The sequence below is a fragment of the Leptinotarsa decemlineata genome, unplaced genomic scaffold, assembly GCF_025532065.1.
Source record: "Leptinotarsa decemlineata unplaced genomic scaffold, Ldec_3_MD MMD2_tig00026307_RagTag_RagTag, whole genome shotgun sequence".
In the NCBI taxonomy this organism is placed as follows: domain Eukaryota; kingdom Metazoa; phylum Arthropoda; class Insecta; order Coleoptera; family Chrysomelidae; genus Leptinotarsa; species Leptinotarsa decemlineata.
The window spans coordinates 15,615,716-15,725,191 of record NW_027412681.1 but is presented as its reverse complement, the minus strand read 5'-3'; the positions used below and the strand labels follow the sequence as shown (position 1 = coordinate 15,725,191).

Below are 109,476 nucleotides of genomic sequence, written 5' to 3'. Positions count from 1 at the left end.
CGCTGTGAGTGAATTACTTTTGAATGTTGGAGAACAATCTAAGCCGCGCAAATTTGTCATTACAGATCTGCTGAGGGGGAGGATCTTCAATATCATTTCCGAATCGGCGTTAAAGTCGGCGACGCCTTATCCTCCTCCTTTTCTCCCAAATCCGGTGTTCCTCAGGGCTCAGTCCTCGCCCCCTTCTTATTTCCAATTTACGCTCACGACGTCCCCACGACCCGGAAAATCCTCCAGTATACCGATGATGCTATCCTCTACTCTTCCGCTCTCAACACCCGCAGCTTGCAAATTGAACACAAAACATGATCGACCACTTCGAGCAGTGGTGCTTCAAAATTAATCCCACCAAAACCCAAACCATTCTATTCAGACATCCTCACACCACTACCCGCCCTAAACTAAATCCTGATAACTTGAACCTCAGACTCTTTGGAGAAAACCTCAAATTCCAAGATTCGGTGTCCTACTTGGACGTCACTTTCACGAGGACCCTCAACTGTGAGGTCGACTGAGAAAAACTCTGGACAGAGTCCGGAAAAGAGCAAACCTGCTAAAAGCACTGAGAGGCAAGCTCGGGAGGTGCGACAGTAAAACTCTCCTACATACTTATACTGTACGCTTCCCCCGAGATTATCCCGCCGTGATAATAATAATAATAATATTTATTCACCATTTGTGATACATAGCGTATATATGGTAGGTCAATGATTATTTACAAAAAACAGTACGTCACTTATGAATAAAATTATGGAATCAAAGCTTAAATAAAAATAAATATTTGCATATACAAAGGTATAGGTACATAAAGATATATAAAATGCTAATAAAAAATGAATAAAAAAATGTGGCAATTTTGCTTGCCGTAGTCAAATAAATATACATATGTATATATTTACATATATACATATATTTACAAACATGTATACACATAAAATCGCCAGTCAGAACACTGAAACTAAAGCAAAACAGCAAGTGAAAATTTAGAACGATTATATATCTTATTATTCTTCTGTGAAAGAATCTTCTAAATATTCCTTATGACTGTAGTAACATTTGTCCAGTAATAAGAACAAAGTTGAAGAATTCAACCTCTTTATAAAAAGTGGCAGTCTGTTATAAAAATTTATGGCATTATATAATGAAGATTTTTTGAAATGATCACTCTTATGTGAAGGGACCCTCAGAGCAGAAGCATGGCGAATATCACGACCGTGAATGCTCAAGTTCGTTATATACAAGTCAAGTCAATCCCTCCTAACAAATATTTTCATCAGCACTGACTAACTACCGAGAGAAGAATCCCAAGCAAACATTCACAACCTCCCTTACCGATACCCATCTCAAAACTTATATAACCTAGTAAACACTACACCAATCAACCTACGATTTCAGGGGCTTCAAGGACGATATGCGACAAGAACGATGAGCAGTAATAACGCCGATGCCATCAACTCGCTGACAACACGTTAGACTCCCCGTGGAGGGCCCAGAAGGATTGCTAGGTAGAAGCTCCCGTTTCTCCCAGCAAGACTCCTGGGAGCAATGGAAGATCCGCTGGAGCAGATCGAGGATAACCTACAGGAATACCCACTGGGAATCAGATAGCGGACAGCTACGTCCTGGAAGGAGCTGAAATCGGAAGCCATTTACCCCCGGCCTTACAACCTGTACCCACATTCCAATGACCACTGCCAGTGACCCAAATCACTCTAACGGAGCAACGGAAAAACAAGAAAAACAAGAGGAACACATGACAACACAAAACAACAATACAGTAGACATCATTACACAAGACAACACACACACACACAATCTACTAACCCTGAAGAGGCACAGGCCTATAGCATGCCCCACACAAAACACACTTTCACAATATTTTGTAATTTTATCCTAAAGCTTAATAAACATTTTTGACTTGACTTGATCATTTCCGAAATTTCCCCTGGCTAGATGTTTTTTTCAGCTCTAATGATCCATCAATTTGTGTTTCTGAAGTCACGAAAGTTATTCTATAATCGAATGATGTATATATTCCTTTCTCAATGAAACGAACTTCTAACGGCAAACCTTGCTTCAACAAAAATTGCAAGCAAACTGTCGCCTCAAACTAGCTGACAATTTGCGTCCCACTCCATAGTCGATTTACTAGGAAATGCACCACCCACTTTTCTCACACTAGAATACACAATGCCGGAAATTACTTTTTGACAATGTCTAGCTGTTCTCAAAGTTGGGGAGATTTTATGGGAGTCATCAATTAGTAACGAACAGGCAAATGAAAATGAAGGTCTAAAATTCATACATGTTGAACATAATTTCTTGCAAGCAAGTAGGTCGTATCAATAAAACACAAAATGTTTGTTTATGCCTGGGATAGAGATGTCCGAGTTCTTCAACAAGGTAAACTTCAATTAGAAAGTTTCGAGTAATTCCAACATAAATCCTACGACAGTAGATAAGTGATTATCTCCCTTAAGATAAATCAATTGTCGATTCAGGAATTCTTTGAAACATTCTTTCAAATCCGCAAAATTGCGATGTTCTTCCCGTATCTGGTCAAAAAAAAAGAAGGAAGAGACGTTTTCTTTCTGAAGTCTCGAAATGTCAAATGACATGAACTGTCATCAAAGACAGATGAATTATTTGGAGAAAAAGATTATATCTTATAAATAAACATTGTGAATATGCCGATTCCAGCAAAGATAGGAAGACACGTTTCATATTCCATGCATATACAGGGTCATAATAAATCGTAATACGTAAAAAAAAGAAGGAAGAGACGTTTTCTTTCTGAAGTCTCGAAATGTCAAATGACATGAACTGTCATCAAAGACAGATGAATTATTTGGAGAAAAAGATTATATCTTATAAATAAACATTGTGAATATGCCGATTCCAGCAAAGATAGGAAGACACGTTTCATATTCCAGGCATATACAGGGTCATAATAAATCGTAATACGTAAAAAAAAGAAGGAAGAGACGTTTCCTTTCTGAAGTCTCGAAATGTCAAATGACATGAACTGTCATCAAAGACAGATGAATTATTCGGAGAAAAAGATTATATCTTATAAATAAACATTGTGAATATGCCGATTCCAGCAAAGATTGGAAGACACGTTTCATATTCCAGGCATATACAGGGTCATAATAAATCGTAATACGAAATGAAATGTTTTTGTTATATCTCAAGTAAACTATAAACTATGTAAAATTTTATAGTCGTTCCTTTTCTCCATTATAAAATCTACTGAGGGTTTACTAAAAATTAAGATAGTGATTTTTAAACAGTAATATGATTTATTTATTTTACTATAAATGACGAGCATATCTTTATGATGCTAACTCAGTGAGAGTAATTATATTCTCGAACAGAGAAGAACTAATTTAAATCAAATCAGGCAGTGATACAGAATCGACATTTTATCCATTGAATAATAATTGAGGGGAAACCGCAAGAATTACATGTCACATAGGATGTTTTAATTCTCACAACTGAACGTATAGAAAATATAACAAAACCGATCAGCATGTGTTTCTTTAATATAGTAGTTATGGTGAACTTCCTCACCAAATGTGCTAAAACTAACGTACTCGAGACTTATTCAGTCTATCTTGACTTACCGATTGCCCTTCTGGGAGAACTCAGTCCATGTCATGAAAGCATCTAAACTCCAAAAAAGTGATGAGATGCTCAGCTGGCAGTGGCGTAGCGTGCCTTGGCGGGGCACCGTATAAAAACATATTTGGGGGCCCTCAGGAAGGGTAAAGATTTCCCAAAAAAAATCATAAAATCACAAGAAATATTTATTCATCATACATAATAGGCGTGTCTCCTTACCTTGAATTTAATAACATACTGACTTAAATGTGAAAATATCTTTCATAATTTGTCAAAATCATTTATTTTTATTAAAATCGAGTGTAAAATAACAAAGTTAGTTATAGCCTTACAAAGTTTACTTTTATTGGTTTTCTATCCCTTTCTAGAAAAACGGCTTGTGACGTCACGGTCACATATCCTCATACAACATACAAAACGAAAACAATTGAAAAGTGCACAAGATTTATATGGATTTATATGATAGTGACGTCATCACTCTAATAATAGCAGCCCCTTTCTAACAGTGATTTAAAAAGTCCTTATCTTCGTTATCTTTAAAGATAAAAAAAAATCTGTCTCATTTTAGTTATGCAAAATAGCTTTAAATTTTGGTAATAAAAAAAGTAGTCATCTAGCCTATTATATCTATGTATAACTATTTAACAAAAACATAAGAAACAATTCGAATTAAATGTTCACTCTCCTTGCCTTTTTTTCAGCAAACTGATTTATTAAATCATTTATATTTGATGATAACTTAAGTTTTTCTAAAGTTTCTGCCTCTATAGACAATAGTGACATGTCTGAGAGGCGTTCCTGTCCCATTGAAGTCCTTAAGTCATTTTTTATAAGTTTTAATTTAGAAAAACTTCTTTCAGCAGTTGCTGTTGTAACGGGAAGGGCCATAAATAAAAAACATGCTGTTATTACCTCCAGAAAACTGGATGAAAGACTATTGAATTCTATGAGTAATAATTGAATTAGTTCCTTAATTGAGTGAATTTTTTGGATTTCTGATTTTGAGCATGTTCTAAGAGTATTTAATTGGTCATAAAGGTTAACTGAGATGTCATTACTGTATTTAGCAGACAGTTTTCCGAAAGCGTTTAATAACTCTTCGTTTGAGGAAGACAGGAGTTTCTGCGGTTGTAATATTTCGAACATACTACTCAGGTTGCGAAGGTTCTGAAATATTTGTTAAGCTTGTGAAATTAATATATCTAAACAGCAATAGTAAACATTGACTTTGAAATAAGATTCCGGGTCTGAAATTCTCTATTCTTGTGACAACTACCGTTTCGTTATTTTTCTTCTTTTATTTATAAAAACAGTTGACACATTCCACTTTTTTGCTAAATCTTTAGCCTCCTTAAGTAAAGTATTGAAAGAATTTTCATTCCTTAAATCGCACAGTATATTCAAAATATTACTTAATAGAATACTAGTTTTTTGTAAGTCATTATTTTCATGCTGGAGAGCTTTAAAAACAGGGTTAATAATTTTAAATAGTAAAGAAAAAATGTGACAAGCACTAGGAAATCATAACTCTCTAAAATGTTTATTATATTTTTACATTCTTCACGTTCATCTTTTTTATTCGAAATTAAATTTAGTTGGTAAAAAGTTTTCATGATTAATAAATAATTTTTCTTTACCGCTAATAAAGCGTCGTTCCTTGAAGACCATCTGGTAGGACATACCTTTTTAAGGGTAATTAAATATTTTTCAGATGAATCGTCACTTAACATTGCCCAGCGTTTTACACTATTGTCAAAAAAAGTATATATTAATTTTAGATTATCGAAAAAAGTCGACACTTCACGAATATTTTTCGCAGCATCGTTTAAAACTAAATTCGGAGCATGCTCTTTTATTAGGGTTTGTAACTCTCCATAAACACCTGACATAACATTTGCTCCATCGTAACCCTGTCCTCTACATTTATTCAAATCAATTCCATATTCTTTAATCGTATTTAAAATTTCAGTTTTAAGGCCTTCAGCACTGCAATCAGATACTGCAGTAAACCCCAAAAAGGACTCACAGATTTTTAGTTCTTTAGGCACATTATCATCTTTTTCTGTAATTGAGATGTATCTAAAAACTACAGAAAGTTGGTCAATTTTTGACAAGTCTTCTGTTGTATCTAGAATTATTGTAAAAAATGGAGCTTTTTTAATTTCTGAGATTATATTGTTCCTAACTGCAGTACCAAGCAAACTAATTATTTCATTTTGAATTGCCATAAAATTTCCAGAATTAGAATCATGGCCTCTTAAAGGCAGATTACAAGAGTTTCCGTGATTTTTCTCTAAAAACAACGGTGTTTTCGCCGCCATTTCTATTGTATCTCGTGTATTGTACAGATATCCAACTATTCTACTAGATTTTCCTACGATCAAAAATACTTATTTTCTATCTTGCTACCCTATTGGTCCAAAATAGTGACAGCAAGTTGTTAATCAACGTAGTCGATTGTTTTTTTTTCTAACGAGATTGATAAATCGAGAGGAAGGAAGAAAACCGAGGCCCCCTTCACTTTTTGGAGATCGGTGCCCTTTTCTGTACGTGATAGTTAGCATTTTCCAAATAGACATAAATGTTTTCTCAAACATTCTGACGGGAGTAGGTTCATTTGGATAAATAATAAGTGGAAAGTGTGTATTGGGTATTGTTCCAAATATATCGTTGCGAATTTGGAAGGGATGACCCATATTTCCGCACTCTTAGGAGGATTAATAAAGCTAACTATACGTAAGTCAGTCACGCCATTTTACCTCTCGAATGAAAAAAAAATGCTTCGAACTAATTTTCTCATTAAATTTTAGTGGCTATCGAAATTCTAACGTTTACATAAAATCATAAGAAGATCAGCAAAACAAAGGCGCAAGGTTCTGCCTCTTAACATTTACAAAGTTACGTATACGATCAGAAACAGGAAGGAGAAAAAAAAACAACTCTTCTGAAAAGAAGGTAGGTCACTTATATGATGAATTACTCTCGGTTTGCCTAGACATAGTTATTGTAATCACTTTAAAGAGGGAATTTATAGACTCGTCAAAGAATTTCCAAGTGTAAAGCAACATCTTCTTTCTGTTAGACAGATGGTTGCTTGTACACATGAATTTCATGATTGTGTTTCTTTTCAAGTAATATTTCCAAAATTAGGCTTTAGTAAAACGGTGGTACTTCATTGTATAGTTGGATATCCGATGTGTTCTTATCATAAAATATATTGAAAATAAGAGGATTACCTGGTTTGCCATGAAAAAAAAATTAAGGAAGTGATTGAGAAAGTAACTTTACCTAATTCATTTCAATGGCCTTTATAGTCGTTCCCATTTATTATTATTTCTAATGCATTAATATACCGGATGGACCTCAGGAGTGTTATGATTGGACTCCAATCTAGACCGATCTGCTACTATCATTAATAGCTTCTTAATTTACTTGTAGCCGATATATAGATCATAATGTCTCGTTTTTATATACGGGGGCAGTATAAACATTCAATCACTTTTGGCTTTTCTTATTATATTCTGTTATCGTTGAAATTTAATAAATTTAGGAAGACCAGACCATCTCAATAAATCTTAATGGTTCAAAATTGGTAATCAATAATTCTGGAGAGATTTGACCTCCAGTAGTTTTTAGTTTGTTTTGCAAACGGTCGATACTTATCTGATACATTGTTTTTGGTTCTTCATAAGGGTTGTTTGGTATGGCTAGATTTTGGATGACACTGATTCTTGGAAGACAGAAAGGGAATCTGGGAATTTACCAGCCTTCACGACAGTTCATTCAACGACCAGGGAGGCATCAAGACACGCAAGTAGTGGGGAAAGCTAGACACCTATAGATTATTGTTACTTATTTATTTTAAGAGGAATATCGAATTTAACCTTTTGCGTCCAACCTATATAAATATTTTTGCGGCGTCTGCGCTCTGGGCCCAAAGCTTCTGACGAATTAATGCGCAATATTATTGTGTAAACCTATAAAGGTTGTACGGTATTGAATCCTATATTTTCATGTCCTTGTGTATATATGTATGTATATAGATATATTGAGTTAGTTCTTTTGTCAACGGGAGTTTATTTATTTTGAGAGAACTCTTTCGAGAGTTGATGTGCAGAAATCGCGAATTTTTTTTGTTCATTTGTTATTTTTTTCATAGAAATAATTTTCCGGTGAATGTATTCAATTTGTTTCCAACTGTCACACCGTTGTACAAAGCCATAATAAGAGATCTTGTAATACAAGTTTGGTACTGGTACGTTGTTATTTATTTTTTATTCCACTTGGTAAATTGGAGGAATAGTTTAATACTCAGGCATTCTATATCGGCAATTAAATTTACCTGGCGCCCAAATATTGCTATCAACATACTTTGAACCCACCCCGTCTCCACTGTGGTGAACCGATAGATGCTTGTCATAAAAATCGTGACTGCATAAACCCGTAACTAAAAAGGCACGTTACATAACTGGCGCCCAACGTGGGGCCTTCGAAAGAAGATTTTTTTTGCGTTTTGGCTTTAGTAGGTGACTTTTGGAAACTTTGGGAAAATATAAATATTTTTTTTTTGTTGTTGATACCACTGTAGTAGAATAGCGTTATGGCGAGAAGACTGGTAATAAATCGTCTTGATAAAGACGAACTGACCTATGAATTAGCATATCGGGGCGTAGCAACTGGCACTTGTGAGGAAATGAGGCATCGTTTGGTTCAAGTAATGCAGATGGAAAGGTACGGCGAGAGTCTTTGATATCCTTCATATCCATTCACTTTCGAGGAAGATGAGGCTGCAATCAAAGGGAAACTAGATGATATCAGAAGGCTGATTAATGACATAACCGATTCTGGATCGAGTAGCGGGGCAACGAAACTTCAGACCAAGCTAGCACATGTGTTGAATCGTATAGACAATATGGACCCGGATAAGGATAAGGCCAAAGAAACCCGAAAATCCGAACTCCTGGGTTTGGCCCTGTCGTTGATGGACGAATTTTCACATAAAGTTGACAGCAGTAAGAGAAGTGATACGAAGCGTGTGCCGGTTACACTAAATCAGTTAGAAAGCAGATTGGGAGCTCAATCATTCTATGCTAACTTAGGAGCAGTTGCTCGATCGTCTCTGACGGAAGATCCAGTCTTTGACCCATGCTCAACTAGTAAAATGATTCCGCCTTATTAATGGAATCTGAAGAAGTTTTCTGGAGATGGTAAAGGAATGTCGGTGACACCATTTTTCGAAGGAATAGAGAAGTTGAGACTAGCGCGACATGTCCCCAACGCTGTTCTGTTGGACTCAGGTGTGGACCTTTTTGCTGACAAGGCGTATCAATTTTATAAATATTGTAGGAATCGAGTATCGACCTGGGAAGAACTAGTGGAAGAGTTTCGAGAAGAATATCTTTCTGCCAATCATTCTGACGCATTGTTCGAAGAACTGCAGAAAAGGACTCAACGCCACTCAGAAACCATCGGAGTTTATCTTGCAGTGATGTCAAGCTACTTCAGCCGCCTAGGTTGCCCAATGGCAGAGGAAGCTAAGCTGAACATAGTTATGAAGAATTTAATCTTTTTTATCAAGACAGATTACGTGAACCCTTACCCACAACCATTTCAGAACTTCGCTCGGTATGTCGAAGAATGGAAGCCAGAAGGGACATAATCAATAGCTACGTAGAACCATCAGCACGTCGTGGCAACGTGATAGAAAAGGATTTAGCTTTCGTAGAGGTCACCAAGGAATTGAATGCCTTAGAGATAGCAACGGCACGAATTCCGTCGAACAATCAGTCGAAGGAGATAGTCTGTTTCCGATGCAATCAACCCGGACATCGTGCTATAGGATGTGCTCTGCCGAAGCAACTGGAATGCTACAGATGTAAGAGAAAAGGGTTTACCGTTCGTAATTGTCCAAACTGCTCCGTGTCGGGAAACGACAAGCGGCGCCTTTGAATCGTCGAGGGGAAGGCGCTCGCAAATTGCACTCGGCGACTGCTATTCAACAAATCCTTGATTATATTCTGGATCACGCCGAAAACGATGAGAGGCCCTACCTTAAAGTTGAAGTTTTGGGGCGTAGTTTGCTGGGGTTATTAGATTCGGGTGCCTCAGCCACTATCTTGGGACACCCAGGTTGGCAAATCGTAAAAGATTTGGTACATTTGAATTCAGCAAAGAGAATTAGTTGCACTGTTGCCAATGGTCAAGTATGTGAAAGTATAGGAGAATGTGAAGTGCCATTTTGTTTAAGAGGCAAGCTGAAATTAATTCGAGTTTTAGTGGTTCCTGATGTCCCTCATCACTTAATTTTGGGAACGAATTTCTGGAGAGCAATGGGAGTGGTTCCGAATCTGAGGCACAACGAGTGGAAATTTTCTGAGGAAATTTGCTATCTGAACCCCTTGGACCATCTGCGAGGACAAACAGTTTTATCATCATTGGAAGAGGCCCGGCTAAACGCTGTAGTAGAGAAGAACAAGGAGCTCATGGGGAATAATTTAGGCTGTACGAATCTGGCTGAACATGTCATCGTGACCAACTCACCACCCATCAAGCAACGTTATTATCCAGTGTCGCCTATTATTCAACAACATATTGATCGAGAACTAACAGAGATGTTGAAGAACGATATTATCGAGAAGACGAATAGTGGCCGGTCGTCAACGGTTCTTCTCGTTAAGAAGAAAGATGGGAGCTACCGATTTTGCGTTGATTACAGAAAACTAAATTCGGTAACAGAACAAGACAGCTACCCTCTCCCATATGTTTCCCACACGCTCGATAAATTGAAAAATGCTCATTATTTATCCTCTCTTGATATCAAGTCTGCGTATTGGCAAGTTCCTGTGGCGGAAAAGTCGAGACCGTATACAACGTTTACCGTTCCTGGGCGTGGTTTGTTTCATTTTAAAAGGATGCCGTTCGGATTACATAATTCACCAGCAACGTGGCAAAGGTTGATCGATACCGTCCTAGGACCTGAACTAGAACCACACGTCTTCGTCTATTTGGATGATGTAGTGATCGTTACCCAAACTCTGGAGAAACATCTGACAGTTCTTGATGAAGTTTTCCGCAGATTGAGAGAAGCAAATGTCACTGTTAGCTTCGAAAAGTGTCAATTTTGTAGGCCAGAAATGAAGTATTTGGGATACGTTGTAGATAGAAATGGGTTGCATGTTGACCCCGATAAAGTCAAGGCTATGTTGCAGCTTCCTAGACCAGAATCGGTAAAAGATGTCAGGAGACTGGTGGGTACTTTTTCCTGGTATAGGAGATTCATACCTGAGTTTGCATCCATCGTTTCTTCACTCACATCGCTGCTGGACCGAAACTTGCGATATCGCTTTTCAGAAGATGAAGGAACGTCTTATATCAGCACCAGTTTCGAGCTGTTCGGATTATTCCCTCCCATTTGTTCTGCAAACAGACGCCTCGGCATTTGGAATTGGCGCTGTTCTCACTCAGACTCGCGAGGATGAGGACGTAGTAATTTGCTATTTGAGTAGATCATTGACGAAACAAGAGCGCAATTTTTCTACTACAGAAAGGGAATGCTTGGCCGTGCTGTGGGCGATTGAAAAACTGCGACCTTATTTAGAAGCTATTCCGTTCACCATAATAACCGATCACTATTCCTTGGTCTGGTTACAGAATTTGAAAGATCCATCGGGACGACTGGCAAGATGGGCAGTCCGCATGCAGCAATATGACTTCAAAATTGTTCACAGGAAATGGAAGGATCACATCGTTCCTGATACCCTTTCTCGACCGGTCCCAGTCATTGATGCCATCAACCAGCAGATGAAAGAAGATATTTTGGACAAGTGGTACCTGCGCGTGAAAGATCGAGTGAGTTTACAACCCGAAAAATACCCCAATTGGAGATTCTCTCTGGGATCACTCTACAAGTACGTCAAACCGTGTTACGTGGAATTAGAGGACCAAACCGACGTTTGGAAGTTAGTTGTACCAAAGGCGGATCGGAAGAAAATTCTTATTGAAGCTAATGCAGACCCGACCTCAGGACATCAAGGAATATTCAAAACCTACCATCGTATCAGGGAAAGGCATTATTAGCCAAAGATGAAATCTGACGTGTTGAAGTTTGTTCGAAATTGTTCCACTTGTTCCGCCTATAAACCCGACCTCAGAGGATCAAATGGACTAATGACTCCACAACCGAAAGTAACCCGGCCATGGGAAATGATCGCCAGTGATATCATGGGACCCTTACCTAGATCTGCAAAAGGCAACAAATTTATCTTAGTCGTAACAGATTACTTTAGCAAGTTTTCATTGGTCTTTCCGCTAAGATCGTCAACCGCAGAAATCACCACAAGAAAGATCGAAGAGGAAGTTTTTCTGGTATATGGAGTTCCCCGAATTATTTTGTGCGATAATGGGCCGCAATACCGATCTCGGCAGATGAGAAAACTCGTGGAAGAATATAAAGTGAAAATTAGGTATAATGCCCAATATATATCATCCTCAGGCAAACCTGACTGAACGAGCGAACAGAACATTAAAGTCAATGTTGGCTATGTATATGTCCGATAATCACAGAACATGGGATTTCAACTTACCCAAGCTATCATGCGCCTTGAGAACGGCTCGACATGAGACGACTAACCATACTCCATATTTCGTGAATTTCGGCCGCTCAATGGTTTTGTGCGGAGAGGAGATCTCTCGGAGGAAAAATCTATTGGTTGATACTGAACCTGCCGAAGATTCGAGACCTGAAGGATTTAGAAAACTCTTTGAGGAGATAAGGAAAAGGTTAGATGTGGCTGCTCGAAAGAATGAAAAGGTGTGAAGAATTTTGGCCAAATCAACCCGTTTGGAGGAAGAATTTTGTGGTATCAGAGGCGGACAAATATTTTAGTGCTAAGCTAGCGCCAAGATTTGTCGGGCCTTTTTATATAAAAAAAGAGTATCCCCGTGGACATATGAATTAAGAGATGAAGACGGTAATTATAAGGGGATATGGAATGCGAAAGACCTAAAGTCAGCTAGCGGTGATGAAAATTTACACTGGTAAATTTTCTTGAGGCAAGGGGGGAATTGTAACGGTCTAAATTTACTTGTAAATATTGTAGGTATTGTTCGTTTATTCATTATGGAATCGACAGAAATGTCATTTATTGATGACGAACTTTTCGTTACAGCTATGGACACATCTGGTTTGCCAGTGTGCCCAACCTACATTTTCAAAGAGTTTCCGTGATTTTTCTCTAAAAACAACGGTGTTTTCGCCACCATTTCTATTGTATCTCGTGTATTGTAGAGATATCCGACTATTCTATTAGATTTTCCTACGATCAAAAATACTTATTTTCTATCTTGCTACCCTATTGGTCCAAAATAGTGACATCAAGTTGTTAATCAACGTAGTCGATTGTTTTTTTTTCTAATGAGATTGATAAATCGAGAGGAAGGAAAAAAACCGAGGCCCCCTTCACTTTTTGGAGATCGGTGCCCTTTTCTGTACGTGATAGTTAGCATTTTCCAAATAGACATAAATGTTTTCTCAAACATTCTGACGGGAGTAGGTTTATTTGGATAAATAATAAGTGGAAAGTGTGTATTGGGTATTGTTCCAAATATATCGTTGCGAATTTGGAAGGGATGACCCATATTTCCGCACTCTTAGGAGGATTAATAAAGCTAACTATACGTAAGTCAGTCACGCCATTTTACCTCTCGAATGAAAAAAAAATGCTTCGAACTAATTTTCTCATTAAATTTTAGTAGCTATCGAAATTCTAACGTTTACATAAAATCATAAGAAGATCAGCAAAACAAAGGCGCAAGGTTCTGCCTCTTAACATTTACAAAGTTACGTATACGATCAGAAACAGAAAGGAGGAAAAAAAAAATAACTCTTCTGAAAAGAAGGTAGGTCACTTATATGATGAATTACTCTCGGTTTGCCTAGACATAGTTATTGTAATCACTTTAAAGAGGGAATTTATAGACTCGTCAAAGAATTTCCAAGTGTAAAGCAACATCTTCTTTCTGGTAGACAGATGGTTGCTTGTACACATGAATTTCATGATTGTGTTTCTTTTCAAGTAATATTTCCAAAATCAGGCTTTAGTAAAACGGTGGTACTTTATTGTATAGTTGGATATCCGATGTGTTCTTATCATAAAATATATTGAAAATAAGAGGATTACCTGGTTTGCCATGAAAAAAAAATTAAGGAAGTGATTGAGAAAGTTACTTTACCTAATTCATTTCAATGGCCTTTATAGTCGTTCCCATTTATTATTATTTCTAATGCATTAATATACCGGATGGACCTCAGGAGTGTTATGTGATTGGACCCCAATCTAGACCGAACTGCTACTATTATTAATAGCTTCTTAATTTACTTGTAAGCGATAATGTCTCGTTTTTATATACGGGGGGCAGTATAAACATTCAATCACTTTTGGCTTTTCTTATTATATTCCGTTAACGTTAAAATTTAATAAATTTAGGAAGACCAGACTATCTCAATAAATCTTAATGGTTCAAAATTGGTAATCAATAATTCTGGAGAGATTTGACCTTCAGTAGTTTTTAGTTTGTTTTGCAAACGTTCGATACTTATCTGATACATTGTTTTTGGTTCTTCATAAGGGTTGTTTGGTACGGCTAGATTTTGGATGACACTGATTCTTGGAAGACAGAAAGGGAATCTGGGAACTTACCAGCCTTCACGACAGTTCATTCAACGACCAGGGAGGCATCAAGACACGCAAGTAGTGGGGAAAGTTAGACACCTATAGATTATTGTTACTTATTTATTTTAAGAGTAATATCGAATTTAACCTTTTGCGTCCAACCTATATAAATATTTTTGCGGCGTCTGCGCTCTGGGCCCAAAGCTTCTGACGAATTAATGCGCAATATTATCGTGTAAACCTATATAGGTTGTACGGTATTGAATTCTATATTTTCATGTCCTTGTGTATATATGTATGTATACAGGGTCCTGCAACAGTGGCGCGGTGTTCCATATCTCTATATAGGAAGCAGATAGGAATCTAATTTTCTATAATATTACCTTATTGCTCGAGCTCGACAAAATAAAAATATTAGCGGTCACACAGGGTGTTCGATTTTTTCTGGGCGGATCCCAACTGTGTCTTTTTAAATGGCAACCTATATTTTTTATCGCTTTTTCGGTTTCTTCATAGAAAATAAAATAAACTTTATGTATATCTGCACTTCGAAAATATTGATGGTTTTCGAGATATCTAGCATGACAGGTTTTTTTTTCCAATATTCGTCACTCAGAATATTTGAAATTATAAAGTGGTGCCAAGTCCAGTTGAAATTTTTTTTTGGTCGAATATTCTACATTGGTAACTCTCTCAAACGATATATCTGAAATCGACCTGTGATATACAGGGTATGAAAAACCGCTTGCCAAATATTGTAAATGAAAATTTGCAAAATCTTCCTTATATTAAATGGAACACCCTGTATATTATTGATCCATAAGAAGCGCCAACGAAACCTCTACAAATTTCATTGAGTATTCCCTATGGCTAAGTTCAATAGTTTTTCTTAAATGAGCATTTCTTTCGAAAAATGGTCATTTTTTCAAAGCGAAATCCATTTGACGACTGATAAGAATATACAAAAAATACCCTTTCCTTAAAATATCGCCCATTCCTAAAATTACCTGTTGCTAGATAAACAAGTTGCGAATTACACCACAAAATGGACGTTCTTGAATAGTTACAATAATTTCAAAAATCTCGGAATTTGTGCCATATTCTTTCGGTCTAAAACAACCTTTCAGCGAATGAAATATTTATTGGAAATCAAGTAGTCTGGCAAATGACAGAACAAAATATTTGGCTGCAAATGAATATTGAAATTTTTAGTCAATCGTGAAGTTGAACTGTCGGTATAATTTCATCAGAATGTTGTTATCAAAAAGTGATTTGATTGATATGATTTTCATATTAGGTGAATCAGACAGGAATTGTTTATTGGCAAGTAGAATTTATTCTCAACGGTATCCAGATAGAAGGCATCCAGATGAAAGATCTTTCCGAAAGGTCTTGGGACGATTCGTTGAAACTGGATCTATTAATTATTCCAAACATGAGCGCATCAAGCCAGCTACTAATGAAGATAATGAATTGCAAGTTCTTCTTGCTGTTGAAGAAGATCCTAGTAGGAGTCAACGACAAATTGGGGAAATAGTGGATATAAGTGAGAGATTAGTGCAACGAGTATTGAAGAAACATCGCTTGCATCCATACCACGTTCAGTTACATCAAGAACTACTGTATGCTGATTTCGAGAAAAGAGTGAGATTTTGCAATTGGGCCATGAACAAAATTCGTCGAAACGAATATTTTTTCAATAATATTTTATGGTCGGATGAATCGACATTCCATAAAAATGGATTTGTAAATCGACATAATTACCATTATTATGCGACAGAAAATCCTCACTTATTGAGACAGGTGGATTATCAACATAGGTGGTCGATAAATGTCTGGGGAGGCATCATTGGAGAATATGTAATTGGTCCATACTTTTTTGAGGGACATATGAATGGTGCAATGTATCTCAATTTCTTACGAAATGATTTACCAGGTTTGTTAGATGATATTCCTCTTGACCTCCGCAATAGAATGTGGTTACAACATGATGGTGCACCTGCTCACTATTCGGCAGAAGTGAGAGATCATCTAAATGAAGTATTTCCCAATAAATGGATAGGACGGAATGGGCCTGTACGGTAGCCCGCTAGATCACCAGATTTGACGAAACTAGATTTTTTCTTATGGGGATACATAAAAAATATGGTTTACGTTGAGCCACCAACTTCTCCCGAAAATATGCGACTTAGAATAACGAATGCTTTTCGCAGCATTACACCAGCTGTCTTGCGCAGGGTAGAACAGTCTTTCAAACATAGACTTCAGCTCTGCATTCAAGAAAATGGAAGACATGTTGAACATATTTTATAAAAGTTTCATTATCAACCTTAATTAAACTCTCCCTTTTGTAGTTTTGTAATTTGCCAGTTGACAAATTTGAATATCTAGAACTCAAGTTCTGAATGAATATAATAACATGAAAAAAATAGTTATTTATAATGTTTCTTTCTTTTAACTTGTTTGGTTTGATATTGCACGATTTATGAGTGAAATTCTGCATCCAATGCAAAAATAATTTTCCATTTAGCAAAAAGTGATAGGTACATACATTTATTTCGTTAAAAAATATTTGTTTGGACACCTTCTAATGTACAAAATTGAAACAAGATATCTTTCGTATATTTTTATCAGTCGTCAAATGGATTTCGCTTTGAAAAAATGACCATTTTTCGAAAGAAATGCTCATTTAAGAAAAACTATTGAACTTAGCCATAGGGAATACTTAATGAAATTTGTAGAGGTTTCGTTGGCGCTTCTTATGGATCAATAATATACAGGGTGTTCCATTTAATCTAAGGAAGATTTTGCAAATTTTCATTTACAATATTTGGCAAGCGGTTTTTCATACCCTGTATATCACAGGTCGATTTCAGATATATCGTTTGAGAGAGTTACCAATGTAGAATATTCGACCAAAAAAAAATTTCAACTGGACTTGGCACCACTTTATAATTTCAAATATTCTGAGTGACGAATATTGGAAAAAAAAACCTGTCATGCTAGATATCTCGAAAACCGTCAATATTTTCGAAGTGCAGATATACATGAAGTTTATTTTATTTTCTATGAAGAAACCGAAAAAGCGATAAAAAATATAGGTTGCCATTTAAAAAGACACAGTTGGGATCCGCCCAGAAAAAATCGAACACCCTGTGTGACCGCCAATATTTTTATTTTGTCGAGCCCGAGCAATAAGGTAATATTATAGAAAATTAGATTCCTATCTGCTTCCTATATAGAGATATGGAACACCGCGCCACTGTTGCAGGACCCTGTATAGATATATTGAGTTAGTTCTTTTGTCAACGGGAGTTTATTTATTTTGAGAGAACTCTTTCGAGAGTTGATGTGCAGAAATCGCGAATTTTTTTTTGTTCATTTGTTATTTTTTTTATAGTAATAATTTTCCGGTGAATGTATTCATTTTGTTCCCAACTGTTACCAATCGGTCACACCGTTGTACAAAGCCATGATAAGAGATCTTGTAATACAAGTTTGGTACTGGTACGTTGTCATTTATTTTTTATTCCACTTGGTAAATTGGAGGAATAGTTTAATACTCAGGCATTCTATATCGGCAATTAAATTTACCTGGCGCCCAAATATTGCTATCAACATACTTTGAACCCACCCCGTCTCCACTGTGGTGAACCGATAGATGCTTGTCATAAAAATCGTGACTGCATAAACCCGTAACAAAAAAGGCACGTTACAATGCTAAAGTAATTATGATATTAATTATACGATGCAATACATCTCTCCAGAATGTAATTTTGCAATTTATTTCACTTTGCAATAAAGTATCGATGGTATTTTCCTGTAGCCAATTATTATAAAATAGGGATGCATTGATATGCTGCTGTGACTTTTCATGGTCAAGTATAGTTTGCGAAAAATTACTTCTAACCGAAACACCGTTTACCCATGCAGTAAAGTACGATTTGCTTTGACGATCTGCTAATAACCAACAAAAGTGGCAATACGGTTTGTGTACAACATTAGAATACCATAATCACGGTCTTGGAATTTTTATGCCTGCCTTATTGAAATATGAATAATAGGCCGAAAAGGATCGGTTACTTTCTGAATATTTTGGAAACGGTAGTTGTGGTTTAAATGGACCCAATTTAAAAATCATTTTTCGTTCGCATTCAGTTGGATTTGCACCAAAATTTCCACTATCTGGTGAAACTATATTACAATCTTCAGATATCAAAGAATCGTCGATTTTTGTTTCTTCTATTTCCAGATGGATATCTGATGAAGAATGTGCTTGGGTTTCTTCTATTTCTGGATGAACATCTGATGAAGGATGCACTTCGGTTTATTCGATTTCTAGATGGATATCTGATGAAGAATGTGCTTCAGGAGAATCTGAAAATACAATTGTTAAAAAATAAAAACGAAAGTTTTCATAAATTTCAAAAATAAATGTTAAATAAATTACAGCTTTACGAAGATAATTGGAACTGAAGATAATTATTTTACTATGGAATACAATCATCGGAAACTCAATCGCTATCGTAAAAATATTAATAGTAATCCTCCAGGTAGATGAGAGACAAATGGGTTGGATTGTAAAATTTTTACTTAGGGATAATATTTACCTTTGCAATCACTTACAGAAGGTGTCTGAAAAGATGAAGAAATTTTGGGCACTTTTTTATGACCTCCTCCCTTTTCTGCTTATTTTTTCTTTTCGTAGCTCCGCTGGGAAAATTTCTTTTCCTTTCACTCATTGTTTGTATTGTATTACAAAGTAATGCACAATTAAATTAAACACTTCAATAAACACTGCTCTCTTTGGTTCGTATGCAGATTAGACGTATTATTTTACGGGGGCATCCCCGTTGAAGTATATGACCGAAACGGGGAAATCCCGCAGCCAACGATAATAACCAACTTTCAAACGGGAAAAAACAATTCGTTTGTTTTCAATCTTGTCATTTCAGAAGTAAAATAAAATTGGGAAGTTTTTATTAATTTTTGCTTACGCACGTTGGATGCTCTGTGGTTTGGGGGCCCCGTTGGTTTGGGGGCCCCGTATAATTGATACGGCTAATACGGCGGTAGCTACGCCCCTGTCAGCTGGACTTCATTATGAAGGATCATGTTAGAATATCTTCACTCAGTTGTTCATACTTAGTCCTATCTGCCTTGACATACAGTGTCGCATATAAAGTTCGCGACATATGGAAACTAGTCTCTCGCGCCAGCGAAACGCCAAGAAGAAATTCCAAAAATCTACGGCCTTCTACTACAAGCAGCGGAATTCAAGATGATCTTGCAATAGTTATAGTATTCATGAAATTTTCTTTTGTAACATCATAAGGAATCGAGAAAGCCATAAACCACCATATCCTTAAATATTTGGAAGGCATCTTGAGCGAACATCAATATGGTTTTCAGATCAACAGGCGACCTTTTATGTCACCCATATTTAGAATAACGCAATAGAAAAACATGGAGAGTCAAGAGCTGTTGCGCTCGATATTTCTAAGGCCCTTAATCGTGTAGGGCTTAAGGGTTTGCTGGCCAAACTTCGGTGCTACGGCTTATCAGATCATTTTTGTGTATGGCTTTTCAACTTTCTGAAAGAACGTTCCCTGCAAATGGCCATCTATGGATATATCTTGAATACTTTTACCGTTAACGCTGGTGGCCAGGGATCCATATTGTCTCCAATCCTCTTCTTATTGCATATCAATGACTTATTGGAAAAAACCAAGAATCCAATATAGTGCTAAAGACAGCATACTTCTCTCCTCATTCCATTTGGATTTCAGAACATCTGCTGCGGATGCATATCTTAATGAGGATCTAGAAGTGATTTCGATTTGGGGTGAAAGTAACGAGATTCAATGGGCTCATTTAACATTTTTTTTTATTTCATAATTTGAAAGTTTATGTTTCAAATAGTACATCTACAAAAAATCTGAATTTTCACTCTTTATCTTCCCCCTCAAATTAATTGTTAATGTGGCGTTCACCGAAACGGGGCGTGGTCAAGCTTGACGTCACATCAGTCGACTCGGCGACAAGGGAGTGCTGGCGGATAAGCGAAATACGTGTGCTAAAGTCGTAGAAAGCAGGTTGTGTGTTGTTTACTGTAGTGTGTCAACTGCGTGAATATGAATAATGATAAAAAATGACGTTACAAGTATTGCATCGTTCCTAAATGTAAGAATTTTTCGGTAACTGCACCAGACAATATTTTTATTTCACTGTTACGAAAGTTATGGTAGTGCGCTATGTGGAGGGCCGACTTTGTATCTGACAAGGGTATGTATTTTTGTTGCGAAGATCATTTTAATGTACATCAGACATGACTTCTATTGATACATCATCAGATTCTATTATGTCTGGAATATTAGTTGAAAACTGGAATTCGAAAAACAATATTGAGCAAAGATCTATTTACGTCATAGAGAAACGTCCGAAATTATGTCTTTCTTGGAATGCCAAGGTACTCTTTATTTATTATAGAAGTTTTGTCTCAAAGATGCCAGTTACCCAGAATTGATATATACATTACTTTGAAGGAAATTAAATTGAATTGACGATAGCAGCGATTCATAAACTCCAACTACAGTCCCGGTTGCCACCGCTCGAAGCTCGTTTGCCTGGTGTGACGTCAAGATGTACTGCGGGTGATCTCACATTTTCAATTGCTCTTGCTCAGTTGTTAATTGACATATAAACCGGAAAATTTTGTGGGTTACTTGGGAAATGATTTACTTTTATGATATATAATTTTCGATAAAAAACTAAATTAGCCTGAATGAGCCCATTCAGTGCCACGAAAACCCAGGTTTTTTCCAAAAAGATAAATGTCTCCGAACCGGATATAATAATGTCAGGATAGACAATTCCGCTTTCTTCTTCGATAAGTTTGTTGGGGGTTAAAATGGACACCAATATGTCTTAGCACAATCATGACGCTGAAAATGGGAAAGCTGCTCCTCAAAAGCTTGGAACACTGTTCTGAACTAGAAAACTGTACATTCCTAAGCAAATTTTGATGCTTTAAAAGGATCAGATTAGGCCTTCTTTGGAGTATTGTTTTCATGTATGGAGCTCCGCCCTCAAGCATACCCTGAAGCTGCTAGATTCCACCCAGAAAAGAGTCACCCGTCTGATTGGAGATGCGAATATCACTTGCAACCTTGATAGTCTGGAACATCGAAGAAAGGTTGGAGATTTGTCTCTTTCCTATAGATACTTTCACGGGAAGTGTTCAAGTGACTTGGCACACTTGATTCCACGAAGAGCGGTACATATCAGAAATACGCGATGGACTGTTGCTGATCATCGTTTTGGGGTTCAACTCAGGACACCTCGAACTTCATTGTTTAAGAACTCTTTCATCTGGAGAACTGCGTTTATGAGGAATAAACTTCCTGAGAACGTTTTTCCAAATGGATTCAAATCCAATGTGTAAGCTGTGCTTTCGCACAAGCACAGCTCTGGGAGCGCTCTTAGTGTGCTTGCATTTTGTCCGTGAAAAAACTTTAGTTCATTCGATCCCTTTCACTTATCCCCTCTTTCCGCTTCACCGGTTTAGCGGGAGTGGACTGTTTTCCGTTTGATTATAGGTTTTCATATATTCGCTAGCTTGGCTGAATGCGTCGTTGGATAAAATATATGCAACTTCTTTGAAATTCCTCTTGAACCAGTGTTCTTCTCTGTGGATGATCTCAGCTTGGGACTACTTGATGTTATGTTGATGAGTCCAAACATGATCTACTACTTTCTATTTGCTGATTTATTCTAGTTGTGTATTTTTCTCGTGTTCGGCAATGCGGACTTTCAGTGGTCTCACCGATATATGATTTGCCGCACTCACAGGGTATCCGATTAATGTAATTCTTGGAATTGCAGTCCGCGTTTGGTGGTTTGGTTTTCGTGAGGCGTCTACGGATGGTGTTTCCGGATGTGAAGCAGGTTCTGATGTTGTACTTGTACCAATTCTTTTGTACCAATTCTTCTTATCCTCTCCGAGAATCCTCTGACGTAGGGAAGTACAGGCACTTGTTGTGGCGGCTTCTCTTACTTGCGAGGCTCTTGCTGTCTTCTAGCCAAAGTTTGTTCCACTATCAATTTTGAGTAACTATTCCGCTGAAAGTATTTTTTCGTTTTACAGAGCCCGAAAGCACGATCCACTGGAGTCTTAATGATTTCACTTATCTCCTCTTTCCGCTTCACCAGTTTAGCGGGTGATGACCGTTTGGTGGGAGTTGGCTATTTTTCGCTTGATTATGGGTTTCCATATGTTGCGTATCTCTACGCTAGCTCGGCTGAATACATTGTTGGACAACATGTATGCGGCTTCTTTGACTTTCCTCCTAAACCAGAGTTCCTATCTGTGTATGATCTCAGTTTGGGACCACTCGATGTTATGTTGATGGCTCCAAACATGCTCTGCTATTCCTGATTTGCTGGTTTTCCCTCGCTGTGTGTGTTTCTTGTGTTCCACAATGCGAACGATATAGGAGAAAGTACTCGAATGACCTATGAATAGTAATTTCTCGGAGGAATTAGTCCAGTCATCACCCTAAGACGTTTATGGATACTAACAATCGAAATATCGTGAAGTAACTTGGTTTGGAACTTCTTAAATTTTAATATTTTGTTTAATTGTTCTAATTTTTTATTTCAGGGTTTTTTGTTGTTTTTTGTTTAATATAATTGTTACTTTCAGCTATTCTTTTTAATTTTCAATTTGTATTGGTTTTTTTAGGGATTTCAAATCATTTTATATATTATTAGACAATGGAAGTCCAAACTAATGAAATTCATCATGAAACATTGTCAATCACCTTCAAACATTCGATAAATCCACTTCAGTAACTCTGTATCCTTGTCCTCCTGCCGTTGACAAAATTTGCATCTGGATGGTAGGCATGGTCTTTCAAAATTGTAGGTTTATAACTTTTTGAGCCACCCAGCTATTCATCTTTCTGGGGTTTTGAATTGGTCCGACTTGATTAAGAATTTACGGTAATATGAAAAGGAGTGGTAGTGATCCACCGCTTTGACCACTGCGAGGTTTTTCCTGGTGAAGCAATAATTTCTCTCAGATGTTTCCAGGGACTTATTGAAATAGTTAATGACTCGAGAGAGGACTTCTCCTGTTCCATTTGTGATGCATCTGTATCGATTATAAACATGTTGCCCTCCATTGTGAAAAGCTATAAATCAAATTTCAAATCCTTGACATATTATTCTTGGAATAGTTAAATCATTGAAGCGTGAAAGTTTCCTCATAGAGATTGTTTTGATAAACTTCAGGAGTAACTGTAAAGAAGTTTCTCAAGCCCAAATGTTTGAGAAACATAATAGCGAATCAAGGACAGAAACAGTTTGGAACTGCAATGAATAATGGAAGTTATTTGAGCAATTTATTATTCAACATAAATTCATCATTGTCCCATTTATTTCCTATTTGTCAGTCGAGACGAAAATATTTTTGATTCGGTTTGAATCTGTACGCGTTCTCGCAAAACTTTCTAGGGATACAGATGGATTTGATGTACTCACTATGACAGTGTTGATTATTGAGTAACAGCCATAGCCGTTGTATGAGACATTTTCATGTTCAAGGTGTATATCCAGATTTGAGAGGTTGTCGATTAAGTACTTTTTGAAGTTACGAGTTGTCAGTAGACTTTGTACATTTTTGTTTATCCTGATGATTATCCGTAACTGTTTTGTAGCATTAAAAGTTTCCAAACGATTTTTGAAAGTCCAAAAAATTTGACATTCGTGGGTAGCTTGTTCTATCGAATCAGTGACATTGTGGAGATCGTCACAGAACTTGAATTGCGGCAAGGGTGTCAAACGTAAGACGCAACAATTTTGTATTTAGTGATGAAAACCGTTGAGTAATTACCGTTAATGCATGTTTTATCATGATAGACCAATACAAGAAGCATCGTAGAGTTCTTCAAATGGCTTTTTCGAAATTCGAATATTGAAGTACAATGGGATCTTCAACAAGGAAAATATGTAAGCGAATGCCTCGGAAGAAAAATTAGAAACAAAGTTGGATTTATGTGACACATATACAAAAAGATTCAAGGCATTCAAGTATGAATCGAATAATCCAGAAAACCAATTAACGTTGTCGAGGATGACGTAGTTTCATCAGTGAGTAAAATATCCAGTAGTAGATAGTCCTGAATAACAGGTATAAGAAAATTTGAATTACCTACCATATAATTTCTAGAAACAATATGAAAAAATACATGATGATTCTTAGATATATGCCGTCGATAATTTCAATACTTGTTTCAATCCACAGTTCTAAATAATAGAGCTAGAGCATTAGTGGCAATTATCAAAACCTTATTGATTGTTGAAATCTCATTTTGGCAAATTGTGGTGTAGGTATGTACGAGAACTTTTGAAACTCGTTTTGAATAATGTCATGTTGGTAAAGACATGATATGATATGATATGATATGATGAAATGTATTGATCGAGAAAAATGGTTGTTTGAGATGTCTAAAAACTGAAAATTCTTCGAAAAAGTTTCAAGGTTGTTTTGGAAGTTTGATTTGTAGCAAATCACATGTGTCTGGAAACACAATCGAATAAATTTAGTTTCGACAAGAATCCCGAGAATCAAGGCGAAGGAAAAGTGAAGTGAAACACTCTTTTACAAATTACATAGGGACTCACGTATTTTTGCAGGCGATGTAGTCGATGGTGAAAAATCTAGAGATGTTCGCTTAATCACTCAATTTACAAGAAGTCGATGATTAAGTGAGAAGTGCTTATAATGGCAGAGGACTGAATAGGACTCCTTTAGTGACTGGACAGTATATACAAAATTCTTCACTTCGTATAAGTATAGGTATTAATAAGTTCAGGTCGTCCAATTATATTAACGTAATTTTTTTTCTCCATGACTTTTTGTAACCTGCTTTGATATTCCCCTTTTCAATAACCAAACAAAGCAATTGAATTTTTATATTGGTGAATAAATTTGGGTCACTCCCTAGGATGCCATTGAACATTGTCATTTCATCTAGTGGTAGTTTCTACCGGTTTCTGAAATAATAATTGCGGAAACAACTTGAAAAATATTTATCCTATTTTTACCTTCGAAAAATCCATTTATCCATGACTGGCTACAAAAAATGTATCTCGAAGTTTTGTCAATAATCCCATTTGTTACTATCTATCGAGGGCAGATTAATGTGACGGAAACTGCCTTCTTGCATTTAGAATATACAAGAGGTTTTCGGAATGAGGACAACTAGATAGAAGAGCTCATGGTTCTCACAAAACAAGATTGAAAAACGACATGTAAGTAAACGTAACCTGAGCAGAAAATTAGGATTATATCAAACCAGCGTGTCTCGAATGATGAGAGCTAGAAAATTTAATTCTTTCCTCATGCAATTGTTGTGAGAATTGAGAGATATTGAGAAAAACGTATGCAATTTGTTCGATTTGGTCTTATTTCCTGGTGAAACGACATTAAAACGGCATAACATGCATTATCACACAATCGAAACCCCTCATGAACCATCAACAGTGTTGGTCACTTAATATATGGTTAAAATTATTGGAACACAAGTTATCGGCCCGCATTTTTTGATGGGCAGATCACTGAAAGGAAGTTCGTCAGTATTCTTCGGTTTATGGTTTCAAATTTATTGGACAATGTTTCAAATGGAATTAAACTTAGAATGTGGCTATAAGTCGGTGTGCCACCACATTTCAAAACTAGAGTACTAGAATACCTCAAGAATGGATAGATAGTGTCGTGGCTACCCAGATAACCTGAGGCAACCAATACGAATTTTTTAGGGGTGTACGAGTATTAAATCGATTTTATCGACCATGATTTATAGAAGACATGAAAGTAAGAATTACTACAGCTGTCAAGAAAATCCCAGGAAAAATGCTGAAATGTGTAGAAAACTCATTTAGAAAGAGACAGAAAGGAAAACACAGAAAATGTGTCAGAGACTAACCCAATTATTCGTATTTTAACAGTATAGTAACATAAATCAATATTAGTCTCAGAGATACCGTTGTGGAGCCAAGTTAAAACTTACAAAATTACATCTTTAAGTCCGCTGCACAAACCGCCTATATTTTGGTAGTGAATTGTGACTGCACTGGTCTCAACTTTTTTTATTAATTATGGTAGAAATTTCATTTTCAAATTCAATACTTAATAATTCCTCTTCAACAATTTTCTTCCCGTGACTTGAGCTAGTTTCCGACCGCTGCATATTGTAGTTGCCTTGGCGTTCTATTAAGTTCTAGTAAATAATTTGAATTGCCAATTCATAACTTCTTCTAATGGTCTTGAACTTGGAATGGATTTTCCCGTTGAAGACATACCCATACGGATAACTTTGATCACCTCCTGAATGTTAAAATTCACCTTAAACAAAATTTGATTATTATTTTCAGTCATATGCAATTCTTCGTGTTGAGAATTGACTGCTGGATTATTGGTATTTGCTGGGAAAATTCCACTAAGGTAGTATCATCATTAAATCTGGAGCTCCATTATTCCTAATACCAAAAAGCTGATCAATTGATTGTCGAGTTCAATAATGAATTAACGAAGGAAGCACAAAACATGCCTGTATATAAACTTTCATGAAATGAATGAAAACACTTTTGTCTGATTTTCTCTAGTTATTTTATTTTAATGACTGATTTCGGGTTTTATCCCATTATCAAGTATAAAAAAAACTAACTAATACATTTGAAATCTGAAAACAAGGTTTTAGAGGGAGTTGGTAGGTAAGTTAGGAGAGGAAGTAGTTAAATGAACAAGGGTGCCAAGTATATTATTAATTTCCGTGGCTTTCAAAAAATTCATTTTCTTTCCTTTATTACATGTGTGCAGGATTTTGGGATTATTTTTACCTATCTTATGTTTTGATTCTTGTAGATGTTCATACAATGTAGATTTTCCACAAAATAGACCAGTCATCAATTACAAAGACTTGCATAAAAAGCAAAAAAAAACCTTCTACCTTTAGGATCTTTTGAAATATATATCGAATCCTCAGCTTCACTCACACTTTATGATACCATTGAGAGTGCCTTCTATGCATGATAAAGAAATTAGGTGAATTTTGATTTTTCTGAAAACATATTCATTCATTCATCAATTTCTATTTTGTCCCCTTTATAGCAGCCCCCCTCAGATATAATACACTTACTTGTGCCGGTGTTTTTCCAGTTCTCAAGGCAATTCTGATATGCACTTTTTGGTATGTCTTCGAGCTTCCTCAGCGATTCGGTTTTTATCTCCTCGATCGTCTCAAAACGCCGTCCTTTTAAGTCTCTCCAATCTTGGAAGGTGGGCTAAATCTAGTGAATACGGTGGCTGAGGCACGATTAAGGTATTGTTTTTGCCCAAAAAATCACAAACAAGCAATGACGAGTTAGCAGGTCCATTATCGTGATGCAAATGCCATGAATTGTTTTTCTGGAATACCGTACGTTTTCTTAGTATCGTTTTTCGCGAGCGGCGCCTAACTTCAAGATAATAATCCTTATTGACCGTACTACCATGTGGCAAGAACTACTGATGTACTTACGCCACAGTAATCAAAGAAAACAGTGAGCAAAATCTTGACATTCGATCGAAGTTGATGTGCTTTTTGGTCTTTGCTCTCTGGATTGCCGTTGAGATCATTCAACAATTCCTGAGCGATACTCATGCGACGGTTTTTTTAGTCAAAATCCAGCAGCAAAAAATTGCCTAGCATGAGCCAACCGATATGCCGACATCCTCTGCAACGATTCTTAATAACAATTTTTTTCACTACCTCAACATTTTCATCGGTTGTTGATGTGCTGGGGCGTCCAGGGCGAGCGTCGCTCTTCACGTCTTCTTGACCTTTTGTGAAAAGTTCACCACTTGTAAACATTTTTCTGGGCCGGAGTAAACTCACCGTATGCCACTGTCAACATTTCAAGTATTTCAAGTACCTAAATCCATTTTTCCCAGAAAATTTGATGCAAATTCTTAGATCGATTTTTTCAGATATCAGAAAATCGTCGAATACGCAAAATACCTCAAACTTTTATGCCTCTCACCAACAAATTAAACAGGCTAAACAGCTAAAACTGTGAACATTCGTTCGAGATAAAAGTACCAACATGAAAAATAAAAAAAAATCGCTAACCGAATGTAAGTAGCCCGCAAAATTTGAACAATCACCTTATTTTTTGAACATTCCTCTACACATCTACAAAAAGTTTATTTTGAAATTAATTGCTTTCTTCCTTTGAAAGATTCACACATTTTTTTTAAATAGATTAAGAAGTAGAAAGCCAAAATACTACTAAACCAAAAAAAACAAAACAAAAAAACGTTTTGGTCAAGACTGTATCACGACTATTTGCTTATCTTCAAAGATTTCATCCACTTCTATGTTTAACTCAGTGTTTCATAACAAATTGTTTGGATTCAATATTGCCACTATATTATTTAGATGAACTGAGTGATTATAACAATGGATGGAACTTATCTCAGCAATCTAATGTTGACATGTAGTGGAATTGGTCGATACTTGATGAAAATCCATAACGCAGTATTCGAGTAACCCTTTATCGCGAGATTTTCAACGGACAGTTTACAAAACCTTAACACGTGTTCCGTTTTACAAACGCTTGAATTATTGTATAGTTTCGGTATATGTTTTATGATTTCGTAAACTGTACAATGAGAATCTTACAATAAAGTGTTACTTGAATAATCAACTGTTGAAATAAGACTTCGATTGATGAGGTTACACCCTTCAAAAACTCGATTTTCCGAAAAAAAAATTTTCAAAAAGATGTGTTTGTGTGAAGAATCAAGATAAAGATGACCAAAATGTTACTTATGAAAAAATTTATGAAGACGTCATTTTTACTTGAATTTTATAATTCGATATGTTGAAAAATTGAGACAGAGTGATGGTGTGTAAGTTTGAATATCAGTCTTCCTTCAACATACGTCTCTGAAGTTGTAATTTGAGTAAAAAGAACAACGCCGTCGAACTTTAGCAACATCTTCATCTTCCGATATTCTATTTGATGAACTTATGACAGTTCCTACCAGTCAACAGAAATTTCTTGCAAATACTCACAACAAATCTCTGTTCATTTCAATGTTGAAGGATAAGTTTATTCGCGAAAATATATTGGTTAAACAGGCTAATAACGATGCCGATGTACTGATTATTGAAACAGCTATACAGCAATTTAATTTGACAAATACAACTATTGTTGTTGGTGAAGATGTAGACTTACTCGTACTTCTTACTGCTCGAACTCCAACTGAAAAAACTATTTTCTTTCTAAAACCAGGAAAAGCTCAAAGTCAAACCGAAATATATTCGTCAAAAAGTTTATCTACTTTTCCAAAGAGTCAAAATCATGTACTATTTTTACACGCAATAACTGGCTGTGATACGACGTCTGCATTTTACAGGAATGGTAAAGCAACAGTTTTTAAAATGTTTGAAAAACAAGATGTAGTTCAATGTGCTGAAGTTTTCAAAAAAAGTAATTCGACTCAACAAGAAATTGTCACCAACGGGATTCAGTTTATTCTTTCTATGTACAAAGCTCCGAAAAAAACCACCTGCTTAGATAAGTATCGATATGCATGTTTCGTAAAAAACACTAAAAATAAGAAACAGGTGCAATTAGCTTGTCTTCCTCCAACCTCAGTTGCTGCTTATCAACATCTTTTCCGGGTATATTACCAAGTTCAAGTGTGGCTTGGTTATCAGCTAGACCCAAAAGACTGGGGTTGGAAGGTGGTCGACAATGCTTTAGAACCTATTGAGACTTTACTTCCACCTGCGCCGGAAAAACTGCTGGACACAATTTTTTGCAACTTTAAAAAGGGATGCAGCGCCAAATGTAGTTGAAAAAAAGTTGGACTGTTGGCATGTACACATTGTCAAGGCCAGTCATGTTCTAAAGCTGAATCACCAATAGTGGAGAATTCATTTGATACCAACGAGGAAACATGCGATACATCACTCTTGACGAAGTTTACCTACACCCAGGATGAACATCAAGAAGAAGAAGAAGATCAAAAAGAAGATCAAGAAGAAGAAGACCAAGAAGAAGAACGACAAGAAGAAGTATTTGAAGGTTATGACTCAGATAAATAAATGTTTACATTTTTTTAATTTCAATCGCTTTTATAACTCTTCCTAATATATTTTATTATGCAAGTTTTCAATTTGACAGAATCACAACAGACATGTGGAATAGGCCTACTGGGGAAACCACGTTAAAAAAACGCGCTAAGTACACTACCTCATAGGTGGCGTGGAAATGTGTGCATATAATGACGATTACAACTTTTACAACTTTTTGACTCGTCGTATCTCAGAAACGGTGGCTCTAAGAAAAAAAAGTAACAATACATTTTCTGTAGAGAATTTCATGAGCTACATCTGAAGTTATTTTATGATAAAACTTACCGTTTTCCTGAAAATCGCGAAAAACCAATTTTTTTTGAGATTTTTGAGCTTTGGCCTCGAATAAATTTTTTTCCAGGCATCGCAATCATTCGGAATTTTAAAATCATATTTTTAATTATGTTTTGAACAATTACACGAGTTTGCAGCTTGTTGTAAATGTATGTACCTTCCAATGTCTAGATTGACCGGGTAAAATCACAATCATTATCATCATCAACCAACTGTTATGAAGATGATACTAAAAAATATTTATTTTTCATTATATTACGTTTATTCAGCGGATATTATGATACTAATTTCTTCCATTTTAACCAACAAAGAAAAATATTTTAATGGCTGAATTTATGAATAGCATTAACCTAATGAAATTATCATTTGAATTGTACTCTCACGTCTGCCTTTTCCAAGAGTGCATTAGGACACGAAAATGAATAAAAACTTCGAATAGGGTAAGTGAAGTATCTGATTGGGTTCCTTCTTCTTTTTCATAAATCTAAATTAGGAATATAATGTGATCAGAAAAATGATTTCAGTTCATAGAGTCGAAAAATTACACCCTTTTTTTGTTTCAAGATTAGTAGGTATGTATATATGCAGGTAAAAGGGGTGGTAATGAAAATGTCTTTCCAACGTCAAGAACATTCGTTATATTGAAATTTCGCGGAAAAAACTTTTGCAAAATCACGTTTGTTGAAATAAACTTTTTTTTCATTTGAATTCCAAGGAAACAACTTGTCTGTGTATTCAATAAATTGTCAGATAAGAACTAATACAAATTTGCATCGGGTTACCTACATTGAGTGCTGTATATCACGCACATATTAAACTTTTTTTGAAATTCATTTGAAACATCTGATTGTCGAAACAAGTGATCCTAATGAGCCGTCATTGTTTTCTATTCATTTATATAGGCGTGTAGGAAATTATATAATCCAGTTCTATCATTCAGTTTAGTATATATACAGGCCATTTTTTAGCCGATACCACTATTGCTATCTCGGAAATCATAGGTTCTACAAGGACGATTGAATGGAACAAAAGTTGCCTTTTTAGGAATGCAACATAGTGGTATTCTCAGATTGATAAAATCACCACCGTTTCTGAGATATTTGCAAAATACTGAAAATGACCGATTTTATTTTTTTCTGCTCTACTGCCTCCATTTTCAATAATATCAAAAAATGACAAATACAGTTTTTGCTTCATTTCATGTTTTTCATAATGTGGTCTAACCCATTTTCCAATGTGACGTTTTATTTATTGAAATCCATCATAAATATATATTTTTAAATACGGACCTGTATATTTTTTATTCATTTTGGTAGTTATTGTAATTACAAATTCATCAACATATTATAACGACGTTTTTTCCGGAAACACATCATCAATATTCTATTATCTTTTTTTATTAAGAGCTGGAATTTCCGAATATTAAAGAAATTCGTCGGTGATGTGGTTCATTGAGATCCTAAATATTTATATTCACCGAAATTCAAACAGATTTCTGTCAGAAAGAGAGAGCAATAATTTTTGTATCAATACCAAGCTGCATTCATAAGTTCTAAATGTCTCTTGAAAATTTGTGGCTAACATTTCTGTTCAGAAAATGAGTATATCAAACAAGAAAAGTAATAGATGATATTCAGGAGAAACATGATAAGCGATAATTTCTTTTTTTGAAGTAGGCCATGAAATACATGAATGTGAATATCACGTTAATTGCCAAAAACAAAATGAAACAGTTATTCAATTTGGTGAGCGAGTTTAAGAGAAAAACATGAATTTCTTCAATGACGAAATAGTGGATATGCTTTTTGTTTGAGAAATTATACCAAATCTCTAACAATATATCAGGACTTATATCTTGAACGACGACAACCTAATCATAGATATTTTCAACGTATCGAAAAGAGTTTAGGAAATTAACGTGACAACGTGTTTCGCCATACAACGATTTCTTCGCTCGTGTTTTTACTCAAAGACAAACACGTGTTGCGTTTTTGTAAAATTGTTTAGTGAAAATCTCACAATGAAGTGTTTTTTAAATACGTTAGTTCCATCATATACTTCAGGAAATTATAGATCCTTTGAAAAACCCACCAATCGAAAATGCACTGTTACTGAATGTGGTGGCGATAATGAAATCGCCGTTTTAGGTGGGTTCAAAAAAGATTCATAATAATGATAAAATGATATTCATTTGATTTGAGATATGTGTAAAATAAAAAAATTGAGAACAAGGAAGTATCCCTGAGGGAGATTGCTCATAATTCGGCCATATCCACGACGTCTGTACGTTTAAAGAAGAATAAATTCAAACCTTATCGAGTCAGGAAGTTCATCATTTGCTTTTGACGGACAGGAGAAAAGTTTTTTGTAGGTGGCTCATTAGAAACTTTCGCCAAAATAATGAAATTTACAAAAAAAAAATATGGTGTGATGGCAACAAGAAAATTAATATTTACATAGAGTTACCAATTTTCAAGATAGCAAAATTATTGGCCTCCACTTTTTTTAAACATCTCTGACCGGATAATTTCACTTGGACTTCCTTGCAGGGACTCTAATTGAGTTTCTAGAAGATTTGCCACTTGGCCTAATAAGAATATAAGTATTTCCAACACGACGGTGCTCCACCACATTGCAGGAGAATGTGCAATAATACAACAAACAATGCCAGGAATATGGATAGGAAATAATTGTCTAATTGAATGGTCACCACGTTCACTGGACATTGTGGGGCTTCATAAAAAATGAAGTATTCAGAACAAATTCTAAAAACATTTAGCTCACCTTGTTTAAGAAATTATGGATGACAATTCGAACATTTAATGCGATATCGCGTGAGACGGTAGCTTAAAAATGTAACGTGAGGCATTTTGTTATGATGTTCATTTTATTCGATTTATTATTTCGTTACATTCTCTTTCTCAACTGTTTTTTTTCAATGTGGTGTTTTAGGATACTATTAACTAAGTGCTTGCAACGATATTCAGAAATTTGATTTCTCATTGAAAAAAGAGTTAATCGATGGAATTTTGATGAAGTGTTTTTTGAAGGAAACATCGAGAAATACATATGTTGTGATGTGTCAATGAATTTGTAATTACAATGACTACCAAAACGTATAATCTCTACGTGATGAAATACTTTAAAGCTGATTAAGATATTGTGGGACATTGTCCTGCTGGAAATATTTCTGTAAAACTCAATAAAACATTCTGTAATAATTCGAGTTTCTAACTTTTGAGTTGGGGATCCATAATAACTCCAAATAGAAGATCAATGACATTTTCGAAAATACTAGTCTGAACATTTACTTCATAAACACTTTTTGAAGTGTCTGCATTTCATAGAGTTGAAATGAATTTGTCTTCAGTGCTTTTTATAATTCCCGACTGAAGTTTATTCGATTATCATTATTATTACTGAACAGTTCAACGAATGGAACTGAATTACTTATTTGGTATCAACTGTAAACAATTCTGCTGCAACGAAGATTTTTTCAAAGAATGTCATTAAAAAATATCAGTATAAATTATGTCATAAAATTTGAAAAAAGAAAATCTACCATTCAATAAACGCAAATGAACTTTCATTGAAATTTTATGACCAAATGATAATTTTCTTGAAGCGGGTTGATCCGGAAGCGCTGAAACTTAAAAAATCCGACGTATTTTCTATTTTTTTTATATCATTTTCTTTGAGGATATACTTCAGAACAGCCCTTCAGCTGAATATTTGAGGAGGCCATGCAAGTGACGACTGGGAAATTTCCAACCGGATGCCGAACAAAAAATGAATGGGAGAGGAAAACAGAAAAAATACACATTTTCTGAAAAGAAATCTCTATATATGAAGGTGATAAATTCTTATATGGCTTTTGTGAAAATAGTTGTTTATATCAAGAACGATCATTCATTCTGTTTGAACAATACTGTTTGAATTCGTGGTTAATGTGTCAGCAAACGTAAGATCAACCCCTTACTCTATTACATATAAAACTAGTTTGACGGAAGCCGTACAGAAATATATCACTTTTGCATCTAGAATTGACTGTATCGAAAACGAAAATTTTGCGCTTTTTCCTATGCCATTTTTGTGAGGCGTTTGGATAGGAAAGATCTTGGTTATGATGATATCTGAACTCATGAAAGCCGTACAAAAACTTACGTCAAATTATCCTCCCTCTTGCGTTATTTTGTTCAATTTCTCAAGACTTTCAAGTGAACCACCTACAAGGTGACGGCATGAGGTTGCAAATCACTTTCTACATCAAGAATATGAAAATCACTTTATTTCTAGTGGTATCAAATAATCCCTAGGAATGTAGCACGGTCTGACCACTTTCAAGTACTTTCAACTGAAGAAGTAAATTAAATAATAGGTGAATGAATGTCATTACGATGTCATCGATGACATAAGCAGATCAAGCTTAAAAATCGTAATTCATGAATGAATTGTGTGTATTTTCTATAATGTTAAACAATTTGGAACTGAAGAGCCTTAGGGCAAGTGTCTTAACGCGAAACATCGATGTATACTAGTGAGGATGACAGTGTTCCATGTGAGTGCAATTTGTTTCCATTCATTTAAAGTAGAACTCATGTGAATGATATCTGATTTTTATTCCACAACGAATGTTTGAAATACAAACTGAGTAGAGAAAAGTATCTTCTGTATAATTCAGTGTTCATATAGAAGTATTTGTTTCGAAAGAATTTTTTTCTTTCGTGTAATTCAATGTTCCCGAAATATGTGTGCCTTTCCATAGATTGGGCGAGAAATATTTTGAAAGGTGGATAGTTATTATCGATATAACTAGCTTTTGCCCGCGGCTTCGCTCGTGTTACGAAGTTTTATTATTAATTAGGTATAGTTTTTGCGGCTTTACTTTTGTTTTGTACTACAAAACTTCTTTGTACACAATATTCTTAACTAATCTGTCATTAGGCGCTAAACTATCAAGCTTTTGGGTGAACTTACTCATGAGCAAGCAACATAAAACTCTCTATGAGAGAAGCAATGTTCTCTCAGGGTTTGCCCCTGAGACTTGTTTACTGTCATAGCAAAGCAGACTTTTAGGGGAAACTGTAATCGGTTAAATTCGAACGAGATATCATTACGTATTAATGAGATTCGTGTTATGAATACAGTTTCCCCTTTCGCACACCCAGTTGATATAGTGGCTTCCACTATATCGCGATGTAACGCTTTCACTTGCAGTCTCGTACCGTTACAAAGTTTTGGTGGTTTTAAATTTCGCAACAACATAATTGGAGTACCCACACGCAGACTAAGGTTATGGCAAGGCAAACCAGGCGGTTTCAATGAATTTAAAAATTCTATAGGGTAATTAGTAGCGTCATCTGTATTAACCACAGTATCAATCAAAGTATATACCTTTTCTTCGCCCTCAAACGACATGAGCAGGATATCGTTGATAGCTGCTGCTTGATCGTTCTTTGGAGTAAGTATGGCACGCTCACATAACCATTGAATAGGCTTGTCATATATATGAATAATGTCTGGATAAACTTTAGACAGTAATTTTTGAACCGTAGTAACAACTGTGCACAATTCTTCCGGAATGGTTCATCATTCCATCAAACGATGAAAAATCACCATTACCGATTTAAAGAAGGAGATCTGAAAATCTACCAGCAGACTCATTCCCGCCCAAATGTGCTCTCATATTTTTAGAGAGCTTAAGAATATTAACCTGGGGCCACAAATTAGATTTCTTAATGCACGACTTTACTTCGTCAGCTCTGTTTCATTTTGGCATCACTGGTAGAGTCTGCCGAAAGTCTCCGGCCAGCAAAACTGTCACGCCACCTATTACCCCTTATATCCCTCAGTCATCTGTTCAAGGCTTCAATACCACCTTTATGAGCCATCGTTATTTCGTCTCACACAATTATTTTTGTACTCTTTAGCAAAATTACTTTGTTTGGATATGTTACAAATGGGAGTTTCGGCAGTGATTGAATTGAGTGGTAACTTAAAAGTAGCATGAGCAGTTCGACCACCTTCGAGTAATGTAGCTGCTATGCCAGATGACGCCACAGCCAGAGCAATGCCGTGAGTACCTCTTACTTTCGCCAAAAGTGAATAAATAAGGAAGGTTTCACCAGTTCCACCTGGAGCGTCTAAGAAGAATATTCGACCGTCATTTGCATCTACACTTGTGATAATTTTATTGTAAACTTCCTGTTGCGCGTCATTCAAGGATGCTTCATTTTTTCTTACTGCGTCTTCTAAGGCCACTGTATCGTAACTGGTCTCCTTCACGTACTCTCTATTTTCATAATGTATTGATGTTATTGGCTGAGATAATCCATACTCTTTAAGAGGACGGCTGCCTAATGATAATACGGCATCCTCTAATACCGACAGGCATTTGTTAAATATCAGGTCCGATGAGTGCTCTACATCCACGTCACCTTGCTTTTCCAGTTGTTTTTTAAAGTCTTCAGAAAGGTATTCTTTGTATTTTTCCCAAAGACATAGGGAGTCGGAAACCTGGCAGAACAATAAAATGATAACAGAAAGCTCTCGAATCATATGCGGTGTTTGACAAAGTGCTGCCTCTTCAAGAGCTGAATCCAAATGCCGATCATCTTCGAGTAGACCTAGAGCCTTGCACGCGATTTGGAAAGTGGGATGTAAGTGACCATCTATAGTTTTCAACGCTTCAAATGAAATTGGGCCTCTGATCTCATGTAGAAACATTCGAAGGTGGTAGCATTCTGTATTGTTTGGAACAGTATGAACCCTACCTAGAACGTGTTCTTTTTTGACCCCTGACCATCCTTCAACATTCACTCCTCTCTTCCTTCTCTGAAACGATCGCTTGTTCCAAACGTAATACGCAGGGACTTCCGGGTATAGCAATGTTTTTGCAAAGTCATCCACGTTACACAGATCGAAAAAGGAGAAGAGTATAGTTGTAGGAGGACTACTCAATTTGTCGCACAAGCTCTGCTCATTGAAATAAATTCTCTGTCTATTTTCTAAAAGGACAGCAAGGTGCACTACAGGAGGAACACGCTGATGTATTGGAAATTCAAGGATTCGCCAAACTGCTTTAGCTGAACTTATTTATCGACCACTTGCGTAGGTTGTAACTTCATCCTTCCCATCCTTCCCGTTCTCTAAAGTAAACGTAGCCTGATCTAACCCTTTATTAAAATATTCGCAAAAGTATTTGATGGACTTCACTGAATGGCAATACTCTACGTTCACGTGAGCGTTACATGTTCTTGATAGCACTGGAATATAAGGAACCACCCAACGATTATCTATTGTAACACCCTTATTATTGACAGAGAATCCACCGTCATCCAGATAACGTCTCCTGTACTGCGGATATCCATCATCACCGCTTTGAGTTTCCATAATAAGAGCCTTAGGATAACGTTTGCTGCATGAATTATCTTTCATGCATGAAGAATTTCGGTTTGAACTTCCACAGGGCCCATGTATCATATTACTTTTAATAATTTTGTAAAACTCAGGATCACGATCGGGGTGAGGTATTTCAGCACAAATAATAGTGTCAATTTGATCCGGAGTGATGCCATGTTGAAGCCATAAAAGTATATGAATATGCGGAAGACCTCGCTTTTGCCATTCCGTCGAATACATATAGTTTCCCACTTCACCGAATATTTTCCCTTTTATCAACAAATCCATGACCTTTTTTACCTTTAATCGAAAGACACGCGAAATAATATCGTATCGATCATGAGATTTTTGTCCTGAAAGTAAGTGCTCATTTATGTCACGCCAGCGTGGGTTACATGTAAAAGTAATGAAAAGGTCGGGGCGACCGTAATGTCTAACATAGGTCGTGGCGTCTTGGGTTTTTTCACCAGTAAAAGATGATGGAAGTACTACTATTCGTCCCAGCTGATTTGCTTCAGTATCTTGCCGTCCAAGCATCTTTCAAACGAATATGATTATCAGCGCGCAATTTGGCTTGATTGTTTTTATGTAGTTCAGTCTTTCAGTTTCTAATTTTTGCGTATTCATCTACCAAATATTGACTAAAAAGAGCGCGATATTTAACCAAAAAGTTATCTTCTTCTTCTCTGATCATTATTCTGTATGAATAAAAACTTACAGCAGGTACTGTTTATTTCAAGGGCAACTTAGTTGTGGGATCGTATTGTGGTATATTGATTGAATAGCCATCATCCCCCCAGCAAAACATCAACGGGTACTGCAGCGCGTCATAAGCTCGATGTATCTCACTGATACGCTGAAGTTACTTCGTCTTTCGAGGATGATGTCTCTTCGGTCAAAATGCTGATCTACCAATACAACAGTCACTCCATTTGCCGTTGGTGCATTAAATCTGCCTCTGTGTTCTCTTTGTGGTTTTTTATCTGCATGTATTACGACCTTGAATGACTCTGAAGGCGATATTTTATCAATGGCTGTTTTTAGATCTTTTATGTATGGGTTCACCTCATAAGCTGCAATTTTTTGATTAAATTTGGTCTCAAATCAGGAAATTTTGAACATCGAATATTAGCTTCTCTATCATCTTCATCGACGAAATAAATTTGCAGAATCTGTGCATCCTGCCCAGGTTCCGGTAATATACTTCCAATTAAATGACAGACAAGTCCTTGAACTTTAAAAGTTGGTGAAAAATCGCCTTCTTTTAGTTGTTTTCCACCAAAGGAAGTCATTTGAAAACAGGCATTATATTTTCGAATATTATCCATGAAGTGTACATGATTTGGGTATAAATCATAAACCAGACTGTAAAGTGGTTCAGACAGTTGTTTAAACGGCTCAAGTTGTACTTTACCGGCGCTACAACACATGCCAGGTGTCTCATCTTTCCACTTCAAGGCGTTACACCACTGACACTTGTACATCATAGAATCTAAGACTACACTGCTGTCAGTTCCATAAGCAATATCTGGGTCATATGCCAAACCCGAAAGCAACTTGCTTCTCCATACACGCTGAATTGTATTTTCTCTATGCACATCGGTATTCCTGGCCTGATATAGTGCAGCAGATTGCCTATGTTTTTCAGGGTTTGCAGCCTGGTAGGTGGCGACAGATTGCCTGTGTTTTTCAGGGTGTGCAGCCTGGTAGGTGGCGACAGCTTGCCTCTGAATATCAGGTTTTTTTTTCATATATTCAGACACAGCTTTACGGTGGGATTCAGGTAGAGTCTGTCCATATTTTTTTTGTGCCTTTTTCGTTTGATTTTTTCGTGTGTAATTAGAAAACCTTGCCCTAAGTTTGTTTTTTTTTCTATCAATGTCACAGACTCAGATTGGGACAATAAACTTATTATTAAATTTTCATCATAATTTATTGAAGATACAATAGGTGAATGTTTACGCTCTAAAACAGGTACCTCCTGACAACCCTTATCAACTTCAAGTTGCGAAGGTGTATCAATTCCAAAATCATGTTCTTCTATAGCTATACTATAGCTTCTAGCTTCTATACGACGCCGAGTAATTTTCCTTGCTGCTATGGGAAGATAGGCATCAAAATGGCCACTGGACAAATCTTTGCTGAATCGTAATCGCCTTACCGGATAGTCGTTAGATCCAGATTCCGTATGAGACCGTTTCTATAAACTAAAAAACTTAAATGAGAATAATGATCCTGCTGCTATTAACTCACAAAATCCGCCATAAGTAGCATTTTTCATCATTTCAGCAAAATTTTTGTCAGGTGTTACGTAGTTATCACCATTCCTGTCGTGGGTCATAATTGAAAACTTGTTCCAGTCATTAACCACATATCTGACAATTTAAAAAAGTCTAACCGACAAAACCTATACTTGAACCAAACGAAAACAAATGCCAAATACAAAGCAAAGTCTATAACCAAAACTAATAAACCGAAACAACGCAAATGCAATCCAAAGAAAAGAATAGCCAAAATCGTCAAATATAATCCGCTAGAAATCTTTAGGTATAGTATGTACTATTAGATACGGCGGCCACTCATCATTGGGTATATGTAACTCAGTGAAAACACAACGATAGCTCGTTTTAAAATACTACTAACGCCATCTATTGTCAACATTTAGAACTAAAAATTATTTTGTTCGTCGTAATTTATTCGTTCCATTAGGTACTGATAGGTTCAAACTAATACATTTACATCCTCCATCATCCCTTATTTTATCTCCTTAGGGGTGAAATTTATCAAAATCCTTTCTTAGGGGATGCCTACGTCATAGTAGTTTTATGCATGTAAAGTCTCAGCCCGATCGGTTTGAAATTGACAAAGTTTCATACAAACTTTCATCCCCTACCTGCTTGCCAAATTTCAGCCCGATCCGTCCAGTTGTTTGGGCTGTGCGCTGATAGATCACTATGTCAGTCAGTCAGTCATCTTTGAGTTATATATATTAAGAGATGTAAAAAGAAGCTACGATATAATAATTTTTGAAAATGTTCATTTTTATATGAAAAATTATTGATTCTGTTCAGTTTTCATGATGAATCATTCATCATTCATTACTATATAAAAGTCGAATCGTCGGTAGAAAACAAAAGTGGTTTCACTTATTTGATCTGATCCCAGCTATTTTTCTGATCGTTGAAATATGATTGAGTGAATTCTTTCGGACTCAAAATAATTTTTTATACCCCATGTTTTTTGCAATGATATTTTTTTTTTGAGATAACGAAAACTCATTCAATTTTTCGGATAGGAAAGATATCTTGGTCTCTTAAGCAGCGGCGGCTCGTCAGAGGAGGCAAGGGAGGCTTAGCCTCCCTATAAAATTTGAGGCTATTCATCGCAATAAATTAAAAGATATTGACAAATAATTATGATTATTTATCGCTTAAAAATGCTTGGGTATTATTACTTTACCATTAATTTCCAATATACATACATAATATGCCCGAAAAAACACTATCACTCACTACGTAGTACGTACCACACTGTATCCTGCATCAACAAAACTCAAACGCACCGCCCATGAACGAATAACGAATAAACCATCAACCCGAAATAATAAATGCCATACGTTGCAAGGGAGCCTAGCCTCCGACCGCTTTAAAAAACACAGGCTCCACGAGACCGATCCAACCAGCGACATACGTTCCGATTTGTAATTTCAGTTGCAGAAATTAGAGGAGGATAGCCTCTAGTTGGTCTCCGATAGTGTAGTGTACGACTATGTTTGTTTTTTATTCAATTATTCGAACGGGATGCCGTCACGAACCGGTACTGAAAAATATTTTGGTAAATCGTTTTAGTGTTTCTTGATAATATTTGTTATTTGTGTATTGAACAGGCAGTATTGTATTATAGCAGTACTTTTTGGTAATATTTTAAATGTGTTTTAAAGTGTTTTCTTTCAATTTCAAGGTACATTTTTTTTCATTTATTATGGACTAAATAAAAAAATCTGACGATATAGTCGATTGGTTGCTGACAAATAATTTCAAGTCTTTATCTTATGATAATAAATTTTACATTATTAAAACTCTGGGAAGGCCACAACCAAATTTGATTTCAATCAAAGCGTCGGATAATCGACAAAATCGAGGATTTAATATTAGTTGGTACGATAAATGCGATTGGTTGAAACTTTTTTGTTCGCCCTGTGTTTTATTTTCCGTACAAACCGAATACCAAACGTTGTCTAAAAAAGGATACTCCGATTTGAAAAATTAACCTCGTTCTACAGAAGGACATTTTAAATCTAAGGAGTATATATTTTCGTCTTGTAAATTAAAATTGTTTAGCAAACAAAATATAGCAACAGCTTTAGATACAGGTCAAAAAGAGGCCATCATTTTTTTTAATGATCAAGTTAGGGAAAATCGGTCGAATTTAAAAAGACTTATGGATATTACGATTTATTTGGGTACCCAAAGCTCCGGCGGGCTTTTCTGTGTGTATATAGACTTTATGACTTTAGCCTTCCCTGTTCTCCAATGCACGAGCCGTCACTGCTCTTAAGGCTGTCTTGAAGAGTTTTAATGAGAAATATAAATGAAAATGATCATAAGTTGGAGTTTTTCATCGATATTTAATAATAATAATCTTTATTCAGCAGCAGATACATCAGTGAAAAGAGAGAACAAAAAAGAAATATAAAAAAAATATATACATACAGTGTGGTACCTTCAGCTGGAATAAATTCAGTAGAATTGTAGCAGAATGTTTCTTGCAAAATTCCTGAGACAGGTCGATTTTGTTTTCAAGAGAGATACATTTCTACATTCTAATGAACCAAATTACATGCATCCCTTACATAGGGTAGCTACCCCTAAATTTTTTTAAATAGCAATAAGGGTTGATTTGTATTAAATTTTAAAAACATATTATTCCTCTAAACAGCAGTGCTCGATTTTTAAAATTTCGTCGATTAGTTTCCGAGATACTATCAATTTAATAATTTGCATAAAAAATTAGCATTTTTCAAATTATCCTCATACCCTGCTTAGAAGTGTACGTAATTTGATTTATTACATTGTTAAAATGTTTCTACCTTGAAGGCAAAATCGACCTGTTTGAACATTTTCTTCAAAGCTGCGCATTTTTCATAAGACATTTCAAGAGACAACCCAATTACAGGACACAATAAACAATTTTGAGATGAAAGAGCTGAATATAAGAAATATATACATATCATAATAGTGATACATTCATGGAATATTAAAAAAAAAGAAAAAAATAAATTTTGAGTAAGTGTTTGATGATTTACAAACATAATACATATATTGTAACAATAATACCTTCATGGAATAAAAAAACGGGTGCGTCTCGAAACGCTCGACAGAAGTGATAACTTAAACTAATCCAAGTTAAACTATTTAATATTGAAATTGCATAACTTGAGGAAAACTTAGGTTATGTATATTAATATGATAACGTAAGGAAAGGTAATTTATTAATAAAATCTTTTATTGATTATTTTGTTTATGTACATATATTATAGCTACCATAAGCCAATTGTTACTTTTGTAGGATTAAATAATGGTATTAATAATGTACATACACAAAATTTGTATCATCATTTTTAAGCCACGTTTCATATAATGAAAGAATATTACGTTCTTACTGGTTACATTTTTATAATACTGTCAACAGTGCATGTTTAACGCACGCACACTAAATACTGATCGTCTATCCGACGAGAGAGAAGGGGCCTGCCTTCCGCTGACGTATGCGTAAGAGGAAGGGAAGCCAGACAAACTGGCGCCGTTACGCGTTAGGTAACGAAGCGGGTTACCCTCCCATAAGAAGTTTTCACTTCAAAAACAAATTTCAAATAAGTTAATTGATGGATGTAGCCATTACTACGTGGTAGGAAATCATAATGAAGAAAAGAGAAATAAAACTTTTTAAGTTATTTACCACTTTTATTTGTAACTAACGTTACTGCAGTTTCGTCCTACACGGACATTTTCTTACTTATACATTAAGTAGCGTTTGTTACAAATGAAAGTGGTAAAAAACATATAAAGTTTCATTTCTCTTTTCTTTCAAATAAGTTTTTATTGCTTCCCAAACATAATGTTTTTTATTTCTTTTTTTAAATATATACATGTTGAATACAAATGAGGGAGATTTGAATAACATATTGCTTCTCGGTGTTGGTAGGTTAAAACATTGTTCGGTTCTACCACGGATTCTTGTTACAATCTCTACAGTGAGTAGAGATTTTATTATTCAGAATAACCCTTCGACCTCTATTACTTAGATAATTATCAAAAAAATTTACAGATTTTTGAGATAGTCCCATATAGCCTAGAATATATTTCAGGGCATTATGGTTGAGAGAGTCAAAAGCTTTCGAATAGTCTAATAATACCAGAACTGTAATCATACCAGAATCATTATTACGTAATATACGATCGGTCACATTCAAAAGTGCAGTAGCACAGCTATGTACCTTCCTAAATCCAGACTGCGTGTCCGGTAGAATATCCTTATCATGTAGGTACTCTACCAATTGGTTTTTAATACCCCTTTCTAATAATTTGCAGATGACTGGCAAGATACTAATCGGCCTTAAATTGTTCAACTCATTCACCACATCCGTCTTCGCTAAAGGCACTACATGTGCTATTTTCCATTGACTAGGATATGCTGAATGTTCAATACAAAAATTCAGAATATGTGAAATAAACTCAAGTATGAAAGGGCAACACCACAATGTGAAATCTACAGAGAGGCTATCAGCACCAACAGCTTTCGTTTTAATTGTGGTCAGGTGCATATAAATATCATTATCATTCATCCGCTCAAAATTCAAATTTTCATTTACACCGGGTCGACGATCATTATAGTACTGTTCAAAATCAGGAGTTGAGCAGGATTGAGGAATAGAATCACAGAAAAAATCATTAATATCATTTACATTAGCAAGATGGTCTGGGATATATGATACATTCTTTTTACTATATATGTTGAGTTTTCTGAGAATGTCCCAAGTATTATTTTCATTTCTAGAGATATGAAACTGTAAATACGCCTTTTTTTCCCTATCTATCGATTTATTAGTGAAGTTTCTCAAGTTTTTATACTCTTCGAAGTCACCGAGATTTCCTGTTCTTTTGAATTTTTTTCAGTTTTTTGTCTCTTTCTCTCATCATTAACTTAACAATGTCAGTAATCCACGGTTTGTGCTTTTTCTTTCTTAACCGAAAAGTTTTATATGGAGCATGGAAATCAAGTAGCGTATTCAAATTTTCATTAAAAAAAGCAACTTTCTCATCGATTAATTCGAGATTATAGATAGTGCACCATGGTATTGATCTCAAATCATTATTGAGTTGGTTGAGGTTGATATTTTTATAATCTCTGTATTTAGCGTATTCAATACTATCACTATCATTGCCCAACTTTAAAGCTGCATACCCCAAATCATGATCTGAAATGTGTGCACTCGAAGTTTCTAGAAAATACCAGAAATACGTAACCACTATAAAAGCAGCAGGTTGACAATACGATCATCAATATTGGTTTAACGTATAGTGGTCAGTTAGTATCAGAAAGGCGAGGTGAGCAATCACGCAAATATTAAGAGTATTATTTTAGTGTTATCTTTTTGAATAAAATAAGTTGACTCCTGTAAACGCAGTATCACATATTTGAACTTTGCTTTATATGTGGTCAGTTTACTCCTAAATCGCAGAAACGGCCAATTAATCAAATGACCAAAGTAGCTTACCATAAGTATTTTGGATGTGTTGTTGGTGATAAAGATCGGGATTGGGCTCCTCACCTATGTTGCTAAACCTGTGCAGCAAATCTAAGTAACTGGTTGAATGGCAAATGGTCCTCTATGCCTTTGGCAGTTTCAATGATTTGGCGAGAAACAACAAATCATTACAACGACTGTTACTTTTGCATGACAAACGTGTCTGGTTTTTCAAGAAAGAGTAAATACAAAATTGTATATTCAGATATTTCTTCTGCAAGACGGCCGGTTCGTCATGAAGAAGGTTTACCAGTTCCAACAACCCCGGCAAATTGAGAGGAAGATTTGGAAATGTATGATGACCAGGCAGGTTCCCATGAAGTGCCAGAAAAAGACGGTCCTTATTTTCCAGAGAGTGCAGGAAGAACACTCCATTTGATCGAACAACCTGAATTAAATGACCTAGTTCGGGACCTCCACTTGTCCAAAGAGAATGCTGAACTATTAGGGTCTAGATTACAATAATGGAATTTACCAGCCCCTAAACCCAAAGTTATAATATTTAGGAACCGTAGGAGCCATACACGTTTTTTACTATGCAAGATAAAATGTGTGTGTAAATCCAAATGGTGTGATGTAGAAATTACAATTTGCACAAAACCCGGGCGAATGGTGTTTATTTATAGATTCGTCTAAAACAAGTTTAAAAGGCGTTCTGCTCCATAATGGTAACAAAAAACCCCCTATTCCTCTTGCACATGCAGTTGCCATGAAGGAAACACACGAAATTATGTCACTTATTCTAAATGCGATAAGTTAAAATACGTATAAGTGGCAAATATGTGGTGACCTAAAAGGCATAGAACTAATACTGAGTTTTCAGGGCGGATTTACGAAGTTTTGCTGTTTGCCTTTGGAACAGTAGGACAACACAGAGCCATTATCAAGTAAAAGAATGGCCTCCGAGAGATAAATACATTCCAGGTCAAGCTAACGTGAAGAATATACCTCTTGTTAATCCCAAAAATGTTTTTTACCTCCATTACATATTAAACTGGGGTCAATGAAAAATTTCAGTAAAAGCATTAGACAAAGAAGGTGATGTGTTTAAATATCTCAAACAGGTTTTTCCAAAATTAAGTGATGCAAAGCTCAAGGAAGGTATACTTGTTGGACCACAAATTAGAAAACTACCAAGTGATCAACAGTTTCATCAAAAATTAAGAAATGTTGAATTAGCTGTGTGGAGTTCTCTCAAAAGAAATGTTTCGGAGGTTTTAGGGAAGAAGAAAGTAGAAAATTACGAAACACTTACAACTTAAAATTAAGAACTACTTGAAAACTACTGCAGAATGGGATGTCGCATGTCTCTCAGAATCCATTTCTTGCACTCCCATTTGAATTTTTTCCCAGAAAATTTGGGTGCTGCCAGTGACGAACAAGAGAAAAGGTTCCACCAAAACATACTAACAATGGAACAACGTTACCAAGGCAGATGGAATGCAGCAATGATGGGGAATTATTGTTGGTTCCTTATGAGGGAAAACGATGAAACATATAAAGTCAACATTTGCAAAAAGGTTATGCAAAAAAGACTTCATATAAATGGTTTTTCATGTGTATTGTAGATAAAGTCTGTTATCCTCATAAATATGTGGTTTTTTTTGTTTTGATCTTATATTTTCCTATAATTGTGAAAATTTTTGTATAAAATAAAAATAACTATAACTCAAAATCGTTACGCGATGGAAAATTTTTGATGTTGAAGTCGCAGTCAGGGTGCATTAAACTTTCATGTATAACCATTATAATAATAGTCGTAATTTTTTTTCTTATTCGTTGGCTAGTGTTATGAAATTTTTTTTTCAATTCTTCAGTGAACTTTATGAGGATATTGTCTTTATTGATTGATATGAACAGTCACGTATGAACAGCCTTGTCTACAAAAGCTATGTTCGGACATTTGTTATGGGACTGGAATGAAGCTCAAGCAGACTGACTATCGAATATTCAAAGATTTTCAGAAGGATCATTAAAACGAAGAGTGGAAGTATATTTTTGACTGTAAAACTGATAAACTGAGGTTAGGTTTGAGTCGAATTGTGTTTTAATCTGAAGAGTGAAATAAACCAATATATGCGTGTGGTTACTTCGGCTCAGTACTTGTTCGAAAAGTCTCGTTTTATTTTGTATGATTTCAGCATCATTCTGAAAAACTACTGTTTGAAATTCAGAGGTGTGTAACCTTCAAATTTCATTCTAAGAGTACATTAGTAATTACACGCCCTGTATGTGAAATTAATCTCATTTATTCAGTACACTTGTACATACAATTTTAAAATAAAATGATATCATATCCCATTACAACGAATCCGCCTCTGGTTGTTTGACTGGAGCTGAAAAAAAAAAGAATGTGTCGATTAGTTTAAGTAGAGGAAATATTTGTTATGATTTTATGGTGAATCGAACAATTCACTGTTAACGACCACATAATAAATGTTGTATATCCCAATACTCACCTTATTTCAGTAGTTGCCGAATGAGAGTCATAAGGGTTTTGGTTATTTGCTTTCCTTAATCGAAAATCACTGAACGTAAACATTGTTCCGATCAGCTGATTCGAGTCGGACATCTAGCTAGCTTCTTTGAAATCTTCGAAATAGTCTGTATTTCCTTGAGTAGCCGTAACTCGAAGAAATCTTATTATATTATATAGTAGATTGCATATTTGTGCATAGAATAATCTTAGTAACGAGTATTTAGAAATTTAGGACACGAATATACGTAATGTTCGGATGTTTAGGTTTGTTTTGGAATTATTATTTAGAACATGCGTGAGCCATCTGTGAGTAGAAGTGATAGGTAGGGATTTGTCATTTTTGATTACGTGGAAAGGTGTTCACTCCCGTTTGGATCGTGTCCTTGTGAAAGTAACCACTGGTTGAATTCGAGGTGTTTAATGATTTTTCAATCATCCTCAGTTGGGATAATCTCGAAATTCACCATTAAAGAGTTCTGTAGACTGTATAGTGTATTTGATGGGTTGGTTACTTTGAATACAATTCAGAACTGATCTCGTAAGAGGATTCTTATTGGTATTTTTTTGTACGACGACAGAGTACAACGTGTACACGATCCTGTGAAGCTGTAACCATCTTATGTGATACGTGGCAATTCTCTATAGTTCCCGGAAGTGATAAAACCCCTTAGCAAGGGTAAGTTAACCTTTCAATATATGTATTTATTGAGATTTGTGTAACATTTCTGTTTCAATAAAGAGACTACTGTAGGGCAGATTACCCTGACCCTCCACCTCAGCTTGTTCTCTGTGGTTTAGCTGTGGTGAAATTCCAGTCTTTCGTATTTAGAAATTAATTGTCTTTGTTTTTCTTGTTTGTTTTGTGAACCGACAGAAATGTGTTAGAATCCTGTTCTGTTGGGAATTCAAATAACCATATAAGGTTTTAAGGCATACTTCTTTTTTAAGGGTTTTTTTGGGTAATTTTTATTTTCGTACCTGCTACGCTGGGTTCCAAGCGCAGAATTCCACATATCAACTGGGTGTTCCATCACAACAGGCACCACCGCCGGTGTGATTTTCCACTGTGACCCGGAGCATACTACAGGGTGTCCCGAGTTCTGAGGACTAGAACGCTATTGTGCTTATATATCTGCTTCATTGCAAAGGTGAAATTTAATGCAAACTATTTGATACTTTAATATCATACATGTGAAGGGGAAATTTAATGCTTACTATTTTATGCTTGATTATGATACTGTGCGCCTACGCTTGAGCTCTCGCGACGCCGCCCTCACTATGTTGCATGCATTTTAATTTCGGCCCTGATATTTTTCAACACGATTCATGCTCGTCGTTAGTAGGTAGTGACAGATTGAGTTGACGCTTACCAGGTAGAGTTCGCATTGCTTGGATCGTTAGATTCATCGTTGTATAAATGTATATATGTTTAGCTAAAATTTTGCTTCGTTTATGGAAATTGGTGTTGATGCTGTGAAATATAGTTTATGGAGTATCATGGTATCACGTCTGTATGTATATTTTGGATACTTGTGATCAGAGTTGCACATTGCTTTCTTATATTGCTATAAATTGCTACTGCTATAGCTACCGTCACTCACGCTCAATTATTATAGTAACTTTTTAGAAGGAGTCATCAAACCATCCAGTTGACTTTTAAACTTGTTTATGTTGAATAGTTCAGTTAATTTGCATATGTTGTTGATGAAGTACACCGGTTCTGAATAAATCTTTTTTATGAACCCGTTGTTTCCATGTCCTTTGGTGAATTAGGGATATAGGCACATAACTAAGGGAATTTTTGGGTAAATTTACCTGGCGCCATTATTATTTCTTTAATACATGTTTTTAAGGAACCACTCCCGTCTTCACTGAGTGTAGCCGCAAATACCCACTTGACACTTGTTGTTGGTCAAGTGCAATGCGTCTTTGGTAGATCTGAAGGTCGCAGGTGATGGCGAAACAACTATAACTCGAATATTTTGGATTTTTTGGCCGTTACTTGTTGACATTTTTTCCTATTACAGATCGCTGAAGATGCCAGCCAATTGCACCAGCGGAACGCCTAAAACCCGGAAACAGAAATATTTACTATTCCTAACGTTCCCTATTGTCGTTATTAATTACTTTCCATCATATTGTTATTAATAATTATGCATTCGCATAAAAGTGCATAACAATTGCAAATGCGCATGACCACTCCAAAAGCTCATAGTCCCGTTCATAGTCATAGTTCGATACCGAAGGAGTAACTCTATTCCCTCCTCTACTGAAATAACGAACGCCATAAGTAGCACTTCTTTTAATCCGTTTCTAAAATCCGAACGATTAGGGAATGAAAAGAGTTAGTGGAGTTGATATCCAAAATCACCTACGGTGGACTCCCAGTCATAGGGGCAGAAACACCATAGTGGGGACCAATCGGCTGATATGCCTACTAGCGAACTGAAAGAATTTCTAATGCATTGATATGAGAGTAAAGAAATTGCGAAAAGAAATTACATGTCGATGATTCATGCTCTGTAATGAGAAATTCAAGATGTCGACATCCTAAGCAACTTCTCTACTAGTGATTCAACGTTTCTCGAGAACAATTTTCCGCACTTTCTAAACATTTTCATCGGTTGTTGATGTGCTGGGACGACCAGAGCGAGCGTCGTCATTCACATATTCTCAAACTTCTGTGAAAAGCTTGTAAACATTTTTTGACTTGGACTATAATCACCGTATGCCACTGTCAACATTTCAAGAAGTTTCACACATTTTTATATAGATGGTCAAGACTCTACCACGACTACCCGCTTATCTTCAAACCTCTCATTCACTTTTATGTCAGGTTAGTTTATCATAACAAATTATTTGCACTATTTTAGTTGGATCAACTGAGTTATCACAACAATGGATGTAACTTATCTCAACTATCTACTGTTGATATGTGGTGGAATTGGTCGATACTTGATGAAAATTTACAACGTGTTGAAGTAATCCTTCATCGCGAGATTTTCACTGGCCAGTTCACAAAACCGCAACACGTGTTCCGCTTTACAAATGCTTTCTCAAGCGTTTTCATACGATGGAAACACTTGAATCATTGTATAGTTTCGCTATGTTTTTGCGTTTATGTAAACTGTACAGTGATAATCTCACAATGAAGTCATGAAAAATAAAAAATAATATTTCTTTTTGTTTTTTACTACTTGTATTTGAAACTAACGTTACTGCAGTTTCGTCCTATAAGTTTATTTCCAAACTAATACAATACACTCTAGTTTACAATACAATAAAATAATATTTGTAACTAAAGTTACTGCAGTTTCGTCATATAAGGACATTTTCGAACTGATACTAATATAGTTAATTGTATGATTTTCACTATAAAGACTTTTACAAAAATCACGACACGTGTTTCGCTATACAATAGGTTTCTCAACGCTTGAGGAAGCTATTGTATAGTTTGTTGCGGTACTCATTATTACAGTTCATTGTATGATTTTCACTATGAAGAGTTTTACAAAAATCGAGACATGTGTTTCGCTATACAATAGTTTTCTCAATATTTGAGAAAGCTATTGCTTAGCGAAATACGTGTCATGGTTTTCGTAAAACCTTTTATAGTGAAAATCATACAATAAACTGTATTCCTGAGATTTAATATGGATTTTCTTGAAGTATCAAACCAATACAATTAACTTTAGTTTATTGTATTGGTTTGAAAATGTCTTTATAGGACGAAACTGCAGTAACGTTAGTTACAAATACATTTTTCATGATGATCTCCTATCACGTAATAACGGCTACATCCATCAATTTACCACAATGAAGAATTACTTGAATTACCTACTGTTGGAAGTAGACTTCGATTGATGAGGTAGGGTTAAGTGGAAGAACAGTTCAGTTGTTCAATTTATTCAGGAACTAGATTGAACTTCGCCCTTTATTTTCAAAAAAAAATTCTGTTGGTGTCTTTCCCCAATCTTGTTTTTTTTTACAATTTTTTGAAAATAATAAAGACGATTATTATTATTATTATCCTTCGCGTGTGTGTGTGTGTGTCAAGAATGAAGATACAGATGAATTATTTTTATTGGTCTATCAGTTTATAAATTTGGAAACCTTTGAAATATTTTTCATTGAGGTAATTTCAATGAAATCATAATAAACAACAAAAATGAATCATTTCATCAGGAGATGGGCTACCCTGCGAATATAGTCCAGCTCTTGTTGACGCCAACTTTGTTAGTGAAACGCGGTTCGAGATCTGTTGAAACCATTTTGCAACAAGTAATTTTAGAGTCTGTAGGTATCGAAATCTCGTCATTAAATCAAACATTTTTGAAAAATCCCCCGAAACACGATTCATCCAATTTTTCAATAGATAAGTTATGAACCCGAGTTCGCTGACCGAGCATCACTCAGGGATAGAGTTACATCCGCTGTTCCAGACGCGACTACATGATAAGCCGACAAAACGTAACTTATAAATTATTGTTAATTTCATAATCATTCATTCTTGTTACTTCGCCTGAACTGTAACGTTGTATTTGTTCAAAATAAAGTCTTTTTAAAAAAGTATTTTCGTATATCGCACACGTAACTGGCGCAGTCGGTAGGATAAGTGCAGTTTTTTCGTCAGAAATACACGGCATCGAAACCGATTTCGGACTAGAAAAACGTGGGTTTTTACTCTTCGGCACTTATCGAGACTTTTAGTGACTTTCTTCGTTCCTGTGCACCAAAAAGGGATTGAGTTAACCTGAGGGCCTAAGGAGGAGTCCAGACATTTCAAACAAAGCAGATAAGCTGGTAACAGAATCACCGGAAGATTAAAATACATTGGTGAGTCCAAGTCTCCTTTCTTTCCTCCCCGAATTCTTTTTTCCTGGATAGGAAAATTGGGATTATTTAATTTTAGTTGAACAATTAATAGTTTTAGAGAAACTTTAAATAATAATCAAACAAATTTAGACGAGTTAATAGAAAGCTTCAACAGTTCTTTAAACGTGTCTAATTCCATATCTGAAATCATGGTGAATAATAATCCAAGTCAAACTCCGCCTGCTTGAACGGTAAACCCAACAGTTACCCTGAGCATGTTGAAAATGTTTGTCGATACGATACCTAATTATGATGGTGATATGAATACATTGACTAGCTTTATATCAGCTTGTGATTTTCTATTTGAAACATATAGTAATACAAATGATCCTTTCTTGGAAAAATATTTAATTAGAGCAATTCAAACAAAATTAATCAACAGAGCTCAATTATTAGTAGGTTGTAGAAGTGAATTAACTACTTGGGATACAATAAAGTACGCTCTTGTTCGATGTTTTGGCGATAAACGAAATCTTGAATGTCTAGAACAAGATTTACTCATGTGTAGACCTCTGAGAAATGAATCCACTTTGGATTTTGGTAAAAGGTTACAAATTTTGAGAAGCACTCTCATACAAAAAATAAATTCATTTCTTGATACAGAAATGGATGCTGCTACTAAATTAATTTATTTAAGACAATACCAACAAATTTGTTTGAGAACTTTAATAGAGGTATAACAGGTCCATTACAGAGCTTGATTAGAATAAAGAATCCAGATTCTTTAGAAGTCGCTATGACTTACATTATAGAAGAAGAAAATTTTCAATATACCCAAAATCTTTTTAGAACTTCCATAATGCCTCAACATACGAAAGTTGTCACAAGATCACAATTTCAAAACACGCAAATTTCAAGATTTGCAAGCCCACAAAACATTCCTCAAAATTTTGGAAATAATAAAAAATTTTCATATAACACTCCAAATTTTAACTATGACACCCCCCAAAGACCAAAATTCGAAACGAGACATTCAGCACCTCAGTCATTTTCTGCAAATTCATTTCCCAGACAACCTATCAATGTTCAGCCACGACCTGGCCACAGAAACTTCCCAACAAACAGACAAGTCTTTGGTCCACCCCCAAATGTCTTCAAACCTACAGGGAGGACACCTCCAAATCAACCAGAACCAATGTCAGTCACATCCAGAAACACATTCCATAGGCAACCGAATAACCCCCAAAATAAATTCGCACCCTCAGGTCCTCGTAACTTCACGTCTCAGGAAATTTACCAAATTGATGAAGAGTCGCCCGATCTTCTAGGAAATACTAATGCACCGAACGATTCTGACAATATTCCTGATAACTATGACTCAGAATTTAAACATGACTATTACACTTACGACCACAATTCGGACGTAAATCCCCAAACTGAAGTTTATGAAAACCCTGAAGATTTTCCAGAAACTCCTGAAAATTTTCAGCAGTTTGGCCACACCAACCACGGGACATAACCACTGAAATGTACACCGAAATAAACAATAGCCTACCCTATATAGAAATACTTGACCCACCTATGAAATTGTTAATTGATACAGGGTGTTATCATTCGATGATGCGGCCCTCTATTGCCGAAAAATTCTTTCCAGAAAGTATTTATCATAGCCCCTCTAAAATTAAAACAGGTATAGGTGGAAAGGAAGTTAGATTCAAAGTTGATGTTAGGTCTTTTAAAGAACTCAATTCTGACCAAATAATAAAATTCATTCTATTTGATTTTCATTCATTCTTTGATGGTATTTTGGGCCTGGGAGAACCACAGAAAATGAATTTTCGTGTAGATTTGGTTCAAAATTGTTTGGTTAACGAAAAAGTTAAAATTCCAATACTGTTTAGAAATCCAAATAAGGAAGCTTACAGCGTAACTATCAATGCCAAGGAAATTGTCTCAGTGGAAGTCCCTGTTTCTCAATATTCTGATGATGTTTTAATACCCGAATGCAATTTTCAAAATATATTCATCCCTGAAACACTCACGACAGCAAAAAATGGATTAACTAGAATCGAAATTCACAATTACTCAGACGAATCAATTTCAATAACTTTCAATGAACCAATAAAAGGTTCTCCTTTTTCCGATAATCAAAAAGAAAATTTTCATTTATTTCATTTCAAAAATTCGGAAGTAGAATCCCCTTGCGACAAAACACTTGATATAACAAACTTAATTCGTTGCGACCACTTGAATAGCGAAGAACACTCTGCTCTGGTAGCTCTTTGCAGAGAATTTTATGACATTTTCCATAAAGAAAATGAAAAACTAACCTTCGCAAATAAAGTCAAACATGTCATCAAAACCTATGATGAAATTCCCGTGTACACAAAGTCATATAGATATCCATTCGTACATGAAGAGGAAGTGCGAAAACAAATCAACAAGATGCTAGACGATGGCATCATAAGACCAAGCCAGAGTCCATGGAGTAGTCCCATTTGGATCGTCCCAAAAAAGTTGGACGCCAGTGGCAAACAAAAATGGCGTATCGTAGTCGATTACCGAAAGGTAAACGAAAAGACCATCGATGATCGATATTCGCTTCCAAATATCAATGATATTTTGGATAAATTAGGCCGATGCCAATATTTTTCCACATTGAACCTTGCGTCAGGGTTTCATCAAATAGAAATGCATCCCGACTCTATCGAAAAAACCGCTTTTAATGTTGAAAATGGGCATTTTGAGTACCTCAGGATGCCATTTGGGCTCAAGAGCGCTCCAGCAACATTTCAAAGGGTTATTGATAATGTCCTGAGTGATCTCCAAAATAAAATATGCTTGGTGTGCATGAACGACATCATTATATTTTCGACAAGCCTTGAAGAATACATATCCAACTTGAAACTCATCTTTAAGAAATTGAGCAGTTCTCGATTGAAAATTCAAATAGATAAATGCGAATTTCTTAGAAAGGATGTCGAATTCCTAGGCCATGTTATAACGCCTGACGGGATAAGGCCCAATCCTCGAAAAATCGAGGCAATTCAAAAGTTTCCAATTCCCCGGTCAGCCAAAGATGTCAAGTCATTTTTGGGACTTTTAGGATATTACAGAAGGTTTATAAAGGACTTTGCAAAACTAACAAAGCCCTTTACCAAATGTCTCAAAAAAGAGGAAAAGATAGAACATTCATCAGAATTCATAAATACTTTCGAACTTTGTTAGAGAATTCTGTGCAATGACCCAGTTCTACAATACCCAGATTTCGAAAAACCTTTCATAGTTACACAGATGTCTCTAATTTCGCTATCGGTGCTGTCTTGAGTCAAGGCAAAATAGGAAATGATCGCCCTATTGCTTATGCATGCCGAACCTTGAACCCTGCTGAAGTAAACTACAGCACGATTGAGAAGGAGTTACTGGCCATAGTATGGGCTACTAAATATTTCAGACCATATCTATTTGGCAGAAAATGTTCACCGTCCTCGTTATCAGGTGGCGGTGTTATAATACGAGGGGATGGATTCTGATTAGAAGGGGGTACTATTTGAATATCAGATATTATGTTCATTTTCTTGTTGTTTTCGATGTTGGGGTTGAATACCTGTTCCAAATTGTCCAGGTCTTCTGTGGATACGTCCAATGGTTATTCAGAGTTTAGATATTGATTTATATCATCATCTATGTCTCCAGGATTAACTAATATTGATTCACTGTCAATTTGATTAATTTCTACCCTCGACAAGGCATCGGCGTTTGTAGTTTGTTTACCCTTTTTGTACATTATCTGATAGTCGTACTCCTCAAGTTTCAGTCTCCGTCTCACTAAACGTGAGTTTGGTTCTTTTAGACTGAAAGGAGAGGTTTATGGTCAGTAAATATGAGAAATTTTCTGCCAAATAGATATGGTCTAAAATAGTTAGTAGCCCATACTATGGCCAGTAACTCCTCAATCGTGCTGTAGTTTACTTCAGCAGGGTTCAAGGTTCGGGATGCATAAGCAATAGGGCGATCATTTCCTATTTTGCCTTGAATTAAGACAGCATCGATAGCGAAATTAGAGGCATCTGTTGTTACTATGAAAGGTTTTTCGAAATCTGGGTATTGTAGAACTGGGTCATTGCACAGCATTCTCTTACAAAGTTCGAAAGCATTTATGAATTCTGATGAATGTTCTATCTTTTCCCCTTTTTTGAGACATTTGGTAAAGAGCTTTGTTAGTTTTGCAAAGTCCTTTATGAACCTTCTGTAATATCCTAAAAGTCCCAAAAAAGACTTGATATCTTTGGCTGACCGGGGAATTGGAAACTTTTGAATTGCTTCGATTTTTCGAGGATTGGGCCTTATCCCGTCATGCGTTATAACATGGCCTATGAATTCGACATCCTTTCTAAGAAATTCGCATTTATCTATTTGAATTTTTAATTGAGAACTGCGCAATTTCCTAAAGATAAGTTTTAAGTTGGATATGTGTTCTTCAAGGCTTGTCGAAAATATAATGATGTCGTCCATGTACACCAAGCATATTTTATTTTGGAGATCACTCAGGACATTATCAATAACCCTCTGAAATGTTGCTGGAGCGTTCTTGAGCCCAAATGGCATCCTGAGGTACTCAAAATGCCCATTTTCAACATCAAAAGCGGTTTTTTCGATAGAGTCGGGATGCATTTCTATTTGATGAAATCCTGACGCAAGGTCCAATGTGAAAAAATATTGGCATCGGCCTAATTTATCCAAAATATCATTGATATTTGGAAGCGGATATCGATCATCGATGGTCTTTTCGTTTACCTTTCGGTAATCGACTACGATACGCCATTTTTGTTTGCCACTGGCGTCCAACTTTTTGGGACGATCCAAATGGGACTACTCCATGAACTCTGGCTTGGTCTTATGATGCCATCGTCTAGCATCTTGTTGATTTGTTTTCGCACTTCCTCTTCATGTACGAATGGATATCTATATGACTTTGTGTACACGGGAATTTCATCATGGGTTTTTATGACATGTTTGACTTTATTTGCGAAGGTTAGTTTTTCATTTTCTTTATGGAAAATGTCATAAAATTCTCTGCAAAGAGCTACCAGAGCAGAGTGTTCTTCGCTATTCAAGTGGTCGCAACGAATTAAGTTTGTTATATCAAGAGTTTTTTCGCAAGGGGATTCTACTTCCGAATTTTTGAAATGAAATAAATGAAAATTTTCTTTTTGATTATCGGAAAAAGGAGAACCTTTTATTGGTTCATTGAAAGTTATTGAAATTGATTCGTCTGAGTAATTGTGAATTTCGATTCTAGCTAATCCATTTTTTGCTGTCGTGAGTGTTTCATGGATGAATATATTTTGAAAATTGCATTCGGGTATTAAAACATCATCAGAATATTGAGAAACAGGGACTTCCACTGAGACAATTTCCTTGGCATTGATAGTTACGCTGTAAGCTTCCTTATTTGGATTTCTAAACAGTATTGGAATTTTAACTTTTTCGTTAACCAAACAATTTTGAACCAAATCTACACGAAAATTCATTTTCTGTAGTTCTCCCAGGCCCAAAATACCATCAAAGAATGAATGAAAATCAAATGGAATGAATTTTATTATTTGGTCTGAATTGAGTTCTTTAAAATACCTAACATCAACTTTGAATCTAACTTCCTTTTCACCTATACCTGTTTTAATTTTAGAGGGGCTATGATAAATACTTTCTAGAAAGAATTTTTCGGCAATAGAGGGCCGCATCATCGAATGATAACACCCTGTATCAATTAACAATTTCATAGGTGGGTCAAGTATTTCTATATAGGGTAGGCTATTGTTTATTTCGGTGTACATTTCAGTGGTTATGTCCCGTGGTTGGTGTGGCCAAACTGCTGAAAATTTTCAGGAGTTTCTGGAAAATCTTCAGGGTTTTCATAAACTTCAGTTTGGGGATTTACGTCCGAATTGTGGTCGTAAGTGTAATAGTCATGTTTAAATTCTGAGTCATAGTTATCAGGAATATTGTCAGAGTCGTTCGGTGCATTAGTATTTCCTAGAAGATCGGGCGACTCTTCATCAATTTGGTAAATTTCCTGAGACATGAAGTTACGAGGACCTGATGGTGCGAATTTATTTTGGGGGTTATTCGGTTGCCTATGGAATGTGTTTCTGGATGTGACTGACATTGGTTCTGGTTGATTTGGAGGTGTCCTCCCTGTAGGTTTGAAGACATTTGGGGGTGGACCAAAGACGTGTCTGTTTGTTGGGAAGTTTCTGTGGCCAGGTCGTGGCTGAACATTGATAGGTTGTCTGGGAAATGAGTTTGCAGAAAATGACTGAGGTGCTGAATGTCTCGTTTCGAATTTTGGTCTTTGGGGGGTGTCATAGTTAAAATTTGGTGTGTTATATGAAAATTGTTGATTATTTCCAAAATTTTGAGGAATGTTTTGTGGGCTTGCAAATCTTGTAATTTGCGTGTTTTGAAATTGTGGTCTTGTGACAACTTTCGTATGTTGAGGCATTATGGAAGTTCTAAAAAGATTTTGGGTATATTGAAAATTTTCTTCTTCTATAATGTAAGTCATAGCGGCTTCTAAAGAATCTGGATTCTTTATTCTAATCAAGCTCTGTAATGGACCTGATATACCTCTAATAAAAGTTCTCAAACAAATTTGTTGGTATTGTCTTAAATAAATTAATTTAGTAGCAGCATCCATTTCTGTATCAAGAAATGAATTTATTTTTTGTATAAAAGTGCTTCTCAAAATTTGTAACCTTTTGCCAAAATCCAAAGTGGATTCATTTCTCAGAGGTCTACACATGAGTAAATCTTGTTCTAGACATTCAAGATTTCGTTTATCACCAAAACATCGAACAAGAGCGTACTTTATTGTATCCCAAGTAGTTAATTCACTTCTACAACCTACTAATAATTGAGCTCTGAGGGCCTATAATTTATTGAGTTGTGGATTTTTTTGCCAACATAAATCATACTTACAGTAAGAATAAGTGAAAAACAATGCATTGAACATAAAATTGACGAAAAAAAGTTGAACATGTATGGATTTTTTGGATTTGACAAATGTCATACCTTCACATAAATGTCATTTTTCAATGAGCATGATGATTTGATAATCTTTGACTCTAAAGAGAGAGTTGATTGATACAGTTTTCATTATTATCATTGTTTTTTGGTGTAGGTCCAGTAAGTTACTGTATATACTGCTGCCTGTCCTCGAGACTTCGTAGAGAGCGGACGTGTCTGCGGAGGATTTGTTGAGTAATTGTGTGTAATATTCAACGATAATGGCATTGAATTAGTGGTTGAAAATACAGTAAAAGTGACGGTTAGAAATAATCGTAAAAACAATTATTTGTGAAATAGACACAAGCAAAAGTACGTACAAAACAGTGCTACATTTAAATATTGAAACAATTCGTTATCAACATCGAGCAAATGAAAGTTTCAGTTTATCCTATCGCGTTTTTAAGTCGAAACACGATAAGAACAATCGGCGAATGTTTTTCCGTTCCTCATCTGGCGAAAGGCGATAAGGTGACATTCGCCAATTATTAGAGTAAGGTTCGGTTTACACGGGAGAGGCAATCAATGAAAAATTGAAATATGGACTTTAGAAAAAAGCGAAAACCAATCGACGGGGATGGAGATTACGAGGAAAGGGATATTTTTCAACCAAGGATTGGAACTCTGGGAACGCCACCTCATTCAACAGGAGGTGATGAAACTACGACTGGAAAAGTGCTCAAGAAGCAAAGGGTTATCGATACAATGATTCAAGAAGCGAGGTATACCATGCAGGAGACCGCGAAGGAGATTCTAAACAGATCGGAAGAAAAAATAGAGACAGACAAGTTAGGGGCCTCAAGGAGGATTCCTATCGCCTAACTTCCAGGATTGGAGAGATGGTGGAGATATTTCAAAAGGCCATGACCAGGTATTCATCAGGCAAAATTCAGTTCAACAAGGAAGAGCAGAACTCTGTATGTGGCAGTTTACAGCAGATAGCGATGCTGGGAGGTTAGATGGGTACGAGACTGAATGAGGCAGAGGTGAGAAACAGTATGCTAGGGAAGAGAGTGAGAGAAATGGAGAAAATATTGAAACAGCAGGAGAATAAAAGGGAAGTCATAACGGCGTTTTAAACTATTCACCAAGATAAGTATTTCACTGATTATGTTCGTATAAAAAACATGCAAATAGTTCAAGTGCATTTCAGTAAAAAAGATATTTCTGACTATATATCTATATATCTAACTATAGATATATATATCTATTGAAAAAATTGCGATGCGTTTTATATATATTCAAGTATGTGACGGAGTACTTGCACCAAGATCAGAAAATCATTTTGTACAAAAGTCTTGTCGAACCGCACTTGGAATACGGCATTCTCGGATGAGGCGGGGTGTCAAGAACATACCTTGATGCATTGGAAGTATCCCAAAGAAGATTCTTGAAAATCATCCTGAATAAAAATAGTAGATACTCCAGGGATCAAGTATATAAAGAGACAAAAACGTTTGATCTGAGACAAATATACTTTGAACAGCTGAATATTGCAGTATTCCAAAAAAAATTGACCTTCTCAATCTGGATCATACGTATCTTACCAGAGGAAGAAACAAATTTGTCCAACCGATAATGAGCAAGTCAGTAGGCCAGAAAAGTCATAAATTTTTGGGTCCAAGGGCTTTCAACACTCTTCCTGATGAAATAAAAATTCAACAATCGATATCAAAATTCAAAAGAGAGTTGAAAACATATGTATATCAGAGGAACCGGAAAGCGATCCACTAAATAATTGAAAAAATTGAAAAATAACATCTTACAGCAAAATTAGTACACAAATATATAGAATATTTTCTATGTACCCCGGTTTCATTCGTTCTGTTCGACTGTTGATTCTTTTGTAAAAGTTTCAGTTTGGATCTAATTACACCTTCTCCATCAAATTTGATTATAAAAAACTGAATAATAGATATTTCAATACATTTTATTTCATGATTGAGATATTTCAATGTCATTGTGAAAATGTAATATTTCAATTATTATTATTATTTATGTGTTATTTATATTGTTATTATCTGTCATATTTATGTTATCACGCACAAGTCACTTCTGTGACTTTTGTGGTATTGTCTGTTTGTTCAACTAAATTCTCTATCAAATGTATATAATGATATATCTGTGAATAAACATTATTATTATTATTATTATTAACTAATGTACCTATTTGATGCGTAGAAGATCACTCTCCTGCTGTATTCGATGCACGCATTCATTATACTTCACGAAAATGTTGCCGTTGCGGCACCACACATGTTTCTTCGTAAATTTGTCTATTGCACTTTTCATCAGGGCTAGTCCAAATTTCGTTAAATTTTCTTGTATGGATATTCCTGTTGATTTCAGGTTTTTTCGGTTACTTAACATTTTTTCACGCACTGCGGTATCAACAAACTGTACTAATACTGCTGGCGGACTCAGATTATCTCTACTAGTGTTTTTATTCCGTACCCGATGACATTAATTTGACTATAGTTTTATCCGTGAAGTTTTTCACTTTCATCATTTGATTAGCAATCTTCAGAACGACACTAACTAAATCTTCACCAGTATTTTCTTGTATACCAATAAATCTCACATTTTTATTTCTCGATATTTGTTCCATGTAATACTTACTTCTGCCAGAACCGGACTCCATCCTTTGAGTATGATAACGGTTCATTTACGTCAGTAGTATATTTTCCATCGGTAGCAGTGTTAGTACTGTCACTATTATTTTCAGCATCTTCTTCGTTCGTGTTAATTGATTCTGTCCTGTCAATGTTGGTTCCTGAAGATGAGCTGATATTATCTAAATCATCTCTTGCATTTGCATCAAGGTGAAAACTAGTTTCTTTTCATGAACTTGGTCCGTCATCCGTTTTTGTAACATATATAAAAATTGATCCAGAGATACTCTGAGTTACATACATTCTAGCCTGTTTGGCTTTCCTTTGCTGAAATTCAGTTTTTCTTTTGGATGTGTGCACTTCCCGGGACATTTTTCACTCGATTTTTGATTCTCACACTGAAACAATAAAGCTAGTTGTTATGTTCTAATATGAAAGTATATTCTCATGAACTAGTTGAGCAATATACTAGTACAGTAGGTATAATAAGTTATTTTCATTGGTTCAGTATTAATCCTTATCTGAATAAATCAAAATTAACCTATAGGTTTCGTCCGTAGAAGTACTAGGAGAGTAATTTGCCTACTATAATATTATCTCACCTATAAAATATTCGGTATGGATCAATCAATCATATTAATCTTCACAAATACCACAATTGAGGTTTCTTAAATATTTTTTATTTTTTTTTTATTACTACACGTTTAACATAGCCTGATGATGTGTAAGAAGGTAATCTGTGTAATATTTTTAATTTTTTTGACCATATCTCTGAAAGGTAAGCCTCTTCAAAATAATTCACCCATTTCAATAATGGATCTAACCAATGGAATATATTTTTGATACTTCTCATATTGAGATGAATGCACATTTCGAGAACATTTCGAAACAAATAATAATAATACTGAGGTTTGAGAGATTCCATGTATGTTTATATATGTTTCAGAACAACCATTAGGTTACCTCGTGGTTCCATTTGGGACACCAATTTGGAATTATACCAGATGGATCACGTTTGTATTCTTACTACTATGGGAATCATTGTTCGTCATTTTCATGGCAGAAGACTGGCGTTACTTTCAAGAAAAAATAACATTTTTTCTGGCAGGACAACTGGTAAATGAGCACTATTCATTTTTGAATCACAAAAGGTAGCAATTTATATTGCGTATCTAGTGAACTTTGAAGGTTGAAAGTTAAATTCTTGGAATATTCTGAGAATACTGGTGCAAATTGATAATCCAGCTGATGAGAAACTATTTAAGAGAATAATTCGAAAGTAATATTCAGAAGAAATATTTTCAATTTGGAAAAAGGCTGAAGTACAAAAAAATTGGTGTGACTATGAAATAACTATACTAATTGATGAGTAAACAATTAAAACAAAAGTTATCAAGGAAAAATTATCCTTAATTGAATCATTAACAATTATTCATTTAGGTAAGAATTAGTAGTAGCTCCATATTTTGGTAATATATCACGAAGCCGTTTGTATAAAATATTTACGTTTCGGAGACTGCAATTGTAGTTGGTTCGGTTGCGAATTTGATGCATACAGGGTGAGACTCCTTTGTTGTTGTCGAATATTGAAACTATCCATGTTATGTTGTCATAGCCCTCCAAATTCACAACGCGTGTAGGTATGTTCAACTCGTGAAATGTTACAGTTGGAAAGTCATGTTTTTGATGTCGCCGCACATAAATGACATCGATACCTTGTAGATTTTCCATGAGGATGGTATCCAATTGATTATATCTCACAAAGCCAGAGGAATACCTCAATCCGTGAATGTTTCGCTTCAAGTAACAGGCGGTACGGTGATCTTCTTTACTCAAACAGAAAAATGGTGTGTTTGGCAGCAGTAGAAAGTTACTACACTGAATTCCAATCCTAATGGCTATTTCTTTAGGATAAAATGTTTGCTCGACGGGAAGCCTTGAATATCTACAACAGCTATACTCATATTGACTCTTCGATTGATAGTGAAGCCAAATCACATGTTCAGTTCCATTTTTTAATAATTTCGCTGAGTGGGAGGTGTTCTATGACAGTGTCGTACACAATGATGCAATAGGCTCTAGTATTCTGAGCAAATCTCTCGGATGCTTCCATTTGAAGTTTTACATCAACACTAGAACTTTTGATGCTCTCATTCCTTCTGAAACAATCGAAGACAAAGAAAGCTTTGTCTGTAAAGACGGTGGAAGTGAGAAGTGGATTATGTCGATTAGCCATTTAAGGAATAATTAAGGAATCATTCAACGGAAGAAACATGCAAATGAACAAACATACGACTCTTGAGTGCAATACGTAAGAAACAAAATACCAAATTTTCAAACTATCTTCCGCGCTAAACAAATTTAAAAAAATAGGCTGTTCTTTTTTTTGTATCTCAACTGAAAGTTATCATACCACAGAAGTCGTTTTTATGGAAATTTTTTTGGATCACTTATTTTTACTAAAGATTTCTTTTCTTTTTTTCTGCTGTGTTCAAATTAGGATAAATATAAGTACAGTCATGGACAAATATCTCAGAGACTTTCAAATCAATAAAATTGATACTGTCACAGCTGAAAATATACATCAAATAAACAAACTCTTCAAATGTGGAACTCACCAAAATTTCAAATTATTTCATATGAACATTCGAAGCTTGAACAAAAATATAATATAGAGTTTTTATATATGTTCGAAAAAACATTGATTTTATATCCAGAACGATTGAATTGGGAGAAATAACGGGAATTGAAATAATATCGAAATTAAATAACAAACAATTTTATCAGTTCTAGCTCTATACAGACCACTTTTAACAAATATGAATCTTTCATTGAAAAACTGGGAGAACCTCAAAAATTGTCCAAAAGCTGATACACAAATTGTAACTGGGGACATGAATCTAAATATCTTGGGTGATGATAATGAAGATGAAGAATGATTATGTCAATATTTTGAGTGAGTACAATTATGCTTCCGTAATAAATGTAGCTACAAGAATATAAGGAGATTCAAAAACCTGCACAGATCATATTATATTCATTAAGTATGACAGAAACGTCATTGATATATTACCAATCATTCTACAAACCAGTATAACGGACCACTTCGCTTGAGTTGTTAGACTCAAATCATCTGAAATGAAAAATAAATATATTAATAAAAAAATACGGAAATACATTAATGAAAATAAATTGGTTGATATTATGAAAAGAGAACATTTCTCAGAAGTGTATCTATGCAGTGACATTAATACTGCCTCCAACATATTTATAGACACATTTAAAAACATATACAAGAAAGTACAACGAATATTAAAATAGAAAATTTTCAATTTAGGAAAAAAAATGGATGACAGATGGCATCTTGGAATCAGTTAACCATTAGCATGAACTATATGCAATAAAAATGTAATTCCCAACTGATGAGAATATACAAAATTATAAAAAATACAGAAACAAATTGAAGGATATAATGAAAGAGGCAAAAAAATACTATCAGAACGAAATTTCAAAAAATTAAAATAGCTCGTTAAGTCTATGGAAGTGTGTGAATGAAATAACAGCAAAAACACAGAAAAATGAAGCTATGAATAAAATAATTGATGGAAACGGTGACATTCTCACCGATAACAAACAGATGGCTAATGAGTTTAATAATTTCTCCACAAGTTTAGGACAAACAATGGCAGGAGCAATAAAACAACATAATAATATACATCCACAGGCTCGAAATCAATCGATGAACTCATTTTTCTTAGGAGAGACAAATGATGATGAAATATATGGATACATCGATAAATTGAAAAAAAGGAAAGCACCAGGTCTTGACAACATGACTGCCGAGATTATAAAACTAGTTGCTGAATACATCATCAAACCCTTGGTCTGTATCATAAATTGGTCTATACGAACTGGCATATTTCCATCCGCTCTCAAGATTTCTGTAATCAAATCACTGCACAAAAATGGAAACGAAAGTGATGTTTCAAATTGCCGTCCAATTTCCTTGATCTTAAATTTTGCAAAAAATTTTGAAATGTTACTGAAAACGCGTCTAACAAACTATTTACAAAAATATGAATTAATATCGAAAAAACAATTTGGCTTTAGAGGAAATAGATCCACGCAAGACGCCATAGTATACGTCACTTCCAGAATATCCAAATGTGTTGACAGAGCCAAACCAACATTGGCTATATTAATAGATATTAGAAAGTAATGGGATAAGAGGAAAAACATACGATCTGATGAAAAACTATCTACAAGAAAGAATTCAAAGAGTTAGGGTAAATGATGGCCTCAGTGAAGGAACAGTAATAAAATATGATGTTCCACAGGGCACAGCCCTGGGGCCTATACTTTTCAATGTTCATCTCAACGATTTGCTGAAACTAAATTTAGAAGGAGATGTGGTGAGTTATGCTGACGACACAGCAATTATATATGTAGACGAGGATTGGCAATCCTTAAAAAACTGAAAGAGACCTAAAATAATCCAAGAGTGGTTTAAAAAGCTGCTTTTAACAATGAACATCGAGAAAACACATTTCATACCTTTCACGTCATACGTGAAGAACTTACCAGAATATGACACCTTTTAAATAGATGGCAACCAATATCTATGGTCCAACTTGATCCCTCATGAAATGAAACGATATAATTCCCATCATTTATTTAAAGCAAAAATTAAGGAATGAATAAGCGTCCAGTCACGCCTTTCCATCCATCAATATATTGTTATAAAAAAAACAAAAAAAATCAAATTCACATAGAAATTATTGCTCTATAGTATAAGTATTCTTTCGTTTTTGTTTCCTTGGTATTTATATTTAATATATACAACATTATTCTCTCTTCATTCATCCATGATATTTTATAAATACATAACTTTCAATTTTATATCTGCAACAACATTTTTACATTTTATATATGAAACACTATTTTTTCTATATATTTAATATACTTTAGACTTCATATTTGAATTTTATATCAACAGCACTATTTATTACTCTTCCGATACTCTTTCCATGATGTTTGATATATACAACATTATCCTTAATTTCATATATACAACACTATTTTCAAAATGTTATATTCAGAACAGTATTCGGAATTTTATTTTTGCAACAATATTTTCATATTTTGAACACTTTATAATTCATATTTCAAGTTCATATTTTCTTTTAATTTTCCTGATATGATTTCGAGATTCTGGATCTACGTAGACAATTTCACTGTGGTCAATGTCCGCCTTTTGGTATTTTGTCTACTTTGATCAGATCCCTTAGGCTAATTGAATATATAGCTATCACTTTTGTAAAGTTTTACTCCCACTACCAAGGCTTGCCTTGTTGGGTAGTATGTATTTATTCAGCATTGAATGTCTTCTTTTATTGTACCTTTTCTTTTAATGTAATGTAAATGAAAATTATTATTATTATATTATTATAATAATTATTCGATTGAGAATCCAAGTTCAATACAGCACATTCTCGCAGCCAAGGACCACAAGTTGGCAACGTGTCACGCATAAAGACTCCACGAAAATGTGGAATTTTCAGTTAACGGGCACATTTTTGAATTTCCGAATCGTATAATGCTCTATGGGGTAGCTTCGGTAGGAGTTTTTTACTTTTTGAAGTAAAGACTTCAACATCACCAACCCCACCACCTTTATGCTAGAAAATATGCAGGGTGCTTCTATTAGGAGTGCTTTCTATGCGGAAGAATTACAAAAAACTGCAAATCCTGATATATATCTCGTGGAAAAAGTGTTGAGGAGGAAAGATAAAAAAATGTACGTTAAATGGCTGGGTTTGGATAACACACACAACATTTGGATAGAAAATGTCGATTTTGTATAAAATCTCATGGAAAACAAGCACACTGACAATGTATTGAAAGGGCATTTTGTGAAGGACTATTTGTGTGTTTAACAATCACATGCATGCATAATTTTGAAGTAGCAGTTCTCCATTCGTTCCGTTAATTTAACAAGTTATGAATGGGCGACCCTCATTGACATCCTGCAAAAAATAAAGGAAATTTTTTGAATCACAAATCAATGGATATGTAGACGAGTATGATCCAATTACAACACGTTTCGGGGATTACATTTACGTCACACAGTACATCGAAAGTAATACCAAACAAGTTTTCGTTTCCAAGGAAACCACGAACCTGGAGTTGTTTCAACGAGATGTAAACTAGATCCTGAATACTCACCTTGGTGTGCTCTCTGACCGTTTCGCTATGCTGGATGCTTTGAACTTTTGTGATCATTATCGGGGTGTTTTCAATATAATACAATCATGGTTACATGAAAATGAAACTAATTCAACTTTGGAAGAAATCAAAGAAGGTTTTTGTCAAGCTTCAGCTTTAAATAGTCAGTATGCTAATGCTTTACGTGAATATTTATTTTATTATAAATATGTATGATTTATGTAATAAATGGGAAAATGTTGTAACATTTGTTTCATTCGATATGTGAGGTGAAAAAAAATTCAACTTTGAAAAGTTGTATTGTAATAAAGTATAAGTAGGTATATTATTTTTCGTTAAATATTGACTAAAAAACACATGGGTTTTCGTAGGAAAAGGGAACCTTTATCAGCTTTCAGAAATAATTTTAGGTCAACAAGAGCCAAGCCATTCCATTCATTTCATTATCATGACGTTAAGTGTCGAAAATATATTATTTAGTCTGTGTACCTCATTCAGAATGACTGTCAAAAAGTACTTGAGAGTATAATTAATATCTGAATTCATTTTATGATTGTTCAGCTTCAATTTTAAGGACATGATGAAATTAATGCCTGGTATAGTCTACATACCTCTTATTTGAGACAGAGAAAATATCAAAATAACCAGTGCTGTCACATCTATATATCAGTAGCAGCCTCACGACATTAGAAATATCGGGAACAGTCAATAATTCTTGCGGACATATTCGCTGGACATGTAGAGGACGTTAAGAGTATCCGTCTGGAAAATAATTTCAGACTTTCTGATTGGTGGGAATTTTTATGAGATTATTTGAATTACATCCCCTAACAGAGTTAAGTTTGGAGATTTTTGAGAAAGAATTAAGGCAGTCGTGCGCAGACCCGCGAGTAGTTCGCGGTCTTTTCACCAGGTCGCTTCGTCCTCCGGGCATGGTTCCGGAGACCCGGTGTCGCGAAGGGTTTCAGATTTGTTGATTATTCGCGGTTTAATTGAATTGAGGTGAAAAAAGGTAATAGCGTACGAAGTCTGTCGTGCGCGGATCCCAGGATCGTTTGGGGGACTCTTGCCGGGGCGGTTGGCCCCTTTGGGAAGGTTGCTGAGAAAGCTATTGTACTGATGTACTGATGTACTAGGTGTTTTAAGACACTGGGTCGCGAGGGAATTCCAGTAGTGAGAAATATTCGCGGTTTATTTGGCTAGCTGACTTGAGGTAAAAGTCAGGAGTGTACGAACTCAGGAGTAGGGCGATTGGACTTCCTACGAAGTTCTGAGTGAATTCTGGAGATACTGAAATACGAGGTAGTTCAGGGCACCGTTTTGTGAGGTGTTTCGGGATTGATAAATATTCACAGTTTAGTTGAATTGAGGTAAAAGAAGTCGTGCGCGGAAATTTGGTGAATCCAGTCGAATTTCCTACAGTAGCTGGAAATTCTAGAGGAAATTTTAAGTGAATTGAAAAAGTGAGATATTTCAGGTCACTGTTCAGAGGAGCGATACTTACTGGGTTTTGGAGTATTCGCGGTTTGATTCAATTTGAAGTTTTTGGGGAAAGAGTGGCTTTTGTTGGAGACTTCAGGAGAGTCCATCTACGTTAATTTGGTGAGCGTATTGAAAAACAATTTTGATATATATATATATATATATATATATATATATATATATATATATATATATATATATATATATTATAGATGTTATTGCATGCGTATGTATTTTATATTTTCGAATTGGTGAAAATTTACCATATAGCTACGAATCTGGTTCCCTTTTTCATTTCATTAGGTTATTATAGGTTATAGCATTTCCTATATTATATAGTGGGTCTCTTAATAGTTTCTCAGAGATGTATCTAATTTGGTCTTTATAGCAGATCTACTAGAATTCAGGCAAGGCATACCTATGTCCTGAGTGAAATTATTTCAATTTACAGAGAAATAATCCTGTTATTTGGTTTTAGTGGTTTATTCATAGTTTTCACACGGTTATAATATTATATTTCTTTTTCTTTCATACAGTTTAAATATTGTTCAGTAAAACATATATAAAAGAATAGTTTCAATATTATTTTGTGTAGGTTAAACTTCAGTATTAATTTTTGTTTATTTTATTTTATCAATTGTTAATCCGATTATTTCGCCGACTTCATTCATCAATAACTTTGGTTAGTGAAAACTCTGCTGATATTATTTAATTTCCTTAAACCCCTAAAAAACCACGCATTTAAGCCGTGGCCGAATCCAGTAACTGAGGATATAATTGGTGGCATCACCAAGCCATTGCTCTACGAAGATAAAAAGGTAAAAAATTCAAATTTTGTCCAAGTCGCCCCCTAATTCTCAATCCGTGTGATCAGGATGGATTTCAAACATCTTCTGATCTGGTGGCAGCAACTCTCGCGCTATCAAACTAAATTAAAAAATAAATACCTTCGGCTGAACGATCCTATATACAGGGGGGTGTATTTTTTTGGTGCAAGTATAACTGAGATAATCATTATACTTATATCATAAGTAGTATATAGGAATCGCCAATTCAGACCCGATGGTCATTTATTACAGTATACCAAAATTTCACTATATACATCATTTAAATAATATCAACGTGTGTGTACAACAATGAATGAGTATACGAAATTTCAATTTATTTCATCCAAATTATATCAACGTGTATATGTACAATAATAAATAGTACACAAAAACTGAAATACTCAAACATATTTTTATTTGCACCCAATTCTTGCAAAGTTGGAACACTGTTGGAAATTATCAGAGTAGCACACACCTATCAGTCATATTCAAACAAGGACATTTTCAATGAATCACAGCAATAAAAAGAAAATCCAAATGATAACCTCATTTCAAGCTATAGTGCCCCCAAGGTAAAGTGTCGGATGATTTGGGATTAATTTTCGTTTATCGTCGTGTGGACTTAAGCCTATTTTCACCTGCTTGATACTGAAAACGTTGTGAGCGTATGATCGAATAGTAAACTGCTCACATATTTTTTTTTAATTTCTGTGACAATCGATATAATTTTTGAAATCGATTTTGTTTTTGACTATATTATATCGAATTCCCTTTGATATTTTGATATCTTTTCCACCCTGCACCTTATAGGTGTACAATTTAGAACGTAACCCTGCAAAGTGCCTGATGATTTTTCCATTTGCTCCATCTTTCATTACCCCGGGAATTTTTTTTATTCACAAGTGGAATTAGAAACTTATTATCGAGCGAATAATCGAAAGTATCAAATTTTGATAGGTTCTTTTTAATGAGTTCTGTGTGAATCTTCACACGTTATTTCGTAGATGAAGCTAGCTGTATCTGTATACATTAACTTGCAATTTTCTATACCTAGAGTGGGCACCATGAAATCGTAATGAAAATCAAACAAGCATGTTTTTGAAATCTCTAATATTGCCATTCCGATGTATAAGGGATTATTGAAAACAAGTTTAGTCTTTCTCAATTCAATAGTCACCAAGTCTGTATCGAAAACGGTTCGACTTAGAAATCGGGGGCTCGCCATTAAATTTTTGGCTCCATAACGACCGTTCTACGAATTCACAAGTTTGACAACCCTGTGTAACCGAATGTTCTTCATCGTTTTCCCAAAAATAGCTTTTACAATTGGTTTATATAAATTTTTGCCAAAAGAACTGGTGGCTGCAGCTCTTAGACGAGTATTCAACTCGATGTAGGGTTGCAGCCATGCAGATTGTTTGAATTTCACAACCCGATGCATTTTAGTTACATTCAAACCGTTTTTCAATGCTTGTTTCAAGTTGCAATATTGCAAAATATATTTGTCTTTATTATACAGAGTATCCATTAATTTTTTTTGTATGGAAATTGATGATGCTCGATGCTCTGGACAAAACGGAAAATCTTTATGTGAATCATGTAATCTCTCAGGGTATTCCAAATCAACTTCCGAAATGTAGCCTTCTGAAGTATTGCCAGGAATTTCAGATACATCTTTATCAAAATTTTCAACCCACTGAAAACTGTCGTAAGGTAAACATTCTGACATTGCCCACCCATTAACGTCTGAATATAAAATATATTTTGGAGATTTTTTGGGATTGTATGCTTCCATATATTTATTATTTGCTTCAGAATATATATTTGAACAAACCAACATTTTGCCCTTTATCCCCTTTTCTGCAAACATATTAATTTCATCAGTTCGGACTTCCATTGTCTAATTTAATATATATTGATTTGAAATCCCTGAAAAAAACTGAAATTACAAAGAAATAACATACAAGCAACAACCAAAAAAAATGAAATATAATTAAAAGCTGAAAATTAAAAAAATATCATTAACAAAAAATGAAAAATAAAAATTAAATATTAAAAGATTTCAAACCAAGTTGCATCACGACATTTCGATTGTTAGTATCCACAATCGACTTCGGCTGATAACTGGACTTATTTCTCCGATATCTGACTATTTATAGATTATTCAAGTGCCTATCCCCTCTTCCCTCTCTAACCTTCGTTGGTTTCAGCGGGAGACCGTATGGCGAGAGTTGGTCGTTTTTCGCTTGATTAGAGGTTTCCATATGTTACGTATCTCTACGCTAGCTTGACTAAATGCGTTGTTGGACAACATATACGCGGCTTCTTTGAATTTTCCCTTAAACCAATGTTCCTCTTTGTGGATGATTTCAGCTTGAGCCCACTTGATGTTATGTTGATGAGTCCAAACATGCTCTGCTATTCCGGATTTGCTGGTTTCTCCTCGTTGTGTGTGTTTCTTGTGTTCAGCAATGCGAACTTTCCGGGGGCTTATTCCGGATCTGCTGGTTTCTCCTCGCTGTGTGCGTTTCTTGTGCTCAGCATTGAAACCGTTACTAACCACTTATTTATTTATTACTACTTTCAACAAGAGAATTTTACTCAAAGCCCACCCCGACTGTTGATCTTCAAATCCGCCTAATTTATTCAATATAACATCCACATCATTTTCATTATACTAAGCAGTCAAGTCCGTACTTGAATCAATAACTTCATTCGGCGTACTGAAATATTTCCGATCAACAATTTCCCCATCATTCGATTTTTTAATAAAATCCCCTGAAAATGTAAAATTAACTCTGAGGCATGAAATTTGGAAATCTCACGTTTTAATAATGAAAAAGCATCACCTAGAAACTTTTTAGTAACTTCATGAGTTAAATTGATGATTACCCCCGTTGTTACTCTACTATTGAAAACATTGTTAACATTGTGCCACTTTACCCTGGAGCTTCGTCATTTCAAACCCGAGCCTATATGTTTAATATTCATCATTTTGATAATCACTCTAAAGCGTTTCAATTCCCCAATTTTTGTAATTATTTTCTTTTTTTCCCCAACCGAAAATTTAATTTTTTTCATAGCTAAAACGCATTTCCTCATATGTTCATTATTGAATTGTATAGCTTGTTTGGCAATATACTCTGAATAATTATCTTTGATGACTAAAAGGTATTTATCAATTACTGACTTGGTTTTTGGAAAATCAATCATTTGGATTTCATTTATTGACATGACTCACCGATATTTTGTTCACAAATGAATTTCTTGAGGTGATGAATAGGTTTTGGAAGCTGCAGAGATTTGAAGCTCGTTCTGTGGAAACTGTTGAGAAGGTTCTGGAACCTGTTGAGATTATAGTTCGTTCTGTTAATGTTGCTAAGACGGTTTTGGATGTAGTTGTTGAGATGAACTGATAATGCACACGTTGATGTAGTGTTCTGAAATAAATTTGATTTTCAATACAAAAATACACCAAAGAAAAATAAAAATTCAAGAGTGGGGGTAATGTCTTCATGAAGTGATTGTGAAAAATGAGCGAGCTACACTAATGATTAAATAAATCAACTGTCGTTCAAAACAAGGAATTTAAAACACATTTTGCAGATACTGAACAAAAAAAAGTATTGTATGAAAACACTACTTTATGCGGATCATATCTATGAATGAAAAAATGTTTGAGCCACTTACTCTATAAATATATTGAACAGAGAAAAAATGGGAAAGCAGTACTAACCTTAATTTCGTACAATTTCAAATGAAACGACACAACAGCGTATTTTCCAAATGGGGGTAATATACTCCTCCGTCACTTGGTGTGGTAAAAAATTGTTGTTGTTATTAATTGGCTTCCTCTCCACGACCGAACTTGAATTTTTGTAAATACACCTGCGAGAAACCAAAATGAAAAAAAAGGTTATGTTTCAAATTATAGAACACTCTCTCAACAAACGACAACATGAATAAAAGTTATTCATAACTTACTATGCGTTTCATTCAACTAGAAAGCTGATCACAAAATGAGCTTCTGTTTACAACATTATAAATGTGTATATAGAAAATCTATGGCATTGTCTAAGGCAAATAGATAAAATACGAGAAACAATCTCATTCAACTTGGATGATTCTCGAGTAAAATTCATAATCACATTTCACGATTATGTGGCTGTCATCTAATAAAACATTATAACAAATCGTACGGTACAATTATTTATTGTAAGAGATAGTATTCGAGAAAAATGGATGTCAGCAATTACGGGTTCTTATCTTTTATTCATTATTAAAGATTGAATTTGATGAAAAACAAATATCAGCAATTGTCATTTCTTATCTTCTGATGTAAGTAGGATAAAAATAGTAGTCCAGGGTTGGCTTGAGGAATACGTAATTACCTCTAAACCGTTTCGTATTACAAAGTAATTGAAACAAAAAACGATAACCCTCAAAAAGTATGCATAAAAAACATTCAAATAAATTAATTTGAGTAAAATTTTGTAAATTTAATGATAATTCAACAACAACTCTCACCACCTTTGAATTGAATTATATTTGAAAGAAAAGTCAAAAACGTATAAAAAATCTTGCGATGAAAATTTATAAAGTGAGGATGTAAAACACTTACTTTCAAATAAAATCGTTGCACTTGTTTGTCACTGGTATTAATTTCAACTGATACAACTAACTCATTTCGCCTCACAGGAGGTATTTATAGAAAAATAAGTGATGACATATCATGAAATCAAACAAAGAGCCTTTGTTTCTTTGTTTTGAGAATTGTGTATCTCTGGATGCTGATTTAGCATTGACAGTGATCAATGTCACCTTGGGTAAGAATAGGAAAATAGGTGATAAAATATTATGAAATCAAATAAAGAACCTTTGTTTCGTCGCTTTGAGAACTACGTATCTCTGGATGCTGATTCATCATTGACAGTGAACAATGTCATCTTGGGTATGAATAGGAAAATTGGTGGTGACATTTTCTGAAATGGAATAAAGAAAATTAAATAGTCTTTGTTTGGTCGTTTTCAGGCGTATTGCCAGATGCCTATTCAGCATTGACATTGATCCATGTAACCTTGGGTATGAATATAGAAAGTCTTAATGAATATGTGAACCGTTGTGGTTTGCATATTTCCTGTCTAGCTTACCTCAACTCAATACCAAATTGTTATAAAGCCACGTGTCTGGCTTAATCAATAAGTGATAGCGATAATTCTGCATGTCTATATTATATATTTTTACCAACTTGAAATAAAACAAAAAATCTAATGTTCCAATTGAAATATTCAATTTTTTAAAATTAAATTTCATACTTGTTGTACAATTCTAATCAAAATACATGCTGATATCGTAGATCATATGAAAACTCTATAGACGTCAAATTCCATTTGTGACTTCCTTTTTTCTAGCCTTTTTGCGTGTTCTGAAATAAATTCAACAGTTTTTTGTATCTAACTGATGAAGATCTTGAAATATCAACTTCACATCACATTTGAATGGTGTATTCTTTGGAATTGCGCCTGCGCAAATACTGCTGACTGACCCTCATTGACTGATGTCAAACGAATCGATTTCCAATGTTTACATCTATAATAACAAGCCTTCACGCATATTTCTTTGGAATTTCACACACATCCGGTAGGTTCCCAAACAGAACAATATATATTATTGTAGTCGGAAGTACAACATTTGTTTCTCAGCATCGGTGACGACATATTCTACACTCTGAGGCTGAATTCTTCTCATATATGATAGAGTTCGATTGAACACTTTGTCTTGAATGTCTAAATTATTCAACTGCGGAAGTACAAAATTGATTTTTCACCATTGGTGACGACATATTTTACACTCTGAGGCTGAATTCTTCTCACATGTGATATAGTTCGATTGACCACTTTTTCTTGAATGTCCAAATTTCTCTTTTCCTCATATAATTGAATATCTTTACTTAATAGTTGGACACGTCTGTCAAATTCCTCTACTTTACGTCTGTATTCTCTGAATGCCATTATATTACTAATTTTTGTTTACCAACGACGTACGAAACATCGTTTTCCTTTCCAATCTCATAATGAATGTACTGACTAATGGTGTACAATTATTCAAATACAAAAATGGCTACTACAATGACGACGAAACGATAACGAATGAACGCATGCAAAACGGTCGGAACTTAGGCAAAACAACGTATTTTGAAATGTTATTGTTAATACCTCGCTCCCCCATTGTCTCCACGTTGAGTCCACAACGCGTAACCCCTCGACACTTTTGGGTGTCATCTCCTCTTCACTGATATTTCTTGTCCACATTGTTCATCATCGATATTGGAATCACTACACTGGAAAAAGTCTGCGTTGTTATCACACTCGTTATTATTATTAATACTTGTCCAAGGACGCCAAATTTTAAACAGATAACAAAAATTTTAGGTAGTTAACCGAAAAACAGATTTTTAACCAGATTTTTTTAACAGATTATAACTGCACCAATATCGAATTTCAACACTCAAATCGCGATCAGTTCCTGAACTGAACACGACGGCGATAACATTCCCCGATATCTATTCGTCACCGTTATTTGACTTCAAATTCAATTTTCTGACTCTTCACTCAATCATTAAACTCGGTTAGTAAAAATTATCCAATACGAACTGCCAAGTCTACAGTCCACGTGGACTAGTTCGGCTTTCTATGTATTGGTTTTTTAGCCTTTGCACAATATCGTTTTCTTCGACTATACTTTCAACTGAAGAAGTGACTTGAATAATTTTATATCAATCATATTTAGCTTTTATCAAATTCTCAAACACTTTGATTGTTTTAGATCATTTTATTCAACTACATGGACTTATTCTTGGATCACTGGAAGAGAAGTAACGATGTATTGGATTGTATCGAGGAAACCTCATTATCATGGAGCGCTGCCGGTGAAGATGTATTAAAAAAAATTACACTGGAAATAAAAATGCTCAAACGTATCATGACACTCCTTATGATTGGACTCATCATTTCAAACGTGATATTATTGCCATATCCCGAAATATGTGAGCTTTTTCATAGAATGGGCGAGAAATATTTTGAAAGGTGGATAGTTATTATCGATATAATGACATTAATTCTGTTGGCTATGACTGGTTATGGCTCGGGCCATTTTTTCTTAAAGGTGGCTTATGCTTTCACACATACTAAATTTCAGTGTTATCTTCTGAATGGATTATTGAAAAATATGTCAGATTATACTGGAAAAGGTTTGGATGACGAAGAATATCAAATGATCACATATCAAAAGCTGGTTAAGTTGGTGAAAGCTCACCAAAATACGAAAAAGTGAGTTTCTACTGTCAATACCTCGCCTCAGTACCAAATTACCAATTCAAAAATTTATTTTGAAATCATTTAATAATGAGTCGATTATAAAATATTTCAGTTCAATAATTCATCTCAATCATTCAACGTATATTTTGTTAATTATTACAACATAGGTATTTTCTGTAACTCCCGAGTTCATATTCATATAAGTATTTGTGTTTCAAATAACATTTCACCGTAATTTTACCCATACCAAAATTCACGTATAGGTACAGCTACTGGACTGAGTCATGGTGGGTGGGAGAAATTTTACTTAGTACGGATTGAGGGTAAACAATAAATGGATATTGATATGAAACTTCGGTTTTTGTAGATACGGGTATATAAAAAGCAGTTTATGTAGAGGCAAATTAGGATAATTGTGATATTCTGAAAATAGTTTGATATTCTAAGAAAAACAGTAATTATATTTTGTTTTGAATAATAAACGAATATTATTTCAATTCAGTTCTTGTTAATAAAGTCAAAGTAGATAATGAAAGAGTTGATTCGGTAACCCGAGTATTTTAAGAGCGAAATTCTGAGAAAAAACAACAAAAATTTCATTGTGAATGATAAATTGATTTTAGAATTCCTTTCAATATTATGACAAATAAATCAATAATAATAATTTCATACGATAAGTGATGATTTGATTTGAACTTAACTTCCACTCTTCAGCACTAAATTCGTCAAAATAAGTTGCATATGAATTTTGGACATCCCCAACATGATCGGACAAATATTTTTGTCCCACGTATTGCTTCAGTGTTGCTCATACTGATTCGATGGGATTCAAATCTGGTTGGAAGGGAGATAATCGTACGACGCTATGGCCATGTTGAGTTAAAATTTCATCTATCTCGAACATTTTAAATTTTGGCTTATGGAGTTTATGAAGGTTGTGCAAATAAGGTTTTAACATATTTGTGTCAAAATGAATATTTTTAGGCCTTAACCTTTCTATCATATCTTGTTTTTTACTGTTAGAAGTCGATGCTATATCTTTCTGAACATTGTGATAAGGCGAATTGTCAATAACTACGACAGAATTTGGAGGTAGGTTAGGAATTGATATTTCCACCAACCTTTTTTTATTTGATGAAATTCATTTTGTAATGGTAGTCTCTGGTATTTGAATATGATTTGAAAATCAGTTGAGCATTGGGAATGAAGCCCTTCTTGTTACCAGCATGAACAATAATTATTCGTTGTCCTTTTCAAAGGGGCTTAGCTAGTCCTTTATTGAAATTGTCGTTTCAACAAATAGCAACAAGTATGCGGACCATGGATGTATGTCTCATTCATATATATAAATGTTTTTTTTAATTGTCTGTACGATTTCATGACACGTAAAAAGCTATTCTCAATTGACGGATATAATGTCTCTCTATTATTACTTTTCTATTCGTTTTCGCTTTTCTCCAGCGGAATCCCATCAATTTTTGAACTTCACGAGGGGAATCTTCTTCTCCTGTGTATCCCGTTTCTTTATATTTCCTTAAGATATTCGGCATTGTGGGCACAATTTTGTCAGTGGTATAACTATTTATAATAATTCTACGTAACGAACTTTCATCTGCGTTGTCTAAATCGGTTTTAGGCTTCTTCCTATTTTTCGTTTTAGTCCGCGATTTAAAAGAAGTACTTGCACTTTATTCTATATCCATTTTTTCTGTAACAATTCTTCGAATACATCTTTCTGAAACACCTGTTGCAGCAATCACTCTGTCGTACAACTTATCTAATGCAATGTTGACTACCCCCGACGTCTTTTCTTTTCCATATATTCAAATATATTAGAAACAACGTCACGAGTTTCTAACAGACTGATAACAGATTTCTACACATCTACTGCATATCTTGAGGGAGGGGATTCTTACCGGCCATGACTGAGTCTTGCAGCCAGTGCTGTCTCTGAGTAAAGAGTAAAATGATCTTCCAATCAACTTACAGAATACGAGTGAAAATTCAATGTAACTTTGAATATTACAAATAGAATGAGGATGCGTTTGTTATCCATTCGCTATTCACTAATTCAAATTTATTTGAATTTCATTCATTCATCATTGGAATTAGTTTTGCCTTTCTCCCCCTTCATCATCTTACAAAAAAGTGTGGGAAACTTAAAATAAAAAATAAAAAGGCAATTAAGTTCAAAATGAACTCTTAACAAAGATGTACATAAGTATCTTTCAGAGACAAACGGGAAAAAACTCTGTTTAAACAAATACTTTCACAGGAGCATTGATTGATGAAGAGCATAAAATATTACCTACATGGAAATCTAGCATTCTTAAAATATACTTCATGAGAAGTAGAAAGCCAAAAAGCTCCGTTACCAAAGAGTTTTGAATAATCATGATAACATATCAAAGTATCCACAAAATTATAAAGAAAATATCTGCAAAAATACAAAAGTAAACAGGGTTCATCTCGACATGAAAATGATTATATTGTTGAATTTATTCATTTTATACATCGGCTAAACTTATTTTTTATAATTATTCGTTGCTAAATGTCAACTTCATAATTATCGAAAAGTGTATCTGTCGATTAGATGAAGAATTGAATCTTTCATGTTAAATGGTTATTGAAACACTGCAGCAGGTATGATGAATTTTCAGTACTAGGATGTATCCTGATCAAGAAATTTCTCAGTCTACGGTGAACAGAATATAATAAATTGGAGTATACTTTTCCCAGATCATGATATTCCATAGGAATATTCGATATTCGCAGAACGGAGTCACATCACATTTTTGCATTTGAGTTGAGAGCATATATCTCAATCAAGTTTTTGTAATAGTTGTACTAGTGAATGCGATGGAAATGAGTGCGAAACAATTAATTCCTGCGATCTTTCGTCAAAAACGCCACGAATTTTTGCAACGTTGATATTGAGTCATTTTCATATCTGATTTAAAGAGATTGTTTTCAACAACCTGAAGAATTGCCTAGACCCGGTCAAAATCTGCTTAAATGTTACTCGAAATTGTAAACTATTCATCTTTAATAGAATGTTCATTTGTTATAGTCCGCGCAAAAGAATTTGGAGAAAAAACATGATGGCGTTGATGGACTTTACAAAACACGTATTGGAGTGTAGAACAACAATAGTTATCGTTATCAGTTCAATTTGCTAGTCGAATGTTTGATGTATTCTGTCTATTAATTGGACTTATTTTTGTGAAAATAGCTATTTTAAAATTTGTTTCAGATTATTTGGGTTGATCACGAAACATTTCAGTTGGATGATCCACCCTGTGTATATAGCTAATTGTGTTGCGATGGTTTCTATAATCTACATTTACATGCTCGTAAGTAGTAGAAATTTTTTCAGAATTATTTTAAAAAAATGTGTCATTTTGATACGGTTGAGCCTCATTTATTCTTGCAACTGAATAAAATCAAGAAAAAAATAATTTTTGAAACCATAAGAATACGTTTCGAATCAAGATGTTATATTCTGAGATCCTAATCTACTACTTGCTATATTTACCAGTACCAACAAAAAATTTATCTTGGGTCATTAGTTTTAGAATTACTACCGTCTGAGAATGCAGAATGAAATTAATCTTATAAAAAAAGAAGCAATTCTTTGAGATACTGCAATACCTAGAGTCATTTTGCAATATTCCGTTATTCAAATGTAACAGTAACTCATTCACGTGAAAAGTATTGTAGTAATTTCAATGGATTCAATGACATGAATGTAGTGTTGTACATACGGCATTTGAAATCTTTTTTTGAATGGATTTGAATTCGTATTTTGAAGAATATTCCGTGTATTTGAATATACAAAAAAATCATCCGTTCACTTCACTTCACTTCTGACAATCATTTGTTAGAATCTCACATCAAAGATGATTTCCTTTGCTCCCCACCTTAGAAACCTCAGAAAATTTTAAATGGAAAAATTTGCTACCGTTTTCCATTCAAAATGGAACACTGAATCCTCTTCGGGTGATAACTATAACACCACCAAAACAAAACCTTATCTATATGAAAAGCCTATTCAACTTAGGAAAACGAAAAAGTCCAAACTATTTGAATGTCAAAATATTGTTTCACTGAAAAGATTGAGATTTGTCTATTCGCGTGAAACATTCAGGCCTACTTTCAGCTGAAGAAATTCAGGTAATCCTATTTCTTTTAAAACGATATGTTTCTTGCATTTTTCTACATGAGCTTGGGAGTCAATGGGAGAAAATTGATTGTTAGTACCCTAAAAATCACTGAAAGTTATTCATGAGCAACAATTCAGATAGTATGATGACCATTTTGGGATCAATGAGGGACAACGTTACGTCATCCGCAGGATCGTTAGGTACCGCAATCGTATCATTGAGCAACGTCGGTAACCGGTCGGTTCGACGTGGGTGCTTTGTTCACTCAGTCAATCGGCCGATGTGTGAGTCAATGGCTCAAGCCCCAGGCTGAACGCTCGATTTTCACTTGCTATCGTCGAACCCGTGTTAGAAATCACACGTAAAAAGGAAAGACCACGTTAGTCCTTAGCTCGCACAAGTTTCGACTTCTGAGAGTTATCGTTTGTAGAGGTGCGATAGCTGGTTAACGACAAAAACATAATATAGACATATTATAAACGTGAATGTAACCATTTCCTGAATTCTCACGACTTCCCTATGATGACCTGGAAATATCACTAGGACAAAACGGGAACTATCAGGGATACCTACAGGAGGGATCAAATTTTGCGAGTTTGTGGACATCCTGTACCTGTACAGGAATATGAGGGGGGAAGGAGGGGAATATGATAAAAATTTAAGGAAAAGTAAATTACGGGCGATCTGAGTTCGTGACGTGGGAGGGGGTGAGTTTTTAAGGGTAAAAAATTGTTTATCTCGATTTCCTGCAAAACTGCAAGTCCAATTTGAATAGCAAAGTTGTAGACCTTTTCATGTCCCAAATACACTGTAATTTATTTGATTCAAAATATTTATTTTTTCACCTTATTTTGACTTAATATTAAAAAAGCACCCTAATTTTCAATCGAAAACTCTCGCGTTTACTATAGTAATCAAATTCGAGAAAAATGTTTATTCCATATGTACAATTTCAACAAAAAAAATGTGATTGCTGCAATTTTATTCATTCAAAAAGTCTATTTATTTAATTTTAATTATGTCATAGAAAATCTCATAAAATATAAATATACATGTAAATCATATCATCAGAAAGTAGAGAATTCAACGAACAAAAAGCATACCGACTTTTTAAAAAAGCTGATATTTTGATGCGAGAATTTTCGATTAAAAATTAGGGTGATTTTTTGATATCAAGTCAAAATAAAATGAACAAATGAATATTTTGAATGAAATGAATTACAGTGTATTTAGGACATAAAAAGGTAAGCTTTCACGAAAAAAACCAAAAACTTGGTTATTTGAATTTTTCACATAAATTTTGACGCTATGTGGAAAAATTATAGGAACAAAAGTTGTAGATCTTTTCATTATCTACAGTTTTGCTATCGAACTTTTTTCCATAGGATTTATAGTTTTGCTGAAAATCGAGATAAACCATTTTTTACCCTCAAAAACTCACCCCCTCCCACTTTTCAAACTCAGATCGCCCATAATTATTTATTTTTCCTTCTATTTTCATCATATTTTCCGATGAGTTTCATCGTACTATTATTTTTTTCCCTTTTTACCATTTTTGAAAGCTTCAGCCCTAGTCTATAAGTGATAATTCGTTACTTGTCAACTGGCCTCATTTGTTGACAACCAGGAATCCAAAGATTGAAGTCATGTTGGAACTGAAATAAAATATAATATATTATTATTTATTACCTCATAAAGTTTTGATATCGTCCTTCTATAACAATCTCTGCATGACGTCATGTTTCAAGAACAGGATGGAAATAACACATCGGCTACCACGAGAAATATACGGGAAATATTGGGATGTCCTACGATAGAAAACTGACATGAAATTGGGATATTCTTCGGACATTATTTGGACATCAACATATATTCTGAGAAAAACTAATTTCCACTTTGGGTTGAGGTGGGGACTAGGAATGCAGGAATGCAAGTCTTGTGGATGTACATGGCCTCTATTATAATATATTGTGGACATTCGAGCGATTATTCAAAAAAAATTCTGAGGTCTAAATAGATGAAAAAATTGGGATATCCCAATCTGAAATATGACTGACATTTGAAAAGTGAAAAGATTGATTTATACTAAATATGGTGTTTTACGATCGAAACAATAATGAAGTGCATTGCAAATATGCGTATTATTATTTCCTGAAATTGAAAGATCCTAACAATCGACTCCTTCAAGTGTTGATATCACTTTCTCTCCAAATACTCCAGACTTGAAATCATTCGACCTGTCTCATTTCATGATTATCACACACTGTGCCTTGTACAATAGTTATTCAAATTTTGACAGGAGTTCTCAAATGATTCAATCAGTTGCATACTATCTACAGTTCATATAATATTTTTAATCGGTTGAATTCATGTATCATTCAATTTCAGGAAATCAGTAGAGGAGAAAGCTTTCTACATCCGAGAGTTCTCATTACTCAAGGGATTTTTGGATTTGCTTTATTCGTAACGATGAATCATGGACAACGATTATCGGATGAGGTAAGTGAGAACTTTTAAGAAAAAATGATCTTTTCAGAATTACAGATTTGCTCACACCTATCCACATCAGTAATGTTCTGCACCAGTTGAGTTTTAGGTAAAATGATATTGGTGTCAATTGTTACAATTGTCACCTATATTAGGCTTGAAACTTTCTATTGGTGACAGTACTGTGATCAATTCACAGGCTGATCGACTGTATACGGAAGCATAGAAGGGCCACATATTTTTGTTATTCATTTCTTGAAAATTCCGATTATAAAACTCAAAATTACAACTTTTTTCTCGAAATTCCGACTTGAAACTCGACATAAGGACTTTAATTTCGAAGTTAATACTTGCAATAATCCATTTTTACACTTTTCATTTTAAACTGTTTGAAAGACAATTTGAACACACAAATTAGGATTGTGTATTGTAACATACTAATCATTTAAAATTTCTATTTCCACAGATCTGGGATTCTTCTGAGCAGTCTGCTGCAGTAGTACTATAAATAAATCACATTCAGAATGCTGACACCTATTTATAGCCCATATTGTTTATTTTGACTGATTCTATTCATGTTACGGTTAGGTATAAGAACGGTTCGACTAGTGCTCTTTTTTTGTTCGACCATAGAGTTGTTTTTCATGGTGATCAATGTAGAGTGAGAAGAGAGGTACAGACAGAGATAGTAGTAATAGTATTTATACATCTTTCAGATCATAATGAATAATATCATATAAAAAAACATTGAATAACTTTTTTCCTATTGCATAATACAAACACAATTTAAAACACTACAAGCGATATATTCAACAATGGAATATATAACATGGATGTCAACACGTAGGTCACAAAAGCTACGATTTTTTGAATATAGAGAAACAGATGCACATCCTAAGATAGTACATGAATGATTATAAACAACATGATATAATTCTATATAATTGAAAAGTTCAACAGAAAATCGGCAAAGAAAACGCAGTGAGAACAAGTTATATTAAAACATATAGAGAAACATATGCACACCTATCCACATCAGTAATGTTCCGTACCAGATGCACATTCTAAGATAGCACAGCTCTACAAAAAAAATTAAAAAAATTGTGTTGCCCTGGATATTTTTGCAAATTTTTATGTTTTCGAGTGCCTAAATCACGACTATATTTATGAAAGTACTGAATGTGCTCTATTTTTTATGATTTTTACGTATCTTGTATTTTTAATAATAATCGGCTTGTTAGTAAAAAAAATTTATTTTCTCAGTCATGATTAGGCTTCTGCGCAACTTCTTTGCGCGTACAAACATCACGTGATCCCCACTTCTCGGGCTCCTTGCTCTGCAAAACAGCTGAGAACTCAGTTATTTGATAATATTGAAGTACTAACACGGAAATCTGGATAAGTTGTTATATGTTAATATTTTGTTTCAATTGTTGAGTGTCCGTTCTGATATATTTATCTTGTCTTTTTAAACATGAGTTTGTCACGAAGGAAGTGCAAATATAGTAGTGATTTATTCTGTTATATTTGTGGTATTTATATATCAAAAAAACAAAAAAGAAATATCACAGACTTTGTTAAGGAAACATTTCGGTTTTATATTTCGGTTTTAAAATGGAAAAATTAGATAAATCATGGGTTCCTAATAAAGTTTGTAAGTCTTGCGTTGAGTCTTTGCGGTTGTGGAAATAAGGAGAACGTTCTGAATTAGACTTTGGAATTCCTATGATCTGGAAAGAGCCTATATAAGAATCATTTCGATGATTGTTACTTTTGCGTAGTAGATGCTAATATAGCAAATATAGCCTGATTAAATTTTTTGCACACATGATCACATGATCTGCTGTTAGTAATGTCATACTTAGAATCGGTGAGCTCTGTGTTCATGTCTGAAGGCACTGATGGAACAGATGGTAACATCGCCTGAACTAAAGTCGATTCTTGAATTGAATAGAACTGGCCGATACCTAATGAAAATCTATATTGAAAAACTAATCAATACAGTTTATTGTATGATTTTCACTATAATAGGGTTTTACAAAAACCGCGACACGTGTTTCGCTATACAATAGCTTCTTCAAGCATAAACTGCACAAGCATAAACCAGTTTATTTTATAGTGAAAATCATACAATAAACTGTATTAGGTTTTCAAAATTGATTCTATGAACTCGAGATGAAATTTAGAAAGGGTATTTTCTGTGCCTTGCTACATAGAGAGAGCACGTAGTGGCGATTTAAGTAAAATTTTTAAGAATCATCCATCAGAATAAATTCCAACTTTTTGAGGTATTCATTGATATTGATTTAGAAGTGGATTATATAAAATTATATTTTGAAATCGTTAATTTCAACTAATCGTAGAGGATTTTGTTAACAACTGTTTTTTGTATCATAGTTCTGCCAGGTAAAATCGCAAAATCATGAAAAGCATACAAGCATGAAAATATAGAAGTTTAAGAACCAATTATAGTATGAAAGCCATCAATAGCATGAATAGTGAACGAAAAAAAAAACAGAAATAAACAGGACATAACGAGGAGATCGTTTTGGATGTGTCTGGCTGCACTGTAAAACATAGGTCTGAGGTGCCTACTGCCGGAGACTGCCGGAGACCCGGATCTCAAGAATCAGATGTGACTATTTGGAGGAGTGTAAACAGAATGGTTTCTGTAAATATAATTTCGATCAGAAGTTGTGAGATTTAGTGCATTAAATCCTAGGGTAAGATCCTGTACTTTGTCATTTTTTCTATTGGAAATAATAGAAAATTTTAGAACATTGTCACTCTGATTTTTTCATATAGTGACAAATTATGTTCAATAGTGATTATTTAGTATTTTTGTTAATTCATCTAATTCAAAGTTGGGAATGCAGAACTCCAAAGTAAACCGCATTCCTTGTTTTATTGGTATGCTTGAAGTGTACCCTTTCCCAGTGTACAGGGGTATTTCGGAAAACTTCTGTGACGTCCGAATGGAAGCCAAAGTTTTTGAAAATAAAATGCTTTTATTTCTACAAGTATATTGTAGTCAGCGGAGAGGTCTGAATATTTCTATCAACTATCCTCTTTCATCCCAGAATGAGGTTATATAGAATGCCTTCTGAACCACGAAGAGTTAAAGTTTTCAAAAAAGATTTCACTAGTTTTGAAAATTGATCTTGAATTTCAGAAAAATTCGAACCAATGTTACGATGAAACATTATTCTCTACGTATGATTACTCCAATGTTTTTACTAAAAAGCGAATGTATTTTCAGTTTGAAAAAATTTTTCATAATGTTTATGCATGCCCTTGGTATACATGGAATAAAAGGAACAAACAATTGATTCTTTCGTTGATGACCAACTCTTTGCAGCCGATGACATTAACTTCATACGCTATGGTAAATTTGGATTATTCCGCAACAGTAAAGGTGAGTATAAATATATTTCAACCAGTTTCGAATTACAAAACTAATTGTTTTATTCTCAAAATACGGGTTTATTTGTGGAATATAAGTCTCTTCAAAGTCCACAGACGGTTATCTTCAGAGAAGCTCTACAATCAAGGCATTTGTTCTTTAGCGTTGAATATTATCGGCAACTTTTTTTATACATCGCACTTTATTCACCTCAAATACATTACCATAAAATTCACGCATATGAAGTTTTATTTTCCAACATGCTGCTGAGTTTCTCCCAAAAAAGACTTCTGCCTGTTATTGAGCCAAATATTGCAAGTAATGTCGTCAGTATAGAATATCAATAGTATCTCAAGAGGTAACATAATACACAATATTTTCTGTTGGTGAACTCTTTGTACTAACGTCAAATGGAATTCCCTCACACAGTTCATATGATACTTTTTTTTTAGATAGTTACCAAACAAAAGTTTGAATTGATTCAAAATTGATTCGAAACTCAACCTAGCAGATATCGTAACTAAAAGTAACTGAAAGTTACTATATCCGCTAGGTTGCAGATGTAGTAACTGCAGTTTTTTCGGATAACGGTGTCGCGTGCGGAAATGTACTGTTTCCGTACTAGTTGGGATAATAACTAATAGTGCATTTCCACTTCCACTTCCATCAGTTTGTTGCCATTTCGCCACTATCCAAAGTTTTCTTCAAGATGGGTAGCCAAGTACGGTTCTATTTCTAAGGAGCTATTCGAGATACAATTCTCTCCAGATATGAGAATATACGCTGATTCTTTTAGCTTACGTCTCTTAGAATGAGGCTCATTGGTAATCATTCTTGTCCTATTCCATTCCACCCGATGTTCACCGTCTGATTTTAAAATGTGTTCTGATAATTTTGATCCTGTCAATTGTCTATTTTTTATATAATCTCGATGTTCATTCTCACGCACTTTCAATGGTCTTGAGGTTTCACCAATGTAACTTTTACCACAAGAACAAGGTATTTTATAAATACAATTTTTTTTTCTTCAATGTTGTTGGGTTTTGTATGTGTGAGTATAGATCTCAGTGTATTTTTTGTTTTGAAAGTAGTTCTAACATCATACCTATTGAGTTAACTGATTTTTCCCCCACAAAAAATGACTTTCGTTGAATATATATATGCTATGTGGACCGTTTGAATCAGTATCAATCAATTCTAATATTTCAGTAGTCTTAGTTCTATTATTATCGAAAGTTACATTGGAGATTTTGCTTTCAATGCAATTTGAACACTTCATATCCGTGCTCTCAACTTCATTTAGCAAACCTTTCACTAATTTGTTATTTATTAATTTATTTAAATATTGAAAATTCACATGACCAAGTGCCCTATGCCATTTCTCATTATCAGTTAACTTCATTGAATCTACATACATTTTATTTGCAGTACATTTTGAAACAAAACCATTTATACAGTACAAATTTTCTACTTTGTTAGCAACAACTATTAGTTCTTTTGATTGATTATAAATTTTTGCATTTTCATTTCTTGCTACCATTGGGCAAGTCTTGGTTATTTTTGAAAGACCCAATAAATTTTGTTTAATATCTTTTACAAAATAAACATTTTTCAGATCAATGTGTTTTTCATTATAATAATTTTTGAAATACATTTTTATGGTACCTTCTTTAGTTGCTTTTAACATTTTACTAACTGGCAGTTTTACATCAATAGGAATTTTCAAATCTACATAACTTTAAAAACATGTATCAGTCTTTATAATATGATTTGTACATCCGCTGTCTAACAACTAATTGATTTCATAATTAATATCATATTCCTCTTCGCTATACCCTGTTAACTGATTTACTTCTGAATCACATACTTGAGCTGTCCATGACTCTGCTGTAGAGCTCTCTTGCTAAGTACTTGAAGACTCACCTCTCAATTGACTTCGACCTGTACCTCGGCCACGATGAGATTCACCTCTGTTGTAACCTCTCTCTACTCCTCGTTGAGGTTGGCTCGCTGAATATTTTCTTTGATGACTTTGCTTTCCTTGATACATTTTCTGACAGTGCCAACAGTCCTTTTTGAGGTGGCCAGCTTTTCCACAGATGAAACATTGTACTTTAGTTTTTCTTGCGAAAGTACTCAAGAATACATTTTATGTTATCGTTGACACCAGTAGTCATATTTTTCTCCTTTATTTTACATCAATGAAATCTCCAATGTAACTATAACTTGGGGAAAGAGCTCTAAGCAAATATCTCATCTTCTCTGTTTCATCTAAATTTTCACCAGCTGATTTGAAATCATTCGTCGTTTTCCCAAAATCAACAAAACAGTCTTCTATTGTACTGTAATTATTCAATTTGATATCTTCCATTTTACCTCTACATATTATTTGCATGGCAGTAGACTGTGTTGAATACATTTTGTCAAACTTTTTCATCTTTTCATAAGCTGTTGAACATTCACTGATATATTCTAATTGTTACCGGAAATTGTGCTCAATATTATTGTCCTTGCTTTCAGATCCATTTTCTTCTAATCTGCTTCTTGATCTATATATTTGGTAGGCATTGACAAAATGGCGGGTTCGTTACATTCTTTGTATTCTAGTAAAGTTAATGGCCTCAACTTCCAACTTGAATAATTTACGCCATCGAAAATGGGCAACATTATGTCTTCTATTCTTGCTTGTTTAGCCATTTTGTTGATGACTTTTACAGGTTATACAGGTTAGCTAACTTGAAATATATAATCAACAAAATTTATATGAATAAAACAACTTTATATACATACATAATTTTAACTGAACAAAAAGGAATTTTTGATAGAGTAGATTTATTTGAATCCGGTAAATCATTGAATTGGACAAAACCTTTAAAGAATAAACTGCTCATACTATTTCATGTATTTGTTCTATTTGTATGAATGTGGCTGTTGTGCCTAGTAGAATGGTGATGAATGTCCTTATTGAAAGTTATTAATGATAGCAAGTATGGTGGGGTCATTTTATTTAATATTTCACGAATGAAAACCATAGAACAATAGAATAATCATTTTGATACTGAGAGCCATTGTAGAGCAGATAGCATGGTAGGAATTGGTGTATACCTATATTTTAAAATTATTCTCATTCCTCGATTTTGTAGTTTTTGTATTTGTTGCACTTTGTTCAAATTAAAAGAGAATAAAATAGATGCACATTAGTCAAAATGGGGTTGGATTATTGATTTATATACCATAATTTTTGTATCTGTTGATAAGTTATTGGCGATTCTTGAGAAAAAATATAATTTTTTTGCAATCTTTTTTTCAATATATTTGAAGTGGTCGTCGAATGATAAGCAATTATCAAGTTCATCTTCAATTTTTATATTTAGATTGTTTGTATTTATTTGATTATATTTGAATTCAATAGTATTTATCATTGCTTTTGTTTTTCTAACGTTAAATTTCATTTTATTGGTTTTCTGATATTTTTCTACTTTCTCTAGAACTTTATTTATTCTGCCAACAGTTTCTTCTAAATTTGCTCCAGTACAGGCCAATAAGGTATCATCTGCAAATACGTTGATGGACTCACAATCTGTAAATAATTGAATATCATTCAGATACAGAATTAATAATAGGAGACCAAGCACACTACCTTGTGGCACTCCTATGTGATTTGTTATATATGATAAGAAATAATCGTTCACACGTACTCTCTGTTTCCTATTCGATAAATAATTACTTATCCATTCATAACCATCCCCTCAATCCCATATCCTACCAGCTCCTGAAGAAAAAAACTTCTATCAATCGTTTCAAAGGCCCTTTTGAAATCTTAAAAGACACCTACAACATATTAACCTTTATCTGTTTCATTAGTAAATTTAGTTAGCGATAACTGTAGTGATGTTTCACAAGAATGTTTTTTTCGAAAACCAGATTGATTGCTGAACATGATTTGATTTTTGTCAATAAACTCTAACAATTGATTATATACTGCTATTTCTAAAAGTTTTTCTATTGGCGGTAATGTATTATTCTAAATTCACTTGCATGACCAGCTGTTTCAAATACTTGTTTTAACATTTTAGAATTTAAGATTTCATGGATACTACATTTATTATCAAATGACCCAATTATATCATTCAAATCTCTTAAGGTAATCAATCTGAAGGTGCTGAAGGGCAAATATAAATTATTATCCAAATTGCTTGCTGATCACCTAACCACGCTCTGCCAGCATGTTGGAATATTCATCAGTAACACACCACTTTATTATAATTATTAGAAGTAAAAATAATCTGAATTTCTGTCAAAACACTGTACATACATGAAGTCAAAAACGGACATAATCAAAATATATTGTTGACGTCAATTGTTGATGTCATTTTCGTTTACACTATTGCGCAACAGATGGCGCTACGCACAGCATAATGAAAAAAATCTGTTTTTCCGTTAATAAAAGAGAATACAATTTATTATTCAACATATTACAAGAGAATTACGCCACCTATCGATGATGCTGTATTGAAAAGTTTATATGGAATTGGATCTTGGTAAGATTTTGCTTCAGATGACAAATTCTGAACGAGTACTATTCTGAACACCAGAACTGTATCACTCTTCTCGATGCGCGTTTCAAAAACCATGTTGTGCTGTCTTCAGCAGATGAATTCCGCACAGTCTTCGTAACTTATTTTACTGTGACAAAAAGTATATTGGTCAGACCAAACGAGCTATTGAAACTTGTTTCGAAGAACACGCTGCACACATCATATTTCGGAGACCAGAGAAGTCAAGTGTCGCTCAAAAAGCTTTGGAGGACGGGACGGTGGAATGAATTAAACACTATCTGAAATTGTTGAGATCGGTACTTAACACTATACTTGTGGAAGCTTTCGAATGTCTGAAAATATCAAATGTAGTATGAGCACCATGAACAAAGATACCATTCCAAACATCCCAAATCAACGGGTATCAAAATCATCAAGGTGTATCATCCAAAGGAGAAAGTGAAGATGTACTCTGTTAGATATACTTTATCTCCAGATGTCAATTAAGTTGGTAAAATGCGCAGCGAAAAGAGTTGGAGCACTATTTGTTTTGGATTTATTCTTCGCCAGAGGTTTATTTTTCAAAAAAAGGCTCAATATCCAATACTAATCATGAGTAATTTGAAACCATTTAAATGAAGAAGAATTTTTTTTATTTATTTAATCGCATCAACCATTTTGGTTATTAGCGAACAGTATTTTACAAGCATATTTACAATTTGTTTTTGATATGAATAGCTTCTATGAACGAAAGTACATTATCTGTATTACAATTTGTTCCTAAAATAGTTTCTAGCGTTTCTATCAGCCTGTGCAGATTCCTTTGAGGGGCGAAGTTTAGGCATTCTGTCAGGATATGTTTAACAGTGAGTTGTTCATTGCAGGTTTCACACATCGGTTGGTTGGTGTTTTTGAAAAGATAATCATGGGTTAATCGTGTATGACCAAGACGTAGACGTGTGATGATCATTTGATCTCTACGTTTTTTTGGTAAATTTGTCCACGGTTTTATTGATGATTTCACTTCCCGAAGTTTCGAAATTGATTCACTCCACCGATTTTGCCATGCCGTTTCCACCTTTTTTTTTAATGGCATACTGTAAGTCACTCAGAGCTACTTGATGGACTATTTCAGCGTTATTACTATTTATAGCCTCTTTTGCATTTCTATCAGCTTCTTCATTACCTATTATTCCTATATGTGATGGGATCCATATAAATTTAATAACTGTTTCTCTCTGTTGTGCTACATGAAGTTGTAGTTTCACATCAGCTACTAATGAATTGGGGGGATATAATTTTTGTATACTTTGCAGTGAGCTCAGCGAATCTGTCAGAATAAGGTATTTGCAATTTTTGTCTTCAGTTGAGTTGATAAATAAGAGAGCTCGGAATATAGCATAGAGTTCACCAGTGTATACCGTGCTAGTGGAAGGTAGTTTGAATTGGAGAAAGAAATGTGGTCCTACAACTGCTGCTCCTGTTCTCACAGTTGTTTTGGAGGCGTCGGTATATATTTGTGTAAAGCCTTGGTGATTCTCCAATATAGCTCGTAGGTTGTTTTTGAATAATGTAGAGTTAGTTTCATATTTTGGGAGATGACTAAGCTCTGTGAGGCATGTTGGTTCAGGTAAGGTCCATGGGGGAGGAAGGTTTAGTGGATATGGGTAACATTCCGGGAGGGTAAGATTTAGCTTGTTGATATTGAGTCTGACTCTTTCGTAGAAAGGTTTTGGGGATCTTGGTTTACTCTCATACCACTGACTGAATCTGCTAGCTATAGTATTGTCATAAGTAGGGTGTACTGGTTGAGTTTTTAGCTTCACTGCATATTTGAGACTCAAGTATGTCCTTCTGTCTTCTTGTGATTGTTCACCGGCCTCACTGTATAGACTTTGTATAGGTGTTGTGTGATGAGCTCCCAATGCTATACGTAGTGCAGTATTATGTATTACATCAAGTTTTTTCAGTAATGATTCATTTGCAGAACTGTAAGCAATTGAACCATAATCTAGTTTTGATCGTATAAGAGTTCTATATAGCATTAGTAATGTTTGTCGATCCGAGCTCCAATTTTTGTAGGTCAAGGTTTTTAATAAATTGAGCCTTTGGTAACATGAGTTGATGAGATCTCTGATGTGGCTTTTCCAATCCAGTTTTTGATCAAATGTCATACCTAAAAAAGTTATACTAATTTCCTGTTTCAAGCTCTGCTGGTTCAGTACAAGGTCTGCTGCCCTATTTTCAGTATTTTTCTTTGAAAATAATATGTATCTAGTTTTTTCGGATGAAAACGTGAAGCCGGATATGTTCGACCATTGCTCCAGATCTGAGATAGCTTTTTGTGTCATGGTGAATAGGTTTCCTATATTTTTACTTTTTGTGTATATCACAAGATCATCTGCATAGATACGTGCCTTTGAAGGAAGTTTTAGGTTTTGGAGAATGTCATTTATGGCAATGATGAAAAGGGTGGGGCTAATGACTGAACCCTGAGGGATGCCGTTTTCAAGAATCATCTCATTAGATAATACTCCGTTTGTTCTAACTCTGAAAGATCTGTTGCCAATGAAGTTTTGGATGAATGATAAACAGTTTCCCTCAATGTTCCACATTTGGAGCTCATGGATAATTCGATCTCGCAGTGCTGTGTCGAATGCTCTCTTGATATCAAAGAATACTGCAAGGCAAGATTGTTTCATAGCAATAGCCTCATTAATATCGCTTTCCAGATCTATTATGTTATCCATTGTTGATCTTTGTTTTCTAAATCCGCTCTGTTCTGGTATGATTAAGTTGTACTTTTCCAATGTCCACAATAATCTTTTATTAATGATTTTTTCTAACAATTTGCTCATTGCGCATGTTAGAGATATGTGTCTATATGAGTCAGGGTTCGTTTTAGGTTTCTTCGGTTTCAAGATGGGTATGACGATTGATTTTGACCAGATTGTTGGGAAGTTACGTTCTGTCCAGATTATATTGAAGAGTTGAAGTAGGTGTTGGTGGGCACTAGTTGGTAAATTTTTAAGGAATAGTACAGGAATGTCGTCTGGTCCTGGGCTGGTATCGCGAAAAGTTAGTAATGCTTCCTTGTATTCATTCTCCGCGATTGGTAAATTCAGGAATCTTTTTCCAATATCGTCGAGTTTTTTATTTTCTGGTTCATTTTTTTCCTGGTTTTGTACATGTGAGGCATCTACAAAAGATCTTTCTCTGTAGGTTTTAGCCAGCTCTTCTGCGATTTCATGGTCATCATAAACTATTTTTCCTGGTGTTCTGAGTTGCTTTATTTTACTGCATGTATTCAATCCTGAAATCTTTCTAACCTTTGTCCAAATTTCATTCATGGAAGTCGAGCTATTGATAGTCGAGATATAGTCGTTCCAGGATTTACGTTTGGAGGTTTTTATTATCAGTCGTGATTTAGCTCTCAGTTTCTGATACTCCAGTCGATTGTCCATGCTTGGGTTCTTTTTGAATTTATTGAAGGCCCTTTTACTCGATTTGATTGCTTGATCACATTCAGCGTTCCACCATGGTACTGGTTTATGGTGATTGATATGGATTGTCTTTCCGATGAATATTTCCGCTGCTTTCACTATAATTTTTGAAAATTTGCTTAGAGACTCATCAATATCATGATTAATATCACAGGAGGTCATTTGTGCATCGATTTGTTGTGAGAAGTGATTCCAATTAGCAGATTTCATATTCCATTTAGGAATAGGTGTGGAAATTTCATTAGTCGTTATTTCCATGTTGGATATCAATAAAGGAAAATGGTCGCTATTGAAAGTGTAGTCGAGTCTATTCCATGATAGTCTCGGTGTTAAACTTGGATCGCATAGAGTTAAATCAAGTGGGGTTGATTCTCCTGTTTGGACGTTAAGTCTCGTAGGCGTACCGTCGTTCAGCAGAGAGAGATGAAAATGTTCCATAACTTCTTCAATCATTCGTCCTCGTTGGTTGATGTATGATGAGCCCCAGAGATAATTATGAGCATTAAAATCGCCAGTAATTATACGAGGTTGTGGAATTTGCTCTAATAAGTTGATTAAATCTTGTTTTTCTATTGTTTCTCCTGGTGGTAAGTATATATTACAAATATGAATGAAATTGTTTCCATATTGGTTTCAATTGGAATTTCGGCTACTTCTATTGTATTTTTTACCAGTATGGCGACTCCCCCACTTGCTTTGGATGGGTTGTTTCGATTTTTCGAATAGTTTTCAAAATATTTCAGGACTCCCTCTTTGCCGTCTTTGAAATTAGTTTCTTGGAGACAGATTACATCTGGGTTTTGTTGCGATGTCAGAATTTGAAGCATTGGTAGGTTATTGTAATAGCCGTTGATGTTCCATTGCAATATAGAAGAAAATGAATTATTTAGATCGAATGTGGATAGGTTTTTTTTTTTATTTTTTTTTATATGTTTTTAGTAAGTGGTGTCTTGCGAGGAGTCACTTTCAATGTCGGAGGGGTTAATCTCCTGTGTTTCGGTTTGGAGATGAGCTAATATCTTTTTTCTAAGTTTGGTGCATCTACTTTTAATCGATCTTTCATTAAGGTAAGGATGTATCTTCGTGAGCATATCAATCAAGGCCGTCATGTCATTTGTATAGTTTTTTATTATATTAATGGGTTCTGGAGATCCGTAGATATTGTCAAGTAGATCGGTAATTTGGGTGTAATTGAGTATAAACGGGGGAGCCTGTTCCGATATAAAGTTCTTGGCTGACTCTGCTTGTTTGTTGGCGGAAACAAAGTTTTTATTGGTTTTGTGTTTTTTGCTATTTTGTGGAACTTCTGGTGGCTTTATAAATGTGATCGGTGTGTCACTAGTCTCAAGTTGAATATTTGCTGTTTCGGGTGGGGTGACAATTTCCTCGAAAGTTCTTTTGTTGTTGCTTTCCAATGGTATACGTTCAACAATATCTTTGTTGAGTACTGAACTATTGATTATTTGCTCAGTGTTTACTGAGGGTAATTCTGATCGGGTGCTTTCAGAAGTGGTATCATTTGGTGCTTTACAGTGTGCTGCTGTTTTACATCTAAAACACGTGAAATTATCCTTTGATAAAAATATTCGGTAGGGGGTGTCGTCATGGTATATTATTAATGAATCAGGGATTGGGTTTTCTTCTGGGTTTATAAATATTTGTCTTCTGAAACTGTAGATATGATTGTATTCAGGTAGAGGAGAGTTAATTTTGAGAAAGGTCATCGGAGAAAGAAGTTTAATACCTAGGTTTTCTAGTTCTCTACTTAAAATTTCGTTGGGGATTGTTGGACAAACATTTGATAGGACTAGTCTTTCAGATAGGGTTATATACCTGCGAGCTTTCAGTCTTACGCTGTTAACTACTATGGTGCCTTCGTAGTTGTTCATGAATCTTTCGACTATTTCTTTATTTGCCAGGTACATGCATATACGGTTGTGAGAAAGCCGCGAAGAGAATAAAATATTCCTTGGTTGAATTATTTCTCCTAGTGAGATGAGGTAGTCTTGTAGTTGAGCTCCTTCTACTGATGAAAATATGACGGCTTGGTCTTTCGTTGGGTATTGCTGATGAGCAAGTGTTTCGGAATATGTTCTAGTAGTTGAGTGTTCATTTTGGGAACTCCTGTAGTCAGAAGTCCCGTTTGAATTTTCGTTCATTTTTAAACTTAGTTCCTCTAGAATTGCTGAATACGGATCTGTCCTCCGAAGATCATCGTTGAAAACGGCAGGTAATAGCCTTGCTGTTTTGATTTGTAGGTTATATCGGTCGGAATGACTCGATTCAAGTGATGAAATGTGGATTTCTGTTTTGTTTTATTTACCTGCGTCAGTACAATGATGTTAAGAAGTAAGTTTCCGTGCTATTTGACTTTATTTTATATAAATTCTGATAACTTCAAAATCAACTTCGAAATATCGCTCTATACGAAACTGTTTCCAGGATCGGACTCTGGAATAAAGAAGAATTAGGGTATGGTTTTTTATACACTTCAAAGAAAATAATTCCTCAGCTCATGTATTTGTAATTGATGCTTTATACTTGCATCCTTGGCGTGAAATAAGTTTTACTCGCGGTTTAACCACTGACAAGTAATTTGCGAATTCCTAGCAACAAATTCCAGTATATTATTATAACTGAACTAAAGTTAGACAACCCAGACCAAGCTTTCTTGATTGAATTGTATACAAGTGTATACAATGAAAAATCAAAATTTGTATACTGATTGTTTTTAAAAGACCCCACCAAATCCAGTGATCAGAGGAATAGTCGACATAACTGAAACCACTATTGGGCTTTGCGACATTTCGACTTCCATGAAGTCATCATCAGGGCAATATAATATGAAACATAAAAAATATTGTACAAGCATAAAATGTATGTGTAGTTACTTCTTTGAACATAAGCAAACAACAAAAATTGAGTTATCATGAGAATGTAGATGAAAAGTTAGGAACAAAGCATTCCGTAACATTTTAGTTACAAAAAATATAAACGAATTACTCCCAAAAAACGTGAGGTACATACATATTAGATATTATATAAGAAGCTGTATCGAACATATTTTCCGGGTCTATTGGACGAGTTGCTAGACATTATTAAAGGCGATCAGACAACGGAAGAAATGTTACAATATTAAATTTTTTATACATTTCAGGTTTTTTTGTCTTTAGTGTAATTTATATGATCTTTCCTAACTGAAATTTCATTTAATACTTTATTTTTATCTGAATTCTTTCAGTTATTTTTGAAAAAAACTTCTCATTTAGCAAATATGAAACTGGTATAAACAATTCATTAACCGAACACTAGTGAAGTTACTGTGAGAAATATATATGGTTGATTGAAAGTCAGTTGTGTATCTGGATGAAGATAGACTTATATGTTTGAACGTGTGTAATTGTGTATGTTTATAAGTTTATATGAATGAACGTCATCGTTGTTATATAAATGTAAATAAAGACATGAATCCTTGCTACATCAACCGCTCCGACGACTGAAATGTAAAATGAGAAAATGAAACAAAAGGTGACCCAAAAAAAAAAGAAAATAAGAAAACAATTCCAAATTCCAAGAATTCCATATATATATATATATATATATATATATATATATATATATATATATATATATATATATATATTTATATAGAAACATAAGTTAATATCGGACATAGCACTCATGAAAGTGGCAAACCATAGACACGTGTTTCGGGCTTTTGGCCCATCATCAGTATGGTGCAGTCAAGTGTAAGGATGGGCAACACTTGGTTACCAAAAGATAGAAATATAGAAATACAAATGCACGAAGCCACCAACAGGAGCCAACCGCACATTTGTGGTTTCAGTTGATGGATCTCGTGTTCACAAGAAAACTATCAAAATCACCACGGAGGCAGCTATAGCTACCTGCGTGACATCCGGGTCCAGGAAATTATACAAATATGAAAGTTATTGAGTGTCTTGATATAGAAACATAAGTTAATATCGGACATAGCACTCATGAAAGTGAACACGAGATCTATCAACTGAAACCACAAATGTGCGGTTGGCTCCTGTTGGTGGCTTCGTGCATTTGTATTTCTATACTTCTATCTTTTGGTAATCAAGTGTTGCCCATCCTTACACTTGGCTGCACCATACTGATGATGGGCCAAAAGCCCGAAACACGTGTCTATGGTTTGCCACTTTCATGAGTGCTATGTCCGATATTAACTTATGTTTCTATATCAAGACACTCAATAACTTTCATATTTGTATATTTATATATATATATATATATATATATATATATATATATATATATATATATATATATATATATATATATATATATATATATGATGTGTTGTTTTTCCGGGTGTTCATCCGTTGTGTACTATTCGATAGTTACACCTCTCGAAGCGAAGCAGTAACTCGTCTTGATAATGCCATCTGAGATGATGGCGAAACGTCGACTATCGAATAGTACACAACGGATGAACAACCGAAAAAACAACACATCATATTCTACCATCCGTGAAAACCTACATTGTAATATATATATAATAATAATAATAATAATAATATAATAATAATGAGTTTATTCACCATAATGATCACAACAAAATATTATAAAATAGGGGTGAACAAACAAAGGCATCACAAAAGAAACATTTTCGAAAAAGATGTTTCTTGTGCGTGATATCGCCTAGTATAACATGAATTAATGAATGAATAATATACAATACATAGATAAATACACGAATATCGTAAAAACATGAATAAATACACAATACATAAATAAATATCATAAATATCATAAAAACATGAATAAATACACAATACATGAATAAATACACAATACATAAATAAATACACAATACATAAATAAATCCACAATATATAGATAAATAAACGAATAAAATGAATAAATAACTTGACAATATATATACATATATACACATACATATATACATATATATACATATATACACACACATGCACATATACCCATATACACATACATACGCACACACATACATCCACATACACATATATACATACACATATGACAATGAATAATATAATATAATATAATATATGATTAACCGGGAGTCGATTATGTTGATTTTGATACAAAAAGTAGGAGGCATGATTTAGGTAAACTCAGACCGACTGTAAGCATTATTTATCTAACAATTCGGTTATCACATTTCTCGGGTTGCTATTTATGAAGCATTTCAGTTGTTTTTTGAACATATTAGTGCTCTTCAGAGATTTAATCTCTTCCGGAATGTGATTATAGCATTTTGGTGCAAGGTAAGAAAACGATCTTTGTGTTGTTGTTTTAGTCATAGAAGGAAGTTTGTAATAGTTTTTAATTCGTGTGTTATAGTTATGAGCAGGGAGTTGGTTGGAGTGTTTTAAAGTATGATATTTAATACTTGTGATGAAGAAGTATAACTGCCTCAGGTCTAAGATCTGTGATTCAGAATAAAGTTTGTCAGAAGGATATCTGAGGTTTTTAGAGTAAATCAGTCTTATGAATCTCCTCTGTATCACTTCTAATTGGTTTATGTGCGTCCTCAAAGCTCCACCCCATGCTAGAATCCCGTAGCGTAGATGGCTTTCTACTAATGCATGGTATAACATTCTCATCAGGCCCACAGGTATGTTTTCTTTGAGTTTTCTGAATTTGAATAGAATGGTTCTTAGTTTCTTTAATACGTATGCCGTGTGAAGATCCCATTTTAAGCGATAGTCAATGATGATTCCCAAGTATTTGATTTTTTTTACAGGTAGTATGACAAATTTTTCAGTGGCGCTTTCTATTTTCAATTCTTGGAAATCGGGAAGTCCAGGTGAGCTGCAGCTAAACGGTAAATAATAAGTCTTGTCTGTGTTGATTGTAAGTAGTTTGTGCTCGAACCATTTTTTTATAATTTCGAAATCGTGTTCAGTTTCAAGTTTCAGGTTCTCCCACTTATCAGATTTATAAAATATAGCTGTGTCGTCAGCAAATCCAATTATATCCCCGGAGCATCTTAATGAGAACAATCCATTGATATATATATTAAATAGTATAGGCCCTAGGACTGTACCTTGCGGTACTCCATAGTCAATCGGCTTTGCGTCACTGAGTACACCATCAACATTTACTGACTGAGTTCTATTATTTAGATAGCTCTTGAAGAGCTGCAAGCAGATTCCTCTGACACCAATATCTTCCAGTGACTGCAGAAGGAGACGGTGACTTACAGTGTCGAAAGCTTTCGACAAGTCTACAAATATACATAGACAAGGGCGACTCTCATTGAGGGCTTCTGTTATTTTTGTTGTTAAAGCAATTATTGCGTCTTCAGTAGATGTCTTCTGTCTGAAGCCAAATTGATGTTCTGATAAAATTTTATATTTGTTGAGGAAAGAGACTAATCTGTTTTTAATTATTTTTTCAAATATTTTCGAAAGGTGGGTTATTAAAGATATGGGACGATAATTACTTATTTCTTGAGTATCTCCTTTTTTATGTACGGGAATTACTACTGAACTCTTAAATGCTGACGGAAATATACCTTGTTCAATGCATTTGTTCACAATATGCTTCAAAGGGTCAATAATATGATAACATATAATTTTAATTGTTTCAGCTCTGAGATTGTCGGTACCAACTGCCTTTTTATTTTTCAGTTCTCCTATTATGATCTGGAGTTCAGCTGAGTCTACCGGAGTGAAGACTAACGAGTTGGACATAGTTATTCGTCCAAAGACAAAGTTTGGATCTTTTTTGATTTTGTTGGCCATTTTCCTTCCCATACCTGAAAATGTGGAATTGAATTCGTTGGCTATATCTCTTCTGTCTGTCAACACCCGCCCACTTTCGTCAAAAACGGAGTCAATATATTTGTGTGTTTTTTCAGTTTTACTAATTTCTTGTACTACTTCCCATAATTTTTTTGTATTATGATTGTTTTGTTCTATTCGATCTTTATAATATTTTGATTTAGTTTTTTTTATGATAGTGTTCAGTCTATTTCTATACATTTTGAATTCAATTCTGAGTTCAGTATCATCAGGTTGTCTTAGGAGAGCTTTTTTCATTTTATTTTTTTTGTTTATAGAGTTCAATAAACCATCAGTAACCCAAGGTGCAATTTTTTTATGTCTCCTATTGAATTTTCTTTCCTCAGTACATGCATTCACCGAATCAGAAATAATATCAATAAATATATTTGTCGCAAAATCTGCATCATTAGAAGAGAATACCGGGTCCCAGTTTATACTTTTGAACGTATCGTTGAGTTTTTTTTCATTAATGTACTTGATGATTTTAGTTTGTTTGTTGTTATTACGAGTTTCATTTTCTAACATAATTTGAAGAATAGTTGTATAGTGGTCTGTTATTGCTGTTTCTAGGATTATTGGTATTATTTGGTCTTGAATGTCAACACTCGATTTTAGAAATATGTGATCTATACAAGTGCTACTGTTGGCTTGGACCCTTGTCGGTTTGTTGATTGTAGATATATAACCATGCTCATTCAAAGTATTCAGATAATCCGAACATATATCTTGGTCGGGATCTAATAAATTGATGTTAAGATCTCCTGCAAATATATAAATATCATCAGTATTCTTGGTGTTTTCTAGAAATAAATTCAATCTATTTATGAATTATCTAGCATCTGAATCTGGGGATCGATAGATTGCTGTAACAATTATATTTTTTCTACCTGTAGTGGATATTCTAATGTCCATTATGTTAATATTATTATAAATTTCAGTCCGGTTAAAAGTGTAATTCAATGATGTTTTCACATAAACTACAACGCCATCATTTTGATTATAGTGACTTTCATTATATAGCATGTCATATCCGTCAATAGTGTACAGAGTTTGGTCAACAATATTCCATGTTTCAGTGAGAATCAAGCAATCTATATCTGAATTCAACCCTTGTAGAAGAATTTTAAACAGATCAAGATTTTTATTGATGCTACGAATATTCATGCTTAATATTTTGAAGTTATTGTTCAATGAATTGATAGTTAAAACATCAGTGCATTCCATAATATCTTCCAATGGATAAGTTATTATTTCGCTGACTTTGAAATCGCGTATATACTGATCCATTTTTGGATTTTAGAATTAGTAATAGAGTAATAGAATTAGTAGTAGAGTAATAGAATATAGAGTATGATCATCAGATTAATTAATTAGGGGATTTGACCCAATCTGGGAATGCATAAGACTAGAGACGTGGTTTGATTTGGACTTATAAACCTAAAGATAAACAGTTTGAAAACGCGGTGATTACTTCGATGTTGAGTTGTGTCTTGTGTTTGGTCGTTCGGTGGTGTTTTCCTTGATTGGTTTTTTTGTTGTATCTGTTTTTGTGGTATTACGAGGGTTGTGTGTTATTTCCGTATATTTAACGGTTTTTCTTCGTGGAATTTGGATATTGAGGGGTGTTTCTTCACTTTCTTCTTTCTGGGCTTGTTTTTGTGTATTCAATGGTGTACCTGGGTCACTGTTTGCTTTGGTCCCTTCAAATATGAAAGGGGTTGATATATATATATATATATATATATATATATATATATATATATATATGGAATTCGGAATTGTTTTCTTATTTTCTTTTTTTTTTTGGGTCACCTTTTGTTTCATTTTCTCATTTTACATTTCAGTCGTCGGAGCGGTTGATGTAGCAAGGATCCATGTCTTTATTTACATTTATATAACAACGATGAGGTTCATTCATATAAACTTATAAACATACACAATTACACACGTTCAAACATATAAGTCTATCTTCATCCAGATACACAACTGACTTTCAATCAACCATATATATTTCTCACAGTAACTTCACTAGTGTTCGGTTAATGAATTGTTTATACCAGTTTTATATTTGCTAAATGAGAAGTTTTTTTCAAAAATAACTGAAAGAATTCAGATAAAAATAAAGTATTAAATGAAATTTCAGTTAGGAAAGATCATATAAATTACACTAAAGACAAAAAAACGTGAAATGTATAAAAAATTGAATATTGTAACATTTCTTCCGTTGTCTGATCGCCTTTAATAATGTCTAGCAACTCGTCCAATAGACCCGGAAAATATGTTCGATACAGCTTCTTATATAATATCTAATATGTATGTACCTCACGTTTTTTGGGAGTAATTCGTTTATATTTTTTGTAACTAAAATGTTACGGAATGCTTTGTTCCTAACTTTTCATCTACATTCTCATGATAACTCAATTTTTGTTGTTTGCTTATGTTCAAAGAAGTAACTACACATACATTTTATGCTTGTACAATATTTTTTATGTTTCATATTATATTGCCCTGAGGATGACTTCATGGAAGTTGAAATGTCGCAAAGCCCAATAGTGGTTTCAGTTATGTCGACTATTCCTCTGATCACTGGATTTGGTGGGGTCTTTTAAAAACAATCAGTATACAAATTTTGATTTTTCATTGTATACACTTGTATACAATTCAATCAAGAAAGCTTGGTCTGGGTTGTCTAACTTTAGTTCAGTTATAATAATATACTGGAATTTGTTGCTAGGAATTCGCAAATTACTTGTCAGTGGTTAAACCGCGAGTAAAACTTATTTCACGCCAAGGATGCAAGTATAAAGCATCAATTACAAATACATGAGCTGAGGAATTATTTTCTTTGAAGTGTATAAAAAACCATACCCTAATTCTTCTTTATTCCAGAGTCCGATCCTGGAAACAGTTTCGTATAGAGCGATATTTCGAAGTTGATTTTGAAGTTATCAGAATTTATATAAAATAAAGTCAAATAGCACGGAAACTTACTTCTTAACATCATTGTACTGACGCAGGTAAATAAAACAAAACAGAAATCCACATTTCATCACTTGAATTCTTCTTTATTTGAATGGTTTCAAATTACTCATGATTAGTATTGGATATTGAGCCTTTTTTTGAAAAATAAACCTCTGGCGAAGAATAAATCCAAAACAAATAGTGCTCCAACTCTTTTCGCTGCGCATTTTACCAACTTAATTGACATCTGGAGATAAAGTATATCTAACAGAGTACATCTTCACTTTCTCCTTTGGATGATACACCTTGATGATTTTGATACCCGTTGATTTGGGATGTTTGGAATGGTATCTTTGTTCATGGTGCTCATACTACATTTGATATTTTCAGACATTCGAAAGCTTCCACAAGTATAGTGTTAAGTACCGATCTCAACAATTTCAGATAGTGTTTAATTCATTCCACCGTCCCGTCCTCCAAAGCTTTTTGAGCGACACTTGACTTCTCTGGTCTCCGAAAAATGATGTGTGCAGCGTGTTCTTCGAAACAAGTTTCAATAGCTCGTTTGGTCTGACCAATATACTTTTTGTCACAGTGAAATAAGTTACGAAGACTGTGCGGAATTCATCTGCTGAAGACAGCACAACATGGTTTGTGAAACGCGCATCGAGAAGAGTGACACAGTTCTGGTGTTCAGAATAGTACTCGTTCAGAATTTGTCATCTGAAGCAAAATCTTACCAAGATCCAATTCCATATAAACTTTTCAATACAGCATTATCGATAGGTGGCGTAATTCTCTTGTAATATGTTGAATAATAAATTGTATTCATTTTTATTAACGGAAAAGCGCAATCTGTTGCGCAATAGTGTAAACGAAAATGACATCAACAATTGACGTCAACAATATATTTTGATTATGTCCGTTTTTGACTTCATGTATGTACAGTGTTTTGACAGAAATTTAGATTATTTGCACTTCTAATTATTATAATAAAGTGGTGTGTTACTGATGAATATTCCAACATGCTGGCAGAGCGCGGTTAGGTGATCAGCAAGCAATTTGGATAATAATTTATATTTGCCCTTCAGCACCTTCAGATTGATTACCTTAAGAGATTTGAATGATATAATTGGGTCATTTGATAATAAATGTAGTATCCATGAAATCTTAAATTCTAAAATGTTGAAACAAGTATTTGAAACAGCTGGTCATGCAAGTGAATTCAGATTAATACATTATCGCCAATAGAAAAACTTTTAGAAATAGCAGTATAGAATCAATTGTTATATATATGTATATATATATATATATATATATATATATATATATATATATATATATATATATATATATATATATAAAACGAAGGGTAGTCTTGACTGACTAGTTAAGGAGAAATACAGAATATTGTTAGGGATGCAGTCGAAGTACTGGGCGGTTGTTTGAAGAATACTCTTTGTTATATGGTCGAGCTTTCGAGAATGTTTATTCCCTTCATCAAGACATCTACAAGAAATTGAAAATATTGCAGCAAAATTGTAAAACAAATAGGCAAAAAATGTACGTACTAATTAGAGGTTATAGTAAAAAGTCAGACGTTGCAATGAAAAAAACAAAGTTCATACTTTCCATCATGTAGAAAAGTGTCACACATTCAATTTTAGAGTTTCAGAAAAAGTATAATAAACTTATTTAATTTAATAAAAGATTTTGAAATTTTAAAATTATTTCACTGGCTATGCTTGGCACTTACTAGTGGCGTGGTAGCAACCATAAAGAGAGAGAGGAAACAGGAAATATTTGAAATTTGATAATTGACATTCTATATAGACATTTGAAGTTTGAAAATTTGACAGTAAAAAACAAAACAGGATTACCAGAAGGCACTTGAAGGATTTCACTTATTCGACCTATTTTCTGGTCGTTAAAATATGTTTGAACGAATTTTAGCAAACTCAAATATGTTTTTAAATGCCATGTTTTTTTACAATGATAATTTTTTGGGGGATAACAACAAATCATTCTATTTTTCAGATAGGAAAGATATCTTGGTCTCTTATGGCTGTCCTGAAGACTCTAAATGAGAAATATAAATGAAATTAATCATGAGTTGGAGTTTTTCATCGATATTTGCACTATTCACAACCATATGTCATATTTTCAAATTAGCTTCTTCACACCGAAATATTCAAATAGTACTGCGGTTGAAATGAATATGAACCACGGAGCTGAATGGGATCTGAATATATTACACTTCACTGAGTAGGAATTGTAAGAAGAAGTAACTAAATGAAGCTATGGTCCATCGTCTCAATGTCAAAGAATGGCACCTTGTATAATAAAAAATTCTGGCAATAACGACAATTTTTTTTGCTCTAATTATTTTCATGCTAATTTTTTTCATTTTTCAACACGACGATTAACTTTGTGAGGATATTGTCTTCATTAATAGATTTGAACGGTCCGTTATGAACGGCCACATCTACAGGAGCTACGTTCGGACATTTTGACTGGAGTGGAGCTCGAGCAGAGTGACTATCAAACATTCGAAGAGTTTCAAAAGGATCATCGAACGAACGGAAAGTGGGAGTATATTTTTGACTGTGAAAATAATGAACTGAGGTTATGTTTGAGTTGAATTGTGTTTCAATTCAAAGAGAAAAATGAACCAATATATGCCTGTGGTTACTTAGGTGAAATCAATTTTTGAAATCCAGAGGTGATGATGAAACTACTGTTACTGAATTATTTCAGATTTTTACGCCGTCGTTTGTTGACATTTTT

General features: G+C 34.5%; 1 protein-coding gene and 2 long non-coding RNA genes across 5 annotated transcripts; 2 read left to right on the top strand and 1 right to left on the bottom strand.

Moving 5' to 3' along the window:
* The first annotated feature begins 23,965 nt into the window (after positions 1-23,965).
* LOC141485121 (uncharacterized) lies at positions 23,966-26,951 on the top strand. The gene is made up of 2 exons (XR_012467018.1): positions 23,966-24,446; positions 26,733-26,951. It is a non-coding gene; the product is annotated as an uncharacterized lncRNA (long non-coding RNA).
* Positions 26,952-48,821: 21,870 nt separating this feature from the next.
* On the top strand, positions 48,822-109,119 carry LOC111503147 (uncharacterized). Of its 3 annotated transcripts, none has more exons than XM_074181166.1 (7): positions 48,822-49,141; positions 63,907-64,076; positions 78,320-78,822; positions 82,064-82,163; positions 85,362-85,472; positions 88,720-88,875; positions 108,727-109,119. In XM_074181166.1, the coding sequence occupies exons 2-7, from the start codon at positions 64,017-64,019 to the stop codon at positions 108,787-108,789; spliced, it is 993 nt and encodes a 330-aa protein (XP_074037267.1). In that variant the 5' UTR covers positions 48,822-49,141; positions 63,907-64,016; the 3' UTR covers positions 108,790-109,119. The 3 variants fall into 3 exon arrangements, with proteins under 3 accessions (XP_074037267.1, XP_074037268.1, XP_074037266.1); XM_074181165.1 differs by lacking the exon at positions 48,822-49,141 and adding an exon at positions 50,707-53,301; XM_074181167.1 differs by lacking the exon at positions 63,907-64,076 and having other exon boundaries at positions 48,824-49,141; positions 108,727-109,112.
* On the bottom strand, positions 71,809-75,920 carry LOC111503148 (uncharacterized). The gene is made up of 3 exons (XR_012467017.1): positions 75,479-75,920; positions 75,231-75,382; positions 71,809-74,934 (listed from the first exon to the last, which is right to left on the bottom strand). It is a non-coding gene; the product is annotated as an uncharacterized lncRNA (long non-coding RNA).
* Positions 109,120-109,476: the final 357 nt, after the last annotated feature.

Bases quoted from the DNA above. Each gene is read 5' to 3' on its own strand.
- LOC111503147 (XM_074181166.1), top strand. From the start codon at position 64,017: ATGGCAGAAGACTGGCGTTACTTTCAAGAAAAAATAACATTTTTTCTG. The intron at 82,164-85,361 runs GTAAGTAGTAGA...ATTCAATTTCAG, and splicing joins TAATCTACATTTACATGCTC to GAAATCAGTAGAGGAGAAAG. The intron at 85,473-88,719 runs GTAAGTGAGAAC...ATGTATTTTCAG, and splicing joins GACAACGATTATCGGATGAG to TTTGAAAAAATTTTTCATAA.